The 124,589-nt window shown below is 43.4% G+C and overlaps 2 protein-coding genes across 5 annotated transcripts; one reads left to right on the top strand and one right to left on the bottom strand.

The window, feature by feature from the left end:
* Window positions 1-7,296: 7,296 nt before the first annotated feature.
* rev3l (REV3 like, DNA directed polymerase zeta catalytic subunit) lies at window positions 7,297-106,625 on the top strand. Of its 3 annotated transcripts, none has more exons than XR_013503453.1 (32): window positions 7,297-7,952; window positions 43,926-44,115; window positions 44,256-44,330; window positions 47,043-47,203; window positions 52,135-52,276; window positions 53,631-53,725; window positions 56,125-56,229; window positions 62,631-62,715; window positions 67,995-68,137; window positions 68,985-69,113; window positions 71,504-71,741; window positions 73,330-73,472; window positions 77,584-81,403; window positions 82,270-83,153; window positions 83,578-83,663; window positions 83,962-84,087; window positions 87,456-87,648; window positions 88,735-88,849; window positions 89,631-89,746; window positions 91,973-92,091; window positions 93,128-93,246; window positions 93,358-93,499; window positions 95,137-95,381; window positions 99,156-99,264; window positions 99,891-100,097; window positions 100,448-100,557; window positions 102,571-102,685; window positions 102,864-103,001; window positions 103,310-103,500; window positions 104,028-104,274; window positions 104,561-104,995; window positions 105,227-105,316. XR_013503453.1 is itself a non-coding variant. In XM_078275153.1 (32 exons), the coding sequence occupies exons 1-32, from the start codon at window positions 7,814-7,816 to the stop codon at window positions 105,716-105,718; spliced, it is 9,081 nt and encodes a 3,026-aa protein (XP_078131279.1). In that variant the 5' UTR covers window positions 7,297-7,813; the 3' UTR covers window positions 105,719-106,625. The 3 variants fall into 3 exon arrangements, 2 of the variants coding, with proteins under 2 accessions (XP_078131279.1, XP_078131278.1); XM_078275153.1 differs by lacking the exon at window positions 104,561-104,995 and adding an exon at window positions 105,578-106,625 and having other exon boundaries at window positions 88,738-88,849; window positions 105,227-105,442; XM_078275152.1 differs by lacking the exon at window positions 104,561-104,995 and adding an exon at window positions 105,578-106,625 and having other exon boundaries at window positions 105,227-105,442.
* slc60a2b (solute carrier family 60 member 2b) lies at window positions 106,626-117,637 on the bottom strand. 2 transcript variants are annotated; one of them, XM_078275154.1, is made up of 4 exons: window positions 117,076-117,637; window positions 115,266-115,434; window positions 111,756-111,872; window positions 106,626-108,582 (listed from the first exon to the last, which is right to left on the bottom strand). In XM_078275154.1, the coding sequence occupies exons 1-4, from the start codon at window positions 117,349-117,351 to the stop codon at window positions 107,264-107,266; spliced, it is 1,881 nt and encodes a 626-aa protein (XP_078131280.1). In that variant the 5' UTR covers window positions 117,352-117,637; the 3' UTR covers window positions 106,626-107,263. The 2 variants fall into 2 exon arrangements, with proteins under 2 accessions (XP_078131280.1, XP_078131281.1); XM_078275155.1 differs by having other exon boundaries at window positions 117,028-117,116.
* Between the last annotated feature and the right edge of the window lie 6,952 nt (window positions 117,638-124,589).

The following is a 124,589-nucleotide window of genomic DNA, read 5'->3' as shown; positions in this document are numbered from 1 at the left end:
GTGCACAGACTATTTCAATTCTGTCAGCCTGTTTACCAAACCTGACAAAAATGATTTGCTCACATCAGTGTGTGTATGAGGGGAACTCTGGTGATGTCCATCCAGGCTGTTATCAGCCCCTGCAACAAGGTTCAGTCTGTAAACACGAGTGCTGCCAGTACCAATTAATCCACTGTTTGTCATTGTTCCAGGACTTGCGTGCCACTTGACTCTGCCTTATCTGGTGAGTCCAAAGCAACCAGATGTAGATATCTGGATCCCCCCTCTTCATCTGCCCTGCTGCTTGTAAAATACACTCCCAACACTGGCTCAGTTTATGATTTATTTTCTACGCCTTGATATATCCATAACAACAAGCATCAGTCCAGCTAAAGTGGATCAAAACAACCTTAATTTGGGTCAAAATCAAAGTGCTCTTGTCCTAGTATCGCCTCCTTTTTTGTTTTTATTATTCTAATTTTACATTTGACATCCAGGGTGAATGGGACACTCTGACACAGTGTGATGTATCAGTAACAATCAGGTCAGCCTGCCTCCGTCACTGCAGTGTGAGTGTGGAGGATTCCTTTTTCCCCACAAACAGACAACAGCAGCTGTCTGTCAACACCGGACCCAAACCACATCCACTGGGAAGAGGTCAAAGGTCATTATAATGGCTAAGCCTAAAAACTTAAAGCCACTGTGGGGCTGCTATACGGTCTTGAAACTAACAGTCTATGGCTAGTAAACTAGCTGACGCGCTCTCTTCTAACTTACACCGCTCAGTAGCCTACTGTTGAAATCACTCCAATAGTCATCGTTGCGTTTTGATTGACATTTATTGATCAAAATGTTCTTCGAATGAACGTGCAGGAATCCGTGTGTCCATTAAGCTCCATCAACAAACATTTACACATCCACATGAGTGTTGCGGTGTGTAGCGATTTGATCATTGACAGTATATAAAATGGACCAACAGATCCCGTGTCTCTGGACGGAGACCAGTGAAGGACATTAGAAGCTCTTTCCCGGTGATGGCTGAGCATTACTGCGCAGCCTCCAACTGAGCTTGAAGACGTAGATGTGACGTGAGCAACCTGTCTGAAAGTTGGAAGTCTTCTGGTAGCTGTGCCAAGAGAAATCTCAATCATTCCCAATCTAGCAGAGACGGAGAGCGTAGGTATATGTAAGGAGATAACATAGACACAGGCTAATTATTGATCACTAAAATGATAGTTAGCGTTAGTAACTAAACTTAAACAGCTAATGGAAGTCCAAACTGCCTGAGAGCTTCTCCTGTACTATACGGTAATTCCTCTACTATGAGACAGTAAGTCGCGTGATTATGACACAATCGTTAGCATATTTTTACAAAAAACGTCTGCTACGGAGCCATAACGTGAGGTACAAGGTAATGGAGCCTTTTATACATTGTTGTGTTTCTTTAGAAATAAACAACGGACAAATAGAGTCTTTAAACGCTTCAGATGTAAAGGTATTTGCTGTCAAAGTGACGTCAAAATGAATGGCAGCCAATGGAATGCTAATGGCGGGTGAGTGCTTGTTAGCATCAAAATGGCGCCATAGGAGCTACGCGTTGTGAGGAGAAGCTTACCCCCTTGGATTTGATGCGGTCAAAAACTATTTGTTCTCCTCCGATTAACAGCACCCCATGTTACCTGTTGAAAGGTTCCTACCTAAATAGACACTCAAAAGCACACTAGTGACACCAGTGGACAATTTGTGTCCTACACCCAAAACAAATGAAAATGGCTCTTACAGTCACTGACCAGTTTGATTTCATCAATAAATAACTGGCTTGCATCTGGCTCTAAAGAGTCATCGATAGTTAGACATGGAGGGCGGACATAAAAGAGGACATTTTAGAAAACAATTGGAAGGAAACATGTGACTAATTTAAAGCTATTCCAATTGAATTGGCTGATGCAGACATACACAACTCCTGTTAAACTGAAAAAAACATTCTGGAGAGAGGTGATCAATAAAACTATGTTCATGTTGTCTATGAACATTCCACTTGACCCTGAGATGATTTTGCTGCACCTGTATCCAACTAATCTGAATCGGAAAATGTATTGATTTTGCTATAATACAGGCAAAAAGGACTATAGCTCTCATCTGGAAGAAAATGGAGGCACCTACAATTGGTGCTTGGATCAAGAATATTGCGCAATGTATGTCCATGGAGAAACTGACATATATTGAGAGACTTGGGGGTGTATGAGAAAATATGGAGGCCATTTGACCGGTTTGTAAAAGAAGAAGACATAGGGGAGCTGCTACTGTGATACTGTCATAATTGCAATGAAAAATAAAAACGTTGTTAAAAGAAAGGTAATTGACCAGAAGTCAGTGGATGACGCCGCAGACATCTTTGAACAGAGACGGGTTACCATCTCCCCCCATGTACGACCCATGAGATCTGAGCTACGCAAACTCCATTGGGTAAGGAAACGCTGGTTGGAAGCTCAGGAAAAAGCTAGTAAGTGGCCCTGGAGTTGGTAATGTTTGTTAACTAAGTGATGCTGAATACACTGGGAATTTGTCTGGGGCTGTTGACATAAATAGTTTGGGATCAAACTTATTTGGGTTCCTCTGTGTACCTCTACCAGTTTTCACTGACATGGGGTTGGCTTGATGATGTCTGGATTTGGATTTTTGGGGGGATCTTTACCTTTAAGCCACAGGGTGGCTCAGGGTGGCATCTAAATCATGGTTGCAGCTGCCACCGTGGTCCTGCTCGGCACCCTGCTATGCCCTGCTGCGCCCTGCTACGCCCTACTATGCCCTGCTACACTCTACTACGCCCTGCAACGCCCTGAACTGCTACAACTATTATTTCTAGTCATAGTTCCACTATCTTTATTGTTCCTATAATTGCTACTGTTCATCACCCTCAACCGGCAGCGGCAGATGCTCGCCCACCAAGAGCCTGGGTCTGTCCCAGGTTTCTCCCTAAAAGGAAGGTTTTCCTCACCACTGTTGCATTAAATGCTTGCTTTTGGGGGAATTACTGGAATTGTTGAATTACAGAGTGTGGTCTAGACCTACTCTATCTCTAAAGTATCTTGAGATAACTCTTGTTATGATTTGATACTATGAATAAAGTTGAAACTTGAATTGAACTCCTTTTTTTCTTTAATTCTCCTCCATCATTATCGCTGAGAGGAAAGTGGGTGCTCGTGATGGAGGTAAGTAGTAAATGGCACTTTCAACATCACAGTTTGAGGCTCTGCTCCCTCTGAGGACATCCATACATATGCACTCAGTATACTGTGAAGCACTTTAGATAAAAGCTCCCAGCAAACACTGCATTAAATATGGCATATATCACATTTCTGGGTCGGTTTAATGTATGTTCTCGTTGACCTCAGGCGTGGTGCTGGCAGACGTAAGCAGATGCCTGCTGATTGGTTCATTAAGACAGTCAGGCTCTCACTCAAGGTGAGCACACACTCTGGCAGACAGAGGTTCCCTCTCCATCAAGATGAGAATGCAAATGAAACACTTTTCATTCTTGTCCCCGGCATGAACCGAACAGAACCAGCTGTTTAGAGAGGTTATGGCTCTATCAGTGGAGAGGAGAAAGCAGTGAGCTCAGCACATCCACCACTGCTGCCTGCTATGTATAGGCCATTATGGGAATCTGACTGGAATACTAAACAGCTCAAACATGTGTAGGAGGCAAAATGGCATCAAACACATTGCCAGTGAACTACCTCGTTGCAGAGACACAGAAAAAGTCTGCTTGGGAGGTTTTAAAAGATTAACAAGGCTATCGGTAATAACTGATAAAGCATTGAAGGTCCCATATTATGCTCATTTTCAGGTTCATATACATATACGGGGTTTCTACTAGAATATCTTTACATGCTTTAAGTTAAAAAAAAAACAACATTATTTTTCTCATACTGTCTGTTTAAATACATCCATATTTACCCTCTGTGTAAAACGCTCCGTTTCAACGTCCATCTCTTTAAGCCTCCCTCCTGAAAAAGCCCAGCCTGCTCTGATTGGTCCGGTTCTTCCGCATTTGCACTCTCGGAGTCTCTGCACCATCATTGCAGCTGGGGAATGACTTGACTGTAACAGCACTGTAGCGTCACTTTCTACCTATGTATAGTATAGTTGTGACATCACAACCTTACGAAAGTCCTGTTGGTTCATTTGAAGTTCAGTTTTCTGAATATTGTACTGTATTCAGAAAACTTTCTCTGTGGATTGAGCGTTTCGATACTTTCACAGTATTTATTCAGCACCTTGACCTGATTTATAATTAAAAAAAAGACGTGGGACCTTTAATTTAATGTGTGACTTTAATATCATGACTGATTTTAAGGTGAAAGGACTATAATAATAAATAAAAAAATAAAAAAATAAAATATTTATTTTTTCTGAGCGTGATCATGTTTAGAAGAAATATTAGATTCATCTGTAATAATAAGTCGATTCAGAGTCAAAACAGATAAATTGATAAATTGTAATTCTGACACTCCTAGAATTTAAAATCATAAATAAAATAAAGAAATTCCCAGAGGAGCAGAATATCTGAGGTCATAACTTGTAATTCCACCAGTGCCACCCACCCCCCGAGAGATTCTTAAATTACAACCCACATTTCTCTGTAGAATGCAGGCTTTGTGTGTTTTTATTTATTTTTCACTTTTGTTTTCCTTTTTCTTTTATATGGTAAATGTCCGCAGACATAGCATATGTCATGCACACTATATGTATGGGTGGGTGGGTGGGTGGGTGGGAGGTTCTGTGTGTAGTTGTTTCATATAACAATGTGTGGTATAATTTCTTAATTCAAATTCCTGAATTATTTTTTCCTGCTGTGCCCTAGACACATACCACATATCAATATCCTGTGTGTTTGTATTTGTATTTGGAAATATAATAAACAAACTAAAGAAAAAAAGAAGAAAAGAATTACAGCCCAAAACACCAGTATATATATTTTTTCTATTTTTAACATTATTTGCGTTTATTTAACTGTTACATTATATTTGTATTTACCTATACAATGGTCTAAATGTTGTTCGAATGCCAGTCACATTTAGAATATTGGTTATATCAAATGCCAGAATTTATTTGTGATTGATGTAGAATATCAATCGATAAAAAAAAACAAAAACAATACAATGTCTGCAATGAGCTATGACCCTGAAGAGGAGATACAGTATACAGTATGCCAAGACTGTGTTCATCTGTCTGCAATTTAAATGCTTGTGCATAAGCTCCATGAAAAACTGCCTTTATGAAAAATCACTATAGTCAATAATGAATATAAATGATATGAATATTTCAGATGTTAGAACATGTCAGTGTTAGTCCGTGGTGGCCTCATGTTCATCTCACTATATTTCATGATAATTTCATCCTTTTGTATCAATGTAATATTCCCATATAAGCTAACAGTGTATCTGCTAAGGGCAGTCCAATTGCTCTTAATAGATTTTTCAATAGGCCTAACATCTTCTTATATAATTTCTTAATGGATTTGATGTTTCTAAGTGATACCTATTTGTTTGATGTATTTTAGGATAGCTTTTTTTCTTTACCCAAGCACAGGAGAAACGTGTTCCTTACCAATAGGGAAAGTGATGGTTTCCAGCTCTTTGATGTGGGTCTGATCCTTGTTTTGATGCTGCAGTGGTAAATGGGGTGAACCGTCTCAAGTTTTCCATCAAGTTCCACAATGCTGTTTCCCCATTTCCTTGTTCAAGTGCATGTAGTTACAAAATAAACGTCGACCAAGGGCATCAGTTTGAAACTGTCGGCGGTCCATGCTGCAGCACTGCATGATGTCCATTTAATTGTTAGAACTTTAGTTATTGAAAATTAACAGACATCAGACATATGCAAAGGACTAAAGAAATAAAGTGGGTTTTTTTTCATCTCTTTTCTCTTTCATTATTTATGATCTAAAAGTACTTTTCCACCGGGCTGTAGTGCAAACTAAGGGGTCAGGCTAAGTTTCATATTACATAAATAGGGAGTTAGGTATGAGCCTAAGCTGAACTGATCAATAGCTAGGCTTCTAGCTTTGACAATATGCTCTCCAATGTTATTGTTTTTTCTAAAGACATTTTCTAAAGATTTTGTGTGTGTCTGCATTCTATAATTCCTGTATTGCTTAAGCATTTAGAGCACAGAGGATGGCCACATTTTCTAAAATGCCCTCTCTGTGTTTTGTGGTTGAAAAGGAGACGGACCTTGGCTTCAAGTCATTTCCAAGTGTCATGTGTAGAGGAAGAAATATGGCCTGAACCATTTAGGAGTGGAAACTGGCTGTACTGAATTCAACAGCTGATTTTCAATCCATGCACACATTTTACACTATCATTCTAGAAAAAAATGAACATTCTAGACTCCTCTTACCCTGCTAACCATGTGTTAACTTCCCCTTTCTTATAAAACACAGAAAAGTAGTAGACAGCCAGGTTCTGCAGCAGCACTCACCCAGAGGCCATTCATGTACTTAAGTCCTACATTTCTCATGTTCATAAAACACTGTGATGGTATCTTTACAATGGTATACACATCATAGTTGGTGTGTGGTGCCGTTCCCATGGGAACGCTTGTTTTATTTATTTAGCCTATTATTTAATGCATAATGGGCTCATTGATGACTATGGTTATGTTCTTACCACTTGTTTCATATGTTAGTGTTGTCATTGTATGTGATGCCCTAAGATTTTGTTATGTGAGCTCAACAAAATGAATTCGAAATAAAGCATTGAATGTTGAATCTGTATTCTGTAATCTGTATGTTCTTTTCTCTTACTATGTTTATCGTGACTTTTACGCACCAAAATAGCAAGAGAAATTCCTTGAATGTGAAAACCCACAACCTGTTTCTGTTCTGAATCATCAAGGTTGTATGCTATTATTTTGAAATGCCAAAGATGATGCTTCCGGATATTGCCGGTAAAATCATGTACATTTTGATTTGCACCGTTTGTACTGGAGGACAACACCAAAACAGTCTGTTTAATCAACCCTACCCTTTTAACAAATGTCGAAGGAAGACGTCCAAAACTGTCTCCTGCTTGCGAAAGAAACGTCTGCGCACTACCGTGGTTAGCCGGCTAGGCAGTCGATAAAAGTAGCGACCATAACTGCTGTCCATAAACAACTGTGACAGATGTGAGTCTTCCAAAATAAATCGGTCATTTTCACTGTGGTGCTTTGTGTGACTGCGCTGGTGACGCGTCAACATTGATTTTATTCTGAAAATTTTAGTCGGAAGTACTATTATTAAACCATCTTACTAGCTTGCCTCCTCTCATAGTTAAGCTAATGCGGGCTAGCCTGTTATGGAAGAAGAAGGAGCACAACCGAGGGGCTGTCTGATAAAACGGGACTGGCTGGGAGTTCTGAGGCGTGATAGGGGAAGATAACGCTAGCTACCGGAAGCCTGGGGAACGTCTTCCTGGCGGAAAACAAAAAACACCATAGATAGAGAGCGCTAAATCACGGGACAGCCACAATTACAAGTTCAACATGGATTTGACAGCTGCAGCGTGTCCGGTAATTACTCTCCGCCGTCGAGTTTAGCTCTCCCCGACCGCAGCTGAACCTAAACGGCGGCACCTCGGGGCGCGCTGGAGCCACGGGAATCTTTGTTCGCGTTTTTTCATGGGACACAACCGCGCTTCCCCTCCGCTTTGTCGTTGTTTTACCGCCGTGACAGCAACCCCCTCGGCTGGTATCGACTGGCCACCGAGGCGCACGCATCTTATGGACTCCTAACAGTAGTTTTTGGGCTTTTCTGACGGTCGGTCCCTCTCTAACGGACGCGGCAGTCATGTTTGCCGTGCGTATCGTCACCGCAGACTTCTATTTGCAAAGTCCCATTAAAGACCTGGACGTCTGCTATTCTGAATTCAGGGAGAGCGAGGTGAAGAAAGTGCCGGTGGTGCGGATCTTTGGAGCAACGCCTGCAGGTTGGACAACTCTTCTGTTTATTATTGTGATTTTCTTTTTTTTTGTTAGGGCGCTAATGGTGGCTGTGCTTTCGTGCAGCGCACCACGCGGCATGGTACGCGTTTATGACTGCTGCTTGGGAACGCGCGCACACACAAACGCGTCCGCACTGTATTGTTTAGAGGAAATATAACGGGTCTGGTATGCAAAAATGTCAACAGGAAGATGATGTAGGGTGTTGACACATTGTACCAACGCGGCTTGCACCACTGTTGCTTTGCATACGGGCTGTCTGCAGCGGTGGGGGTCCTCTGCTTCCCCCTCCTGACACGGCTCTGCTTTGTTTTCGCTCCCCTGCTCCATCGTGGCATGGTGGCGGCGGTCAGCTCTGGTTTAAGGGCTCGACTTGCGCCTAGCTGTCTGCCACATGTGGCATTCAGGGACAGCGTAGGCTACATACTTCCATTTATGGTGGTTCTATTGTGTTTATAGCAACCTGTAGAGTGTGGACAGACTAGACTACAACGTGCTGCATCCTTTTTCGGAGCGTTTCTTCATTTTGTCAGTGTCTGTGTAACGTTAGTACAAGCAAAACGACAGCGGTAGATGAAAGGAAACGAAACTTTGTTCATGGCCATAGTGAAATTGTGTGACAGCAGCAATATTAGCAGCCAAAGAATAGGTATCATTAAATCAGTAGCCGAGATTAAGAGACTGGTTCTTGAAAGCTCTCTGGTATATTGTGCGCTATAGAAGACTGCAGCATCTGAAAAGGCAGGAGCCGTCATGACACGATACATTAATATGCATGATATAACAATGAGGTAGACATGATGAATGAAAACAGAATCCTACATTGTGTGAAAATGAATGTGCAGTGCATGTTGACATCACAAGCATAGACAAGACCTACATGAGAACATGTCATGGCTTGCGGATTCCTGATTTCAAAAAAAAATAAAACGCATCTACACACAAAGGAGGGGCTACGATTTAGAGTAGATTTGTGTTTTCTCTGAGATTTGGCTCATGCCATGCTCTCTAATAAACCCATTACAGCCGAGCACTCTGGGTACCTTTAATCCCCACGCTGCAAAACAATAGAATCATTTCCTTCACAATGGCACAGCATTATCCCCCCCCAGCCAAATCCTCCAGTGAATGCTGTGCCCTCTCTTCAGCCCTATTTGCCAGGCGAAAACCCCGTTGCAGTATAGTGACTGTGTGTATTTTTAGCAGGGTTAGTTAGTCCCCAGTGGTGGGAAAATGGCAGTCAAAACTTGTGCCCATGGGCTGTGGCAGTGCTCCTCTGCAGGATGACCCGGGAGCAGCGTCCAACAGGATGTACCTCAGTGAGGATTAAGGGATTTAGAGCAGAGAAATGAAGGACTGTGGGTTAGGGTGCCAAGTCTAATTTGGTACTGTCATAAACCTGCACTGTTTGCATGTGGTTGAGCTGATACGAGGGGACTCACTTACACACACACTCACGCTCTGCAGCCGAGGTATCTTGTCAGTGAATGAATGTTGAGGACCAATTCATCAACACTGATTCAAGCACAATGAACACAGCGTTGCATGCATGCGGCTCTAGAGTCTGGAAAAACATTGTACAGTGTACTGAAATGAGATTAATTGTATGATACTACACTGGATACTGACTTGGATTTTGGTCATTTGATAATACATGTGTCATACCGGCCATATTGTTCCTTTTTCTGCTCTGGTCTTACTAGATGCATTATTGCTGAGTGCTGAGCTTGACCCACTGAGTAAAATGAACATGTTTGGTCAATCACTCAATTAATAATTTATGTAATCGTCTGAATCTGCAAGTCCTTTTTTTTCTTCTTTTTTTTTCTTTTTTTATAATGCCAAACATTAGGTGGTTTTGCCATCTGAAATGTGAGGATTTTATTTTTTTTTTTTTTTTTGTCTTATCCGATAATAAATAAAATAATTTTGGACTGTTGGTCAGACAATACGAACAATTTGAAAATTTAGGAAATTGTGATCGGCATTATAAAATACTAAAACCCAAAGATATGCATTTTACAATGATATAAAAGACGATATACATGAGGAATATAATTGGTAGTTAATCGCCAGCAATTCTAATTGTCTGTCCATTGAGTAAATAATTAATATCAACCAACCATTTTTTAGCCCTTATCCAGAAAAAATCTTTTATTTTTTTGCAAATCTAGGTCTTCTCATAGGCCAATTGTGGTCGTCGTGACTATGGGCAGGCGTTGAAGTGGTCCGAAACTATCTGAAACTAGGTTCCTGCACCTTTTTGATTAATAAGTAAATTAATCTAATATGCAGTTTCAGCTCAGTTGGTGGAGTTGTCTCCCAAATGTGACAGAAAACGATGCAGATTACACTGTGTCACGCAGCCGGCTCGTCATTTGGTCACATATAGTCTCACATTGCCAGACCTATCTCCACAGTGCTGTGGGGTAACGTCTGTCCACTCAGGCATTCTGGGATAGGAGAAAAAAAACAAACACTCTGGGTTGTTTGCATTTCTTTAAACCAATCACAATGGTCTTGGGCGGCGCTAAGCTGCGGATGCAGCAACGGCAGCTCTGCAAAATAGTCTCAGGAAGGAACTTGTTTTGCACTCCGCAAAAGAGAACGCCACATATTAAATGAAGTTAACTGTTCACACAATACAATAATGCAAGGTATTTAAATTAGCTGGAGACATGATTAAACCTCATTGGCTCTTACCAGTGTATCTCTGTGTGTACTTTGTCCACAGCAATCCCACCAAACGGTGCCAAAACGTCCCAGTTAGAGAGTAATGCTGTAAACATATTCTTTGTAAATCTTTACAATCATTCCCCGAAAGAACCAAGCCGCTCTGCATTATTGCACAATCCAGATCTTCCTCTAAACTTGCCATTTTCAGTGTGCAGCTCGCCAGCTCGAAGGTCGCTGTCGTTTCCCGTAGCGAAGGGAGTTTGAGAACGGCAACGCACAGAGAGCGAAAGGTGAGGGCGTCAGGCAATTATCCTGGAAATGTACTTTCGTTGATCCAGACTAGGTCATATACAACCGAGTCTCTTGCCGTTCCTTGAATTAGTCTGACTATTTCAGCGTTGGCCCTCACCAACAAAAGTTCCCGACCCTCGTCTTCTCCGGTTAGACATTTTCTTTGCCGTCTACATGTAAATCGCACTTCGTCTTCACCCTCGGATTTTTGTTTTTTATTCGGTTTTGCGCGAGTTGACAGACACGTCAGCAACACGCACACTCGCTCGCTGTTAATGACCTGCTCTGTTCACACACGGGCTCAGTCGGACCTTACACAGACTTTGTACTGGGGAGCTGCGTCTGGCAGGGTAAAGGCCGTTTAATGTGCGGTCCATCTGATTCAGACATTTGCATTAAACATCTCCTCCGGGTAATGTCTAATTTCAGGGTTGCAGTGCATGTGTGAAAGGGGCTCAAGTGAGCCAGCATGCAAAATGTAAACAGATATCCGTATCCCATTGGAGCTTTAAAAGCTTCCACTGATCGAGTTCTGACACAAGTATGTACACAACGTGTTATAAATGTGGTTTGAATCGGACATGTGTTGCCTCAAGTTGCAGTAATGATAAAGGTGTGCGTGCGTGTGTGTGTGTGTGCGCTGTGGTGGGTGCCCTGCAGATCTGCACAGTTGGACTTTGCTCTTGCTCAGTTTATGTACCACTTGTGGCGAGTCCGAGATAGCTCTGCGTTTTTCCCGAAAAAAAAAATAACCTCACCATCTGGAACACATTGAAGCGGAGAGGGATCTGTTCCACTGTAGCTCAGAAACAGGCCACGCCTACCCAAAATGGGTTACTTTGTATTATTTCCTGTTGTCTTCATGGTGAGTTCTATTGTCTGGCCTGAAGGGAGGAATTCATGAGCAGTTTTGCTTAATGTGTGTCGGCTTTGTGTTTACCCTGGTGTGGGCGGTCAGCAGTGCATCTGCACCATGTGGCTCTGGATACATCCCCAGGCCTCGTATTCCCTGTCCTTCCCTGACCCAAGCCATGCTCACTCCCACCAATCAGCCCGGTGTAATTCGATGCCACGCTTCCTGCTTTTTTTCCCCCCCTCCCCTCTCTTTGTTAGCATTCAGTGGCCGGTCCTGCCTGTGTTGCTCACTACTGTACACACATCTGTCTCTAAAATAGCTCCAGAAGAGGGGCGGAAAAAGGAACCCCTTTGTTGTGAAAATTGCCCTTGTGATCAGTATCGCGTTATGATTATTAATAACCGGCTTCATTGCCATGCTTGTGGTTGAAAATCTTCCTGGGAGGTAAACCGCGAGCCTCCTCTCACACTGCTATGAGTTGTTGTTGTTGTTGTGGCTCCAGCCTTTTTTGAGGTTTGACAGCATTGATCTCCCCCCTTGACGGCGACAAGCGGGGCCCAGATGCACTGGCAGGCCCTGAGACCCACGACAGCAGGAGGCACACTGTTTTGGTTCCTTGCTTGGACATGTGCACTTGAGTGTGTGTGTGTGTGTGCTCAGAAAAGGAGGAAGTGCATGACCAATTGACCTGAATGGGTGGGGGCAAGCATGAAGCGCATGGAAGAATAAAACCGAGGGCCTCTTCCTTCCCTCTCCCCCCAGGTTTAGCTCTCTCCAGGGGAACCCTTAATGCCATCTGAAGGAATTCCTCCCGGATCCATTAATAGGATAATAGGCGGATTCAAAAGGACTCTGTGGCTCATTAGGCAGAAGGTCATTGTCCCCTTAACTGTTTACTTTCCTTTCTCCCTGTCAGTTACTCAGGTTCAATTATCGTCCTGTAACTGCTGCTCCCGTTGCTTCTAATTACTTTAAGAATGAGTGAGATGTCTATTTGTTGCTATGGTGTCTCTGGATTGTTCTTATTTAATTCATCAATAGCCCTGGATCTGATATATGTATGACACATGCGCACGTTATGGTGTGGCTCCAAAACGAACTAAAACGGCAAACGACTCATTCATTTTGCTATAGGTAAAACACACACTTTCTTAAAGTCGGGAGTGGATGTCAATTTAAGTGGTGCCCCCTAAATTCTGTGATGGGAACAGCACACAGAGTTTTAACACAACAATAGCAACAGCAAAATAACCTGTTTGGCAATGGAAGAGAAGATTTGGCAAATTTTTAATGATCGCAGCCCACATACTGAGCGCTGCTGCTCAACAGGCTTTCCAACGGTATAAAATGTAATGCCAAAAAGCAATGTTACCACAGAGAAATAATCTACCAAACACAAACGTCCTTACTTTTTGTGCTACGTTTACATAGAACATTTCGGCCCTGGGTAATCGGGTATTTTATCTGCCGAACCAAAAACTTGTATTTGACAAACCAACCAGATTTAATTGGCAAAGCATTTAGGCTACTCTTCATCTGTATCTTCACTGGTAAACAATGATCATATTCAGAAAGTAAATTGTTCATAAACCTTTGTTTGACTAGTTTATACTGAACCCAGCTATCGCACGCCGCGCTGTCACACCCCCCCCACCACCACAAGTACATTTCTTAACCCGTGGTAAACACTGCACGCTATTCATATTCATATCTGAATCCTGTATGAATGGCAGCTGTTGTGAAAGGCTACATTCAGCTTCGGACATTATTAGCTACAGTACATCCTGGATTATTTTCAGCTGTGAGTTTCAGTCAGTTGACTCCAAAGGTGTCCCGGTCAGTCGTTGACGCACAGTGCCGGGCCGCGGGCACTCGCACCTCTCTGGTGCTGTCATGTTGGTAGCACTGCCATTTCTGTCATGTCTCTGTTGCCGGGGCATTCCAACACCCAAGGCATCTCCACGTGCTATCTGGTTTCAGAGAGGCTTGTCCAGACACAGTGAGGGCAGCCACATTGAAAAGTGTTTAATAAGTAAACAGGCTAAGACCCCTCCCCTACCTTTCCCACAGGCCTGTATGAACCATGTATATAAATGTGCGAGGAGGCTTTGTATCTCCCTGAATACCTTTTTATACCCCAGAGGCTATGTTTGTTCCATGCTGATTTATCTAAAGTCACTCAACCAGGTGTTTTGTTCCCCCCTGAAAATACCAAGGTGCTTAACCGTGACTGACATCTCTACTATCAGAACTCCACTAGGAGTTCACAGCATGAATCACATTTGGCGTGTTGACAAAGGTTGTCGAACTTCCACTGACTGCAACGCTACAAGGAATTGCTAGAATGCCTTTAGCAACTCAGTCTCATAATGTATAAGCTTGCTTTCCCCCTCTCCTTCTGCTTGTTTAGCCTCTCCGTTTCTCTTTCTCACTGTTTCTCTGTTTGACCTGTTGTCCTATGTCTAATGCATACTAGTCTATGTTGACAATGTTTAATTTGCTGAATTGTTTTAAGGTGCTGCCGGAAATAGCGCCGATTGTATCTCATTTTGGCCGGATCTCCATCACCTTCCGCTTTTTTTGTGTTGGCATTTTAAACTCGAGTTGTGAGGACTATGGTTAACTGCTCCTCAGATCTCTGCAGGGTAAATCCAGACAGCTAGCTAGACTATCTGTCCAATCTGAGGTTTCTGCTGAACGACTAAAACAACTTTTGAACGTAAACATGTTCCACCAAAACGAGTTCCTTCCAGAGGCTATTTTGCAGAGGCACCGTGGCTCCGTCCGGCAAGACGTTTGTGATTGTGTTAAAGAAATGCCAATACACCAGAGCACGTTTTTCTCCCATCCCAGAATGCTGTGTGGACTAGCCGGACCCTCCTCCGCAGCGCTGTGGAAGAAGGTCTGGCAGTGAGAGGCTAAAAGCATCCTAAACTTCACAGCCCCATCCTGCGGTTTAAGAGAATAGACAAGGACCTTGTAGTCATACATGTGTTTCGTGTAAAGCGTCTGTCAGAGTAGCTGAACTAACCAGCCACAGCCAGCAGCACTGACTCCAAGGTAGTTGGCAGTGATTTCCTTTTGTCTTGAAGGAGCTGTGAGTGTACAACAGCTGCCCCAGTGTCCTTGGTGCTGCTGCAGCCCAGTCAGTCTGATTGATGGCTATAATGGCTCCCACCGGCTTCTCACTAGGTATCCGAAGGCATCAATGGCCTGACACTGCAGCAATCCTGGTCCCCGATGCATGTCCTGTCACCTCGATTCCTCACTCAGGTAGGACGGGTGACTTTACATTAACATCTGTAGCTGTAGGGTTGTGCAATTAATTGATTTCATTTATTTATCACAAAACCGAATAATAAAGGAAAACCAAGTATTTTTTAACATCACGTTTTGCAAGTAAACTCTTATTTTGTCATGTGTTCTGAATGGGAAATGGGTTTGATGTTCAAATGGGAAAAAGTATTAAGGGAAAGTTCAACTATTCAAACAAAATCTTTCCAAAAGACAATGAGTAATCTTGTTAAAAAAAAAAGAAATCGTGATTTCAATGATTTTATTTTTCCATAATCGGGCAGCCATATGTAGCTGTTGGATGTCTTTCTCCACTATTGAAAGGCTGTTCATTATCGTGGAGCAGTGGCACATACACAAAGCAGCCTGAGCTCCTGAGGTGCAGGGACTCAACACTAGACATGTTGCCAGTCCATCACAGAGTTAACCCATATAAATAGACAACATAAACGGACAACATTCACGTTTGAACCAAGGAGGACCATCTTGAGCTTCCAGCACATAGTGACTACTACTCGTGCACCGCATCGCCCATGTTTCTTTTAAAGAGGCATTCTTAGCTTTGAAAATAAGATGTGCTCTCTCATGACAGTTGCATTGTCAATTTGTCCTGCCAATTCAATGTGTTAGTTGCTTCCTTTCTATAAGACAAAGGGTTACCTTTGTTCAACATGTCGTTGAGCTTTTTTTTCCTGATGCGCAAATAGTGTCGGGAATGGCTATCAATGGCTAACAACGTGCAGTTGTACGAGGTATAATTCCAGTAAAATGTAATCCCATCAGCTCCTTTGTAAATTGTGCATGATTCATCATAAAGCAGAATTAGCTGGCAGGTTGAATGGCACCAGGATCCAGCCAAGTCTCGGCGAAAGGACACCACCTCTCTGTTTACTCTGATGTTAACATCGTCTTTAAATCCAATTTAAAATGCAGAGCCTGCCCTGTGTGTGTTATAAGCCACTTGGGGCGTTTCGGGTCATGACAAAGTAAGGCCCCCAAGGAGTTGGAGCCTTGGAGGGGCTGTTTCTCTCTGGTAGCTGCATGTGATTTTAGTTCATGTCCATGGATGGATGGATGGATGGATGGAGGAGGGAGGGAGGGAGTGGGGTATTACAGGAAGTATTTTGTCTTTTGATGCAGCTGTATGAAAAAGCCAGCGTTTGATGTGAAGTGCCTGCTAATGCAGCGGCCTGCTGAGTGCCGCTGTTGACCGGGGCTCTGTAAAGTCCTCCATTCTGGCCGCACCACATCTTTTCCAAAGCAGGTTCCTGTAATGTGGTCTGAAGAGAGAGGCCCATGTTGGCACGTGGGGAGAGAGAGAGAGAGAGATCCTCCCCCCCACCCTGGGCCACTGGCAGTGCTGCATGAGAACTCTGCAGTGTTTCAAAGCAGATTAAGATCTTGTTTAAAAAGAATGAAAGCATTTGGCAGGCCGAGCAGAGCTTGAATCACTGCTGGGGGGAGAATGCTTTGAACCTGCTGTGCCATTCAGCACGTGTGTGTGTGTGTGATGGGCGTACACACAAGTGTGCTTGCTTACACTCAAAGCGATTTCGTTTCATCTGTAGCTTTGGGTATATCTGCAAATTAGCACTGGCTCCTATTATTATTATTATTATTATTATTATTATTATTATTATGGGAATGCACCAATGCTTCAGCACGTGAATGTACTGATAAATGCATTGTTGTGCAATAACAGGATTCATAGGACTTTTGCCTCTATATGTAAAGTATTGCTATTTTGAACCATGGATGCATGAAGAGAACTGGATCCAGTGTTCGGTGGGAAGCCCCGTGCATTCCAATGAGAGTGCTCAAAAGCGCATAAAGCAATCACGGCGCTCGACTCGTCCGCGTTGACTGGCCCATGACGTCACGGTGGACATGAGCAACAGTTTGTTTTGTTGTAGCAACCGGTAGCAACATGCTCGTTCATGAGCTTCTCTGTCGTGTCTCTTACAAGTGGCGAACTCATGAACTCGCCGTTTTATTGTCTAAAAATATTCACTAATGTTAAACATTGTGTTTTCGTTGTTCCTGGTCATTTACATGCTTATCTAAATAAACGATGGATGTATTTAGACAACCAAGGAGATTTAGTCATTATGTCGTGCTACTAGCTAGCTACGAGCTAACGCTAGTTACTAAGGTTAGCCTGCAGTTTCGTGAACAGAGCTCAGCCATGGCTTCATCCCTCATCCACGTTACAAGCTTTACAGCATACAGCCCTCAGATGTATCATAAGAGAGAACCAAGGCAATGTAATCACTAGCTATGTCTGTAGTAACGTTATGTACCGTTCTCTTAATACATCCATGCTAGCTACCGCTAATAACTACAAGCCGATAGCCCCTCCAGTTTGGGAAACGCTTCATATGTGACGTTACATCCATGTTACAGGCTTTACAGCATACACACATCCTCGGGTGTATCATAAGATAATACCTATGGACGTATTAATAGAACACATGGTGAATTACAACCATTAGCTATATCCATTATTACAGCTACAGGACCTCGGGCGTGAGGGGCCGTCCATTATGCGCGTTCGTCATATCTAGTTTAATAACTCTGGATTCGGCTACTAGTGAATGTTAAAAACGTTTTTAAACAAGGACCCTTTAATTGTTCGGGCTGGTAAGTTAATATACCCCCAAAAAAATTATCCGCTGAAGTATAGAAGTCTTTGTGAAAAGTCTTTCTGGGCCATGGGGTGCAGTACCACCGTTATCCGCTAAGCCCATGGTGGCTTTTAGACATGGCGCTCTTCCTGGGGGCTTGGTTTAAACCCCTAGATTAGACCTGATCAGACAAGATGGATGACTTTTAACTACAGAAGTTGCAGAGGGATTGCAACACGTTTTCTCGGCTGAGGGGAAAGTGCTAGCTTAAGTTATTCTTTCGGTTGTACACTTTCTGTCACTGTTTTGGAGGGGAGGGGTTTGAGGGGAGACCCACAGCCCACTCTGAAGCCCGGCGTCTCCACACGCTAACATGCTAGGCTAGCATACAGTAATGTCACATAGAACTGGGCTGGTCAAAGTTAACTGACCTCATGCTGGTCTGGCAGAGGTAGAACAAGCGCTGACGTTAGCTAATGGTGGTTGTTGTTTTAAACCAGTTTCTTGATTTCCAGCTTGCCAATTTCACACCTGACCAGGGACTAAATAGATGAGCTGAAGAACTGATGATCTACAATAATGTTTGTTATTAATATGTTATTAATGTGCATGGTCCCTGATGAAATAAAAGGAACCCTGGAAATCCAGAGTTCTCGCAAGAACACAATGTGAATTTGCTCAGCGAGCTGCACCAATCACATCGGTGTATCTGATATAGGCGGGCCAGAGACGAACTAAACAGATGACGACAGTTTAATCTACCAGTTAGCTCCGCTGGTAGCTAAGCATACGGGGCTCCGTCACCCCGTGTATTATTGTGATTGGTCGTAGTGTTATCCAATTGCGTGCAGTGAGATTTTCAAATGCATGCTTGGTGCCGCCCCTCGAGTTCATTACTCAGTGCCAGACCCTTAGTCTTTCGGATTTGGGTCTGGACTTTCAGGCTAATGCTAATGTACAAACATACAATGAATGCTATGTACCAATACATTCCATTACATTACACTACATTGGATTTCCTCATACGGTGCGTTCACATCGAATGTGAGTGAATGTTCGACTTCACAAACTGTCACTGCTGGAATGTTTGTCAGTCCATGTTTATAGCTAGCAATGTGCATGCACTCCACAGTGTGTTGTGTTTGTGTGAGTTGAAGTTACAATATTTTTTTATTTGCACGGGCGCAGCGTCACCTTATCTCGCAGCGTGAACTCCACCTGTCTTCATTCACTTCCAACTTTGCATTACACTTTTCCTGCCTCTTAAATTTGCATTGCGTTCAGTCTAAACACACCCATATACCACCCAACCACAACTTCCTATGTGACATTTGGCAGAATGAGAGCTCAGCTTGTTTGACTACTCACACCAGCCACAGACAATACAGTTATTTAGTTATCGTTTTCTTTCTTTTTTTGTAATGCCTCATTTTTATTTCAGTTAACAACAATGTTTTTCCCCCACCTAGTTTTCGTTATTTCGTTCATTTTCGTTAACTATTATAACCTTGGTGTGCACTGGGCTTTTTTGTATCCCCCAAACTCAATTAACTGTGGACTTTGTCATGTTTCAAAATACAGTGGGCTTGGATGCAATTGTTGGATTTGGAGCACTATTGTCCCATAAAGTGTCCCTAAGGTCTCTGGTCACTCCTCATTTTAGTTCGTTAGTCGTTTTGTTTTTAGTGTTTTGGTTCAGCACCTGTTAGTCATTAGTTATTGCTGGAAATGTCTTCAGAATCATCTCAAATCACAATGCAATACAACAAATGTGCCTAGGTTTTTTTTTTTATAAAAAAAAATCTAGATTTTGAGCAGCCTACAGATGATCCGCAGTTTTCCTCTGGGGAGGGTTATGGAGACAAGTCGGGAGGAAGCGCTGCCCTTGGTGTGGCACGTCACTCGGAATTGCCACCGACTTACTTACTTCCTTCCTCCTCTTCGTCCCCTATGGGACATAAGGCTTCAATGAGCCCTATCCATTGCATTGGGTCCCTGGCAGCATGTTGGGCCTCTCCTCAAGACAGGTTCAGCTGTTCTTGTGTCCCAGTTCTGCGCCAGGTGGTTTTGGGCCTCCCAGGTTTGCCAGGTGGTGTCCATCTTAAGACGACTTTTGTGATGCGGTCCTGCTCCATCCTCAACACATGTCCTAGCCATCTCAGGCGCCTGTGCGTAATCTCCTTGGTGATGCTCCGGCTTCCTCTTTCCTTGTACAGTTCATTGTTGGAGATCTCATTAAACCAAAAGATCTGGCATATTTGTCAGAGGCATCCGTTATGGAACACTTTTCTCCTCAACTCGCCAGCTCTCTGAACCGTACAGCAGAACAGACTTTACATTGCAGTTATATAGGAGCATCTTCGTTTTTAAGGCTGTATTGTTTTGATCTCCAGATGGGACCGAGTTGGGAGAAGGCACCCTGAGCCTTTCCCAGCCTTGCTTTAATATCTTTAGATGCCCCGCTGTCCTTACTGATAAGACTGCCCACACTTCCACAAACTCAAGTGGTTCCTCATTAATGAGGATGGGTGCTGTGGGGATGGAGCTGACACACATCACTTGTGTTTTGGAGGTGTTAATACTGAGCCTAACGTGTTTGTTGTTTGAAGTTCAAATTACTTCAACTTTGACCTCGTTGCCGCTGCCGACCTTTTTTGAAAGTACAACCGATGAGATGAAGAGGTAGCCAGAAGCAATGATGAGGTAAAAAGGCGCTGCGCTTTGCCTCTGAGGTGTCTGCACTATGCTCGTGGTTTTACCGCTGCTCATGTGTACATACTCGATCTCTCTGCATGCATTTAGCTCCAGAGGAATTTGCTTATTCCTTTACCTGTGCAAAGTCCACTTTTCTAGTAGTAGTAGTAGTAGTAGTAGTAGTAGTAGTAGTAGAGTTTAGTAGTTCAACACCCATCAGTCTTTTTGCCGCTGTTTTTATCTGAGACTGCAGTGGGAACCAAAGGGTCTGTTTTGATCAATTATTAAATCCGTAGCAGCGTACAGTCAGCTTGAGAGTAGGCTTATTAAAAGGGGGAGGGGGGAGGGATATTCTGGAAGCCTGGCTCTAAAAATAACGTGTGTGTGTGTGTGTGTGTGTGCGAGCGTGCCAAGCTTGTGTTTGTGGCTGGTTGTTGTTGTTGCTACTTAACAAACCACCGACTCTAAAACGGTCCGAGTGTCTTCAGTTGGTTCTGTCTGTGAAACCTTTTTTTTTTTTTTTATATATATATTTTTGGGAGACATTTACCACCTCTGACGTCAGAACCAAAAGCCTTTTGATTCTGTCTAGACTGGCTCAGTTCTTTTTGCATCCGCTCTCTGTTCGCCCACTGTAATCTGCTCCAGTCTGCGGCTGTCACAGTTATGAACTTTAGTTCACTATTGTCACGCAAATAATTGTGATTAACGATTTACATTTTTTTTCTTTGTGCTCGTGTTGTGCCACACAGCGGTGCTGTTGTGTTCGGCTCAGCAGCTGGACCTGAATCCATGTTGTTGATTTCAATGGTTGCTCATCGAAATGATGAGATTCTCGTCAGATTAATCTTTAATAGTCTGTGAAACAATGTTTCACCTCTCGCTCTGCTGCACCGATTTATTTTAAATAGCACGTTCTTGTTGTGTAGGCCACCCTAATGTAACAAAAAACATGGTTCAAGACACTTAATTAATGTAGACCAGAGATCTTCAACAGGGGGTCCGGGACCCCTAGGGGGGTCCTCAGAGTCACTGCCGGGGGGCCTCCAAATCTTTTTCAAAAATGAAAATGTCTTAACATGATTACAAGATATTATTAGCAAATATAAATCCCCAGTGATGATCGGCTTACTTACTTCAGTTAAGGGGTCCTTCGCTCAAATGTTGAAGACTGTTGATGTAGACGGAGTTAATATGTAAAGTGGAAACACACAGCCTTTTTAAAAAAATAAATGTATTATTAACTATTTCGTTGTGTTAGATTGAGAGTGGACGGGTGGGGAAAAGGGAGGAGAGGGTGCCGAGGAGAAGAGAGGAGTGCGAGTCTCGCTCGCCCAATGCACCAGTCGAGCCCGCTGTCCCCCTTCTCGTGATGTGTGGCGGAGAGCGAGACGCGCTGTGAATCTCAAATGTGGTCGGAGCTGAGCAAAGGAGCGCAGGCAGAGCTTGGGGAAAAAAAGCTCCTGTGTCTGGCAAGACATTGCCCTCATCAAAGAGCAATTCCGGACGGGGACACACACACACACACACACACACACACACACACACACACAGAGCATCCTTTAGCACCGTGGCAACTACTCAGCTCTAACCAGTGCTCTTCTCACTCATTAGGAAATCTGTCTGTCATGGATTCCTCTTTTTGCTCTATTTGTTCACACCGAGTTCCCATTTCTCTTAAAAGAACATCTTTATTCCTTATACTCCTTGTTTCTCATTGAGTCCTGTTTTTCTCATCATCCTCGCTTCTTCCTCCTCCTCCTCCTCCTCCTCAAGGTGCTCCACTAGGTCTGCTTTTCCCTCTGATATGAATCTGCAGTAACTGAGGATCGGCATTCATTGAGGCTGCTTAAAACGAGGGCACACATTAATACACTAATTAAGAGTTTTGCATAATGCATTACGTAAGGGAGCTCAGCTTCTTCAGCACTCGCCTCCCGTTATTAAACTAGTCTTGTGCTTTCACGGTTTATTTATTTAGACTGGCTCGGCACTCGGTAAATCTGGTTGAAGTCGACGCTTAAAGGAATAGTTTTTGGAAATGTGTTTATTTGTGTTCTCTTGGAGAGTGAGATGAGAAGGCCAACACCACTCTTATGTCTGTGCTATAAAGGCCCTCAAAATGTATTTTTCTCAATTTCGCGTCTTCCTATGAAATCCTACATGAAATGAGCTCAACAGTATTGGTTATTTTTTGTAATTAACTTCTCTGGGACCTGTTTGGGCGATGAAGTATTGTCCGGTACCGTGCACCAGTCCGGATTTAGAAACTCAAAATTAGATTTCAGTTGGTGGGTTGTTTGGTCACTCGCATCTGTTTAATGCCATACAGCCCTGATGAAGCAGATTAGATTAGAGAGGCTGATTTCTTGATGAGAGTTTTTGTCTGACTCACGATCGTAGTCTTCAGCCCCAACCGATGCCGACTAATGTGACATCACAACCGCCGGGCACAGTGATATGTAAGCCTTGTCATCACTGAGGTTGCCAGGTTTGGTGCCATCGTGTCTATGCAGAGAAATGAGAGAAATGGCTCCAAAGGAAGGTGGGGGTGTGTGTGTGTGTGTGTGTGTGTGTGTGTGTGTGTGTCTCTCTCTCTCTCTCTGCAGGCACCCAGAGGATTTCCCCTCTGCTGGTCACGGTCTATGGCTCTCCCGGTTCCCTCAGTCTCTTTCTTTGCTCCCCTCCTTCTCCTACAGTCCTCCACATTCCTTTGTTTTCCTCGACACGCTGTTCCAGTTTCGAGGGTTTTTACTTTCTCTCCCTGAATCCCATCAGCATTCCCTTTCATCTCTCTTCGCCATCCCTCTTCCTCCTCCTCCCCCTAACTCTCTCCTGCCCTCAGATTGTCCTGGGCTGGCTCCACGGGAGAGCTGCCGCATAGCGCACACAGAGGGAGTGTTTACAACTAGAGCTAGTTTGGTCTTTGCCCTCACCCTGTCAACTCCCCCTACCCCTCCAAGCTGCCCCCCTCAACTCAAATCCTCACACAGCCTTTAAATCCCTCTCTGCACTCCACGCCCACCTCTTCTTCATATCGTGTAGACCCACACACTCGCATGCCTAAACATTAACACGGGGGAAATCATTAGTGAGGGCAATAAGAGAGGGGGTGCAAGTAAAATGGACAGGTCCCTTTGTGGGGCTGGGGTAATCCAGGGTTTATTCATTCCGGACTTTAATTTGTCAGCCTTCCTGCTGTAATAACGGACCCCTTTAACCCCGGTATAGAGTTGTATGTGTGGAGTGTTTGACCTGTATGCATTACTTGTCTTGTGTTTATTGGACAGTCCACAGTGGAGATCGATACAGGAAACGAGGGGAAAGGCTAGAGGTGTGTGACATACAACCAAGGTCCCCTGTCGCAATTCAATCACAGCAGTTGTGATGATATAGTATGCGCCTAAACCGCTATGGTCAACATTACACTGGAAATGAACTAGTATGTAACAACTGTGTCATAAAGGATCAGGAGCCAGGGTTTGACGTGGCTGTGAACGTTGGATTATCGCTTTCAGAAAGTTACCAGTAAGTATCGAGTATTGAAAAATGCCTCGTCATTCAATACCCAATTTCAATACCTGAGGAGTAAATCTCATCAGCGTCAGTGAGCCAATAAGCACGCAGCACGCTTCTACCCAGATCTAATAATGTCTGTGACGGTACACATCGTAGAGGCAGGCAGGAAAAACGCTACGTTACACAGAGACGGGGCTCACACATAAGTAGTTACTGAAACCGATAACCGATATATGGAACTGATATGCATTTACAGTAAAATTGAATTTTTGTTGTTGTCAAAATTAAGATTTTGGAATGTTACAAACTCCAAGACAAAACTTTGTTGAGATGCTTTAAGCTGTTATTTAATAAATTGACATAAATCAACATAATATACAGTAAAAGAGAGTCAGTGTTGTGGGGGGGGGGGCATTAAGTCCGACTCGGTGGTGAGTGAAACCGAAGCAGAGGGACCGACACAGAGCTGTAACCGAGCCATATTAGACCACTTTTTAATAATTATTAATAATTATAAACTAGAGGTGTGAATCTTCACTGATCTCCCGATTCGATTACGATATCATGTCCGCGATTCATTTCGATATCACGATGCGTCAAATACGTTTTTCTATTAAAGCCATATAGGATATTTAATTCGTAGCTTTTCAAGCTTCAAAAACCAAACATTCTGCAGTGCGCTAATACTAAATAAATTGGCTACATAAAACTACAGCACTGAGCATATGGCACTTCCTGAATGTGCAAAACATAACCGAATATGTAAACAGAAATGTCGTTAGGCCTACATGAAATTGTAAACAGAAATAATCGATTATGGCCCGGCCGATTATCGATGCAGCATCGTCCATGTCCACGATTGGATGCATCGATTATTTGATTAATTTCATCACCTCTATTATAAACGCATTCAGGTGCCCCTGGTAAATGCATGGTGCATTCATGTGCATCTCGTAATGATGTTGCCTTCATACAACCTTTGATCTCAGTCACTTTCACACAGTGAAACACACAGCTTATTAATTAAACACTGGTATCCAAAGCCCAGGCATCGGTATCAGGACTGAAAAATTCTGATTGGTGCATGCCTAACACACATTTCCCTTTGAACATGGTATTTTCAGTGGCTGGTGTAACTGGCAGTATGCTTAATTAAATAGTTGAATCAGGCTAGTCCATAGGTTATTATGTGCGCAACAAACACGACATGTCCTTTGTGTGTGTCGGAGATAAATCAGCTTTCACTCCTCCTCTCTTGTATGGAAAGGCGTTTTTCATTTTCCTTCCATTGCATGTTGATGCAGCTTAATTCAATTCAGCCTCAGTCTTCTCCAGCCCTTTTTTCTCACTGTACCTCATTGCATCTGCACTATTCTCTTCTCCTCACCCACAGTTGCTGTTTTTCCTTCCTCCTGGTCTTCGTGCGTCGCTGCAGGACCAATGTGTGAGCCTCCTCTGCTGGCCCTGCCCTGCTCCTGCCCTCGGGCTGTGCTCGGCCTACATGGCCTACACACTGATGCTCCCTATTCTCATGCACGGTGCTCAGGCCAAACGGACCTCTTTTTTCCTCCCTTTCCGTCTCTGCTCTGAGGAGTTCAGCTGAGGTTATGTGGGAATAAAGTGTCCTAGTTCACAGGGTTCTTCCTGTAAACTCTCAGGCTGCTAATTACACTCTGACTGGATGGACTTCTCCTTTCAGCCATGCTCTCCCTCTCTCTCCCCAATCGCTCTCTCTCCTGGTCGCTCCCTCTCCTGGTCGCTCCCTCTCAATCTCTCTTCAGTTGCTCTCCTCTCTCTCCAATTGTTTTCGCTCTCTCTCTGTTCATCTTCTCCGGTTGTCTCCTCTCTCTCTCTCTCTCTCTCTCTCTCTCTCTCTCTCTCTCTCTCTCTCTCTCTCTCTGTCTCTCTCTCTCTCTCTCTCTCTCTCTCTCTCTCTCTCTCTCTCTCTGTCTGTGTTCACACTGTGGTAAAAGCCAAGTTTCTGTCTTTCTCTCCAGACCAATTGCTTCCTGTCTCTTTGCTCTCCAGCTGTTTCCATTCAATATTGCTCAAATTTTAAGTAGATTTCCCAAAATAAAAAGCAGGTCACGGCAAGAGTACATAATCAGTAACGTTATATCTGGCACATTGTCACATTTTTATATATATATATATAGTCTGTATTGTTTTCAAGAATGATGAACATAAGTTTTACCAGCGGCGACAGAGACGCTGGCATTGCTGTCTGTCTGTCTGATCTCTCATCTCTCTTGCGGTCGTCACAGCAGTCACCCTTTCTCTGTCACTTCTGACTGTGGAGCAGCATCGAGCCTACGGTCACACTGCCCCGCCCCCTCTGCTGTACAGGGGCTGGTACAACCAACAGCGTGCTGCGAGTGACGTCTTTTGCGCATGCGGAATTGTTTGAAACACACACACCCCCCCACAGAGGTTCCTCGATTTATAGTTGGATGTCATGAAGTCGGAATTACACGACTCTGCAGAGCCGTCTGCTCCACTGAAATCCAGCGAACAGCTCTCTCCTGCTCTCTCTCCCCTTTTTGAGGGTGACAACAGCGCGAGTACAGCATTCTCTCTCCAGGCAGAGCCAAAATCGCCAAAATCGCTTTCATTTACCATGAAAACTGCGCTCAAATGTCTACATTATCTTGGATAACAGTGTTATGGGCACTGAATTGGATGAATTTGATGAATCAGACCCCAGATGAGACACAAAGCTAACGTTGGCGAGCCCTGCGGTCCCTCTGCCTCCCCGCTGAAGGAGACGTTGTACTCCCCCCGACATGCTGTATTCCCTCACTGTTTAAAGCGCTTTCCAGGTTCATAGGGGTGCATACAGCTCTGAAACCAACATGAAAACGTGGTAATGTTCACTCAGCGTTTTGTGTTGCTGCTAAACTGTATGTAAGATGCGCGGTGACGTTAAGTCTGTGTCAGGTAACCGTCTATGTGCTGGAGTTTTCTGGCTTGGCAACCAGGCATCAGCTTTTGGTTGCTGACATTGACAGTACGGTTGCCATGTTTTAAACTGCCTATATTTGGAGCAATTTAATTTCTTATGTAACTATACCGCACATTTAAAAAATGAAACAATGAGAGAATGGCTTGCTATATAATTTCCCATCCCTCTCAAATAGGGGTGCAACGGATAACGGAACGGATTGGATCACGGTTTTGAGTTATGGATCGGATACATTTTCAGATCAGCAGTAAAAAAATGGGGGGGGGGGAAGGGATTTAAATGATTATTAACGCAGCGCAGACGCACCCGGTGGAAATTGCCGGTAACGTCTGTTTCAGAGCATCAGAGAGCAGCACTGACATTTAGGTGGCACCGTAATGAGGCACCCAAATCTGCGTTGCTACTCCGTCCGGTAGATACCGGGCACCGGTGCCATATTAGCACCAGATTTTAACATTACGCCGCTAACGTGAACAGAAAATTGCTTTGCCTGTAGCTATCTTTTCACGGCAAACGCGCGTGTGTAGAAAGTGGTCGCACAACAGCTGAAATGATCGCGTTGCGCACAAACGTAGTGTTTAAACTTCACAGAGACATCCAAATAAAATATTGACTTCTTTTGAAATGAGATTATTTCAGTTTTGATTTGTTTTCATATATTAAGAAAAACACATATTGAACAGATGGTTGACAAAGAAGGCAACCGGGCAACCGTTGAGCCCAGAGTACTGGCAGTAGTAGTGGTCATAGTGAGTGAAAATGGGATCTGACATGCACATTGCAAAATTAGTTTATGTATCTGGAATTGTTCATTAGCGATGTGTGATATCGGTGACGCTGAAAGGACTCCCAGTAGTAAAACCGATTTTGTTATTGTGAGACATATGATGCTTTTGATAAACGACTGCCAGTAATGCAAACAGTTGCTAAAAAGGAACTACACATTGTAATTGCCTAGGTAACTGTTACTTTTTTCAGCTGTTTCATCATAATCTGTTGATATGGGACCACGCTCAGGACTCACTGTTGTGTCTGTTTCTGTTACGTAACCAACCAACCCTCATTGTTAGAAATAGATTGCACACAATGATACCTGTCAGTATTATGCATACAATTTAACAGTACTTGAATGACTTCTTAGGTTCAACTGCATTCATTGCATCGTCTTGTTACAGAGAAAACATCTGCAACGTAGGGCAGCACGATATGAGGGAAATTTGGAATTGCGACTAATATTGGGATTGTGATATGATTCAAGATAATGGAGGAATTGATAATTTTTGTATAATTTTCATTGAAAAAAAAAAAAGATGGATAGCTAGCTAGATAATGGTGTGATTTTTGTGAGGATCTGTACCTTCTTTAGTCTGTAGGATAGGATTTGTAGGCTGGGATGTACAGAAAGCGTGATCGACACCTAATCTGTCTTTTGCCTTTTTATTTCTCCACTCTCTCTTTCCGCACGTATTGTACACACTTTTAGTAATGGGCTCTGGTTCAGGAGGAGGGAGAGGCCACCAAATAACCGGCGGAGTGGACAGAAAAGTGGCTTCTCTTCAGCCTTTTCCGCATGATATGGATATTACTACCATAGAGTAGTTGTTTGTTAGAACACACAGGCTGTGCTCCATAAGTGTTTGATTCACAGCCCAAAAGAATTCCCCGAGTCACCTGAAAACCGTGTCTTTACCTCTTGTTCACCTCACTCTGCATTGACGGCGAGTGATTCATATCTCGTCTGCCCTTCCTCTGACTCCTGCTCAGGTGACTGGAGCCTTTGAGCAGATCTTTCTTTTATCCCCAGGAAAGTTGACCGAGCATGTGCCCTTTCTCAGCACTGCCCGGCTTTACTCATTTTGCTCTCACGCTTGAGAGTTGCGCAGCCACAAGCTTGTACCGTTGGCTGCTGACCAGCTCTGCTGGAACGAAACTGAAGTGCCTTGCTCGAGGGCACCTTGGCGGCAGTAGAAAGGTATTAGTCAGCAGGTAGTCTCGCATTGCCAGCCCTATCTCCACAGTGCTGCAGAGTAAGGTCTGACTCTATCACACATGCATTCAAGGATAGGAGAAAAAAAACGGTCTAGGGTGTTTGCATTTCTTTAAACCAATCACAATCGACCTGGGCAGCACTAAACTCCGGACGCAGCGACGGTGGCTCTGCAAAATATTCTCAGGGAGGAACTTGTTTAAGTGGAACATTCGCACAGAGCAAAAGAAAACATTACATAGGCTATTAAATGAACGTCAACTGTTCACTCAATACAGTAACTTGACTTAATTTAAATTAGCTGATACATGGTTCAGTGTCATTTGCTGTTACCAGTGTGTCCACAGCAATCCTCTCCAATCAGTCCCAAAACGTCCCGCCCTAAACATATTCTTTGTTAATCTTCACAATCATTCCCTGAAAGAACAGCAGACAGAACCGCTTGTTGACTAGTCGGCTGGTGAATATTAAATTGAAGAAAGCAAAGTTCATACTCATATCCTTGAATGAAAAACATTCTTCCCTTTAGAATCTTAGGATAAGTCTTAGAATAAACCACTCAAACAACTGTAAAAACATCCTATGGTATAAAGGGTAATTTCCGTTAATTACAGCCTGGGTTATATTTCGGGTAATAATATGACATCTGGTAATAATATGACATCACTAAAAAGCTGTCCAACAAGGAAAGAAACGCAGTCCGGCAATCAGAGGTTTTAACACCCCAGATCAGCCAAACTTATTTGAAAGAGGAAGATATTTTTTTTTTCAAACTGTAGTTTTTGTCATGAGTACTTTCACACAGAATATTGCTCAGCAATAAAGCGACGTAAATTCTTATTCGGAACGCGATAGACAGCAACCAATCACGTTAAGTTGCTTATTTACGAGGATCATAATACAACAACAGGAGGCTGTATAGACGGCAAACTTTATTAATACTTTCAGCCTTGACAAAGGCAGAGCTTACCAACGCTTTTCGACCTTAAAAAAATCAATAAAATAGCTCAAAGTAGCTTAGTGTTGCCTGCTTTTTTGTGTTGTTCTAATCACATCCCATGAGTGTCCATCTTGCTTTTGATTCATCCCTCACCCAGTCCAGATCTGTCTGAGTCTGCTACCTCCATCTGCCCTCCATTCCCACCAGCCAGGCATACGTACAGGAATCTTAACAAGAAGGAATGACAGAAAGACCGGCCTGCACAATCACAGCGTTGACTGGCCAACATCACACTGCAGCCAACCTCGATTTCGGTGTTCACATTTGTGAAGATTGATGTATTCTTACTTTGTCTGCTTAACGGAGGTCTGGCATGAAGAACCTTCCATCTGGTCTGCCTCAGCCTGTCTGCTCAGATGACTGGCTCGACGGCCAGGAAGACGTCTGGGGGATCGCTGGCATCGAGGCTGCCATCCATGCCTGTGCTCCAGCAGGCTCAGCTTGAGCGACGGAGACATGCTGGCTACAAAGTGGTCATTAAGGAAAAACGGGGAGCTGATTCAGTTTCCTGTCATGAAACTGGGGAAGGGGGACAATGGATTGGTCGCCATTCACCTGCTCATTGCCATCACGGGCATTATGTTAGACACAGGTGACTGAATTTGGGTAAAACTGGGGGAAATGACGCACTTCACCACTTGGTTCTTGCATTGTGGTTACACTGATTTGACTCAGGCTGGTTGAGCACTTGCAGATCAAACCGAAGTGATTTATAGGTCATGGATTGGGCCAGATGTGGTCTGGATCACTACTGGTGTGCAGAATGTGTACTGGTACATTGTTGAAGTCAAGACTTGGGACAAAAGTATGTGAGAATGCATCATTACCCTGCCTCAAATGTTCATCTTATTAAGCATACCTTAAGCACTGTGCACAGGAGCAAAGTAGGAAGTCCTCCAGCTAGGTTAGGAATAACCAAGCTAGGACTCATCTCTCCCCAGCCCCTGTCATGGCTGCTCAGGCAAGCAGCCGTGACAGGCCTGACTGTGCAGCGGGGGGGGGGGAGCCCACCTGTTTGTCCAGTGATCAAAGCCCAGACACAGTCAAGGCTGATTTATACTTCTGCGTAAAATCTACGCCGTTGCTACGCACGTGGATACGTGAAGACACAAACCTACATCGGACCCTACGCTGTAGCCTGACGCGCACCTCTCGAAAAATTGAACTACCGTATTTTCCGGACTATAAATCGCTCCGGAGTATAAGTCGCATCAGTCAAAAAATGCGTCATGAAGAGGAAAAAAACATATATATAAGTCGCACTGGACTATAAGTCGCATTTATTTAGAAATTTATTTCACAAAATCCAAGACCAAGATCAGACATTTAATCTGGAAAGGAGAGTTATTAAACTACCCAACAGCCCCCAGAACAAGGGGCTGAATACGGTAGGTGTCCTCTATGTTAACGTAACACATTAACAGTTATTAAACTACCCAACAGCCCCCAGAACAAGGGGCTGAATACGGTAGGTGTCCTCTATGTTAACGTAACACATTAACAGTTATTAAACTATACAATAGAATACAGAACAACTACCAGGGCGTGGAGACGTAACAGCTCTGTTGACGAGCCTCTCCCAGCAGCACGTTGTTCAAGCACCCATCTGTGGACTCCTTCCTCCAGCTCTGGCCATCTGGATTTCAGCGCGACTAGCTTTCTTTGTTTTCTTCATTGCAGTAAGACTAACCTTTTCTCCAGTCCCTCACAAGTTTCTCTCTCACTCCAAACTTTCGTTCTGCTGCTCGATTACCGTTTCCGGCTGCGTGTTTTACTACCTGCAGTCTCCTGCGGCTTCTTTTCTTTCTCAGTTGTCTTTAGGAGCAGCATATAGTCGTCACAAGCCTAGAGCGCCTCTCGCGGCTGTAGACGGTAATGTTTTCAGCATGAAATAACATTTAAAAACATGTTAAATTATATATATTTTGATATGTAAGTCGCACCTGACTATAAGTCGCAGGACCAGCCAAAGTATGGAAAAAAAAAGTGCGACTTATAGTCCGGAAAATACAGTACACGTCGCAGTGACGCAGGTCGCAGTGACGCACGTCACACGGCAGCGGCTTGGTAGCGTTGCATTTCTCCCCGACTCATTTCCTGGTTCTCCTTCTCCATAAACATGAAATCAAGGAGAGGGTTAACTTCTCCTGCTCCAGATTTCACACTGTGCTCAGAAAGAACAGGGGAGACACTTTGGTTCTCTCACTAGGACTCTAGAGTCACTACTCACTCCGAAGCTAATCGCTGTCGCTCTCTCACTTCTTCCTCGCTCTACCACAGACACGCACACAGACACACACACACACACACATGCCGGCCCGACGCACACACCAGCGCACAAGTATTATCAGGCCACTTACGTAGGCTACGGGGAAAGCTCTGCGTGGAGCCTCCTCAGAACCGTAAAACAGCCTTCAGAGGGAGACTCACCCAGTCCGTTTCAGACTTGGACACCGTGCTGCGCAGCTCTCCCTACTACTGCATGAATTTGGCTTTTTTGAGAAAGGCTTTGTTAGTGTATTGTGAGGAAATGGCTCTTTATCTATGCTGACTCTGAAATATGTTTTTCATTTCACATTTTACTTTCCAGGCACAAGAAGTAATCGGCGTCAGTAGTGGCTGGTGTTGGGAGGTTGGGGTGTATGCAAGTTTTATTACAATAAGTAGGATTCTGAACACTGCTGGCTTTGCATTTAAGGTTATTATATGCAATATTAATGAATAGACTAATTCAAAAGTAATCCCTCTTAATCATTAACCCAGTAGACCCTGGATTGTCTCTTTTCTTCTTATTTTTCGGCGTGTTTATGGGCGTCAGCAAAGTAACTTAGTGTCCCACGTGGATGTGTAACCCTCAGCCTCTAACAGCATGCAGTGTGTGCCTCCCCTACCTCCTTTACCTCCCCTACCTCCCCTGGTCGAGCACTGAGCACATAGACCCTCCTCTCTGGGCAGCCAAGTCTGTCTGAGTCTTCCGGTCTCTACGGCCAGTTGGTGGTCACTCAGCCTGTATCCGGTCAGGGTCCGTCTCTGTTTAATATCTTTGACAGAGTGCAGATACTCAGACAATTTATATTCTCTGTTTTAGAGTCAAATAACAATGTAGGTTACTTTGTGTTTTTGTTTTGAGTTCTCCAGTGTTCTAAATGGCGACCTTTTGACTAATTCATGAGGTTTATTCGGTTGTGTTGTTTTGAGTCAGTGCTGACGGGAGCCTGCTTGGTTCAGCTGACGGAGGGGACAGCTCTTGGCTTTTTAGTTCTTTGAAATGAAGTGTCTTTTGGACTTGGATTGATGTGTCCAAAATCTTATAGCTCATTTTTCTACATTTATCAGCAATGGGAAGCCTATTTTTGAAAATATTTTTGTATCTCTTTTCGGTGTTGTAGTTTGTAGACGGTCCCGAACGAACGTCTTGCCGTCTCAACACCGGAACTAAACAGAGCTGAATTAACGACTTGTATGCATTTCTTTCACATATATTGCAGTCATATTCACTGTGTTCCCACGGAAGGAATCTCTTCACATGGGTAGGCACTTGTAATGACATTTCGAACATGTTAAGAGGCTAAAAGCACGTTTAAAACTCTCCCCGTTTCAGCGTCCTGGGTGCTAACTGTAGCAGGAGGATAACACGGTGTAGGCAGCACCGATTGTTTTCGTTTTTTCTCGCTACTGACAGCACTCCACATTTACAACCAAATCGACCGGAATTCTCTTTTAAGAGTTGTGGGTGGGCAGCCACTAATATCTAAGCAAAATGCATTATTTGTGTGGTCCAGTGAGGAGAGAGCACACTGTTTTATCAGGCTCTATGTGAAGTCTGGCCAGCAGAATCATTGACAGGGCTTGTTTGAAACCACCAGAGCTGCTCTGTTTACAGAAGTGGAAGAGTGCATAAGATGATGGACTGCTGTTTATAGCAAAGTGGACTGATTAAGCTTTGCAGTTTATGTTGTGTAAGGGAGCAAGCGATGATTTCCGTCTGGTGTAAAGCCGGTGAGTTTCAGATGTAGAGTCGCGTGAAGGAGGTTGCTGTGCCTCGTCTGTTCTGGCAGAGCAGCCTTCTCCAGACATTCACAAAGAAACGGACCTCCAGCACCGAGGTGGCCTCGTGCCTGAGGGCCATATATCTGGTGTCGCTGGTTTGATTCTGTCAGCGGACCTGTGTCACATGTGTCTCTCTCTCTCTCTCTCTCTCTCTCTCTCTCTCTCTCTCTCTCTCTCCCTCATTTCCTGTCAGCTCTCTACTTCTTTCTCACCTCTTAATTAAAGCCAAAATAGCTCCTTTCATTTGCTTGATGGAAGTACTACACTGATTTGCCATGGCAGCAGATGAAGCAGATAATAAGACAATAAGGTGCATCATTTATTTTTTTTTTTGCAGGAATTGCCTCTGAGCTACATGATGCTGCTCACTCTCACTGCAGCACTGCCACAACCAGCATCACCACCCAAGAGTGGTTTCCACTTTAGCCAACCCAAAGTGTTTATGTTCCCCAACATATGACCGAAGCATCTTGGACAAATTAGCTCAGGCTGCACCTGTCAGCCATTGATTACAAAATCAAAATGAGACACATCTGTAGACAACACAAAACGAACCTAACAATATGAGGAATACAAACCAATAAAATAAACAAAACTAAAACACAAAATGTATTGAGAATTAAACAATAAACATGTCTTGATAGAACCAGTTATAACGTCTACCAATCCAATATACCAATTCAAATCAAACAGACATTTCTTCTATTACATCCAAAAAGGAGCCCCCCCACTCTTCTGAAAATGATCTTCCCTCCCCCTGACTCTGTAAGTAACCCGTTCAAAGGTAGCCATTTTTGTCATCAACTCAACCCACTCCTTAAAACAGCATGGGCTAGTTGATTTCCAGTGTCTTAATATTATTCTACACCCTGTTATTGTGGCCACCAAAGTCAACAAAAGTTTTCTGACCACTTGAATTAAAATACAGTACTTGAATTGCCACACCCTGGGCACTGGGGTTGGGTACCGAACCCTGTACTTTTACCGGTACCGACCAAATCACGCCGGTATTACCGAGTATTGGTTCACGTCAAATCAAACGGTGCCAGATTTCGGTACCTGAGAGTGCGTAAGCGCAAGCTTATCTGTCCTCTCTGCATGTTGACGGAGAGTGGAGCGCACGCACACACACACACACACACACACACACACACACACACACACACACACGCGCACACACGCACGCAGCGGTGCGGATGGAGCAAACTCCGGCTCTGCAGTTTTGTTGAAGTCACAGTGAGTCACAGCGATGACTGACAGGCTGAGGTTGTAAGGCAAGGCAACCAAGGGGGTAAGCAACCGTCCACAAAGCGTAGCTCCTATGGCGCCATTTTGATGCCAACAAGCCATCAACCGCCATTAGCATCCCATTGACTGCCATTCATTTTGGCGTCACCTTGACAGCGAATAACATTACATCTGAAGCGTTTAAAGACTCTATTTGTCCGTTGTTTATTTCTAAAGAAACACAACAATGTATAAAAGGCTCCATTACGTTGTAGCTCACGTTATGGCTCCGTAGCAGACGTTTTTATAACAATAGGCTAACGATTGTGTAATCGAAAAGCGTAAAAGGTACCCAACCCTGCTAGGCACCTGAATTGGTCTAATCCCCATAACAGGCACACCGTAGCCTTGTATCATTGTATTTTGATTTCTCTAAAAGTCTCCCTCATGCATTCTGTTATTGTAACACTCACTTGTCACATGAGTTGCCATTGCTCTCCGACACGGTAGTGAGTGCTGTAGACATCAACATCTGCGCTGTTGAAGTTGATGTGTCTTTGTTAAAACTTTTGCAGCAGCAGCAGCCACTGTATTTCTGATTCTGCCTTTCTTTAGAAATACACTGGCTACCTAGTCTCACATTGCCATACTCCAGCTTTGTGTCAGCACTGGAGTATGATCTGTTTGCACGAGTTATCATTCTGGGATAGGGCGAAAACACTGTGGGTTATTTGTATTTCTTAAAGTCAATCACAATTGTCTCGGGCGCCGCTAAGCTCCGGATGCAGCGACGGTGCCCTTGCAAAATAGGAAGTGGAGATAGCGGAAGGGGTACCACATCCTCAACAAGGAGTTTGGGCATTCAGTGCTGCAGGCCGCGATGTTTCAGATTTTGAGAGGCATGTGCTAGGTTTGTGCACCAGCCGCAGTAACGTGACTGCAGAGGTTTGACAAACAAACGATAACTAAACTAAAACTGTAATGTCTGTTTGCAAAACTAAATAAAATTATCGAGTAAATGTCCTTAGTTTTCGTCTTTGTCGATCTTTCATAGAGCAAATAACATTATATCTCTCCAACTATGACATTTCCCGTAGACATGTATAGTTTCCAACTTGGAACACAGAAATTCCGACATTCCACGTCAAATTGAACACAACATGTTCAACAGAAGCTAACCCCGGTAACGTAACGGGCATGGATGTATGGGTACAGGGCGTGGATGTATGGGTACAGGGCGTGGATGTATGGGTACAGGGCGTGGATGTATGGGTACAGGGCGTGGATGTATGGGTACAGGGCGTGGATGTATGGGTACAGGGCGTGGATGTATGGGTACAGGGCGTGGATGTATGGGTACAGGGCGTGGATGTATGGGTACAGGGCGTGGATGTATGGGTACAGGGCGTGGATGTATGGGTACAGGGCGTGGATGTATGGGTACAGGGCGTGGATGTATGGATACAGGGCCAGGCAACACTACAAGCAGGAGGAAGCATAGGTTAATATGTGGATAAAAACTAAACTAAAACTAAGCATTTTCTAAAAATTAAAACTAAACTAGCAAACCCGCTATAAAAACTAATTAAAACTAAACTGAATTTGAAAACAAAGTCAAAACGAAATAAAAATAAAAACGCAAAAAAATGCAAAACTATAATAACCTTGCTGACAACACAGCATAGCTTACCGGCAGGTAGCATGCAGGCCCTCAGGAAGTGTGCAGGGATTTGAAGCCAATTTGACATAGCAACCATGTGTCACATAATGCGTCACATGATGCCATGGAGCCCAAAAGGACTTTAGCCGGTGGATGTCACTAGTGTGCCTGCTCTATGGGCCCCATAGTGCGGAAGCAGCGCCGATCATCCGGGGGAATTTCACATGCAGCTTACCGGTAACCTTGCAGCTGCACTTTTCCAGACACTGTGGCCACTGCCCGAGTCTGAGATGACAGAGAAACGACGGAACTTGGGAATCCTCCCGTTTACTTGAAGTCACGGGCGTGGCAAAATTTTTCCTTCCCTGCGAGTTATGTAAACAAACAAAGAGCGGTAAGATGCGTGGGCTCCAGCGGTACTTCATGACGTGTTCAGGTGCCCCTAGTAAAGTCATGATGCATTCAGGTGCACCTCGTAACGATGTTGCCTTGCACATAAAAGAATGATCCCAGTCCCTTCCACACCGTCAGACATACAGCTTATTCATTAAACACTGGTAGCCAAAGCCCAGGTATCAGCATCAGGAGTCAGGACTGTAAAAGTCAGATCACTGCATCCCTATTTTGAAATTCTTGTAGTGGGAAGTTGGCGTAAGAGAGCAAACAAGTTTGTTTCACCAAAATATCACAACATATCTTAATGAAAGCGCTCTCTCTCTCTCTCTCTCTCTCTCTCTCTCTCTCCCTCTCTGTCTGTAGCTCTTTGAAACATGGATATAGTGTTTCTCACAGAATTAGATTCTATTTGTGGTGGTAGCTGACCCGGGGTCGTCTTCTTCTAGTGCAAGTTATTGTGTAATGTTTTCAGTTAATTTAACGGTGTGAAATGAAGGTCTTACTTTTTTAACCGAATATCATTTCAAACATTTACATGGCTTTGTCTTTACCCGAGTCGGCAAAAACACGCCATCACCGGTGATTTAGTCCTTAGCCGAGTCAGGACACCGTGACGTTACATTAACATTTTGGAACGTAAGCTGATCAGGTTTGGGCTCATCTTTAAAATTCCCTGCTCAAGTCCACCCTGATGAAAGTTCCTGTGAGGGAGAGTGTTGTCACTTTCACCACCTTTCATCACAGACGTGCGTAGTGAGCACATATTCTGACGTTCTCCCTCCAGCCGATGGGAGTGCTCAGGCCTGCATTTCACACAGCTCTCCCAGGGCCTTTTTTAAATAATACCAGCACTGGTTTTATTCATCTTCTTCCACTTCTCCGTGTGGTGGCTGTCTATCGCTTACAGAGAAAGTCTGACTGCTCCCCAAAACCTCTGAAAGTAAACTCTATTCGCATGTAGAGCACACAGCGTGTGTGTGTGTGTGTGTGTAACTATATTCGTGGGGTCCAAAAACTGGGAATACAGTATACTTAAGGGGTCAGGACAGCTTTGTGGGGCCAAAATGCTGGACCCCACAACTTTAAAGGGCTGTTTGAGGGTTAAGACTTGGTTTTAGGATTAGGGTTAGACTGAGGTTCTGGTTAGGGTGAGGGTAAGGGTTAAGGTTAGGCATTTAGTTGTGATGGTTAAGGTTAGGTTTAGGGGCTAGGGAAAGCATTATGTCAATGCTGGGTCCCCACAAAGTAAGTGTGTGTGTGTATGTGTGGCCGACTTATCCTGGGAAAAAAGCATTTGTACTCAGCGAACCTACTTTGGACAAATAAAGCTCTCTTCTTTCTGTGTTGGTCATGTATTTTGAGCTCAGAGAAGTAATGCTAAGGATTTGCTGCTTCAACAAAATCAACAAGCAAGTTGGCTCCATTTGTTTGCATATTTTCCTAGCGCCTCCTGAACAGGGAGCAACCTTTTTTGTCTTTCAGCACCATCACGGACACATTTTAACATTTGCCAGGAAATGTGACTGTTTTTCCAATAAGTAGGACTCTCAAACTGTGTTGAAGTTTTAAACTATGCTTGGTTGCCGGGCATAGGTGCTGACAGAGTAAACAAACCTGACTGCCAAGGAAAAAGTTACCAGCATGACTCATGAGTCATGACTGATGGCCAGTTCTGCTCTCGTCCTGAGGAAAGTATGGATGCCACAGTGAGGACATTTTCCCACCTGTTCATAAACCATGGACAACACCGGTGTTACCGATTCCACCACAAACGCACCACGGCTGTTGGCAAGTAATGTAATCGGCGTATGCCCTGACACGTGACACCACCAACCCCTCAAACCTTGTGATCTGTTCGGTAGAAAAAAACTGTTTAATGGACTAATGAGGCATACAGGAAGGAATGTCCCTTTTTTGTTTAGTGTGATATAGCTCAATATCATTATCATTCTTGTTTCAGCATGGCTCACAGGCTAGCAGCTGCCTGACAGACTCACTCACTGGCTGGTTTTTACAAATGACTAAAGGCTGATTTATGCTTCTGCGTCGTATCGTCAGTGTACCCCCGCAGACCCCTCTGCGTCCCCACAAAGCCCCTCTCCGAGCCCTCCGCCGTAGCTCGACGTACACCTCCACAAGTATGTAACTAGGCGACGCAGACCGCAAGGACTGTGATTGGTCAACTGGTCCTGTGTGTTGATAGTCGGCGTTTCAAGCAGCCTGCTGTGGGGAGTAGCAACATGCTAGTTCTCTGGCATCAGCTTTGCAAATAAACTCAAACATATTTTGGTTACAATGACGGGGTTATCCGTTTGTAAAGTGTCTATATGTCAGTAACCTAACCAGTTCTCTTAATACACCCATGGGAAAATTCCACAACAGATCGCAGTCGGTCATAAGTCGTCACGAGGTTTACCAGTTTACCAGTAAACTGTCTGTGTTGTTTTTCAGACAACAGCAGTGACCAGTGCTAGTTTGAGTCTTTTAGCTCGTAGCTTTAGCGGCAGACTGTTGGACGTCCCGCTGTTGGAATCCTCTACAGTGAAATACAGTCACACTACACCGTTTAGCTGTCAGCATTTTAGCCGTGTTTACTACTGTAGCTAACGGTAGGCTAACGTTAATGTCTCTGTTGCCTCTAACGTCTGTTTTGGAGCATCGGTGCGCAACGCAGACATTTCAGTGGCACCGTAATCCGCGTTGCTATTTCGTCCGGTAGATACCGGATAACATGCGCCGTTAACGTGAACAGAAAATTGCGTTGCCTGTATCTTTTCACCGCAAACGCGCATGTTTGGAAAGCGGTCGCACAACAGCTGAAATGGCATACTCCTTCATAGTATCCTTCAACAAAGGAGGAGTGTAGCACAATATGGATGTGAAAGCAGTTATAATTTGCCTATGTGACAATAACATTTGTTTTGGTTAAAATCAACAAATAATCGTGAGAATTAATCGTGATCAATATATTGATCAAAATAATCGTGATTATCATTTTGGCCATAATCGTGCAGCCCTACTCGGAATTGTAGTTGAGAACGTCAGTTATAACGGCCCACGTATTAAAAAAGAAATGCCCGATCTAAGCTCTAATTGACTGCATCCCAGCAGTGAGCCGTCCAACTGGAACATGAGCTCCTGGTCAGTCCACACACCTTCATCTTCTGCTTCTCTCTCACACCCAAACATATACACACTCTTTGTTTCTCTCGTGCCATCCTTATTTTATTGTCTTTTCACCCCTCCCTGTTTTTTCATGCAGATGCACACACACACACACACACACACACACACACACACACACACACACACACACACACACACACACACACACACACTCACTCACTTTCATCATAATTAGTCTCATTTTCTCCAACTCTTGCTTTCTCAGACACACTTTCTCCTTACGTCTCTCTTTCTGTGGCCTGACCAGCTGGCTGGAAAGAATCACTTGTTTATCTCTTCTGCTGTCTGTCAGGGGCTTTTGCTTTGCTGTTGCCTAGTAACTGCAGCAGAAGCTATCTGTGTGTGTCTGTATCTGTGTCTGTGTCTGTGTGTGTCTGTGTGTGTGTGACACGGCAGGCTGAGGACAGACAGGCGCATGCTGCCTTCACCGCTCCTCCACCGCCAGAGTGGCTGCCAGCCTTTTGTGTTGCTCGCATTGGCACTACACACACCTTGTACATCTGAGACACACACACATACTGTACACACTCCAGACTTGACACAGTTCTACTGATCCCACTGTCCCTCTGCATCTCCCTGGCTGCAATGAAGAAAACCACCTAGTGTGAAAAAGCATGTTAACCAATAAGTAACAGGCTTGGATCGCCATAACAACACGCAAGGAAGGGGTTACAACCAAGTATGATTGATAGCTATTTCTGCTCATAAAGACCAGAGTAAGGTTAAAATATTATTTAGTGAAGAATTGCAGTCACAGGTTGCCAGATTCCAAGGCAATGTATTCATGTTGCTAGATCGAGAAATACAGCAACCCCCCCATTTGAGAAGCTGGACCCAGTAATTGATTATCTATATGTAATATAACTTTTCGGTCAGTTGATTATGATGGACTTCAGAGATTGTGTGCTAGATGAATACTATTTAATTTCCAAGGACAGAATAACGAATGATAATTTCTCACTTCATCATATTATGATGGTCTGGTGTGTGTTTCCCTCACACACAAACCTGTCTGGATACATATGCTGCTCCCTGCTCCTAATACCGATGTCAGTCTAACACCAGGCCTGTTCTGAGAAGCTTGTTGTCTTTCAGCACCACATCTCATCTCATCTCGCACTGCCCTCCCCTCCTGTTTTGGAGGCAGCAGTATGCATCGTTTGTGCAAAGAGATGCTGGGAATATTTCTTCCTCTTTTGGAAAGCTCCACTTTGGGTCCAGCAATCTCAACAGTCGTGCCCAGAGGACTGCGGCACGCAAGCATCGTCTGTCATACCAAAGCATGAGGATGGAGAATTGGCAAGCCGTGTGTTGGAGGTGCAGTAACAGTGCCAGAACCCCCCCCCTTCCCCTTCCCCTTCCTCTCTCTCTCCTGAAGCCCTGAGCCCCCTGAATGTTGGGGAGGCAGGCATGTCTCTGGGCATGTGCTGACACGTCTGGGCAAGAGTCGAGCTCCTGCTTATCACCGCCTCCTCCTGTCCAGCTGCCAGCCGTCACTGATGCAAGTTCAGAGAGTCGGAAGCTCAGATTTCTGTGAGACTCAGCCCCCTCGGCCTCCTTTTTGTTGTCTTAATTTTTACGCTGCTGTTATCTGTTACGTAACCCGGATTAAACACAGTGCAGCAGTCTGCAGATGAAAGCAGCGGATCAGGCTGATCATGGATCAGAGCGTGCTGTCTGCATCACAGTTCACCTCAGATGACTCAGCAGTGTGCATGTCCGTCTGGGAGTGATGTCACAGTGCTCCCGTTATAAATAATAATAATACATTTTATTTATGGGCGCCTTTCATAGCACTCAAGGACACCGTACAGTTAAAACAAGCCAAAATAAGGTTGAAAAGGCAAATGTAATTAAATTAAAACAAACACATTTAAAAGATTGAGATAGAAAATTTAAATAAAGCAATCTATCCATGATGACGGAGAGTGGAATCATGTGGGGTAGGCCTTTCGGAAAAGGTGGGTTTTGAGGGAGGTTTTAAAGGTGGGTAGAGACTCTATGGTACGGATGGATAGCAGGAGGGAGTTCCAAAGGCGAGGGGCTGAAGGCTCTAAACCCCATTGTGGACAGGCGGGGCAGAAGGAGTGAAAAGCAGTGAGGAAGAGGATCGGAGTGTTTGGGGTGGAGTTGAAGGAGTTCAGAGAGGTATGGAGGAGCGAGATTATGGTTGGCTACCGTATATCCCTGTCCCTGCACCGGCTGACCTCACTTCAAGACCTCAATCCTCTCCCCTCGCGCCACCCACAATCCCCAGCGACGTTTTTCCTCTCTGCTTCAATTGAGTTCTTTAGCTAATGGGATGCTTTAACGCTGTGTGCATGCCATGAATCATTGCATTACAGGCTTGTTGTCACACTCCTCCATCTGTTGGTCAGAAGGTGCTTGGGACCCTCTTGACTTTCTTTTATTACAGTTTTGCTCAATTCTTTAGATGCACTTTGGCCAATTGTTTGAATACTATGTGTCTGTGAGCTCATTCACCGTATGAGAATACATGTTTTATACCTTTTTGACTATAAAGTCGCTGTAGATGAATGTAGGGTTGTACAAGTTTAAAGTGGGGGGAATCTATGGAGGGACAAGTGTCAGATTGGACCATGCGAGATCATATTGCAGAGCAGTGCATGAAAAGATGCTTTTTTTTCCAGTTTGCTGTCAGGTCAGCTTACTCAGGTCGAGAACTGGGCTTGAGATGATGTCCCTTCAGTCATGCATAGGTTGGATTGGTCTCCCACATTTTTATGTGCTGTGTGTGACCGAGGGAGAGCGTTACACGAAATGGGAAGATTTGGACGACTAAAGTATTTGTTTATCACCACTAAATGACTGAAAGAAGTTGTTGTTTGTTACAGTATTTATTTATTTGTTTTTTTTTTTAAATAATCATATGAAGAGTTTGGGGAAAACATTTGTTGTCAAATGGAAAAACCGTTTTGGTGTTTGTTACTGTACCTCTCCAAAATGTTCTTTCTTACAACGCATCAAAAATATATATGTATATTAGAGCTGGGCAATATATTGATATTATATTGATGTGATATGAGACTATATATCGTCTTAGATTTTGGATATCGTGATATGACATAAGTGTTGTCTTTTCCTGGTTTTAAAGGCTGCATTACAGTAAAGTGATGTACTTTTCTGAACTTACCAGACTGTTGTAGCTGTTCTATTATTTGCCTTTACGCACTTAGTCATTATACCCACATTACTGATGATTATTTATCAAAAATCTCATTGAGTAAATATTTTGTGAAAGCACAAGTAGTCAACACTACAATATCGTTGCGGTATCGATATCGAGGTATTTGGTCAAAAAATATTGTGATATTTGATTTTCTCCATATCGCCCAGCCACTATACAGTATGTTATACATCAACTATATATTCTAAGTTATACAAAAGAAAAGTCTGAAAATATATGCTAAAGAAGCTGTGGACAATTTAGATTTGAGAGCAGCAAACGCAACGGGACGTGGAAACACGAGATACAGTTGTACGCCCGATGTTCATAAGATTTGTTGTTGTGTTGCAGGCCAGAAGACATGCCTCCACCTCCACGGCGTATTCCCCTACATCTACGTACCCTACGATGGCTACGGCCAACAGCCGGAGCGCTACCTGCGGCAGGTGGCCTTCAGCACCGACAGGGCCCTCAATGTTGCCATGGGAAACCCCGCCTCCAGCGTCCAGCATGTCTTCAAGGTGGTGCTGGTCTCTGCCATGTAAGTGACTCATGACTGAGCTGATGAAGTCGAGTATGCAAAACTGCAAAACCCTTTTTAAATAAAATGAATAAATCCTTCTAAGGAACTCTCCAGGTTTATATGCCGTATGTCAATGAGGTCTTTTTCCTGTCTTGCAGGCCTTTCTATGGCTACCACGCAAAGGAGAAGCACTTTATGAAGATCTATCTGTACAATCCTCAGATGGTCAAAAGGTGAGGTAACTGGGGATCATCTCGAGCTGGTTCGCTGGCAGACTGTGTGCGCACGACTCCTCCTGCTCACTAAACTCTCGATTGCTTTGTATTCAGTGTATATGGGGAGAGAGAGAGAGAGATTGTAAAAAAATAAATAAGAGAGTGAGGGAAGAAGAGGAGGAGACTTTGAGTGGCAGGTCTGGCTCTCTGCATCCCTCCTCAGCCCCCCCAGTCTCTGATCAGTCAGCACAGAGCTGTGGCCTTTAAAGAGGAACATGACTCCAGGGCAGAGCTTAAACATACACAGCCAGCTGCTCTTTATCCATTAAACAATTCCTGTAAATGCCCGTTTTCTGTGGATGAGGATGGTTATGGAAAACAAGTTGTCCTTTTTCTTTTTGGATATTCAACATTGATTAAAATAAAAGGATTACCTTTTATATATTAGAAGAGGCACTAGGGATGTTAATAATGAAGCGTTGTCCGACTATATGACCGATTTAACACTACAAGTTATAGTATTTAATACTATAGTAGTAATTATCAGACCAGTATTTCTAAAATATTTTCAGAAATTAAAAAAACTTAGGCTATAATAGGCTATACAGTCTTCCTTACAAATAATTTACCACGCAACCTGGAGCGCAAGCCCAAGCCCAGGCCGTGTAAAGTGTCTCCATAGGCGGCCGTTGAGACTGCAACACAACCCCACAGATTCCAAACCAAAACGGGTCAGGAAGTGTTTCCAAATGTCTCCGGTTTAGGGGCTCGGAAACTCCAGAGCAGGGGGAATGAGAGGGGGAAACGCCAGAGCAGGGGGAATGAGAGGGGGAAACGCCAGAGCAGGGGGGAATGAGAGGGGGAAACGCCAGAGCAGGGGGGAATGAGAGGGGGAAACACCAGAGCAGGGGAATGAGAGGGAAACACCAGAGCAGGGGGAATGAGAGGGGGAAACGCCAGAGCAGGGGGGAATGAGAGGGGGAAACACCAGAGCAGGGGGAATGAGAGGGGGAAACAACAGAGCAGGGGGAATGAGAGGGGGGAACAACAGAGCAGGGGGAATGAGAGGGGGGAACAACAGAGCAGGGGGAATGAGAGGGGGGAACAACAGAGCAGGGGGAATGAGAGGGGGGAAACGCCAGAGCAGGGGGAATGAGAGGGGGGAAACGCCAGAGCAGGGGGAATGAGAGGGGGGAACAACAGAGCAGGGGGAATGAGAGGTGTAAACGTAGCAAAAGGTATTCATGTTTTAACTAAAAGGTAGCAGTGTAAAGTAGCCTGTGTTTGTGGGGGCATGTTGTTTAAGGTACCGGAGAAATTTGATCCAAGAAGTCCAGTTGTTGTAACAGATGAATGCGTTTAAGGGCTTTTCAGATGCCGAAAACACTGCACAACAGTTTTGTTATACTGACAGACAGGATTTGTCAGCAACTATTACATCTGTAGTCAAGTTGATGGCAAGGTCAGCAGTAGAAATAACGGTGTTTGAGTTACAAAGTAATGTACCAGGAATGTGTGTTTGCATGTTTTTGATTGGCCAATGCAGAGTCTTGCCAGACAAAACGCCGCTTTGCAAAAAAAGTTAAGCCTGGTTCATCTTTTTGTTGCTGGATGGACTGTGTGTTTTCTCATAGGGCTCTTGTCAGTCTGAATCCTCTCTCTCTCTCTCTCTCAGGCCGTGTTCAGACAGACGACAGTACTGCAGCACTCTCTGGCTTTCTCTTATGGGCACGCTTGCATTTAGCACCTCATTGTTATACTCCGCTAGGCAACATTCCAATTATATCGGAGCACAACAAATCTCCTTACTTCCAGAGCAATGGGTTTCCATGCCTTTCTCATTGGAGTTGTGGTAGCTTGTTTAAATTAGATCATAGAAACCAGAGCCCGACTGATATATCGGCGGGCCTATATTATTGGCCCATATTAGGCATTTTCCAAACTATTGGTATCGGCATTTATAGTGGCCGATAAATGTGTGTGTGTGTGTGTTTTTTTATATATATATATATCAGAATCATTTATAATGACAAATAATGATTCTGATAAATGAATATTTAAAAAATAAAATAAAAATGGACAAAACCCCCCTTCAACCATGTTCTGAGTGTTGGCGTTGCATAGTCTGTCCAACAGAGGGCGCTCTGGCAACACTCTGATTTTTGACTTTAAGTTTAATATCTTAAGTTTGTATTTGTATACATTTTATTTATCCGAACTTTGATATATTGTGATGTGCCTCTGTTCTGTTATGACAAGTTTATTTTTAAACTGCATTATCATATTTTAGTGAGGACTCCTAAATAACTAATATTAGGGAAATCTGTTCATGTTTTGTTAGGAATTTCTGGATTTTTTTTTTAATTAAATGTATATATCGGCCGATATATCGGAAGATCGTATTTTAAATCACCAAATATTTGTATTGATATCGGCCGGAAAAAAAAATCCTTTATCGGTCGGGCTCTAATAGAAACTTGGAAAGTGAGATTGTCGTCACGCGAGTAGCACCAGCCTCACGCTAACAGCCAAACTCGTGGCAGATTTCAAAGGGAGAAGCTAATCATCCTCTAATCTACATCCCAGCGGCACCAAAAACAACCTGGAACTGTGTAGCCGAGGGTAAACGACTGCTACGTTTGTGTAATTGTCGTTAATAAGTAAATGTGTGTTGCTGTTTTTTCTACCCCAATTATCTTTCATTATGGAATAATCTCTTGTTTGTCGTAGGGTCTGTGAGCTGTTACAAAGCGGAGCGGTGATGAACAAGAGTTACCAGCCCCACGAGGGCCACATCCCCTACCTGCTGCAGCTCTTCATAGACTACAATCTGTACGGCATGAACCTGCTGAACTTGGGGGCTGTCAAGTTCCGCAGGGGCCACAACAAAGGTACGGGACAATGACACAAGGGAAGGGGATTTAGTTTTTCTAAAATAATCCTCTTTATTCTCATCCAGCTAATTTGGTTCTTTGAAAGCAGTTTGAGGATTTATTTTTTAATCCTGGATGAAGGTATCTTAAATACCAATGCTATTTTTTTATTTATTTTTTTAAATAAAGGCAAAATGAGTAGATAATTGAAACCATAATGAGTTACATGAGGTAGGTTCAAGTCTTATTTCACACGCATTCCTGCATTGTTAGGGTGACATTGTGCTGCTGAACACTACCAGGGAATATGGTTAGAGGACGAGTGATCGGTGCACGATAGATGGGGTTCTCCTTAATGGAAGAGACTGTATCTGTGTCTTTTAAGAGTTTTCCTTGTAGCCAAGGGCACAGCGGACACAGGGGACATGTCCCCCGCACTTGCCATGTCGGTGCCCTCCGTCCCCCACACGTCCGAGTTGATTTGAACGCATCACATGTAGGCGATATGTAGTTCATTTTACTCAGGTTGCATCAGTTGATTGATAGACTCCTATAGGCAATATAAAATAATATATAATAAAAACATATACAAAAAATAAAGGGAGGAAATGAAAACTCATTCAATGCAATAATTAAGATAAGTGTATATGATGGAATAGTGACATTATAATGTGCCAGAGGCCACCAAATTTGGACTATTATGGCCAAAAAATCCCCCTTACACACACACACACACACACACACACACACACACACACACACACTTACACACCCTCTTCCACAAAATAGTTCCAATGTTCATGTGAGTAATAGATTCAAATGTGAAAAAATGTCTTGTCTTTTTGCATATTGAATACCTTTAGTACCACATGTTGGGATCGTTGGCATGCTCCACCTCCGTGTGGCCATTCAAAATGTTAGCAGGCCTCCCATTGGGCAAGATGCGACAGTAAAACAGTATGGAATGTCAGTGTTTCCATCAATCATACATAAAATGTAGGCTACTTGGAATTTGCGATTTGGAGAGGCAAATGGTGGAGGATCTTTTCAATAAAAACCCTCCTCCTGAACAGTCTGTCCCCTTCACTGCGGAAATTACGGCCACGCCCCTGCTTGTAGCTAATCAGTCATTGTTATATTATTTCAAATTTTAGTGTTTGATTACACTGCTGACATAAACCTAATCATAAACAAAACAATCTGACATTTGCCCTCAGCCCCTACCTCCTGTCTGTTTGGGGCAGATCTTAGGTTACACATGTGTTTGCCCCTGTGGCCTACTTCTGCTGTCACACGAGTCCCACACTGCTGTCTCTTGTCTCTGCTGGGTTTCTTCCTGCTCACTGCGTCGTTCCCCTGGGCTCGGCAGGGATGGAGAGCAGGCCAGGGAAGTCACACAAGATAGTCCTGATCTCACCTCAGCCTCAGGATGCCTCCGTCGTCTTTCGAAAGCTCTCTCTGTTTTCGTCTCTCTCGTCGCCTTCACTTCTTTTCATGTTTTGTCTTGTGGTGTAGCTAGCCATCTGCTGTGTCTGTCTGCCCTTTACTGGGCAGCACACCGTTGGTTTATCAGAGGGTTTTCGTTAAAAACAGCTGCTTGGTTTGCCTGGAAACTTTTTACTGAGAGCTAACTAAAATACTGAAGTTGCAAATCATAAAACCAAAACCGTGAGCTAAAAGCTAAAACATTCGTAGAGCTGGGGGGGAACTGCAGAGTTGGGTGACAGTGATAATGATCTGTGGATTTATCACAAGCCCTTTTACATTACACACTCAATCCGTTAACAGTAGGACTGGGTACCGAATTCAATACTTTTTAGGCACTGAAGAATGGAAGAGATTGGAGAGCTTCTTGGAACTTATTTTATAGTTCTATAGTACTTAATTATAGTGTATGTATGTATATATGTGTGTGTGTGTGTGTGTGTGTGTATATATATATAATATAATATAATTTTTTTAGGCATCGTGTATCGAAAAGTACCTCATCAGTCAATACAGTCAGTCAGCGAGCCAATAAGCATGCAGCATGCTTCTACCAAGATCTAATCATGCCGGTGAGTTACACATCACAGATTTGATTTTAGTAGCTTTAAAGCAAAATGAATAGTTGAATTCGCAAGAAATAAAATGCATCATGTTTGCTGCTGCAGCCTTACATGATTGATTGATTGATGGATTGATTGATACTTGATCTGATATAACCTGTAGCTTATAGTGGCCATGTTAGCTTAAGGTAGCAAACTATACATAGCTAGTCATTGTACATTACTGCATCAGATCACTGACTTGTGCTGTTGTAACACTATGATTTAGCATGTCTCAGATAAACATTTAAATTGTTCTGGGACAAATATAAAATAAGCACAGTGTATGTCAACGGGTGACATGTTTGTTAGTAATAACTAAATAAATATGTCTTTTAAGCAACAGACTCGAGAGAATCTAGGGAATGAATTGAAGCCTCATGTGCCACTATCCATTCATTGGCATTCATGGCCACAGGAGCTGCTGTTCAGCAAAAGTTACAGAGTCTCAGTTAAAGAACCACTGACGATGCACAGCAGCTGCTGTAGGGAGCTGGGGCAGTGCACCCATGCCCTTCTGTCCTCTGGTTTGGTAGGAAATCCTTTATTTTGCTTGTCCTGAGCCAGCAGATGCAATAACCCCCATTCCCACCAGTCTAAAGAATATGGAGCCACGGCCTGCTCTATGCTACAGCAGAGCCACAGTCATTTGATATCTCTGTGTAAATATGTTGTAGGCGTGCACCGACTAGGGCTCGGTATCGTTCAAAGGTTTTCGGTACCAATACCGTGACTTCGATACCGGTTCCTAAATGATCCTTTTTTTCGATACTAACTTTATAAAACAAAAAGAAATTACAACATCACACATTACGGCACAAAAACTCCTCAGCTCCTACTACGCGAGCATACTGTCGAGTTTTTCCTGCGTGCCTCTACGACGTGGAACATTAAACAGCCAATCACAGACATTATTAGATCTTGGTAGAAGCATGCTGCGTGCTGATTGGCTCACTGACACTGATGACATTTACTCCTTAGGTATTGAATGACGAGGCATTTTTCAATACTTACAAAATAAAATGGTATTGAATTCTGTAGCCAGCCCTAGAACTGACTCTTGAAAAGTGGGGACACAAGGTTTGCTCTTCAGGCAGTGCACCCAGCAGTCACTGGGCCGCGCTGAGCGTTTCCTCCTCTGATCTTGGGTGAGCCTGACTCTCCCAGGCCCACCTCTAATTCCTCCTGATGGAGACTAAACCCCTGGTTGCCAACTCTGTTTGATCACAGCCCCTCTCATCATTGCTCTCTCCCAACACTCCCATAGAGCACCTGGCCCAGCAGGGCCACCTTCACATGGGAAGGCAATAATGATTCAGGACAGGATATTCAGAATCCTCATGCTTGACTCCCCTCCGACTAAAGCCGGCTTCCCAATGTTTGATCCACCTCTGCACTGATGCAATCAATGGAAAGAAGGGCTCCAGTGCCTCGTACAACAAAGACACTAAAATACCCCAATAATAGGTACACCTGTTTACATTTTCTTCTCCCCTCAAGCTCAGACTTGAAAGCAAATTCTTAATCTGGGATTAAAGTGGAAGAATGGTAAAAGGGACTGGGGCCAGTTTAAGAGGAAAGGAAGCCTTAATGTGTTTTGAAGTCCATGACAGCTTTCAATCAATAAATCAATCCATTTTATTTGTCAGATGAAATCGTACAAGGGACAAAAACGGGTGGTCCCCTGCCATAAAAATGTTTTCCATTTGAATCCCATTTCCTGCATTTCTACACCCATTTAAAGGGACTGATGTGATACGAAATCCAGGAAAAAATGAATTCTGCCAGAAAGAATACTTAACTATGTATAAGAGAAAGATGTGTTATTGTTTAATATAGGGGCTGAATCATTATGTGAAGTCAAAAATGTTCCCCTGTTTTGTGTGTGAATACAATTTCAGTATTGTGAGATTCAATTTCCACTGCAGGCATGCAAACTGGTCAGAGGTAAAAAATAAAGTGAGGGTGGGCTCTGTGTCCTGCTCCTCCGTGGCGATGACGGCTAAAAAAAATAACAACAAACTAATAAACAAACTTGGAAACTTTGGAAATTACGCCCTAGATCACAGATATAGTTTAATTTCTACTAATGGTCAAATTATTACACAAAACGGCTGGTTACTGTAAACAAACAGAAGGAAATAGTTAGAGGTGTGACTGATCTTTCGATTACGATTATCATGTCTTCGATGCATCACGATGCGCCAAATACATTTTTCTATTAAAGCCATATAGCATATTTAATTCATAGCTTTTCAAGCTTCAAAAACCAAACATTCTGCAGTGCTCTACTACTAAATAAACTACAGCACTGAGCACATGGCACTTCTTGAATGTGCAAAACATAACCGAATATGTAAACAGAAATGTCGTTAGGCCTACATTAAATTGTAAACAGAAATAATCGATTATGGTCCGGCCGATAATCGATGCAGCATCGTCCATGTCCACGATTGGATGCATCGATTATTTGATTAATTTCAACACCTCTAGAAATTGTTTGGGGCTATTTGACTACTTTTTGCTGCTGTACTGCAGTCTGGCGGACCACTCCTGTCCTGTCAGAGCTCACAGTACTGTGTACTCTACTGTGTTCAGTTCACTTCATTCTTTGTCCCAAAAGGGCAATTTCTATGCAGCAGGAAGACATCACATGAAGAATATACAACACAAGCCACACAACAATTAACACAATAAGAGTTAAAATAGAATAAATAGTTGCAGAGAGTTGTGTTAGTCATAATGAAAGTAAAAACAACTACAAAAACTCAAACAATAGATGATGATGATATTAATACATTAATTAATAAATAAATAAATACAGGGGTCATTAATATATGTGTGCCTGTGTGTGCTTTCTAGAAGACGCAGCAGCGGTCCCAGGCAGGCAAACTCCCAGCAGTCGTCCCAGCGTCAGCCCCTGGAAGAGCCCCGGCACCTCCAAGCTCGACGACAGCACCCTGGGGGGCACGTTTGTCCGCTGGGAGGAGGATGCCATACCCTGGTGAGTCCTCTGCTGCATTCGCTCCTACTGTGAACTGAACACCACTCATTCTGCAAGAGACTATTCCCTTCTCAAAGTTTGCCCCATCTGTTTTTGTCAAATGGATTACCCCATATTTTGTTTTAAGTTGTGTTCACGTTTCCTGTTCTCATCAATCCTCCTGTCTTGATTGTAAATCTATTGTAAATAATGAAAAAACTAATAATAACAATCCAAATTTAAAAAATAAAAACAGGGAATAATTTAATTAACATTTAAAGTGCCCATATTATGCTCATTTTCAGGTTCATAATTGTATTTTGAGGTTGTACCAGAATAGGTTTACATGGTTTAATTTTCAAAAAACACCATATTTTTGTTGTACTGCACATTGCTGCAGCTCCTCTTTTCACCCTGTGTGTTGAGCTCTCCGTTTTAGCTACAGAGTGAGACATCTCACTTCTGTTCCATCTTTGTTAGGAGTCACACATGCTCAGTAGCTAGGTAAGGACTACTAGCTACTGAGCAAGTAGCTAGTAGTCCTACTGCTAGCTACTTGCTCGCAGTAGGACTACGCCTACGACTAGGCACGTCCTGCTAGCGGTTAGCCACCTCGTTCTCAATGGCAAAACACTGCTACAACACACACGAGTTCATCCTAATCTACAAAATAAATTGTATAGAACTACTTCCATGTCCCTGTTCTGCAGGTATTCCACACAAAGTTGGAAGTGCGCCCTCGTTTAGAAGAAGTCTCCCGGCTAATCCTGCCTTGTACTGACCGAAGTTGGAGAAACAGCTAGCTGATGTGGTATTAGCTAAAGTGGTTAGCACACACCAAATGTTTCGGCCAATGACGTAGACGGCCCTGCCGATTTTGACCAGCTGACCCGGAGACTGAAGACAGGACACATTCAGAAACCGTATCTCACTCAAAACAACATGGATGGTTTTTTTCAAAGTTTGTATGCGTGTGGAAGCACCAGAGACACAAAATAACACCCCAAATCCCAGAAAAAAATATTTTTTTCATAATATGGGCACTTTAACTTCCTAGGTCTCTATAGTTATCTCCTCTGAAATGAAGATGAAAATGATCCTGTATGGCACATTTACATGTTGGACTCTGTGCTCATGTTGATTAATGTGCGTTGTTCCTATTAAATAGAGAAATCAAAAAAATAAAGACATCTAAAATGGTAACTGACAAAAAAAAGCCATAAAAGTCAAACTTCATATATCATCCTTCATATATACTCCATCTCCAGATATCCAAAATGAATTTGAAGCGGCAATACAACATATTTGACTGTCTCTGGAAGCATTTGAGTCCCTCTGTCTCTCTGAGTTCCCTGTGCTGTGTGTCTGCCTGCAGCTCCCTGGTCCTGGATGCGGTGGAGAAGCAGAGCACCTGTGAGCTGGAGGTCGATGCCGTGGCTGTAGACGTCCTCAACCGCCTGGAAATCGAAAGTGAGATCACTTAGGACAGCCTCACAGCTGCTGCACCCCTCCAGCAGTCGTTTTGTCAGTATTGTAGGCCACTCTGACACAACCGTAGGGATAAGATGCCGGACAGAGAGGTGAAAGGTCGTACTCTGCTGAGGTGCAGCTAGAGCTAGACGATATGGAGAAAATCAAATATCACAATATTTTTGACCAAATACATCGATGTCGATATTGCGCCAAAATTGTTGGGTTGACGCGCGCAGTGGTGGAATGTAACTAAGTACATTAACTCATGTACTGTACTCAAGTACAAATTTGAATTAATACTTGTACTTTACTTGAGTCTTTTCTTTTCATGCCACTTTCTACTTCTACTCCGCTACATTTCAGAGAGAAATATTGTACTTTTTGCACACTAAACACGTAGTTTATAAAAAATGAAGAGTCACAGAGTTCTTTGTAACACTGGAAAAGGCTATGCAGCCAGGTCAAAGGTAGCAGGAGATGTCTTTATATAGGCCTAATTGTATTTTAATGTTATTTTAGAAGTTATCTGTTGTAGTTGTGGCTGATACTGGGGCAGGGCCATCACAGGAGAGAAGGAAATGAAACGAAGACCAACTAAAAGATTAAAGGGGAAAGGAAAGACGACGGACGCTCGAGTCAATCTCGGTCGGGTTTAATTACATCCCCCTTCCATTTAGTGCCCAGTTTTTATTTATTTTCAGTCTGTGTTTGTGTTGGCTTACTATTTTCTTTTCCCTTGTCCCCCTTTACTTGTGTAAAGCGTCCGTGGGTTTCATGAAATGTGCTATATTAATCAAAGTTATTATTACGTTTGTCGCTACAACAATCTCTTAATGCTTTGGCTCGTGACCCAGTGACAGTGATACCCGGAACGATGAGTCCAAAGTAGGCTAAGTTACCGTCTGCAGAAAGTAATATTCAGTTGGTTGTCATGTACAATTTCACCGCTAGATGGGAGAAATTCTTACACAATGTAGCTTTACGCGTTGTGCTTCTGCGGAGACGTCCCGGCCTACAAATCCTATCCTACAGACCAAAGAAAAAATCTTTGTTTGGTACAGATCATTGCAAAAATTACACTGTAATCTTTTTGAAAAAATGATTTCCATCCAATATCGTGAATCATATCGCAATATCAGTCAAAATAATCATATTAGATATTTTCCTCATATCGTGCAGCCCTAACTGTAATGCAGCATTTAAAACCAGGAAAAGACAACATTGTATCATATTACAATACTAGGATATCCACATTTTTTAGACAATATCTAGTCTCATATATTGATGTGGATATATTGCCCAGGTGTAGCACATTTGGCTGAGATGACTAATAGAACACAGCTGCTCGGAGCACTTCCCTCTGACGCGCTCCACCCATCAAATCCATTAGCGGCCCTAAACATAAACAGTGTGGCGCTGACCTGTGCCCACTGTCACAGGAGAACCGAGACAGGGAGAACTGAACGGAGATGAGGGGAATCCAGGATGGAGGGATATTTCACTGAACTGAACAAAACCCATAACGCAGATGGCATTATCTGACAAAGCCATGCACACCCCGAGCAGATGCAACTATTGCTTCTGTTTGCTTTTGCATCTTTCAGCAGAATGTGTCTAAATACCAGGATTAGGGACTTTGTCTTTGGCCCTCTTTGTTGCAGTTTTCAATATCCAAAGGTTTTATACATCTGGATGCATTTTATTTTAGACTGTGAGGGAGAAGAGAGAGCCCAACAAAACTACATCGATCCAAAGAGAAGGACTAGTCGCCACATGTTGATAACAAAGCTAAAAACTTGGCATGGTTTAAATTGAAAACAAAAACATAAAAACAACACCCATCTTTTTGGCTTTCCCTCTAACTGGGATGCCAAGGATATGCCTTTGTTTGTGGCTTTATATGGGAAAACCATCTTTGTCCACAGTGTCAATCTGAACCAGGCTCTCAAACAAACAAAGGATATTTTCCCTTTACCATCCCTTCAGTCGTAGCCAATCACAGACCGGCTTTGTAGTGGACTGCTGACACATGGTTTCTTAGTATTAAAGTCCAACATTTCTCCAGTACTTATACGTATGATGTAGATCAGGCTGGACGCAGAGTCGTAAACCACAACGATCATCTGTCCTTAGAGTGAAGAAAGGAAAGGAGAGGCAACTCCAGGACAGGCAGTGCCTGTGTTCTGACTCCTACTTTTCCATCTTCTCTATAACAGTGTATAAAAACTGTTCTCACTGTTAACAAAATGTAACTACATTATGTATGAGAATTTCATGGTTAAGCCTGGCATCGCTTTGATTCGTTATTTCTGCTCGACCTTCAAATAAAAACCTGTGTAACAGTATGGATGCATTGTTAGCTGACACACTGTGCTGTGACTGTCCTATGTGTCCAGATCAGATTGGCAGGAACCCGGGCCTGCAGGCCATCTGGGAGGACGAGAAGCAGAGGAGGAGAGAGAAGAACCAGGCCTCCCAGGTAGAAACTCCTGAGTCACAAGGTGAGCAGATCCACAGTGGAGACTCCGTTCTGATCATTGTGGCACAAGAAACTAGGACGGTATCGCCTAGAGTTATTCCGAAAAGCCTCCGAAACTGCCTAAAATGCTGGTACCGGTATGCTAATCAAGTTTGTGATTGGCTGTCTAACGTTACACGTCATACAGGCACGCAGACAAAAACTTAAGTTACACAGAGACGGCTCACGTAGTAGGAGCTGAAAAATAAATAGAAAGATTTGTGCTGTAATGTAAATTCTTTTTGTTTTTATGAAATTGGTATCGATGAAAGTATCGTTCAGGAACTGGTATGGAAGTCACGGTACTGGTATCGTTACCAGTATCAAACATGTTTGAACGATACCCAGCCCTAGTAGTATACAGCTGTTAAAACATAATAAAATATATCTCACACAGTGGTGACGGATCGGTACTCAGTATCGGCCCATACACAAGTTCAGGTATTGGTATCGGGAAGCAAATAATGGTATCGGACCATGTGTAGTATCGCTAGGGTTGGGTACCGAAACCCGGTGCTAATACGGCACCGGTGCCTAAACGACCGGTATCTACCGGACTGAATCACACTGATTTCAGTGCCTCATTTCGGTGCCAATTAAATGCCTTTTGCGCTGCTCTCTGAAGCTCCGAAACAGACGTTGGAGGCAACTGAAACATCGCTGCACATGGCGCTAGTTAACACTACACTCGACAGCAGGTAACGTTAGCCTACCGTTAGCTAGCAGCTGGATTAAACATGGTTAAAATGCTGACAGCTAAACGGTGTAAAGGGTGTCTGTATTTTACTGTAGAGGATTCCAACAGCGGGACGTTAAGCAGTCTGCAGCTGCTGTTGTCGGAAAAACAACACAGACGGTGCGTTCACTTGAAACTAGTAAGCCTCGTGGTACATTTAAAGTTATTGTAAAATACCCTATTCCCTATTACCCTATTTTTTTTTTTTTAAAGTATCGGTTCAAGCACCGTTTAGGCACTGGCACTGTTTTAAAAGTATCGTTTTAGCACCCCAAAAATGGGGGTAACTTCACCACATACATGGTGAAAAGGCATATATTAAAAGATCAATTTCAGAATTTTATTAATCGCTATCAGATCACTCAAACAAGAAACTCTTTCACCCTGTGTTTGTATCCATTTTGGGCTGATTTGTTACTGAGCTTCTTTCAAAGGTTGCTGACCGAAATGAATGTCATCAGATGTTAAGGTGCCAACGACCTTTTTAATTCTATGGAAAATACAAGAAATGTTCTATATTTATGTTATTGTCAAAAAATCGTATGAAAAGACCAGAACTATCAATGTGTTATTTTGTCTCTCAATACTTCCTCACTTCCCTAACCCATTGGTTCCTACTGAAGATCTTGGTTCACAGATATAGTTTATGTTTTTACAAATGGTCAATGTATTACCCACCACAACTGGTCACTGTAGTTTGGGGACTATTTATAGCTGTGGATTAATCCACATTTAGTGCTTGACTGAATATTTTCTAGGGCAATTATTGCCTTCATTTGCTGAAATTCCCACAAGAAAACGTCTGAATCATGCGCTGTACAACTTGAAGGGGCCTTGTAGAATTGTTATAATGTACAAAATGAGAAGACTCTAATATTTTTTTATGAAATAATAAACTGTACGAAATTGGTTTCTGGATGAAATGTAGAGAGATTATATTCAGGTGTAACTAGAACCAAAGGAAGTCGGGGACACCCCAACCCCCTTTCTGGTGTAGTTTACTAAAGTATATGAGGTTAATAGATACATTCATATAAAACAATGGAGACTGACTGACATCCTGGTTCAACTTTGACCTCCCCCACCTACCGTGGTTGTGCTCACAATAATAATAAGGGACCCACATTTCAGGGGGCTTACTTTTGGCACAATGTACAATGCTATCATAACTGTTAGAAATGATCACCTAACTGAATATATCTGTAGCGGCAGATGGCCGTCCACCAAGAGCCTGGGTCTGTCCCAGGTTTCTGCCTGTAAAAAGTTGGGCTGCACAATATATTGTTTTCGTTTAGTGGTGCCTGTTGTTGTCAATTCAATGTTCAATTTGTTCAATAAAAGAATGTTAAACTTTTATTTGTATAAGTTCAACAAGCAATGGGTTGTATTTTAGCCCAATACTGAAAGCAGCAGGAAGGCAGAAGTGAATACACTTTAATATCTGTTAATTTATCGCAAGTAATATCGTTATCACGATATTCAACAACGTTGTCACGTATCGCATATTTCCCCTAGTAGCCCTAGTAAAAGGAGGTTTTTCCTCGCCACTGTTGCACCACATTCTTACTCGTGGGAAATTGTTGGGTCTTTGTAAATTATAGTGCGGTCTAGACCTACTCTATCAGTAAAGTGTCCTGAGATAACTCTTATGATTTGACACTACATAAAGTTGAATTGAATTAACTATGAAAATACAGTGCTCGGCATAAGTGAAGACACCCATGCTAAAGTCAACTCAAAAGAGCAATTAAAAAAAACATCTTTTGGAAATTGATCTGTATGCCTTAATTAAAATATCCAATCTTTAAGGACACCAATTTTCTTTGTGAATGAATAATGTATCGTAAATAAATAAATGTTCTTCCTTAAAATACAGGGGGCATAAGTCAGTACACCCCTATGTTAGATTCCCATAGAAGCAGGCAGGCAGGTTATTATTTTTAAAGGCCAGTTATTTCATGGATCCAGGATACTATGCATCCTGATGATTAATGTTATCTATATTATTATTATTATTATTATTATTTAATTTGGAATTAAAATAGCCCCCCCCCCCCCACATCATCACATACCCTTCACCATACCTAGAGATTGGCATGGGGTACTTTCCATAAGATCATCTCTCAATGACAATCAAACCAGCTATTCGGCTAACTGAAATAAAACCATGCCAATCTCTAGGTAGGTGACGGTATGTGATGATGTGGGGGGGGGGCTATTTTAATTCCAAAGGCCAAGGGAACTTCATCATGATCATAGTATCCTGGATCCATGAAATAACTGGCCTTTAAAAAGAAAAATCTGCCTGCCTCTATGGGAATTTAACATAGGGGTGTACTGACTTATGCCCCCTCTATTTTAAGGAAGAACATTTATTTATTTATGATACATTATTCATTCACAAAGAAAATTGGTGTCCTTAAAGGTTTATTTTTTTTTTTAATTAGGGCATTAAGATCAATTTCCAAAAGATGTTTTTTTTTTTTAATTGCTCTTTTAAGTCGACTTTAGCATGGGTGTCTTCACTTATGCTGAGCACTGTAACTTGTTAGAAGTTGTAATTAATGATCTTATAGGTTGGATAACCAAAGGACCGTGGAAGTTCTGGAACATGCTTAATATAATTCAATCAAAAATGTTCAAAGCTGGATAGCGCCCACATATAGCGGTGTACTCCTCAACGCAGCGGGCCCGGGTTCGACTCCGACCTGCTGCCCTTTGCTGCATGTCATTCCCCCCCTCTTTCTCTCTCTCTTTCTCTCTCTCTCTCCACTTTCATGTCTTCAGCTGTCCTATCAAAATAAAGGCTGAAAATGCCCAAAAAATAATCTTAAAAAATAAATAAAAACTGTTCAAAGCTACGGCGGGCTGGTCTCATTTCAGTGGTGCCAGCCTTTCTGCTTTCTATGAGTTATGACAGTGTTTTGAGGCAATACAAATTCTTTTGTGGCGAACCGTATTGTTTCATCATGTTGAGCTTCTTGCTGGCAAGTATGTTTGTCTTTGTGTCGTTTGCTGAGCCCCATTCCAGTGACTTTTCCATTACCTACACAAGTCACGCTATCGCCATTCTTAGAACTGGTGAAACAGCTTTGTCCTCTAACCACAAACAAAAACTATAATCTTGCCAAACCGCAGTGTTGTAATGTAACGAAGTAAAAATACTGCACTACTCTACTAGTAGAAGTAGAAAAAAATATTACGTATCTGTACTTTACTTTGTTATTTATATTTCCGGAAACTTTTACTTTTACTCTACTACATTTCCTCGCAGCGTCTTCGTTACTCATTACTACAAAATAAAATCTGAAGAAATTTATTACACTGAAAAAAAAGGAAGTTTGGCGAATCATTGCTCCTAAATTGCCAAGATAATGCACCCTCCATTCCAGTTGGTGATGTAAAAAACCTTAGGCCAAAACTAAAGAAGAAGAGGAGGAAGCATAATGACTGATAGCGTCATGGAGGCACCTGGTGCAGGCTCTGCCGCCGTGGTAACAGACGATGACCACCCCGACGACAGTAGTGATGAAGATAACGTTACATACCTTTGGCCATAAAGTTCATAATCAAAGTTTTTTTTACTTCTAATACTTAAGTACATTTAATATCAGAAAATTGCTATGGATACTTAAGTACAGAAACATCAGATACTTTAAGACTTTTACTCAAGTAATATTCTAAAAGGAAACTTCAACTTTTACCAAAGTCATTTTCTGGTAAGATACTTGTACTTTTACTCAAGTATTGCTTTCGACACAGAGAGCCTCTGCTGTGTTGGGATGAAACGTGTTTGCTTTGACATGTGCAGGCCTAGATCCAGATACACAGGGTCCCCAGGTCTGACTGTGTAGAGATGGGACATGCAAATGTCGTTTATCGGTGTTTTAAAGTGGCCATATTATGCTCATTTTCAGGTTCATAATTGTAATTTGAGATTGTATCGGAAAAGGTTTACATGGTTTAATTTTCAAAAAACACCATTTTTTTGTTGTACTGCACATTGCTGCAGCTCCTCTTTTCACCCTGTGTTCAGGTCTCTGTTTTAGCTACAGAGTGAGACCTCTCAATTTCTGTAAGATCTTTATTGGCAGTCGCACATGCTCAGTAGCTAGGTAAGGACTACATGAGCTAGCTAGCTGTTTCTCCAACTTCAGCAGTACAAGGCATGATTAGCCGGGAGACTTCTAAATGAGGGCGCACTTCCAACTTTGTGTGGAATACCTGCAGAACAGGGGCATGGAAGTAGTTCTTTACCATTTATTTTGTAGATTAGGGTGAACTTGTGTGTGTTGTATAGAGGTCTGATCGGGCCGAATTTTTCCGTCCGAACCCGGCCCGCGTCCGACACAGCCGTGACCGAACCTGGCCCGACACAGTTAAAATCTCATGTTTTCTCATATTAATGACACATGTAGCCTACGTTTGTTTGTATGGAAAGCCCGCTTTTATTAAGCAACTGTAGGAAGGCATTCGGAAATGTCAACAGATGAGCGCATCAGCGCACACGGGGCAACAAGCGCACGTTAATAAGCTGTTAAAATGTTCAATGTGTTAACCTTTCCTGATTGCTTTTCCGACCGTGATCAGAAAACCAGGGGAGACTCGTTACCTCCAGGGCCGACGTTATTCATTTTATAACGTCAGTTAAAATCCCGTTTCTGGTGAGCAGATGAATGAACTTGGCTTTCAGTCTGGAGTTTATCTCGGACAAAACTTCAACTTATTCCACCAACTCTGCTCTGGTCACATCTACACGTCTGCTTCCTCTCTATCTCTCTTCTGCCCACTTTATACATGCACTGAGCTCTCTTAAAGGAGCCGCAGCACCATTTTACAGCAAATGCCTTATCGCGCTGATGTGACCGAGCCCGACCCGAATCCGACTATAATTTCTAAATATCTGTCCGAACCCAGCTCGGCCCGTCGGGTACCATCTGGGCCCTTCGGGCTCGGGTCGGGTATCTATGCCTTAGTGTTGTAGCAGTGTTTTGCCATTGAGAACGAGCTAGCATGCGTTAGCCACGGTTGGCGTAGAAAGCTGTGCAGATTTTGAACAGCTCACCCCGGAGACTGAAGGCAGGACACATTCAGAAACCCTCATCTCACTCAAAACAGCATGGATGGGTTTTTTCAAAGTTTGTATGCGTGTGGAAGCACCAGAGACACAAAATAACACCCCAAATCCCAGAAAAAGTGTTTTTTTCATAATATGAAGTCCTTTAAGTCCTCAACGTCCTCAACGTCTCCTTCCAGGCAGCGCTGCCTGGAAGGCACTAGGATTAGGCAATGGTTATGGTTATGGTTAGGGTTCGGTGCCTTGAAGTCAACGGTCGCAGTGCTACCTGGAAGGAAACGTTTAGGGCTTTAAACACCCTCGAGTGCAAATGTCCAGGTCTCACAAAGAGAGTCTGTTGTTCAGTAATGATTGGTAATGAAATTACACCCAGTCCTGTTTTATTGTTGTGATTAAGTGATATAACTCCACTGACAGCGACCACTGCTGGCATACTTTACAGCAATTACTGACCACAATGTTTTAATTGTAGCTGAGAATTTGGATCTGGAAAAACTCTGGAGTCTTAGATCAGACAGTTTCCAGGAAAGACGAACGCACAATAAACACTCGTTTGTCTGATGTTTTCCAGATCGCGGGTTTGTCACGTCAACGGAGAGCGAGAAAATCTTCATGAAGAGATTCAAGGAGATTCTGAAGGAGAATGAGTTTGACGTGTAAGTTCCTCACCCTGTTTCACGACAAATTCTGTCTGGAAGTCATTGTTGGACAGCTGTCCCGGGAAGAGCAGATAGTCACTGGCAGGAAGCTGGGACTCATGGAAGAGAGAAACATAAGAAGCACAAGATGCTTCCAGTCACATTAGTAACCCACAGACCAAATTCATCTCAGATTCTTTGTATTAAGCTGTTATGAAGCCGTTGCATGTCCTCAGTTTCCCTGTGCCTCTCAGTCATGTGTCTTTGTCCGCCTCCTTTCCTCTCGGGCCAGAGAGAGAGGGAGGGAGAGACAGCAGGGGTTGGAGGACATGGGAAGGAGCGATGGAGAAAGTGAAGTCAGAACAGATGTAGCGAGGGGGTGGAGGCAGAACGGCTGCAGAGAGAGGGGGAAGGAGAGAGTGAAATCTTACACATCCCTCCCTCCCACTCCCACCATGTACTGTACAGGCGGAAAGTATTTCCTGTTATAAATAAAAGTACAGTTGACTCGGCAGCCGGGCATCAGATCCAGATGGCTTCTATTCACCAAACTCTGATATCAGACAGGAACAGAGGGGGGGGGCAATGTGGCGTGGGAACAGACACACACACGCACTCACACTCTCACTCCCAGAGAGCTTGCTGGCGGCTCTCAACTCTTCTCCTGCCTGACTGTCTCGGGCTACATTTACACCCCTACGTTTTTTTTGGGGGTTTTCAAGCGGAGCTTTGAGCCAAAAGCGCTCTCCGTACATACAATTGTTTTTAGCTCCAATAAAAGAATCTCCGTTTAAACTAACACGCCCAAACCGCACATCTCATCAACATTCTCGTATATACTGGGCCTGCGTGTGCCCGGGGTGTTGTGAAATGTTTGTTTAAAGCACTTGAATAAGAAATTTGTGTTGTTTAGTTTAAAACACTCTAAAGGAAATGGTCAATTATAGTGTGATTAAAACTCACTATTTACATTATCTACAGTACTTGATTTACAGCTGATATGTGAAAAGGTACACAACCTTATTTAACAGTAATTTAGTTTTACTGCGGACCGTCACAGGAAGTGCTTTTATTTTGAAGTAGTCTACACGGAAGTTGTCAATAATCATCAGTATTTTTATTAACCTTATTTATTCATGGGAAGGTTCCCTAAGAGGCAGCCTCTCTTTTTGCAGGAACTCCCTGATCACATTCACACAGTTCCACATTCATACCTGGAAGCTGCCCAGTACAACCACAGTCTGATCTGCTGCCACTGAGCAGCTCCACTGGAGCGGTTGGGGTTAAGGGCCTTGCTCAAGGGCACTTCAGTGGTGGTAATGAGGGAGGGACAAGTGCTGCTCTTTCACTTTTCCCCACCCAGATTTTATCCTGTTGGCCTGGGGATTGAACAGACGACCTCCCGGTACAAGCTCTTTAGCTTCTTTAACCTTTAGGCCACCACTGCCCACAAAGTAATGTGGACATAATGTCTAAGTGGGGAAAAGGCAAATAATAGAACAGCTAGAACAGTCTGGTCAGTTCAGAAGAGTACATCACTTTACTGTAATGCAGCCTTTAAAACCAGTAAAAGACAACACTTATGTCATATCACGATATTACGATAACCAGAATCGAAGACGATATCTAGTCTCATATCACGATATCGATATAATATCGATATATTGCCAGACCCTAGTTATGACCCAATCAGGCGACGAAACGTTGGCGTCAGTGTCGGTGTTGCCAAAGGTCTCCGTTTGTGGCTGTTGACACTGAAACACAACCTCGCAGATTCCAAACTAAAACGGGTCAGAAGTGTTTTCAAATGTCTCCGGTTTAGGGGCTCGGAAACACTAGCCTGGTCCTACCAGACTCTGGTCCATTAGCCTGGTCCTACCAGACTCTGGTCCATTAGCCTGGTCCTACCAGACTCTGGTTCTCTAGCCTGGTCCTACCAGACTCTGGTACTCTAGCCTGGTCCTACCAGACTCTGGTACATTAGCCTGGTCCTACCAGACTCTGGTACATTAGCCTGGTCCTACCAGACTCTGGTCCATTTCATTTGTACAGAGAGTCTGGCCTCTCTCGATTGACAAGTGTTAACTTCCTTGAAGGCGGGTACTCTGTTGAAGTTTAAAACTATTGGATCTGCCCAGAGCCACTCTGGATCTGCCATAACCAGTCGCTAACGTTTGGTCGTGACATATGTCATGTGCATGTGCAACAAGAGCGGAGACCGTCATGGCTTATATTTAGTATTAGCATTGCTAGCGTTAGCCTTAGCCAACTCCTTGACCACTAACGGAGCTGGAAAATCAAACTGTTCCCGAACCCCGTGGGGAGGAGGGCCACAACATCATGGCCCCCAACACAACTCAGCAAAGATTGTTCTTGCTCGGGCTTTAACTTCTGGATATTCGGCAGCGTTGCCACAACGGACCGAATGGCTTCGCTCGCATCTTTCTAGTGCACGTCCTCGACGTCATCGTTCTCAGCCACTCCCTCTGTTCGCTGATTGGACCACCAAATATTTGGTCGGAGAAAACCCAAGAATATACCGCAAACCCAGACAGAGTACTGAAGGGAAATGAAAATTGAGCGAAAGTACGTAAGAGGGCGGAGCCAGGCTACTGAAACACCAGAGCAGTGTGAACGTGAGGTGTAAACGTAGCAAAAGATATTTGTTTTTAAACCAAAAGGTAGCGATGTAAATGTAGCCTCAGTCCCTCTCTCTGTTAATACTCGCTCATAGCCTGGCACTTCCATTCCGTTGGCTTTCCCTTTCTATCACGCATCGCTACTGTCGTTGCTGTATTCTCAAGGTCTCACTTGGCACTGCAGGCTTCGCTGGAAATGTTTTATCTTGCTTTATGTATTCAGTCCAGCACTCTGTCACACAAACACTCCAAATCTCTTAACCCTTTACTGCATGGAGTACACTCTAACACATGTTTCTGTTAAATTACAGTATACTACTGGCAGCTACAGTCACCAGCATGAAACTGTTGATATACAGTGCTGTAATCTAACAGTTTATTACTGTAACAGTTACTATTACAGTACTTAAGCTTGACAGTATAATACAGTATATAAAACAGTAATACTGCCAGTTGTTTGGTTGCCATTATACTGTTAAATTTATGTTCCTACTGTAATCTCTATAAAGTGTACTGTAAAATTAAACTAATGTAGAATGTGATCATTACAGTATAACACTGCTAGAAGCTAATGATTTAAACATTTGACATTTCCAAATGAAAACCTCTGAAAATTGTGTGTGTGTGTGAGACACACACACACACACACACACACACACACACACACTATATACACTACCGGTCAAAAGTTTGGGGTCAACCCTATTGCAATTATGTGAGCACATGATGTAATCTGAAAACTGCTGCCCTGATTAAAAAAACAATGCAACTGATCTCAGCTGGTATTCTGTCTGGAATGGAGTGGAATGGACATTTTTAAGTGACCCCAAACTTTTGACCGGTAGTGTATACTTCAATATATATATCTCGCACATAACGACTATAACTCCTCATCTCATTCATCAGAAACATTTCATCAGATATAACAACATGTAAGAATGGTTTCTGTTACCTCAGTGCAATGATATGCCCTAGAAGGGTATCTACTCCTTTTCCTCCTCCTTGTATTTCTCCCTGCTCAGGACCATCATTCATTCACATTAAAGCAGAGCCAGTGAAGGCAGCGAGGGGAGGGGGGCGTGGCTTGCTAGCTTATGTGTTAATCGCTGCAGTAATCTCCCGACGCCTGCCAGGCTCGCTCCCTCGTCGCCTCTAAAGTCGTTAGCTAGCAGACTAATTAAGAGACAGCCAGACAATGGCACGTGAGCGCTGACTCTCTGGAGCCCTTTCCTCAGACGACCCGGCAGAATGACAATGAGACTGCAGTAAAATCTCTCTCCCTAACCTCCAACACACGCTGACAAAAATCCCCCATTGATTTCATATGTTTACAGCCATGGTTGCATCGTTTAAAATGCTGGCTTTACCTGCTTCATTATTTAAAGTGAGTGCAAGGTGTTTGTCCTCCACCAATGCTGTGGCTCTATCTGGACTCATTCCACAGGAGTGTGAACTGCTGCAGGGCTCAGCCGCTGCGTTCTGCAGCTTCACCTGTCCACACACTGCTCTCAGGGCTCGTTATCACAACGCGCGTCTAAGATTGAATTGATCCTGCAGCTACAGTTGACCATGCATTCCTCCAGTCACTGAATCCATAGCCTGAGGGCATTTCATATTCAGTTCCAACCTCTAACCTCTCTGGCGCAACGCTCTGCTGTTTAATCAGATGTGAAGAACCTTCTTCCACACAGGGTTCAGATTGGAGTGCAGATCCCGGCCCGGCCCGCGTCCATCAGAGCAGTAACCGAGCCCAGCCCGACGGCAAGCGCACGTTAACACAGGCACACACCTACATCATAAGCTTTTTTAAATTTAAGATGTTCAATGCCTTATCGCGCTGATGTGACCGAGCCCGACCCGAACACCATTTCTAAATATCTGTCCGAACCCGGCCTGGCCCGGTTCGGGTATCCATCCTCTAGTTCAGATCAGTTCAGGAGTAGCACCTCAAATGGAACTCATTTTTTTTTTTATAACGGTTTCTTGTGAAATTGGTTCCACTTGTGAGCGGCGGCCGCCTGCCTGGTCTACATTTCAATATTTCAGAGTCACTAAGTGGCGAGTTGCTAGGCGCTGCAGTAGGGCAGCATGGATAGGCAGCCTGTAGCTGAGAGCGACCTGGAGGGATACAAAGCACGAGTGTTGGCTGCCTGCCTGTCTGTTTTCCATTCATATTCCCTCTCCAGCACACAGACACACACCACTTAGCTGCACACACTTTAATATGCACACACAGACACACACACACACACACACACACTTTGTACACATTCACACAGAGTAATCGGAGCACTTCCCCTGATTAAGACCCACAGTAAAGAGATGCTAATAAAACATGACTGCATGGGGGTAGACACCAGAAGGTCCTCTGCTTTGTGATTCAGGTAACTCCACTGATGCTCATGTCTTGCATGTGTTTGACCTGTCTGCTTGTTTTCAGTATATGCTTAACTTTAACTGGGGTCTTAGCTTAATTACCCTTAGAGCACTGGTATGATTTTTCTAACGGTTAATCAAAGTTTGTGTTTTCTGTGTTGCAATAAATAGTTGTTTGTTCCCGGAATCCTTGAGCCTGAGGACCTCCTCAAAGAACGTATGCAGAAATAGATAAAATGTAATTCTAGAAGGAAACGTTCATTTCTGTCTTCCTCTGCTCAGGACACTAGGTTCGTGTGTTAGCGAGAGGGAGGACCAAGAGGATCTTCTCGGTGATTTGACTCTCCATTCTGACCCCCTGACTCCCGAGGGACTGCCGTGTACCCCCGCTAATGCTGTGGAGGTGCACAGGCACTTGCAGCCAGGTGATGAAAGACCTCCTGTACTACTGGGGATGCTTGGAACCTGTGCTTATAAAATGCTGAAATAGAGTTTACCAAGAAAATCACACACAAAGAGCACTATGGCAGAAATCAAAGTGAAGTGAAATGTTTTTTCTTGAAACTTAGGTCTGTCTTGGAGCTATTGATTGTATCAATCAGTATTTGTTTACAGCCTTTCCATTGACCTTATTATATTTATGTATATTTTCTTGTTACGGAATAAGAGAACATTGCTTAATATATCAATATACATTACAATATCATTGATATCTGAAGTCATCATTAGTGTTCATTCACTTTTTGTGTTAGATCACAAAACGTGTGTCAGTGTGTCTTTGTGTGTGGGTGTGTGTGTGTGTCTTCGTCTGTGTGTGGGGGTGGGGGTGTGTGTCTTCGTCTGTGTGTGTCAGTATGTCTTTGTCTGTGTGTGTGTCAGTGTGTGTGTGTCTGTGTGTCTTCGTCTGTGTGTCTTTGTCTGTGTGTCTTTGTCTGTGTGTCAGTATGTCTTCGTCTGTGTGTGTGTCAGTGTGTCTTCGTCTGTGTGTGTGTCTTCGTCTGTGTGTGTGTCTGTGTGTGTGTGTCAGTGTGTCTTCGTCTGTGTGTGTGTGTCAGTGTGTGTCTGTGTCAGTGTGTCTTCGTCTGTCTGTGTGTCTGTGTCAGTGTGTCTTCGTCTGTGTGTATCTTCGTCTTTGTGTGTGTGTCAGTGTATCTTCATCTGTGTGTGTCTGTCTGTCTGTCCCTCCCTCCCTTTTTAGATTATCTCAATCCAGGTCTGCCTGACGTATAAAGTGTGGCATTTCAGTGATGCTAACAGTCCTCTTGTCCCCAGACTCTGTGAGGAGCAGTGTTAAAATCCCAGAGGAGGCTGTCGTCGATGAGGAAGCAATCCTGAGTCTCCTGGAAAACAGCCAGACCTTCCTCCCACTCTCCCAGACATCCAACCACTCGCCCCTGTTAGGTATGAGAGCCACACACAGCTCCGACACGCTCACTCTCTCATCCCTTTTAGTGTTTAAACATTTATTTAAAACTAGTCTCGCTTTGCCTGACCTTCCTCCACAGCGCTGTGGAGGAGGTTCTGGCTCGTCCACACAGCATTCCGGGATGGGAGAATATGTGCTCTGGTTTATTGGCATTTCTTTAAACCAATCACAATCGTCTTGGGCGGCGTTAAACACACACAAACGCACACAGAGCAACGGTGACGCTGCAAAATAGCCTCAGGAAGGAACTTGTTTTGGTGGAACATGTGTACGTTCAAAAGTAGTTTTAGTCATGCAACAGAAAACTCCGATTGGACAGATAGTCTAGCTAGCTGTCTGGATTTACCCTGCAGAGATCTGAGGAGCAGTTAACCATAGTCCTCACAAATCCACCGGAGGTTAGAACACCAACACAAAGAAAGAGGAAGGGGACGGACATCCGGCCTAAAATGAGGGACATCTGGCGGAATTTACTAATTTAAAACTTACATTTATGTAAAGCCCTCTCATGTCATTAATAGGCTTATTCGTTGTTCATTATTCTGTTTTTATATATATATATAGGTGCTGGTCATATAATTAGAATATCATGAAAAAGTTATTCAAAAAGTGAAACTTGTATAATGTATACGTTCATTCCACACAGACTGATATATTTCAAGTGTTTATTTCTTTTAATTTTGATGATTAGAACTGACAACTAATGAAAACCCCAAATTCAGTATCTCAGAAAATTAGAATATTACTTAAAAATCTTGATTGAAATCTGCATCTCCATAAAGTTGGTCAGCAGCAGGAAGCATGAAGTGCTCTAAAACTTCCTGGTAGACGGCTGCGTTGACCCTGGACCTCAGAAAACACAGTGGACCAACACCAGCAGATGACATGGCACCCCAAACCATCACTGACTGTGGAAACTTTACACTGGACTTCAAGCAACGTGGATTCTATGCCTCTCCTCTCTTCCTCCAGACTCTGGGACCTTGATTTCCAAAGGAAATGCTAAATTTACTTTCATCGGAGATCATAACTTTGGACCACTCAGCAGCAGTCCAGTCCTTTTTGTCTTTAGCCCAGGCGAGACGCTTCTGACGCTGTGTCTTGTTCAGGAGTGGCTTGACACAAGGAATGCGACAGCTGAAACCCATGTCTTGCTTACGTCTGTGCGTGGTGGTTCTTGAAGCACTGACTCCAGCTGCAGTCCACTCTTAGTGAATCCCCCCCACATTTTTGAATGGTTTTGTTTCACAATCCTCTCCAGGGTGCGGTTATCCCTATTGCTTGTACACTTTTTTTCTACCACATCTTTTCCTTCCCTTCGCCTCTCTATTAATGTGCTTGGACACAGAGCTCTGTGAACAGCTAGCCTCTTTAGCAATGACCTTTTGTGTCTTGCCCTCCTTGTGCAAGGTGTCAATGGTCGTCTTTTGGACAACTGTCCAGTCAGCAGTCTTCCCCATGATTGTGTAGCTACAGAACTAGACTGAGAGACCATTTAAAGGCCTCTGCAGGTGTTTTGAGTTAATCAGCTGATTAGAGTGTGGCACCAGGTGTCTTCAATATTGAACCTTGTCACAATATTCTAATTTTCTGAGATACTGAATTTGGGGTTTTCATTAGTTGTCAGTTCTAATCATCAAAAGTAAAAGAAATAAACACTTGAAATATATCAGTCTGTGTGGAATGAATGTATACATTATACAAGTTTCACTTTTTGAATGGAATTACTGAAATAAATCAACTTTTTCATGATATTCTAATTATATGACCAGCACCTGTGTGTATATATAGTTTGTCAAATGTTCACTTTTCATGATTTATTTCACTGTTTTCTTTCTCATCACACTGTCCGTATAACTTTGGAACACATTTACACACACATGGACACATTTCTTCACATACAGATATTTGTGGTGTGTTGACAAATTGTGGATAAACATATCCCCAATTGACAAATTGATGGGGTTTCTTAATAGCTCAGCTTATCCTGAGAATATCACTATAAGGCATGCCTGACTAAGATGTGGTGACTGAAAGCCTCTAAATAAAGGGAGTAAGAAACAAAATAAGAAACAAAAAGTCTTCATAGCCTTGATTTAATTAGGGCTGCACGATATGATATATTTGCAGGATAGGATTTTTAGGCCAGGATGTTCCTGAAGCACCACAATACTTCATTCAGAATGGTTTGACACATATTTTGCCTTTAACAAATATTGCACTAGTGCATATTGCGATTTTAATGAAATTGTGATTAATTGTGCAGCCCTAGATTAAATTGATTGATTTGGGCAAGATTAAAGTTGTTGCTTGCAGCCACGTGATGTAATCTCTTTTAAATGCTGTGCTTTTGTCGTCCATGCAGACAGCAGCCAAGACCAGGCCATCATCGATTTGCTGGCAGGACTGGAGAGCGATGGTTTCTGCAGGGCCCCCGTCAGGCAGAACTCCCAGTCCCAGTCCCTTCCTGGTGCCGGGAGCTACCACTGCAACAGTGATGAGGAGGAGGCCGGGCCCGAGCTGGACAAGGTAGAGGCCGAGCTCAGCGTGCTGATGTCACAGCGGTGGGACAACCAGCCTCCTGAGAACTCGCCCTCACCAAGGCAAGCTTGTCTCTGTTGTATTTCTTAATTTATTTTTTATTTTAGCACAGCCGTGTAGATGACATGGCTACGGAAGAGGATTAGGGCCACGTGTGAACATTTTATTTCAGTTCTGAGTTTAAACTCTGAATCCTGAGATTAAAGTCAGAAGTCTGAGAAAAAAGAAGAAGTCTTTCTCAGAATTCTGCCATAAAATGTTCTCATGTGGCCCTAATCCTCTTCCGTACAAGACTTGCATCAGAACAATATCTGTTTGATTTTCTCTGCGGTCCATTTTTCTTTTTCGAACATAAAGACAACAGGAACTTGATACAGTTTGGGAGAGGTAAGTTGTAGAGTGCAGTGTTTAGGTCTCTGTTGTATTTAAGTGAAATTGACTAAAATGTAGTTTTATAGAACAATCAGTTAGATGTTCATTTAATACACATTTTGTCCCCTTTTGCAGTGTTATCTGTATCAGAAACAGCCCAATTTAATTACAAATGTAGGCAAAATATAAGCATTACAAATGGAACACAAAGGAGTGTTTAAAGTGCTCAAACCTGCCTCCATGATGTGTGCAGATGAGACTACAGCTGGATATCACACGGACTGTCAAGACTGAAAGCTGCCATTGAATGTCTGGTCACATTTAGAATCTTGTCTTATTCTGTGATCAGAAAGGTTTTCATTTGACTACAAATTCTAACTAATACTTTATTTTGGCAACGTTCTTGTACGGCTGCTCGTAATTACACATTGGAGAGATTTGGTTTCTGATAGTGAATGTATATTTTTGAAACAACTTTTAACACAAAGCAAGATGAAAAATATGGACCTGCAGATTTCTGTGGACAGGTAGTTGGGCGTCACAAACCCGCTAAACCTGAATGTCAAACTGATATGGCAGAAATTTGGCCTGGTTTTTATAAAGGCTGGGAGGATATGCTTTTGTCTCGATTCCATTCTTTCCCGTTACATGGGTGCCGATTGGATTTGTATTGCTATTTTCATTTATTGGGATTCTAGAAGTATTGCAATTTGATCGTATTGAGATTTTTCTTATCCTTCTTTAACAAAAACAAAAAGATGAATAATACACTTCTAGAGACAATATATCATGAGACATTTCTAAAAACTGATAGTTTTCTAAGAAGAATGACATCACATGTCGTTCAGTCAGTTAGACATTTGTTTACTTTGTAAAGACGAACATAAGATGGGTTTTCTGCTTTCTGCTCTGTTTTGCTGGAACCGGATATGATGTAGTCGCCTTTGGCAGTACCCTATAAACACAAATTATTTAGGTGAATCATTGGTAAAAACAAAAATTCAAAATTATTGATTCTAGGGAAAAGAATCAATTTTACAAATCGTCAAAAATCGCGATACATACGATTTTCTTATAGTGAATAGACCGGGGTGATTAACATTGGGCTCGGTCTGAGTCTCTGCCCAGTTTAGTAAAGAGTAATGTAAGTACCAAGCAATGCAAACTGTGCTCTCCTGCACGAGCCAGCAGCCGCTCGGCCGTCAGATGAAGGTTGTCCACAGTGAGCGGTGCCTGTGCGCTGCTTAATCAATGTTCCCATCATCCCTGTGTGTGCAGGTCGGGTGTGAAGGAGCCCGAGGACTGCTCCAGTGACGAGCAGCAGGAGTCCTCTGACGAAGACATGGAGTGGAGCGGGAATAACTCTCTGTTCGCCAACCTGTCCATCCCCCAGCTTGATGGGGCCGCAGACGAGAGCAGCGGTGAGTCAGCGCATGCTGAGACGGCACTTAAATGTCAGTGTGCTCTGACGCTTATCTTATATCCCCTGCTGATGTAACACCGAGGATGTCAGAGTACACATCTGACAGCGGCGGTCAGTAACCGTCTCAGTTGACACCCGGTTTTGGCTGTACAATCTAATTTCATTATGAGGGAGCTGGGATTCAACACAGTGCAAGACACCGGGATGTGTATTTGATAGGGCTGTGCCGAACACCATTTTTTAAGCTTCGAAGCTTCAGTACTTATCATCAGCGAATATTCAAAGCTTGGCGGGGTTGGGGTCAAAATGTTAGAGAAAGGCGAAGCACTGCTACTTGGGCGGAGTGATTAGCACCTGAAAAGCACCGTTGTTACTTTCTGCTCCTCACCACGAGGCTTCACAGGTGCTGCGAGCAAATCACTCCGCAGAAGTAGCAGTGCTTCACCTTCTGAGAATATAGTTCCCAGTTTATATATGGTTAGAAGATGGCTGTGTGTCATGTGACCTTGTTATTTGTACACGCTGTGACTATACAAATCACAACCTGTAAATAGGAACATGATGGCGTTATTTTGTCACTTATTGGGAGCAGTAGGCTAGATGGAGCCGGTTACCTCCAGGATCTATGCTAAGCTAGGCTAGCGGTGGGGGCGTCAGACAGAGTTACGACACGCACGGAGATGAGAAGGGTATGGACTTATCTAACTCTGGGGGAGACGGGGAATAAGACAGTCCCAATAAGTCAGCCTGTTCCTTTTTAATACAACTAGAGCTGTCTTTGAACAGCAGCCAATGAGGTACAAGCTGCCTCTTAACACCTAACACTTAAGATGAGCGAGATAAAGGACAAGAATATAAAACATCCTCTGCTTTAAATGTCAGACCTGGGAATAGACGGAGGAAATAGTCTGCAGTCTAATTAGTACCACTGGAGCCAGTTTGTAATTACAGCTGATTTTCTGGGGCTGTATTCACAAAGGATCTTATCTTACCACTAGGAATCCTCCTAAATGGCACAAAAAGTTCAGGGGGTTGACCCCGTTGCTATGAATGACATCATGTTCCATGAATGAAACTCTCTACTGTATGTGTGACAGGTGACCGGTCTGGGTCAGTGAATCAACACACAGAGGTGTGAGGAACAAATTACATTTGTTAGATTGATACCTGCTTAGATTAAGTAGACAAGATAGATTTCGATATTTTATAAACTGTTTAGACTGATTTCATACATGAAACAAAGAAAAAAATTGGGTTACACTTTACTTGAAGGTATCTACATAAGAGTGACATGACACTGTCATGAACACAGGACACTGTCATGACACAGTAATGACACATGAACCCCAACCCTAACGCTAACCATAACCATAACTTGTCATGACAAAACTGAATGACACTTACTGACAGAAGCGTTATGTCATAAACAACACCCATGTTGTTTATGACACGTTCATGACAGTGTCATGTCACTCTTATGTAGATACCTTCAAGTAAAGTGTAACCAAAAACTGACTTCACTCTAGGGGTTGCATGACTTTAGATTTTTAAATACTCGGGATGAAAGTCAAGTCGAGGTTGACTAGGTGCTGAAGACGTTATTGACATCATTAATAAAATCACAGGAGGAGGGATTTCCATTCTGTACCTGTATTTTATATCAACCCTTGCATTGATTTTCTTAAGACGCCTGCTTTGTGTAGCTTAGCCTTTATAGCATTTTGCAACCTGTCCAATTTATCAGCAAGTGCTTTTGCAGTGAGCTTAACTACCCGTTTTTCAGTTTGGGCTTCAACTACGCTAGTCACACTACTGGGTTTACCAGCGGTAACTTTACGCACACCAGTCCCGGTAATTATGTCCGACACTGTGACCATGATTAAAGTCAGTCAATCAAAAGTTTGGTATTGATATTGACCAGTACCAGTGTAATAAGATCGATACTTTTACAGTTTTACTTTCTCTCCAGTATGCACTGCTTTGGTTTCATCAAAGAGGCGACCTGGCTGTCTAAGTGCCACTCCTGTCACAGCACAGAGCAGGCACACTTTGCTCCGCCTTCTCTCTCTCTCTCTCTCTCTCTCTCTCTCTCTCTCTCTCTCTCCCTCTCTCTCTCCCTTGTGATTTGATGTTTACCGTCACATGACTCAGCGGCGCCGGGCAAACAAGCAAGCAAGCAGCCAGGCCCGGCGGCGGCCAGCAGCACACACACACACACACACACACACACACACACACACACACACAAGCAGGACAGTGACGGAGCAGAAGAATGGCAGAGAGGAAGAGGAGCTCCGTGTGGCTATATTATCAGGCCAAAAATGAAACAACGGCAGGCTGTATAATTTGTAAAAAGGCTGTAAGATACAGTGGTAACACAACAAATGTATACAAGCTTATGAAAATTCTGTCCTGGGTTTTAACGTATTAATAATCCAAAGGAAAAATCACAAAACCACTTAAGGGTCATGAGAATTCATTCAGATTTAGCAATTTGATGATGCGTCCACCTTGATTATTAAAAAGTATCTGTATCGGTGATACTGGCCCTGTATTTACTTGGTATCGGATCAATACCAAATTTTGCAGCATTGCACACCACTAACTCCGACACCGCTACCGCTCGCTCTCCTTGCTTGACCACTGACGTTACTCACTCAACGTACCTGCCATTCTCACGCTACTCTCGTAACAAAAGTCTTTTGTCCTCCCTTGTTGGTAACAAATGCATTGGGTTTATGCCTAGTTATGTATGCACTGTGCACATAATTTAAATGGCCATTAAAGTCGAGCACTGCTAAAACCACCTGCGTTGGACGGCGTGTGATAATCCACTGATCCGATGCTCGACAGCCTGTACCATTAGCACCGTAACTCCTGCGTGTCTTTACACCAACGGCTGACTGCAAACGCCATTTCAGCGTAGCAGAAGTCCAAACAGCTACAAGGCAGCTCTCCTCTCACGCCATCTACTTGCATCCCAAACGTTCTGTGGCTTTCAAACAAAGTTTCAAATCAGCTGGGTTTTTGACTAATTTTGCAAGAGATAGTGCTACCGGTCTATGTCGTTATTGACAAAACACCTGATCAGCGACTAGTCGACATCAAGCTCAAAACGTCGTCATTGAGCAGTTAAGTCGACTATATTGTATCTGGCATCAAATACCATCAGCATGTGACAAACAAATCCTCATACTTTGATAATTCTAATTCTAACTGGTAATTCTACATATAGATTATTATTACAACAGATTTTACTGTATAATCCAGTGATGGCAATAAAATCATACAGTGGTGCTCATAAGTTTATGAACCCATGCTAAAGTTGACTAAAACGAGGAGTAAAAAAATCATCTTTTGGAAATTTATCTTAATGCCTTAATTAAAAAAATATTTCAGTTAGCCTAATAGCTGGTTTGATTTGCATTGAGAGATGATTTTATGGAATGCCAATCTCTAGGTATGGTGAAGGGTATGTGATGATGTGGGGGGGCTATTTTAAGGCATTAAGATCAATTTCCAAAAGATGATTTTTTTATTCCTCTTTTTAGTCAACTTTAGCATGGGTTCATAAACTTATGAGCACCACTGTAGTTGGAGATTCATTAACGTGACTTTATGCATTGTCTGAAGAGCAGCTTTGGTTTGATGATTTATTGTGTCAGACTGCTGAGGCTGAGGTCATCAGCACTGCCAACTGTATTGTTCCAGTGTCCAAGTAGCATAGCATTGTGCGAGCCTTCATCTCTGGTGTTAATGGATTGGTTTGATTTGTTAGTGAGCTAAATGCAACCTTATTGAATGGCCGCTACAGCATGGTTGTAAAATTTCACTTACGCACTGAAACACATTGCCATTACACATTAGCACATTACAGACTGTTATTAGGACTGCAACTACAGTCTATGAGTCCTTTTGACCTTTGCTACAATGTTTACTTTTAAACCGAAAACTAAGGAGCCTTAAAGTTAGGACTGACACCTCAAATATTTTCCTTAATTATTAATAAATCTAAAGTTTTTAAAAGGTCATTTGATCTTGATTTGAAGAGAAATAAGTAATTGTATACAAATTAAAGATTTCCCATGCCTCTTCTGTTGTATCCATAGATTCATCCATAACGGACAGTGGCTCCAGGACCCAGTCTTCTCTCATAGTCACAGAAAAGATGCTCGGGAAAAAAAATCCCTTCTCCGCGGAGACGGTTCACCTGGAGCCACCTTCTCCAGCGAAGATCCTTCTTGAGTGCAAGCACCCTGAGCACAGACCAGTTAATGTGCTTGACACGGAGAAACCACTTGACCTGCACTTTCAATCAAAAAGCAGCCAGGACAGTTCAACAGGGTTCAAGTTTAATAAAGAAATCCCCTACATCCCGCCAGTCAAACATCCCATCCCCTGCAAGTTACCCAATCACCCTGAGGTGTCTCCCGTCTGCGTAGACAAACAAGACATACGACCCATGTACACCTATGACCAGAAAACCTCCATAGCTTTGGATAAGACAGACCTAGAAAGTTTCCCATTTGGTAACGGAAAGGTAACCAAAAACGGGAAGTACAGCAGCATAAAGAATGTAGAAACAAACTGTCTGTCCATCCTTCAGAATCACAGGGCCTTCTCTCTCTGTTACTCAGAGCTGAGAAACTGCACAGCTAAGACAGAGCTGGAGCTGAGCCAGAAGGATAGTAAAAGCCCCATCCTGAGGAACATCTCTTCAGCCCCGTCACCCATGGTAGAGGATGAGTTTCTTGATCCTCAGCAGGAAGAAATGCTCCAGGACAGTGAGGAGGGAGATGTTGGTGAACTCAAAATCAGGTACGAGGACTATCAGGAAAATAAGACTGACAGGACAATAGTGGCCCAGCAGGAAGCACATTACAAGTTCTTCCCCAGTGTCATCCTCTCCAACTGCCTGAGTAGGAAGAAAGCTGGGAGCAAAAAGCCGACTGATCCCTGCAGCAAGCTTGAACAGGCCCAGCCTCGTAGAGCTAGGCTAAAAGTGTGTAAAAAAAGGTTGGGAATGGCAGGGCAGAGAAACAAATTGGACACAGTTGAAGGCTCCACCTCTGACAGCCAGGTTTGCACAGGTGCAACCACACCTGCTTGTCCAGTGACATCAGACACCGAGATGCCAGCTTTGGAGGATAAGTCAATAAAAGAGTCTGAGCCAATTCAAAATGGGCCAATAATAGAGAGAGAGCCAATCACAGAGAAGGAGCCAGTAAGTGAGGAGAGGTCTGTAAATGAACAGACAGAACTGCTTTCAGAGCCCCCGGCCACCACCACTGCCAGTTTTTCTGAAGGAGCTAAAGACTCCGCAGAGGAAAGGTTAAGCCCATTACACGATTTATCAGCTAAGGTCACCTGTACTAAGCCTTCAGCACTGCCTGGTAGTAAATACACCCTGAGGGCCAAACGGAAGATGATCTATGACAGCGAGGATGGAGAATACTTGGGTGTCACTCATTCTAAGACTCCAGCCTCCGTCAAAGAACGGTTGAATGACCCCAATGTCCCCAGTGGGCAGGAAGTAAAATACCAGAAACGTCGTAAGAAGGAACCCCCTATCATCATCAAGTACATTATTATCAACAGGTTCAAAGGACAGAAAAACATGCTGGTGAAGATGTCCAAAGTGAATGCAGAGGAGCAGTTGGTGTTGCTGACGCCAGACAAGCTACAGCAGTACAACCAACTAGCCCCTCTTAAGGATTTCTGGCCCAAGGTGCCAGAATCCACTGCTGTCAAGTTCCCCATAACTGAGCCAAAGGCAAAAAAACAGCCCAAAAGAAAGGCAAAGGTCAGCCCCACAAATAAGAAAACAGTCGGCAACTCCTCAAAACCTCGGGTAAGACAGGGTGTTAGGGTCAGAAGGACTAAAGGCTGTCAGAGAGGCCCAATTCTACCCTCTTTACCGCCCCCTCGGCCATGTTACTGTGAGCTTACTGATGACCATGACATTGAGTATACTGATGTCATGGAAGAGTTGGGCTACCTCTCTGATAGATCCCCAAGCCCCACACACTCAACACCCCCTCGTTGTTGGTCACCAAGTGACCCTCTAATGGACAGCATGAGTTCAGAACACATGATAAACCCACTCAGTGACCCATGTCTTAGTTCTGCATTTCACAAGCCGCACACAGTGTCTTCAACCAAAGGAGCACAAAAGAAGCGTCAAGCTGCCAAACCGAAGAAATCCACAGACACTAAAAGGAAAGTAGGCAGGTCTGTTACTAAACCTCGGGAGGAAGAGAATCCCAAAAAAGAGAAATTAAGACAAAGGAGTGGTGCTGCTCCAATACAGAGGAAGAAGGCTAAAGATGCAGCTGAAGGCACCGTCAACAGTTCTACAACCACCACAAGACCTCGAAAGTCTCGCAAAAAGAAAACCGAGGAACCCAAAAGCCGTGACTCAAGTAAAGACACCTCCCAGCTCCTTTTCCCAGAGGATGAGTTACCTCCTTCCCAGAGTTTCTCTCAATACGTCCCTCCATTTCAGCAGCCAGTGAGCACAGATGGCAACAGCCATGGCAGTTCCCAGCCCGCATCAATATTAGCCTCTAAGTCAGTAGACCAGTCTATAGAACCAAAGGTTGAGGACTGTGAGACATCCATCATGGAGGTCAACCAAAGCTTTTCATCACCGGTTCAGCTGAAGCAACAAGGTTGCCAGACCACTGTAGTAAAGGCAGAGGCTTCACAAGAGGCGTGCACGGCTCCTCCACCTCCTTTGGCTGGTAGACCCTTACTGGAAAACAGTAAAGACTCCCAATTATCAGCAGCCTTCCCACACTCGGGCCCTAAAAACGGGGAGATCCCCACTCTCTATGAGACCCCCTCTGGCTTGACTGTCCTCAAGCAGCTTCTCCAGAAAAGGCAGCAGGGACAGGCTCTTCCTCTACAAGTGGTCGGTACAGACAGCCACTTCACTGCCATAGCTCAGGCCACAGTGCTACTAGATCCCACAACTAAGCCAGCTAATCACAAAAGAGCACCCTCCACAACTCCACGGAAACCCAGGGCCCCAAAATCTACTCCCAAGGACAAAAAGCCCAGAATCAGGAAAGGCAAGGCTAGCAGCACTCAGCCAAATCTATCAGTGAAGCAGGAGGGCAACATGGCGGATGATTGCCCCCTCTTCCTGTCAGACCCAGGCCTGGACAGCTGCAACTTCATAGAGGACAGCTTGTCACCAGAGCTCCCACACAACTATACCTTTGATATAAATGCCATTGATCAGACAGAGTTCTCCAGCCCATACAGCGGCAGTCAGTTTGTCCTGACTGATAAAAATTTACCAGTTAAGTTCCTGAGTGATGTCAGCCAGGAAGCTGTATCCGCTCCTGCACTGGGCTTTGAGAAGAAACGTGACAGGCTGTTTGATTCTGGGGAGGAGCTTCAAAGAGGCTCTGACTGGCACCAAGCAGGGCTTGTCAGCCCTGACCTCTTCGATAGACCCAAGAACGGGGAGTCTGAATCAAATCACCTGGCATTCCTCGACTCAGAGAAAATCCAAAGCAGAGAGTGGGACTTCTCTTTAGGTAAAGCCCATACTCTGAGCCCCTTTCAAGACTTTCACTGTGAGAGAAAAGAGCTGCTCTTTTCCGTCTTCGATCCTGTCCTGCCTTTGCCTTTAAGCTCTGCGTCATTCGTCGACCATGAGGGCTCACCAACAGGAGAGCTTCTGGAGGGCATTGATGGACTATCGTCCAGTAGCTCTCCACGCTCCATCAGCTCACTATCCCAGGTGCGGGCAAGCCAGCTGTTGCGGGGAGCAGGAGGCGGAGCCCACATTCTCAAGCCCCTCATGTCTCCTCCAAGCCGGGAGGAGATCCTCAGCACTCTGCTGGACCTGGAGATGTCGGAGGCCACCTTCCAGGAGCCCTTCTGCAGCAACCCTTCTGATGTACCAGGGAAACCAATGTAAGACTATTTGCACCAACGCCACAAGTTGAAGTAATATTTATATTTAAGATATATTGCATATGAATAAGCTGTGTGTGGACTCAATGTACAAATGCATCTGAAAAGCCTCCCGTGTAAGAAATGGAGCCTGACCAATACATCAGCATGGCTTATATTATCAGTCGATTTTAGCGTCATATATTTCGGCACATAAATTAGTGGTTACGTAAAGTTACCCTGTGGAGTTTTTGACCACTAGTAGTGTTACGGAACAATGTCTTTACAGGTGGCTTTCCATTTTGCTTATATCTCCACATGCACACCTGCAAGCATGCATGTGCAGTTGGTGCCGCAGAGAAACATAGCAATGTGCAAACAAAAGCAGTGAAGGAGAAGACCGCAAGCTAGTAAGCATGAACGAAAACAATTAAGCTTTCAAAATATACCAAAAAATTAGCTTTGTAAATGTATTATAAGGAAGGTCATGCATTCAACAGTTTGTTAGACCTCAAGGAAACACACAATACACTGAATGTAAGGAACCTTTGTAGAAATTGCAGTATGGAAATGCTAAAGATTGTTCTAGAAGCAGTGTTGCCTTTACGTAGTTCATTTTTCAACGGTAAAATGTACTGCTCAGTACATATCTGGTCACACATCTTAAATAACCAAATTAAGGGGATCCCTATAAAAATATTAGAATGTCAAAATGGAAATTAATACATCTTAGCAGTTTTTTTTTTTTTTTTTTTTATTTAATATCAATCAGTCAGCTTTAATTATTAAATAATGCATAGTTCTCCACTCATTAAGTTGTAATGAATTGCAGAAATTAATGAAATGTGAATAAGTCAAATAACCCCTTTCCCATGTCTCCTTTCTAGGGAGGTTGGCGGCCGTAAGTTAACGGTGCGTACTAGGCTGGCTAAGGAGCTTGCGGAGTTCAGTGGAGACCTGTCTTTGGAGGGCCTGCATTTCTGGAAAACTGCCTTCTCAGCCATGACACACCCTGCCATCAATATTACCTCATCTTCCCAAGCCCAGGGAGCTGAGGCCTCAGACGCAAGTAAAGAGCAGGCTGAGCTTCACCAGTCCTCAGCCAGTGACAAGAAGGTCATCCTTCTGCCCTGCAAAAACCCACCAAGCAGAGAGCGTGTGCAGCTGTGGCTGGAAGCCAGGAAACAGTACGAGAGTTTACAAAAAGGGCTGAGAAGGAGGGAGAGCCCACAGAGAACTGAGCAGCCAGCGGCTTCCAGCTGTCCAGTAGTAAAGGTTGAGCTGGCAAAAAGACTCTCCAGTATCAGGACCCAAAGGAGAAAGAAATGCAACCTGTCCCTAATCATATCTCCCATGATGAATGCAGGCTCTCATTGTAAATCCGCAGAGGTGAGTCCAGTTTCAGATGAAGGCGGTGTGGATATTGAGCAGGAGGGTGGAGAAAAACATGACGATGATGATGATTATGATAATGAAACCACCTCTCCAGAGTCCCCAGAGTTGCCTACCTGGCAGCAGTCTTGTCAGTCCAGCCCCTTAGGGCCACATCGGCTCAGTGAAAACAGGCAAAACTCTCCAGAACCACTGTCGCCTCGGCTCTCGGACTCCCCGGAGAGACTAAGGGACAATCTTAGTCCTTCGCTCCTCAATGTCAGTAACAGGAAAGAGGGGAGGACTAGTCCTCTCCTCCTTCATAGCACCCCCTTTTTAAGGAGGAGGCGGCGAAGCAAGGAAGATCTGGAGCCAGTGTGCAGCACGCCCATATCTGAGGGTAAGACAACAACCGTTCCATTCTGCCTGTAATCTCTGTATGTTATCTGTAATTGAAGTTTGCCTTGAATGTTATAAGGCTGCACGAAATGAAGAAAATATCTAACTGCGATCATTTTGACTGCTATTGTGATTCCGATAGGATTAACAATATTGGAGAGAATTGTAATTTTCGGATCATTGTTCTCATTTTCATTGAAAAATATTTAAATTAAAATGATTTATTTAAGTTTGTAATTTATACAAGATGGATATTGCACTCGTCCATGTTGCGATTTCGATAAAATTGCTATTAGTTGTGCAGCCCTAGAATGCATCATAGCTAACTTTTTCTTCTAATTATTTCTCATTCAGGCAAATCTTCTGCATGCAGTCCTGTTATTGATAGTCATTGTTACTCATGTTTGTTCTTATTCCTGCTGCAGAGGATGCCGTTTCTCAGAGACTCCAGCAGAGAAGGAGAAGCCAAGCGGACCCACTGAGAAGAGTGTTACTGACCACACAGATGAAGGTCAGACCACAAGTGATTTTTTTTTTTTTTTTAGACCTCTCACCACATCAAAGACTACAGTCCACCACAGTCCACCACAGTCCACCCTGGTTAGGGAAACAGCTTTAATACCAGGGTCGGGCTGTGCATGGAGAGTGTCGTATGTACCTGATATTATGCCTCCAGTTTGTTTCCCTGAATTAAGTCGGCCCCTCTTCAGTTGTTTGAATTTAGCCTCAATTGGAGTTGCTGTTCATTTGATGTGCCTGTGTTATCTTGTTCATTTAGATGTCTCTCACATGCTCTTTGTCTTCCACAGAATCAGTTTGCTGCTTTGAATGTGCCAAAGAAAGAGAACTCTCAGATTGAAGGGCCCAGCATAGCCAACTCTTACGGCTTCAAAATCAGCATGCAAAACCTGCAGGATGCCAAAGCTCTGCATGAGGTGAGCTGGCCCATACCTTTCTCAGTTTGTTTTTGGAAGGTTATATCAGTCAAATATTTAAGGTTGGAGTTAGATAGCGTTAATTAAATGTGCTTATTGAATCAGAACACTTAAAGTATTATTCAATCTAAATAGGTTCGTACAGCTTTTAGTGGCAGCCAAGATTTGTTCATTCCCATTGTGTTATTGTGCGCATAAAACAAAGTTCACATTAACTATCCATCCATCCATCTTCGTCCGCTTATCCGGTATCGGGTCGCGGGGGTAGCAGCTCCAGCAGGGGACCCCAAACTTCCCTTTCCCGAGCCACGTTAACCAGCTCCGACTGAGGGATCCCGAGGCGTTCCCAGGCCAGGTTGGAGATATAATCCCTCCACCTAGTCCTGGGTCTTCCCCGAGGCCTCCTCCCAGCTGGACGTGCCTGGAACACCTCCCTAGGGAGGTGCCCAGGGGGCATCCTTACCAGATGCCCGAACCACCTCAACTGGCTCCTTTCGACGCGAAGGAGCAGCGGCTCTACTCCGAGCTCCTGACGGATGACCTGGATGACTTTCTAAGGGAGACGCCAGCCACCCTCCTGAGGAAATCCATTTCGGCCGCTTGTACCCTGGATCTTGTTCTTTCGGTCATGACCCAACCTTCATGACCATAGGTGAGGGTAGGAACGAAAACTGACCGGTAGATGGAGAGCTTTGCCTTCTGGCTCAGCTCTCTTTTCGGCACAACGGTGCGATAAATTGAATGTAATACCGCACCCGCTGCGCCGATTCTCCGACCAATCTCCCGCTCCATTGTCCCCTCACTCATGAACAAGACCCCAAGGTACTTGAACTCCTTCACTTGGGGTAAGGACTCATTCCCTACCTGGAGAAGGCACTCCATCGGTTTCCTGCTGAGAACCATGGCCTCCGATTTAGAGGTGCTGATCCTCATCCCAGCCGCTTCACACTCTGCTGTAAACCGATCCAGTGAGTGCTGAAGGTCACAGGCCGATGATGCCTTGCCCTTGAGGCACCTAAGACCACAGCTCCTCACCGCAGCTTCAGCAATGGAAACTTTGAACATTGTCCACTTGGGTTCAATGCCCCCAGCCTCCACAGGGATGCACGAAAAGCTCCGCCGGAGGTGTGAGTTGAAAGTCTGTCGGACAGGGGCCTCCTCCAGACGTTCCCAATTTACCCGCACTACCCGTTTGGGCTTACCAGGTCTGTCCAGAGTCTTCCCCCACCCCCTGACCCAACTCACCACCAGATGGTGATTGGTTGACAGCTCTCTTCACCCGAGTGTCCAAAACATACGGCCTCAGATCAGATGAAACGATTATAAAATCGATCATTGACCTTTGGCCTAGGGTGCTCTGGTACCAAGTACACTTATGAGCATCCCTATGTTCGAACATGGTGTTCGTTATAGACAATCCATGACTAGCACAGAAGTCCAACAACAAACAACCACTCTGGTTTAGATCAGGGAGGCCGTTCCTCCCAATCACGCCTCTCCATGTGTCTCCATCATTACCCACGTGCGCGTTGAAGTCCCCCAGCAGAACTATGGAGTCCCCGACTGGAGCCCCATGCAGGACTCCACTCAAGGTCTCCAAGAAGGCCGAATACTCTGAACTCTTGTTTGGTGCATATGCACAAACAACAGTCAGTTTTCCCCCCCACAACCCGCAGGCGTAGGGAGGTGACCCTCTCGTCCACAGCCCTCAGGTTCATAGGGGGACACAAACCTCTCCACCACGATAAGGTGATGGTTCCCGGAGACCACATTAACATTAACTATGTTTATGACAACTAACACATCATACATAAGAAATAAGCAGAAACTCTGAATTAAAAACCCTTTTTAAATGCAGTTACTGTATGACTCAGCTGTTAACATGACAGCTCACTGTTGCTGGTTGTCATTAATCAATCAATCAATCAATCAATCACTCAACATTTATTTATATAGCACTTTACAGCAACCAGCAGGTATCCAAAGTGCTTCACATCAGGAACCAAGAATAAAACAACATATACAAAAAAAAGAATGAATAAAATCAGAAAAGGTTACATAGAAACAGGAGGAGGAGAGGGAAACTGTCACACCACTGCTACGTATTAAAAGCCATTCTAAACAAATAGGTTTTGAGTTTGGACCTAAAAAGAGCTACATCTGTAATAGTGCAAATATCAGGGGGTAACTTGTTCCAGAGTCTCGGGGCAGCAACTGCAAAAGCCTGATCACTGATTGAAAACAAACAATAAAATCTTAAAATCAATTCTAAAATGCACATGGAGCCAATGTAGGGTGTAGAGAACAGGAGTGATGTGTGCACGTATTTGTTAAAAAGCGAGCAGCAGCATTTTGTACGAGTTGAAGTCGTGAGATGGAGGTCTGAGTCAGACCAACTAATAAAAGCATGAATCGCCTTCGCGGTCATAGTAACCCTTTGGCTTGTGAATATTCCAGGTTCAGTCAGAAATCGTAATCATGAGAACAAGTTTGTAAATGCAGCTAAGAGAAATGCTGCTCCATCTTGGACCTCCACTTAGTCTAAAACGACTGAACCTGAGCTGTTTCTTGTATATTCTGTATGTGTGCCATGTGTCTGATATTTCGGTGCTGTAGCACTGACATTTCCCAATTTGGGATCAATACAAGTCTATCTAATCTAATCCAAAAGAAATCCCACAGATTTTTGCTGTTTGTGGACATGGATGTCCATCAATGTCCGATGACGCAATCAGTGTGGTATTGAGGTTCCCATGCCATGACAAAAAAATCACTATGAAGGGGTGGCATGGTTGGAACAAGTTTGGGAACCACTGCTCTGATGGTTTGTTCACTTTTTGGTAATGTGGTAGTAGAGTTGTCTGGTTATTGGGGCCTGTAGGGAGCACAATAACCAGACAACAGCCAAAACTTCCATTTTAGGGTTCACAGAATTACCATTGGTTAGCAACAGCTGATACAATCTTTTAGTTTGGAACGACCAGTGCTGGCCAAAAATCAGAAGTCTGCTACCTGAATGTTCTACATGGATCCTTGCTAAAAACAAAACAAACAAGGAAATCAGAAGGGTTTGATCTATTAGGTTCAAAGCAAATATTTTGCCAACTGGGAACCAGATCCGAAATGTTACAGGCAATCAAAAGCAAACCACAGCCATATAAGATATAGACATATTTAGAATTATTGAAGTTGAACCATCCTGTGTTGATCTATAGGACCCGTAGTTGTGCTCAGCTGCATCTGTGGTTTTGTAGAAGTTCTTTTCTTAGTTAACAAACACCATTCCCCACAAAACCGTAAAAAAATTAAGGCTTCAGATTGATTTTTTTCTTTTGACACAACATTGATTTTGGTCTTTTCCCCCTCAGGTCCAGTACCTTACACTGATGGCCATGGAGCTCCATGCAAGAACCCGACGGGACCTAGAGCCTGACCCCGAGTTTGACCCCATATGTGCCTTATTCTACTGCCTCAGTTCTGATGCTCCCCTGGCAGGCATAGACAGCACCCAGCTGACGGGTGCCATCGTAGTGGACAAAGACCATCAAAGTTGTGACCCAGGTTAAAACTCACTTTAAAATAGCACTTCTGAAAAGGAGGATGTTTCTAATTTACTTATGCCAGGATCAGACTACATGTTTTTTTTTTTTATCTTTCACGACAGTCACTATGACAGACATATTGCCAAAAAATCTTGCTGTGTCTTGGACAGAAGAGTGGCCACACTACGAGTATGACACCGACCAGCCCCCAGACTGATTATCGTGTGCTGTTGTGAAGATCACGCACAAGTTCATAGTTCAAGTTCATAGGTCGACTCTCAAAAATCTTTTAAACTGACCGATGTCGATCTGAAATAAATACAGATTCAGCAACTGCATGGCCTATTTCTCGCTTTAAATGTTTTCAGAAACACACATCCGTGAACTATTTTCTTAAAATAAGAGGTTGTATTCTGAACAAGCTGGTTTGTTTTGAAATCCGGGAGCCCCACATTTGGCGTCCGTCCAATCAGGTGCAGCCATCGTGGTTAGGAGGGTGTAGCCTGTTTTCTTTGCTTGTCAGTGGTCAAAGTGAAGAGAAACCGATAACTGCTACAGTAGTGCCGAGCCCACTAGCGTGCGATGATGGGAAGCGGGGCGATCCCTGCCGTGAAAACAAAGCCTATACGGGCACTGTGTGCAGCTTTCCTCCACCACACAGCAGCAGTAGCGTTTCTGCTTCTTTTCGCCATGTTTACATATGTTCGCCAGAGAGGCAGAGAGCGCTCTCTCTTCCTATCGGTCAATGTCAAGGAACATGTCGTAGGACATGTCACACTAGGCGGAAAAAGACAAAAAATTCGGACATGCTAGACTTTCTGTGTCGTGGTCGTGAAGCGTCCCAGACGTTAGATTGCTGATCTTTGATGATGTCACACTACAAGAGGTGAAGACACACTTTTGTCGGTCCTGACCCTCATCATCGGGCACGACTTTGAACGTTTGTCTGCGACGTGTCTGTTGGGTCAAAATCGGGCTGAATTTGTGTAGTCTGATCCTGGCATAAGATTGATACTAAGACTAAGTAGCAGCATCGTTTACATGGGTCGTTCATAGTCACTCGATCTGTGCCGATGTACAGTCAGGCTGATGGATTTGCCCCTAGCAGGTCACAGAGGAGCCGCGCCCCTGCTGGTCAGGTCGGGCGTCTCCGGGCTGCAGGTGACGTACGCCGCTGATGAGAAGGTGCTGTTTCAGGAGCTGATCGCCATCATGAGGAGGTGTGTATGTTTGTTGGTACAGTTTCTTTTATACACTGCCCCTGCAGCACAATAATTGAATGGGTAGCTGAGCTCCAGGCACAGCAATGGTGCCACTGCTGAATATTCTCTAGAAGGAACTTGTTTTGGTGGAACATTTGCACCCCGCAAAAGAAAACACCACATACAATATTAAATGAAGTTCACTGTATTACTGTACAGTAACGTGGGTTACCGTCACAGTTCGGACTCGAACCCTGGACCTTCTGCATCAAGGAATAAACCTCTGCATATGTGCGCCCGCTCTACCAACTGAGCTAACCGGCCACACGATTTATTCATGTTGGACCAGTCCAATATGACAGTCAGTTGAAATAAACCTTGTGTTGTAAGAAAAGTTGTTTTATTTGTTATGAATCTATTTTGATGCGTTTTCCCGTAACTTTTGTAATTTTATGTTTAAAAATATCGAAATTAATATCAATATTGCAATATTCATTAATCAATATCACATTTTGTCAATATCGTGCAACCCTAGCGGAAGGTGAGAGTGAAAGCCTGACCTCACACGTTGGATGTCACACTTTATCCTGGCAACGTACTTCCGTTGCAACAGACTACTGCGTCGTTAACGGCAAATATGCAAAGCTGGTGATAAAGCAGAATTTGGAGTTGATTTTACTTCCTTCACCGATGCTCATAACTTGAGGCAAAGAAGGAAAGTAATATATCTTATTTATAGCATTTTTTAGGTTGTGAAATACTAACCTAAACAACAATGTATGTTGGTGTGTTCTCTCAGGTTTGACCCAGACATCCTGGTGGGGTATGAGGTGCAGATGCGTTCCTGGGGCTACCTCCTCCAGCGGGCTGCAGCGCTCGGAGTGGACCTGTGTCAGCAGCTGTCACGAGTGCCAGGTACAGCTGGGGCGGTTGCTCTTCTAGTAGTCACTGTGCAAGCGTAAGGAATCGATCAGAGTTCAAAGGTGATCTATTGTATGTCCAAGTATTGATTAGTGTGGGTAGACAATTTTTCTTAAAAGAAATAATTCAATTCAGTTTAATTTATAGTGTCAAATCACAACAGGAGTTATCTCAGGACACGTTACAGATAGAGTAGGTCTAGACCACACTCTGTAATTTGTAAAAAACGACCAACCAAATTCCCATGAGCAAGTGTTTGGTGCGACAGTGGCGAGGAAAAACGTCCTTTTTACAGGCAGAAACCTCGGACAGACCCTGGCTCTTGGTGGGCGGCCACCTGCTGCTGCCGGCATATTATCTATTCGTGTTTTAAGCTTTTTTCAGCACCATCAAATTCTGCATTTCGTTGCAGCTCATTGATGGTGTTCAGAAACTCACTTGTGAATTTTGTTGTGAGAACATTTGGGAATTTAGCGGTACCTTCAGGCACTATAATTGTATATTGTTGTGCAACACTGTGTTGTATAATTAGCCTAGAAATCTAGACGTGGCCTAGCGGCAGCAAATGTAATTTGCAGCCAGGGTCAGTCTAGCAACTCTCCGTTGGCTTGCGAGCTGGAAAAACCAAATTCTGGTTGGGCCAATCACATCGTGTATAGAGTCGGTGGGCGGGCTTATGGCTGCTGCTGCTGGCGAACAGCGGTCTTTGGAATCGGCTTTGGCCGCGACTCTGGAAGACTTCAGACAGACAGTTCAGCTTTTCTTTGAGAAAAGAACAAAGAACGACACTGAAGTCCTTCTTAAAAAAGGAAGATGTGTTCAGAGTTTTGCCGACCGGATACAGCCAAAGTTGAATCTATCAACTAGCTCCGCTACCTTCTTCGTTGCTCTGGTTGGTTGTAGAGCTATCCTATTGCGTGCAGAGGGAATCTGAAAGACAACCGTTTATCTCGCCCCTCGGATTGAGCCCTGCCAATGATGAGTTCCCAGACCCAACATCTTGATGTGGGTCTGGCTTGTCAGGCTATTGTAGAATGGCAGTGAGCCTTGAGCTCGCTGAAAAAGCACAGAGGTTGTATACAGATGTGTCCTGCAAAAGAACACATGGTGGTCGTTAAAAAAGTTGAACTTTTACCACAACATGAAGCAACTTCACATCATTTTGCAATGCACTGCGTTTTCCAATCCAATATGTGCACATTCCTGGTAGATACTATGTAAAGTGAACAGCATTATTCTACTGTTTACCTCTCTGTACCTGTAATTATCACAGAGGATACAATGATTGTTGCTGTTATACTTTTCCAGAGGTGTAAATATGTCTCTTGCTATGTACTAGTATAAACCTCTGTAAACTTTGTTGCCACCTGATAAGCCTTTAAACTCACACATCTGTTGCTCAAACTAGGCTTCATCTCTCTAGTACCTGAAGCAACCTGCTCCCCAAGAACTCATCCCCTTGTGTTTTAACATAGGGGGATTACTTTTTTGTGTGAACATAATGTAAAAGAATATTAAAGAGTGTATCCTCACATGAAATAGTCTCGTTGAGAGCTCTCTTTCTCACCCCCCTTTAAGTGGCAGTGATTTAAACTAAGCAGTCATGTGGACTGACACAATACCTGCTAGACTTCATGTGTGGTCAAGGAATGTCAAATACAGCTTCCAAAGTAGCTGTATAATCCCACACATCAGGTAACTACAATAATTTCCTATGAGAAAATGCATGTCCCACGCAGTAAACCTCAGCTGCTGGTCGGCTGTTAAGTTCCTCTCTTTTTAAAGGAAGCTGTGGCACATCGGGCCAAATGCATGCACACTGGCGTTTGTTAAAGCTCACAGCTGCATATTAAACAAGTACAGAATTTTGCAAAAGTAATTATCGGTGGATTGGGTAGAGAGATGGGGGACGACATGCAGCAAAGGGCCACGGGTCCGACTTGAACCTGGGCCACTGCGGTAAGGACTGAGCCTTAGTACATGGGGCGCACGCTCAACCAAGTGAGCTGCCAGGGCACCCCCGTATATTATTATATTTTCATATTATATCAGACTGAAAGTGTGTTAGTGCACTTTTGTTTTCTTCTCTAGCAAGTGTTTGGTTTTGAGCAATCACTTGTGCGTGTGCGTGCATGCATGTGTGCAGTAGCTGAATGGAGAGCCTCTGGCGGCTCCCCTCCTCCTCTGTAATTGGCTGCCTGGCTCTGTGCGTGTCCTCAGGTGACTCCAAAGAGAACCGCTTCGCTGCAGAGAGGGATGAGTACGGCGCCGACACCATGTCTGAGATCAACATCATCGGACGCATCACCCTCAACCTGTGGAGGGTGATGAAGACTGAGGCAGGTGTCCCAGCATGACCACACACACACACACACACACACACACACACACACACACACACACACACACACACACACACACAGTTGTCAGCCATCAACACTCAGAGACTCTCAGAGTGTTAGCTTGTGACTTACTTTCTCTCATTCCTCGAGTCTTTCATGAGGATTCTCTGTTTTCTGCTGCAGAGGGCATTTGCATTTTATATCCTTTTATTGAACTATGGGATCAAATATTTGCATTACTTGCATGCATATTTGCCAATCCTTTCTTCAGCCTCAAGCTCTGAGCTCCGTTGCTTTTTGATCCAAAATGTTATTTTTCTCACAGTATTTACGCACAGGGAATCCTGTGAGATTAGCTGTTGTAACCAGTAGTTACATTTATATATAACCATATCACAGATGAACAAAAATATGGTGTGTGAAATGCAACAGTTGGCAAAAGAGTTTGGATGGTTTAGGGGAATTTCACCTAATTTCAGAGACATTTTATGATTTCTCTCATTCATTTCTGCCCTTGTGGGGAGTCATGGGATTTGTGGAATATCAAGAAATAGTGGTTTCCAACCGGCGAATCATAACAATAAATAAAAGAATATGAGGAAATGTGTATATATATTAATATATTTCTATTACACAAAACTATGTGTATTATTATTTCTTTTTTTCTTGTGAAATACTGGATATTTTGACCTCCAGGAGTCTAAAAGTCCTTTAATTGAAACAGTCCAAAAAAGGAAAAACCACTCTCACAACTCTCATCTATACAAAGACCATAACCTGTGATTAGTGGTCAGAAGTACACTTTCATTTTAAAAGGAAACTTGGGAACCTCTGTCATAACAGACTCGGCATTCTGCTCTAGAAGAGGAAAGTCAGTGCATTCTACAACTTGTATGCTTTGTAGGACTATACTACATACTATTTCAGTGTGTTCAGCCCTTCAGAGCCTTTGAAAACGATAGACAACATCAACCAAGAAGTCTGACTGACTTGAGGAAATTATCCAAGATATTGTTTTAATTTTTTCCTCCAGGCGGCGCTGAACAACTACACTTTTGAGAACGTGGCCTTCCATATCCTCCACCAGCGCTTCCCCCTGTACAGCCCCCGCACACTGTCCGACTGGTTTGACCACAACACCCACCTCTACAGGTGTGTGTGCCAATACCAAACACCTCATCAGACATGTGAACAATATACAATATATATGAAAACAAACAATTGGCTTCTGAAAAGTGACTGAAACCTGTGTGTGGGTGTTAGGTGGAAGATGGTGGACCACTACGTGAGCCGTGTTCACGGCACCATGCAGCTTCTTCAGCAGCATGACATCATCGGCAGAACCAGCGAGCTGGCCCGAGTGTTCGGGATTCAGTTCTTTCACGTTCTGACCCGAGGATCACAGGTACCAACACATACACATTTTGTTTATTAGTTTTATTATTATTATTATTGTTGTTGTTGTTTTTGTTGTTGTTATTATTTATTATTATTTTTTGTTCGTTTTCTGCGCTTGTAGCCTTAAAGCTATCAGAGGGATATGAATGTTTACCCTGGTGATGCTGGCCCATGTGCTGGTAATGTTGATCAGTAACAGCTGAAAGGATCCCAGCAGCACATACGCTCATAAGTTTATGAATCCATGCTAAAGTTGACTAAACAGAGGAATAAAAAAATCATCTTTTGGAAATTGATCTTAATGCCTTAATTAAAAAAAAAAAAAAGGAAAAATCCAACCTTTAAGGACACCAATTCTCTTTGTGAATGAATAATGTATCGTAAATAAATAAATGTTCTTCCTTTAAAATACAGGGGGCATAAGTCAGTACACCCCTATGTTAAATTCCCATAGAGGCAGGCAGGTTATTATTTTTAAAGGCCAGTTATTTCATGGATCCAGGATACTATGATCCTGATAAAGTTCCCTTGGCCTTTGGAATTAAAATAGCCCCCCCCACATCATCACATACCCTTCACCATACCTAGAGATTGGCATGGGGTACTTTCCATAAGATCATCTCTCATTGCAAATCAAACCAGCTATTAGGCTAACTGAAATACAACCATGCCAGTGATGGATGCCAAGGATAAAGTGTAATCACTTTGGTGATCCTCTGACTTTTCATCTAGCGCCATCATCAGGTCAACATTTAAATGTGTCCCATACTTTGGTTTATAACCAAATACATACTGAACTAATGACATAGCCTCAGCTGTACTCTGTGTTTACTGATAATTAGTTAATGTTAACATGCTAACAGGCTAAACTAAGATACATAGTAAACATGATATAAGCATGTTAGCATTGTCATTGTGCCCTTAATAGAAATAATTGATTTATAAAATGTATTATTATTATTTCTATGGTGCACATGTTGGCATGCTGATTTTAAAATGTAGCTAAAATCAGCATGACAGAGCTGTTAGCATGGCTGCATACTCTCATGTTTCGAGCTGATTGGTATCGGTATATAAAGCTGATCAGAATTTGATTCTTTCTTGACTGAACTCTCCAGATTTTTGTCCACCAGCGCTTCTCTCCTTGATGACAGCGTGAAAACTGATGTGGCCGCACTGCTGAGTGGCTTTGTTAAAGCTTTAGTGCGTAACTTTTTGATATTAATGAACGTGCGTTACATTCAAGCCATTGCCAGATGAGTTGCTACAAAGCTAATTAAGACTATCAGCTCCACACAACTCTCTCTGGATTTCTCAGTATGACGATGTTCAGAAGTTTGTGGCGTCCGGTGACTTTCCCGCGCAGAAAATCGAGCGGCGATAATGACCTCTTCTGAAGAGTCCATCATGTGTTTTTCCTTGGCTACTAGCAGCTGTGTGGAGAAGGGGTAGGGGGGACGGTGCACGATCAATGAAGGCTTGTATCCTGTGGACGCGCTGATAGTCTTGTTGTCAATACTTAGAATTCCTCATGGCGGCGACAGAAACTACCCACTATAGCTTTAAAGTGACACGTCAGCGCCTGCAGGTTAGACCAAAAACACTTTCTAAAATATTAAATGTTTTTCATTTCTGTCCCCCCAGTACCGCGTAGAGTCCATGATGCTGCGTGTGGCCAAGCCGTTGAACTACATCCCTGTGACACCCAGCATGCAGCAGCGAGCCCAGCAGCGGGCGCCACAGTGCATTCCTCTGGTGATGGAGCCGGAGTCGCGCTTCTACAGCAACTCAGTGGTTGTACTGGACTTCCAGTCGCTCTATCCCTCCATTGTCATCGCGTACAACTACTGCTACTCCACCTGCCTCGGCCACGTGGACAGCCTGGGAACGTAAGGACATGACAGGCCCACACACCGACAAGCGTGTACTCTGTCTTGCTTAGGTCGCATGTCTGCCAGGAAAGTCTCCTCCTAGTGCTCATTATTTTTACTGGAACAGACACACTGAGAGCTCTGCATGGTGTTCACAGCTCACAGCACTCACTGCAACTTGGGATATATTTCAGTCTTTTTTCACCAGGATTTACTGTAGTTGCATAGCAACAGCAGGAGCCATGAACACTTTCCCCCCCAACATACATATGTCTGCTACTTCGTGGTAAAATGAAAAAAAAGATGAGTGCCTGGCAGACTGACACTGGCTTCATTCTCAGCAGAGTAGAAAGTTGGCAAATTATCCACTGCAGTACCTCAGATTTAATATTTTTAAACCATTTTATACAATACATTTACCTTAAATTTAATAATCAGCTTATTGCTACATTCACATAGAACATCTGAATAATTGCTCTAAAAGCCTCACAACATGTTACATAAGTCTGTTCCGTTACGATATTTTTGTAGCAGCATTTGTAGAAGCATGCTCATCATGTCATTTGATATTTTAAGACATTGTTGAATAGCTGAACTGAGGCTGCATTGAGGGCAGTCAACTCTTCATTCTAGAAGAACAGTTTTGCTGATGATTGGATTGTTTGATTATAGGACTGATAGGAAATTCAACCCTTTAGAAAATCTTATCTTTGATCAAACATTTACTGGTTTCAGCTTCATTGTCTGAATGAGATGCTCGCCTATGTTTGCATCGTTGTAAGCCAGGGGTGTGCATCCCTCCCTTATAAGACGATCCGCAAAGCTTCAGTCAACCGATATGTAACGTTAGAACCGGGCCATCGGCCGAATCTTGGTCCATTTAGACAGATGCAGGGGTCCGTGTATCGATGTAGTCGTGTCTGTTATAATACAACCTGATACCGATTTGTATAGGTGAATCTTTACACCGCTATTGTGAACTGAAAAGAACAAGATCTATGAAGACCTTGGACTAATTTTCTCTATATATCTACCAAAGAGGGATTTTCCACTCTAAAAGTGTCATTATTTCCTTGGCAAAGCTGTCGGAGGTGGAGCAGAGCGTTTCGCTTCATCAGGCGGATCTCGGCAGAACGCAGCGGTGGTAGAGCGAGCTAGAGAGCGAATGAAGAGAGGGAGCGCCGTACAAAGCAGTGAATCAGAGGAATAAAACAATCTTTTGGGATTGTTTCTCAGCGGTTATGTTCTAAAAGACATACATATAAACACCCAGATATCCCTGGGAAGGTGCCCCATTGCCAGATTTTGAGTGAATGCAGAGCCTTATCCTGTCTGTTTCTGTGTGTGTGTGTGTGTGTGTGTGTGTGTGTGTGTGTGTGTGTGTGTCAGGTACACTTGTACGTCGATGTAAGACACTGAGGGACAAAGCGGTTGTTGGAAATTAAAACAGGCTGCACACTGTTATCAGTTGGTGGTTTCACACCCATTTGGGGCCCAAAGGCTCTTTGCTGACACCCATAAACGTCCCGCACTCACAAAGAAGAAAAGAGAAAATCCAGTCAGAGACCACTTTACACTTCATAAGTGATGAATTGGAGGGATTACTTTTGAATTAGTCTATACATTGTTTTGTTTTTTGAGGAACGCATTGCATAGTATACCCTTTTTTTTTAACAGTAAAACTGTCTAGTACTTTATAAAACATAAAGATATAAAGTAGAAAACATAATAAATAGATGAATCAATTGATAATGAAAATGGGCATTAGTTGCAGCCCTTTGCCCAATCCACAGGTAGTGTAAATGGATCAACGGCGACTTGCAGAGTGCGGTCACACCTGCTGCCACATGTAACACTGTTAACAGCAGACGTTACTCCAGGGAGCTTAGAGACTGCAGTGTCGCAGCAGCATGTGATGGATGACAATGTCCTCAACGCAGAGGGGTGTGCACTCAGCGTCTATATCTGCCAGGCGTGTGGTCTGATACAGTTCAGTGTGTATTGTTAATCATTTCATAGTATTAAACTGTCAATATTAGCACTGGTTTGGTTAGTAATTCTACTACTATATAAGCCATTTAGGCTACTTGTACTTGGAGTGAAGCTGAATGATTCAACCATGGATCCATTAGCGTTACTTTAAGCCATTACTTTTAGCTAACTGTTTTAACCATTAGCTTACTACTTAAACCTTTAGCTATTTTAACCGTTTTTCCATTACTTTTGCTAATCTTTCAGTTTGATTGGGCTAGCTGTTGTTAGGTTGTTATTTTTACCATTTAGTCATTACTTTTAGCTAAACGTCTGTGCTGGCTTGCTAACTAGTTTTCAGGTGCTTTCACATACTGCAACATGTAGTGTTCAGGTGTTCCTTCATGTTAATATGTGGATGTATTCTTTCGATCAAATCATAATTTCTATTTTTTTTTTAATTATTTGAGCTACTCTACAATCTTACTAGTAGTCTAATCGCTGCTCTACGTGGCCGGTGTGGGGTATTTCCTGCTTCGTTGTGGAACAAGTTCTGGTTATGCCCAAAGTTATGCAGTTTTTGGAACTCTGTCTGACATTGTGGGACACGTGGTGGAACCTGACCAAGTGTTGGCTGGATTTGTAGTACTGGGAGACGACCGTCCTCTTAGAGCAGTGGTTCTCAAGCTTTTTTCAATAATGTACCCCCTTTTGAACAGTTTTTTTTAAGACATGTACCCCCTAACCAGCGCAAATAATTTTTGGTAGAAAAAAAAAAAGTCTATATAAAGAGGAACAATACAGCGATGTCAGCAATAGATTTACTTAACAGCCTTGTACCTGGAAAACATTTAAATGCTAATGGAAAAAGGTGAAAAAACTTGGAAAAAGACAGTAGAAAGAAGGAAGTAAGGCAAGAATGGGTCGAAAATAGTAACAAAAACTTCGAAAAAAGAGACATAAACTTCAAAAAAGTAATAAAAACTTTAAAAAAAAAAAAACAGTAGAAAGAAGGAAGGCAACACTAGGGCGACAAAAGTGACAAAAAATTCCAAAAAGCAACAAACTTCGGAAAAAGTGACAAAAAGTTTGAAAAAAAGAGACAGTAGAAAAAAGTAAGGAAGAAAGGCAAGAATAGGTCAAAACTAACAACAAAACCTTCAAAAAAAGGTGACAAACTTCAAAAACAATGACAAAAACTTTGAAAAAAGCGACAAACTTGGGGGGGAAAAGACAGTAGAAGTAACTACAGCCTTGTAACTGAAAAACATTTTGCAAAAAATGTCCCGTACCCCCTGCAGTCCTCCAAAGTACCCCTAGGGGGACACGTACCCCCATTTGAGAAACACTGTCTTAGAGGACTCACTTTCACAGTGGCAAGGTTCAAAACCCTTCTAGGGCGCAGATTCATTCTATTGACCTGGAAACAGGCACAACCTCCCACTTTCACTATGTTGGTCAAAGACGTAACGCATGAAAACTGGAAAAACATACATAACGTGGTTCTGGTGAAACATTTCATAAGACTTTGCAACCCTTCATTGATTATGTAGAGGTTAGGCTATAAATACCCTCTTGGCTCTTAGCTCAACTCTTGGCCAAGATAACTAATGTGAAATGTCAATAACTACATGAAGCGGGTTTGTACTTTAATATCTTAACTGTTCATTGTAAGAACATTGTTTTTGTGTATGTAAATGTAGAACTTCCTTTGAAATACTTTATATAATGTATATGTAGTATTTACTGTTTTGTTCTCTTAAAAAGCCAATAAACAGAAACATGAGACTGTCCTCTCATACACCTGTGTCTCTGTTTCAGGCCTGACGAGTTTAAGTTTGGCTGCACCTCCCTGCGGGTTCCTCCGGAGCTCCTCTACCAGCTCCGCAATGACATCACAGTGTCACCTAACGGCATAGCCTTCGTCAAGGTACAGCACCCTCTTCCTGCCGCTCTGAGGAGAGTTTACCCAGCACTTTTACCCAGCGTTGTCCTGGAAAAACACTCTGCCCAAGTATGAGTCACCTCTGAGTCCTCCAGGAGTGCAGCTTTATTACGGTTCATTAGCTGCTGTGGAGGCCAGGCATGTCTACGTCCTTCCATTCATTCTTTTCATTCATTCACTCATTGTTTCACACTCCCTGGCTCCAGTCCAGTCTCATTACATAACACACACAGGGCCACAACACAGTGAACACTGGTCATGTGTAATGAGGTGATTAGAAAGCACAGAAGGAACTCCGGTTTGGTCTGGATCGGATTTTGTTTCTCTGGTGCTGGATTCGGGCAAAACCTCACCTGGTGATGCTAAAGCTGGCTGCTAGTAGTTTTGTTGTGGACCACTCTGTTGCTGTACCCTAAATCTAAACTGCTCACCAGCCATACACAATATGTGTTATGTATTCATAATCATAGTACAATAACTCAACATACTCACAGGAAATGATATACAATGCTTTAATCAAACTGCTGTGCCTGTGTCGTTTGTTTACAAAGTGAAAGAAAATGTCGGCCGCACTGCGCCTGTGTTCACCTCGTTGATGTTGTTTGTGTCAGTCCTCAGTGCGTAAGGGGGTCCTGCCCAGCATGCTGGAGGAAATCCTCAACACGAGGATCATGGTGAAGCAGTCGATGAAAACGTACAAGCAGGACAAGGCTCTGATGAGGCTGCTGGACGCCCGGCAGCTCGGACTCAAGCTCATTGCCAACGTCACCTTCGGCTACACCGCCGCCAACTACTCTGGCCGCATGCCCAGCGTCGAGGTAAGCTCATGTCTGCACAGTGACCGTGAGCAAAAGGAAGGCCAACACATGGCTACCAAATTCTACCAAGCTTGGGATTAGAAAATTCTTTCGACCCTCAGTGGAAAAAGTTCAAGCAAAGACGAGGACAGCAGCTTTGTTTTCGTATCACCAGATTTAAAGCTGGCTGTGGTTGGAATGAATGAATGAATAGAACACCACATATTATCTTCTAGTGTTCTTGCTAATCTCTGATGATCTGGGCCACATACTTAATCTGTGTGAAATAGACATTTCTGCACAAACCATTGCATCCATATTTCTTATTTCTTGCGCCCCAGTGTTTGTAACGTCGCCCCCGTCCTTTCCAGGTTGGAGACAGCATCGTCCACAAAGCCAGAGAGACCCTGGAGAGAGCCATCAAGCTTGTCAATGACACTAAGAAATGGGGAGCTCGTGTTGTGTACGGAGACACCGACAGGTAATCAGTAGTCCCACCTTTTGGAAATCCACAGAGTCGGTATTCAACCATCAAAGCAGCAGCAGGAACACAAATAATAAATGCTAATGATGAAACAAACGCATGTCAGCAGAAAGCCACAACTGTCTCACTTTAATGATTCAGTACGAAATAATCCAATAGTTCTCAGTGACACATTTGATGAAGACATTCGCGAGTGACTCACAGGGCCTTCCGCTGTATCTGTTCTGTCACATGTGTAAGAAATGTAAATGCAGTGGAAGTTTGTAGGCATTTGATCAAAGTTGATGGACAATGTTTCCCTGATGTTGTATGTTTAATGTTAAGATGCCGGCCATTTTATCTGCCCAGAGAATTCACTTGTGTGTTTTTGTCGCAGCTGTTAACGTTCCTCCGGATGCAAACTCAAGAAATGCCCCCACAGGAACACACTACTGTTGTTATTTTGTATGTGTAGCATTAAGGTAGCTTGGAAACCAGCGCAATCTGCCTGCTCATGTTTGATTTGCTCTGGCGGACACATCTGGCCCCGCTCACGTTCAGAAACTGGACGGACCAATCACAGCCGTTTATCTCACATGGGGCAGGTCTAAGGCCGTGTTTACACAAATACGCTCGCGGGTGAAAACAACAAAATATTTGATCAGATGTGCCTTTCGTTTAGACGGCGACGGCGTTTTTGGGGCTAAAAAAGTGAAACCACCCTCCAGAGTGGAAATCTTAAAAACGCTCCACAGTTGCATTCCTGTTTAAAGGGTAAAAACACACTGTTTGTGTGTGTGTGTGTCTGTGTGTGTGTGTGTGTGTGTGTGTTAGGGCTTTGACTCCGAACTTCGTTATTTCGAATATAATTTGAATATTAAAAAAGATTATGATATTCAAACGAATATTAGACAGCCGTTAATATTCGAACCTGTTATGGGCACTATTTTTTGTAAATGTGTTTGCATGTAAACGTTTTCAATTCAGATTCCGGGGCTCTTTCACGCATTTCAAAATGTAACTCTCGCTCGGCCGTGGCTTGGTAGCGTCTTAGCGGCCGTAGCTCGAGGAGCTCTCAAAAAAAAGAGAAGTGAGATCCAGCCATAGTCAGCACACCGCACCGGGCTCACCAAACTCAAACTGTCACAGTCGGCGGTTCTGATCAAATATGAATCAAGATTCTGTTACTGTTTCGCATATTTCTCGCCTCAAATGTTCTTTACTGTTTAGCTGTCATTTGAGAAAGAGTGTGACAATTGCATGTGTGGTTCAGAGCTACGTTGTTTTGTTGCTCTGGTTGGTTGCAGCTCCATTCAGTTGCGTCCAGATGCATTTTCTGTGGTGGGGGTCTGTATCTAAAATGCTAACATGCTAAACTAAGATGTTGAACATGGTAAACAACCTGCCTAACATCAGTATGTAAGCACTGTCATTGTTAGCATTTAGCTCAGTAGTAGTAGTAGTACGACAACCTCTCTCAGCCTTTCGACGTAAACGATATATCATACATTTGCAAAAAATCTGTACCATATATTGTATGAGATTGCAGCTACATAGGAATGTTTGCATATATATGCATATACAGTATATCCTGGGTGGTTATGTGCTTTTACTCATACAGTAAAGCCTACAAATAAAAAAAGGGGTGCTACTTCCTGTTTCACAGCTCTCTGAGAACTACAACACATCATCATAATTTCTTCTTTGTGTTGTCACACACTCTCCCTCGAGCCCAAAGTACGAGTATTTAGTTGAGTTTATAGTCCAATTCCCCAAAAAAGGGATACATTCAGACCCCAAACAAGAGTATGGCCTGCTTTCCTCAGCTTTTCAAAACTATTTTTGGGGGTGTTTTTATGCCTTTATTTGACAGCGTACAACAGAGAGATGGTAGTAAATGAGGGGGCAGAGAGACGGGGAACGAGTGAGGACCTCCAGGCCACTCAACATCTTGAGCACTCATAGGAGGTGACTGAAGCACAGACGGACTGTAGGATTAAATGCTGCGTTTGTGTCTGTGTGTGTTTGCAGCATGTTTGTTTTGCTGAAGGGAGCCACCAAAGAGCAGGCCTTCAAGATCGGCAACGAGATCGCTGAGGCAGTAACTGCAACCAACCCCAAGCCGGTCAAGCTCAAGTTTGAGAAGGTAGTGCTTCCTGACACACAGACACACACACTCTCACACACACGCAGCAGCATATCTGTGCACATTTGTGCCAATTTTCTTTCTTAATCTGCACATGAAGACACATTTAGAGGTAATTGTGTGTGTGTGTGTGTGTGTGTGTGTGTGTGTGTGTGTGTGTGTGTGTGTTCGTTCCCAGGTGTACCTGCCCTGTGTGTTACAGACAAAGAAGCGCTACGTGGGCTACATGTACGAGAGCCTTGACCAGAAGGAGCCCGTGTTTGACGCCAAAGGGATCGAGACAGTGCGCCGTGATAGCTGCCCCGCTGTTTCCAAGGTAACAGGCAAACCGACACCCCCCCCCTTTCACTGTGCTCTACGCCAATCACTGCCGTGCCAGTATTCTTCCCGCTCTCATTTACTCTGACTGCCTCCCACGTGTCAGTCAGGCTAAAGGGCGCTGCCTGCTCAGGGACATACTCATTTATATTCACATACAGTATATTCAAATATCATGGGATTCAACAGCAAGTCCTTCTCGTATTTGGGCTTTTGGTATATTTGGTATGAATCCTGCCTCCTTTTTTGGTCCTCCTCAGGTTTATTCTCTTCTCATCTATCACGTCATGAATGTGTGTTCTCCAGATTCTGCAGCGGTCCATTAAGCTGCTGTTTGAGACTCGGGACATCAGCCAGGTGAAGCAGTTTGTGCAGCATCAGTGCGTGAAGGTTCTGGACGGCCGGGCCAGCATGCAGGACCTGACCTTCGCCAAAGAGTACCGGGGCAGCACATCGTACCGGCCCGGGGCCTGCGTGCCTGCCCTGGAGCTCACCAGGTGTGTGTGTGTGTGTGTGTGTGTTTGAAAGCACAGTTTCAGTGGCCATTTGCAGAAAAGCCACATGCAGACAAACATCACACTAGAAGACGTGTTTGCGTGTGTGTGTGTGTGTGTGTGTGTGTGTGTGTGTGTGTGTGTGTGTGTGTGTGCGCGCGCAGAGAGCAGCAGAGCTTGCTGTAAGCTACAGTTACAGTAGTCAGTGGGAATCCAATTACTGCCTCCCCACAGTGCTCATTGTCTGGCTGCACCACCCTGTATGTACAGTACCTGAGTCTGTTGCTAGGCAACCCAGCTCTTAATGGGTAAAAAAAAAATCAGATTTCAGAGGCATGGGTAAAAGGGAAATATACAGCCTCATTCATGAGCACTCGTTGGTTTATCGCTTATATTTATCAGCTTGATTCTCAATGTTGCTGACTTGATCATGAAATGATTTAGTACGATATTTAACAGCATTACAGCGCAAACCGAAAACTCTGAGCCCAACAGTTATGTCAAGTTTGTTCTCTTTTCGTTTGCCTCAGGCGTATGATGGCGTACGACCGTCGCCTGGAGCCACGCGTGGGCGAGCGGGTGCCCTACGTGATCGTGTACGGGATGCCCGGCGTGCCCCTCATCCAGCTGGTGCGTCGGCCAGTGGAGGTGCTACAGGACCCCGGCCTCCGCATCAACGCCACCTACTACATCACCAAGCAGATCCTGCCGCCGCTGGCCCGCATGTTCCAGCTGATCGGAGTGGATGTGTTCAGCTGGTACCAGGAGCTCCCCAGGGTGAGACGCACACCCGTTTGTATTTCACGTTTTCAGGAAATGAGCAGCCAGTGTGATTTATTTATTTTTTTAATCTGACCTGCAGTTTAGTAGCAATGCAAATGAGTGATGGTGAGAATGAGTCTAAAAAAACCGGTGTAAAAGGATCAAAAGACACAGAAAAACCTAAATGGGCTTGAGTTTGGAAAATGAATTAGTGTCTGTTTGACTGATCAGCTTACTGATTGATTATTGTATTGGTCTGTTGCTTCCCCTCCTGTCAAAATAAAAGCAAACTTTCATTCAGTCTATTTAGAGGTGCGAGAACAAAGGATGAAGGGAAAAGCTCTCTGTGCTTCCTGCTGAGGATGGGATGAGACTGAAATCAGGTTCCACTCTGGCCGAGCACACATGCCATCTGCTGGTGGAGCTGAGAGCAAATTCTGAATGAACAATGATAGAACAAGGGCAATCCGAAATCCGATCTTTTAAGATATGCCTTTTCACCATGGATGTAGAGGGGCGTCACATGACACACAACACAGGGCCTTCAAAGAGGGGAGCGAGCCGAGTTCGTGTTCCGGAAGAAGTTAAAAGGGAAAACAAGACTTTCACCCAGGAAATGGGTGCTCGTGTCCCGGGAGTAACTACTCCCAGGGGCCGCTGTAATGACGTCACCTCACGGTGCCCTGTACCCGGCTCGTCACCTTTTCTCGGCTACATTTAACTGTAAAGACTAGAGGTACTGCCAATTTGTCAGAGAGACAGCTTTTTTCATTGTTTACAATGGTGTGGCTGTTCTCCACTCTTCTACTCACTGGCTGTAGTCGACAGTTACAATGACTGTCATGTTAGTCGTGTTAGGAAACAGCGTTTTAAACAACCTTTTGGGGAGTCAATTATTAATGTAAACATTAACCTGGTGCGTTCTGTTTCGTCACCGTATGAATACTCTTCATATCTCCGCATTCAGATCCAGAAGGCGTCCTGCTCCTCGGCCGTGGGCGGAGAGGAAGTGGGGAGGAAGGGAACCATTTCCCAGTACTTCACCACGCTCCATTGCCCCGTGTGTGACGAGCTGACCCAGCTGGGCGTGTGCTCGCAGTGCCGCGCCGAGCCCCAGCGAGTCGCCGTGACGCTCTACCAGGACATGAGACAGTGGGAGAGTCAGCAAGACCAGCTGTTGAAGGTGAGAGACAGGCAGGGGGGCGGGGCAGCAAATACCTGTCAGATCCAGCACTCGCACGTTCTACTTTGTAAATCAAGAAAATGGTAAATGTAGCCTTGCCTCAAGAGTCTAATATTCGTGTGTCTGTCTGTCCAGATCTGTAGGAACTGTAGCGGCTGTGCAGAGCGCCAGGTGTCCTGCGTGTCTCTGGACTGTCCCACCCTCTACAAACTGTCCCGGGTCAACAGACAGCTCTCCAAGGCCCCCTACCTCCGACAGCTGCTGGAGCAGTTCTGATTGGCTCCTGAACCTCGGAGCTCCCCGCTGATTTGGTGCTAATCGCTGTCCCCCACCCCTCATCTCAGTGTTTGATTGTCAACTCAGTTGTAATAGTAATAAAAATGGTGCATTGATTGAACCCCGCTGGGTTTTCATTCTGTCTTGTAACTGTTATTCGTTAAACAAGTGTTTCTCTGTGCAGAGTGTCTGCTTTGAGTGCTGCCCCACCCCTTACCCCCCCACCCAGGGCACGTGTGTGTCTTCATGCTTGTTTGCTGCCATCTCCATAAGCTGCTATGGGCTGAGTGAAGCTGATGTCTTTGGAGACACGGCGGCGGACGGCCTGTCGTGGAACTGAGCGCAGTCCAATCAAGGATGACTCGTTGTATCTTGTACGCGCTGTAGCAGTTTAAAGTCAAATCTCAAGACAAACCACTAATTGACTTTTCTTCGTTTTTATATCGACTGCCGTCTTTTTGTAAAATAGTTCCTTGTATAATCTCACTGTGCATTAAAAGAACTACAGCTCCGGCCATGAATGCAATCAAATCGGTTTTATGAATTCTGGTAAAGGATGCCATTTTTCACGTTTCTTTTAAACTTGATTGTATTGATGTTCATTATCTTCAGAGTGTGGGAACTGGAAACTATAAGTTTCTCTAAAATCTGGGACTGTTGCAATACTGTATTTTGATAATTTATGTCATGAAGTCTATTGTTTCTCTGTGCATATGTGTGTGCAAAGAAGTCTGTCATCAAACCACGTCAAGATCCAATCTTCAAATTCTCCATACAGCCGTACACAGAATCTGTGTATTTGTATAAATGTAAAAAATAATAATGGTGTTTTTTTTGTTTGTTTTTAATGGACATTGCTGTGGGTGGAGGTTTGAGATTGATATAATAAAAAGTCAACGTATTAAAATGCCTTCTGTCAATGATTCCGTTTTAAAATGAAATTCCAAATGAGTCACAGTGACAACACGTGATCCACAAGCTACAGCACATCACAGCACATGACAAGAACAAAGAAACAAATCTGTTCTTTACAAAAGTGCATCAAAAACAACTGCTTTCAAATCTTACAACTATCATCTCACACACACACACACACACACACACGTCCTGCTGTTGATCACTGCAATAGTGCAAATTACATTTACAGTTTTAAAAACATCTGTTTCTGGCAGCAGGGTGGGCTGATGAAGAGCGTGAGCGTCCCTGGTTCATCTCATCCACTTTGCTCATGTGACTTCTACCAGCAGGGACCTGTTCTCTAGCTCGCTCTGACCTTTGACCTCCCTGTGGAGGGGAGCAATGACGCGTTTAAAACGATCTGTAGCGTAGCAGTACAGTGCAAAATCTGATCCTTCATTGTCCAGGAGGAGTCTGCGTCACTGGGCACACGGTATGGATGGTTTATAAGACGCACAGGTTTCGGTCAGTAGTCGGTGTTGCATTCACCGCACAGTAAATCAACTGTTCATGAACAACAAATGAGCACAGACAGGCAGAGACATGGCTCTTTTAGTGTTCAGTGAGAGAGCATCGGGGGGGGGGGTTTCAGTCCCTCTTCTCTCTGTCCAGAGAGAGCAGTAGTTTGCGTCTGGGGGAGTCTCCTACCAGGGAGATGGTGTCTGAGAACGAGGCTCCGCCGGCAGGCCCCGTCGCCTGGCTGTTGGAGGCAGCGGAGCTCCCTGTTAGACCAGTGACGTCAGGAGGAGTGGAAGCCTTGCTGGGTGAACTGATGAGACTGGTCGTGTCATCCATTTCAATGACCTCAAAGTCTGCGTCGTTCCACTGATCGGCCTCGTTGTCCTGATCCTCCTCCTCCTCCTCCTCTTCGTTGGCGCCTGAATCCAGCAGCGCTTGGCGGTATTCGCTGTCGTCTGCGTCCGGCCGGCCCCTGACGCGGGGCTTCCTGGTCTGGCCGCTGGGGGCCGAGGCTAGCTTGTACATGACCGGGAAGAGGATGGAGGTGAAGGTGGCGGTGGCGAGCGACAGGTACATGAGCAAGGGCTGGTCGGGGAACTTCCCCAGCAGAAAGCCTACAAGAGCGGGAAGCACCATCTCCCCCAGCGCTGCCCCCACCACGAAAGCTGCCGCCGTGTGGGCGGTCACTGTGGTGTACTGCTCCAGCCAGGAGATGCCGCTGGGGAAGGTGGTGGCCATGGAGGCGCCGTACAGACCCGTGCAAACCCACAGGGCCACAGTCTCCCTGCTGAAGAGGCAGAGCAGCAGAGAGGACACGGTGGAGCCCACCAGGCTGAGCAGGATCATGGTGCCTGGGTACATGCAGGCCGCAAAGAAGATGGCCAACCCCCTGCAGGCAGCGAACGCCCCCCAGAACAACGAGTTGAGCCCTGCAGCCTCGGACTGGGGCATGCGGGCGTAGTCCTTGGCGAAGGTGAAGATGAAGGAGCCGTACGCGACCTCAGCACCCACGTAAGCGAAGAAGAAGAAGAAGAGCAGGGCAACGAGAGCCATGTGATGTCTGGCCACCAGGGGCTTTCCTGAGGACGTGCGGGCTTTGTCGCGTGACGCGCTGCTGCGACAGTAGAGGACGAGGAAGAGGAGGGAGACGAGAAAGACGAAAGAGCCGATCACGATGTAGGCCCACATGGATTTGAGGGTGGTGCTCCTGCTGTGGATGTAGTGGAGGGCTGTGTGAGGGTCAGGGGCTTTGGCGAATGGTTCTGTGGTGACGGGAGGTGTCGAGCTGGTCGCTACGAAAGCTGCGCTGCTGCTGTTGCCGTCGGGCCCAAACAGCAGCTTGGCAATGATCGGAGACACAAAGGCCCCGGCTGCGAAGCTGAAGTGCAGAGCCTGCATGTGAGGGCCCGCCTGCTCGCCCCATGTGTTCAGTATGAGGACATTACCACCTGAAAAACAATGACAACACAATAAACCCTCATTAACATGTAGCACGGTGTGAGCCATGACGCCCTGCAGCAATCACATCAGAGCTGGGCCATATGGAGAAAATCTAAAATCACGATTGATACTGCGACAATGTTGTAGGGTTGGCTATGTGCTTTCACAAAATATTTACACAATAAGATTTTTGATAAATAATCATCAGTAATGTGGGTATAATGACTAAGTGGGTAAAGGCAAATAATAGAACAGTTACAACAGTCTGCAAAGTTCAGAAAATGACATCACTTTACTGCATTGTCAACTAATCTGTTGATTATTTTTTTGATGAATAGATTAGATGTTTGGTGTCTAAAATGTCAGAAAATTGTGAAAAATGTGGATCAGTGTGTCCCAAAGCCCAAGAGAACGTCCTCAAAATGTCTTTTGTCTTGTCCACAACTAGAGAGGAGACTACTCTTATAATGTTACTGTTTCTGCACTACAATGGTACTGTTACCACACTGCACATAGCTGTACATACTGGACATATATGTCTATATGGTTCATACTAAATATCCATATTTTACTCTGTTTTTCTTAAAATAATACCCTGCATATATCTATATTATTTTGTACTATTATAATGTTACTGCTGCTACAGCGCACATATCTGTACATGTTGTTCACACATTGTTCATATTACATAGCCATATTTGTTCTGCTCTTATAAGGTAACTGCTAATACACTGCACATATTTATATTTAATTTATATTACTCTAAACCACCTTCTGTTAACCAACTGTACACTACTGTCTCCACTGCACTAGATTTCTTGTCTGTCTATACTTTGTATATCATATTGCACTTTTCTGCTCTTTTTGCACTTCTGGTTGGACGCTAACAGCATTTCATTGTCTTTGTACTCTGCCCAATGACAATAAAGTTGACTCTTATCTAATCTAAGAAACTATTCACACTTAAGAAGCTGAAATTTATTATTATTATTTAAAATTAGATTTTTTACTATTTTTCATAAGAAATGACTCAAACCGGTTAATGGATTATCAAAATAGTTTGCGATTGATTTAATAGTTGACAACTAATCGATTAATTGATTCATCTTTGCAGTTCTAAAACCCACTCAACACTACCTGCTCAACAGCAGACAGACACAGTTAGAGACCAGCGGGTGAACATAGTGGAGCATTTAGCAGCTAAACAGACAGATCTTTCTCTCAGCAGTTGGTGGAGACTGATCAACAGCTAAAGGAGAGAGAATACTGGACTAACAGCCATCAGACCAAACACCACTCCAAATGAATGCTGCTCTGTGTCTGCTGGATGTGTTGGCCACATCAACTTTATATGCTACGGTAATTTGAAGCCCCCCCCCCCTGCAAATGTGTGACGCAGCCAGTAAATCTTGTTTGTGATTGGACAGTCATATCTCCCTGTACTGACCAGCTGCTGTAATGCCCCACATATGAGCGCAATGCTCCTGTTGTCCGCTTTTAGGAACCGTCAGCTACAGCTGCAGCGTTCCGCCCCTGCTGCTGTACTGCGCGTGTCTGGGGATTTACATGTGTGCCTTTCGTCCTACGATTAGTCAAAAGGTCAATGAGCCTACTACTGTTAATTTGCTTCTGGATACTTAATAACAGCAATAATATGTAACATCAGTTCCAACTGCTACAATGACTTCACACTTGACAGGCGCTTGTTGTGTTGCAGCCTTGGAGCTCAGTGAGCAGCTCTAGTCTGGCTTTATTTTACGTTGAAAAAGCTGTAAAACTGCAAACCACCATTGAATCAAAATAAAACGTTCCTCTTATCTGTGAAATAAGCATGTGACCCGTTTCAACTCCACCCCTCAAAGAATCAGAATCGATGAGAATCTAAAGGAAGAATCGCAATTGGAATCAGAATTGTTAAAATCCAAACGATGCCCAACCCTAACAAAGCCTCTCTTATCTGTTTTCATTGCTATCATAAAGTTGTATCTAAATTGTTGGACCGTTTGAAGGTTGGGTTGCGTGAAGCTACCTTGAACCAAGCCTCCGTTCCTTTGGCGTCCCTTTCTTATCTTTCTACTCTCACGTCATCGAAGACAACGGAGCGATTGTTAGAAAATGTATATATTCTTGTGTGTCTCATTAAACCTTAGGAACACTGTGAACTGAAGCCTACTCAGGGTTTTTTCCCTGCATAGAGAAAGTGACCGTCAAGCCCTGTGCATATTAATTAAACAAACGGGACTTTGGGGCAAGTGTAGTCGGCCCAGGTCCCGGATGGGACAGCCCCCTAACTGCACTGTATTTTAGATTTTGAATTGTTACCTGCCACCAGTAGGTTGTGTTTTCCTGGACATAAATAAAAGGCTATAATAAAACAACAAATAAAAGGAGTTTTCACTATAAATCGGTGCCTTAAAATGTATCAGAACGCAGGAAATGAAGTCTTTGATGTTCAAGATTTCCTGGGGGAGGACCCTGAGACCCCCTGCTTAGTATGTGCCCCCCCCCAAAGGCCCATTCTGAGCCAGGGAAAAACCCTGCTGCTCTGTGTCCCTTTCTTGTTCTCCGAGCGCTCGTAACTGCTCTCAGAATCAACTCAGGCCAAGCCAGACCAGTAGATGATAGAGGACGCCAACCACAAAACAATCCTGACAGTCCCCAAACACCAAAGTAAGTCTTGTGAGGATGTACTGAGTGTGTAGGATTTTAATCATTAATACCTGTAGGTCTCCATATGTAAACCTTTTCATATTCATTTTCATTGTCGATTATTATCGGCAGATTAATAATCGTTTGGTCGATAAAATACTGAAAAATGTCCATCCCATTTTCTTTAGGTCCATGGTGATATCTTTAAATGTCTTGTTTTATCCAAAAGCCAAACATATTCAGTTTAATATGAAACAAACTCTGGAAAAAAGATCAGGAAATATCCATATTTGAGAGGCTGAAAACTACATTTCTTTCTGCAATTCTTTGCATAAAAATGTACTTTTAACGATTAATCCATTTACCAAATACATGGCGAATATTTTTCTCTCGATTGACTAATCGTTGCAGCTGTTGCATTAAATAGTCTAATGCTCTACCACTACTTATATTGTACGTTTTCCCTCCAGGTAAGCGAGCCTCGTACTATTTGCTCATATATGTATTGTATTTATATGACTTGTTGTCTTACCTGTATCCAGAATGCCCATAGACATCCCAATGAGGGACATGAGCCCAGTGAGGAGCAGAGCCTGCTTACAGAAAGGGATAGCACACATTCCAAATGATGTGACCAGCATAGAAACTCCTGGAAGACAAGAGAAGCAGAGAGAAAAGTAGAACATAAAGAGTCAGAATGGAAACATAGTAGAGAAGCAGACCACACACACACACACACACACACACACACACACACACACACACACACGGCACGCAGGAACGCACCCGGCACACATGCACGCATGCACACACGCACCCAGCATGCACGAACACACACACACACACACAATGACAATGTGATTAACTACACACATTTTGGACAAATGTGCACGTTACAATTGAGTAGGGGTGTTAATCACACGTTTTATTACGAGACGATATTATATCGCTACTTTGGACAACGATACAACAGTTACTGATATCACAAAGTCTGCCACGATACGTCGTCGAATCGATTTAATTCAGCAGCCTGAATGACGACACAAAAGCCCATTTATATATATATATATATATATATATATTTACAAAAAGCAACTAAATTATGAGTTGACAATTTCTTTACTGAGCTCTTACAGACATTTAAATAAAAAAACAAACTACTCTTTTTAATAAAAAGAATAAATATAAAGTGGGAATTTCAAAATAAAAGGCGCATCTTAAAGATCAATGATATTGGATCCCTGAGGACTGAATGGATAGATTGATCCAGATGGATGTATCGTTAGCCCTACAATAACAATAACAGTTCTGGGACACGCAATACCTAAGGAATGTAAAGCCATGTACCTCGGGAATATAAAAGATTGTGTCATGGGAAATGATAGATATTTAGCCAAGATAATACTGATCGCCATCAAGAAAGCAATTACAAGAGACTGGCACGAGACTGAACACCCTAATATAAAACAATGGTTACAAATTCTGGAAGAGACTCACACTATGGAAAAGGTGACTTAAGAGGCCAAAGCCGCCTACACGTGATAGGCGGCCAAACTGCTTTGCGCCGGCTGTTCCATTGATTTCCTGTGGGGAGGGCGGTGGCGCCCAACTATGCGCTGCGCTACCCCTGGCGTCGCTTCGCGCTGCGCTAGTTGCCGTTGACCTTTCGAAAGCGCAACCAATGAGATAACAGCTGTCGTTACCTAGCAACGGAAATAGCTTTTTTGCCACCCTTGATGACAAATACCTGCGCTGCGCTTTGCTCTGCGCCCTACCTAGTGATGTGCAGAGAGCAAATCGCTTATCATGTGCGTTAAGAGTGCGAGAAAATGTTTTCATTCATAAATGGAAGACATAAAGGATTTACGGTGTGGAAAGGGATAGATGTATAGATCTCAAGATACTGGATTTGTACTTCTTCAATAGTGGACAGACTGCTTTGTTATCGTTTTCTATGACTGTTTCCGGTTATATCTATGACTGTAAGAGTCACGACTGAACAAAATATGTTTGGTTACGTGCACAATAAACAAATAAAAATTAAAGTTTAAACAAAAAGAATGTAAAACTAGTGGCTGTGCAGCCCAAACACACATATTACCATAAGTTACACCGCTTCGGCATCCAACAACAGCCTGAAAATCTGACGACATGTTCTTCACAATACATTTTTAAAGGCTATCATTTAAGAGGGAATTGCTATTATGATGGTGGATTTGCACCCTAATATTTCTATTTTTAATCTTCTGCATGTGTGTGTGCTGCTGTGCGTCCCTGTGTGTGTAACAAGCATAGTGTGCACGTGCTGTGCATGAGCCTAGGAGCATTTTACTAATGCTCTGTTAAAATAACAATGAAATGCTGCGTTATTGACTTTAGACCAGGTTTTTGTTGGTTAATGGCACCATTATTTCCCGCTGCCTCAAGATAGCAATACGCCTAGAATGCACCTGAACACACCTCCCTGTAAGACCAGCACGCCCAGAATGCACCTGAACACACCTCCCTGTAAGACCAGCACGCCCAGAATGCACCTGAACACACCTCCCTGTAAGACCAGCACGCCCAGAATGCACCTGAACACACCTCCCTGTAAGACCAGCACGCCCAGAATGCACCTGAACACACCTCCCTGTAAGACCAGCACGCCCATGGGCCACAGATGGGTCACAGGTGGATTTGCTATTTATACGACGCGGCCGCTGGACGGGAAACTGACATCTGCGTCGGTCTTAAACTAGCAAAGACACTCGTGTCGGGCTTTGTGCTGTGCCGGGTGTAAAATAGGACCCTTAGAGTTCCTCGCTGAAGACTTAACCGTTTCAAAAACTCATTTATCTCAGTGTCTATTAAGCACCTAAATAGCCGCAAGTAAAAGGCAGAACAGGCCTGAATGACGATGGAGATTTGTAATTGTTGTACTTGTGATCTCTCTTTTTTTAATTTATTTGAGTAATGTTTAACTAATGCATTGCATGACACCATGTTGGGTTTTATACACCATCAGGACCATAGTACGGTCTGTTGTATGGTATTGTACAGTATCTGTTGTTTGTACATGCCGTCTGTGTTTGTTTGTATGGCTGCAAGCAAGACAAATTTCCCACGATGTGGGACAATAAAGTTCATCTTGAATCTTGAATTAAGGAAGTGACGGATTTGGAAGATGTGTTCTGTTATAGGGTTGTATGGTTGGATATTGCAAAACGATAGATTGAAAACACTTTGATAAGGGTTATTTTGTAATTAAAGATGTAAAGGTACATCTCAAAAAGGGTTAGGACCTGAAAAGCATTTAGCTTCTTCCTACTCCCTTTCAGACAAGAGTATTTATTTATTTTGCCTAGTCTTGTTTTTTCTTTCTTCAGCTGTCAAAAAAGCGCTTGACGTAGGGTGTTTTTTTCAACTTCAAAAAGACGCACCGAGCTGCAGAAAAAAAAGTCGGCGGTGGCGTTTAAAAAAGCCCTCAGGACTTTTTTATTTTTTGGTTATACTCCGTAGGATTATAATGTAAAACAGACGCTGGCAGCTTCAAAAAAGACACCAAGTGTGAACATAGCCTAAAACTACTTTTGAGCGTACACACATTCCACCAAAACAAGTTCCTTCCCAAGGCTGTTTTGCAGCGGCACCGTGGCTCCGTCCGGTGCTCAGCACCGCCAAGACTGTCGTTCTCTGAAACGTTGGTCCAGCGGGTTTAAAAATGACTGACTTAATTTCGACGATTTATTAGCCCCGAGAAACATACAAACAGGAAGCAGTCAGGCCGCTATCAGCTCTTTTTTTTACCCGCACGCTAACGGCGCTCTGACAGCACAACATCAGCGTCAGCAGTCGTAGTAAGAACCCGACAGGTAGTATGTCTTCGCTCCGCCGCACGAGACGCCACCGTTAAAAAGAAGCACGTTCGTTTCAGCATGGAGGGACGACAACGACGACCAGGAGGACACCCTGTTCGACGATTGCGATTGGTTTGAAGAAATGCTCTGGTTTGAGCACGCTTCTCTCCCATCCCATACGGTATGTGTGGATGAAGGGTTACCTAACAGGAGGTGGGGGTTCATGAAGTCGAAGAGGATGCCTGCCAAGAGGGAACCGCCAATGTAGCCCGAAGAGCGGCCGACGAAGATGTAAGAAATGTTGCTGATGTTCTTCTTCACATTCACAGCCAGGTCCTCGAACGTGGGGCCAAGAACAGAGATACACATCCCCTAGGAAAATAAAAGAGAGGAACAGTTACAACGAGGGAGTAAAGTTACTGGTTGACCCGTCTTCTCCACGTTAAAAGAAATATCTACCCTATCTATATAATTGATTTCATCTTAAAGCAACATTAAAGAACTTTTCCTCTTCGGTCCCCCTACAGGTTGGAAGCGGAATTGTCCATTACCGCTGTCGTAATGTCTCATATGTCTCATTCGAACTACAGATCCGCTACCCGATCTGGCAAACTTGCACCAAAATAATGTACCTTAAAATAATGTTTCCAAAATCGTTTCTGTGGTTCATCACCTCGTAACAGGGTGAACGGCACTTCTGCATTCGTTTTGTGGCTCTCTATCGGCTAGAAGCGGAAAAGTTCTTTAGTGTTGCTTTAAATGCATAATGCAACATGTATTGGCCTGCATTTCATTCTAGTGTATTAACATATCTGCCTCTTGATTAATTGGTATCTCCTTGTACTGTATAATCATTGACTGGACTGACAATGCAATCTGACTTTTACTATTAAAGTTTTATACTGCTGAGAAAGTCTATTTGACTCCAGCGTAACGAGGTTTGATTACTTATGCAGAAGAAAAGGTACAGAGGCAGTGTTCTAATGCAATGGTAATGTGTTTTAAACTGTTTCTTTAAGTATGGGCCAGCTCCTTTATCTCATAACTGAATGAAGAAAAACAAATAACAAAGCCTGTGTGTGTGTGTGTGTGTGTGTGTGTGTGCGCGTGTGCGCGTGTGCGTGTGTGCGTGTGTGTGCGTGTGTGTGCGTGTGTGTGTTTTACCGCTCCCTGTGTAAGCAGAGGAAGAAACGTTCCAAAATAAGCAGACACTTTACGTGTGCAGATGGATTTCAGTGATCTCATGCATGGCCGAAGAGCAAGTTTTGCAACTATGTAAATCCTGTCTGTGCAGGATTCTTCAGCGTTCACTTTAACATCTAACATTACAACTGGCCTATTGTTGAGTGATAGCCTGTCTCTCAGGGAGTAGTAAACCCAGCTTTATTTATTTATAAAGATATCAATGATTGCCTTTTTTTAATGTGCCTTTGTCTACTAGTGAAAGGATGGATGTAAGCCTGTAACAATTATGACATATTTGTCTAATCGCAATATTTTTAAAGAATAAAAAATACAATGTTTTATGATAATAAAGAGGCATGGTTGACTTCATAGGCTGTGTTATTACATTATCTGGGTCACATGCCAGTGATATCCTAACCAAAAGATGTATCCTGGGATTCATTCAAAACTGTTATTTGTTTGAAAAAGAAATAATTACATCTAAAATGTAATTGTACAGCAACATTTGTAAGTGTTACAGCTCTAGGTGGATGCCCATAAGAATGTTGCCCATGATAAATGTAGTAAATAACTCTTACCTCAGATATATATTACAATCATGTCCTACACCACACACAAAACTGAATGTTTGCAGACACTTTTTTTCAGCATGCTAAACTCATATACTGGACTATGAACTCATCTTGTAAACAGCTTCTGCTACAGGTAACATAACATTAGAATGACGTTGGTTGGTTTTTGTAACGTTAGTAAATGAAGAGAAGGCCTGAAGAAACTCACTGATACGTGTTTCTACATCATAAGCACACAGGTTTTAGCTAAATGTACCAAGCCCAGGAAAGATGCACAGAGGGCGAGGGTGACCATCCAGCGGCCGCACGCTCCATGTCCGCCCCTTCTTCCGCCGACCACTTCCACTCGGTCGCGGTCGTCGCATCCTGGTTTCGTCGCTCTCTTGACCGCCTTGAGCGCACTCTTCAGCCCTCTCCTGGTGTCCTTCCTTTTGTCGAACAGGGTGTCCTCCTGGTCGTCGTTGTCGTCCTCCATGCTGAAACGAACGTGCTTCTTTTTAACGGTGGCGTCTCGTGCGGCGGACGAAGACATACTACCTGTCGGTTCTTACTACGACTGCTGACGCTGATGTTGTGCTGTCAGAGCGCCGTTAGCGTGCGGGTAAAAAAAAAAGAGCTGATAGCGGCCTGACTGCTTCCTGTTTGTATGTTTCTCGGGGCTAATAAATCGTCGAAATTAAGTCAGTCATCTTTAAACCCGCTGGACCAACGTTTCAGAGAACGACAGACAGGCAGCAGTTACACTACCGCAGCTAGCCGCGGCGGAATCCCTCCATATGTCAGCGAATGAATGTAGCCTACTGTACGGATTGGCTGCTGGATATTTGCGAAGATCGTATAATGACACAGAGGATCACTCTTATGTGACGCACCATCCAAATGACGCAAAGAATCAGAATCAGAGATGTATTGCCACGTAAGTAGCACTTGGTAGGAATTTGCCTTGGTTTATGGTGCATACATAAAAACAAAATAAAATAAACCAACAATAAATACAGAAACAAATAACACATCCAACTATTTAACATTAAGAAAGAAAAAAAAGGCTGTATGGGTTAGTGCCGGATGTACAAAAATGTAGAGGGATGTGCAAAAGTTCAGTATATAGGACAGAGGACAGAGGACAGGATGTGAGATTAATGGCGTGAGGTTTTGGTCCTGATGGACCGCAGCTTGTGGCTGGAGGGAACGGGGTCATGTCCACCGCACTTTCACTGTCAGGGCCCACCTGAGTTGATTTGAACGCACCATGTGCCACCATATGCAATAATTAAGATCAGTGTATATGATGGAATAGTTGCATTACAATGTGCCAGAGGCCACCAAATTTGGCCTATTACGGCCAAAATGTTCTCCGGTGGGGCATGCCTTTGGACCCCCCCTACACCACATACATATTGATTTTATTTATGAATCAGTGGTGACACTTTATAATAAGAGTACAAATCATATAATAATGTGTAACTAGTGCATGACTCATAATGATTTAATACATGAATCATTACAGGTTATATCATGAGTTCCTGTTGCTCATATAATCAAGTCACTATGACTTCACTGTATGTGATTAGTTCCCATCAGTTAAGAAACACAGTTACTTAAGTTAAGTTGAGTCACAGTTACTTTATGCAGCCAATTTAGCTGGATTCCAGTTCCATAAGAGTTGATTCCAGTTCCATAAGAGTTGATTCCAGTTCCATAAGAGTTGATTCCAGTTCCATAAGAGTTGATTCCAGTTCCACAAGAGTTGATTCCAGACTAATGCATTTGCTCTGCCTCCCTGAAAGCAGAACAGCAGGTGTAACTGCTGACTCCATGCATGTTTTAAATTATGAAAACCAACTTTTAGCTTCTAACAGGGCTTAAGAACTCTTTTATACATCAGTCTTGTATTGTATTGTATCATTTTGTATTGTATCGTATTGTATAGTATTGTATTGCGTTGTATCGTATTGTATTGTATTGTATCATATTGTATTGTATCATATTGTATTGCATCGTATCATATTGTATCATATCATATTGTATGGTATCGTATTGTATTGTATCGTATCGTATTGTATCGTATCGTATTGTATCGTATCGTATCGTATCGTATCATATTGTATCGTATTGTATCGTATTGTATCGTATCATATCGTATTGTATTGTATTGTATCATATTGTATCGTATCGTATCGTATCATATTGTATCGTATTGTATCGTATCGTATTGTATCGTATTGTATCGTATCGTATTGTATAGTATTGTATTGTATAGTATTGTATTGTATCTCCACTTGCACCAGCCACATTACACTGTTTACTTATTTTCATAAAATTATGAAGCTATTTTTTCTCAATTCCAGTCTATCCTCTAATTTGTCAATTGGCACCCAGATGCTTTGATTTGGTGTAGCAACATGTAAATGTTTTCATCTGACATCCAATATGATTTTAAAAAAAATAATTAAAAAAACCTTCATATTTTTGTGCAAATAGGTAGCCTACTGTTACTTTGGTCACATGTATTAATATATAAAGTAACTGTGAAATAACTTGTCTTAATTAATGAACTAAAATGGGTGGCTTTGCAGATATTGGTGGATTTAGCCACAGTGTTTACAGCTTTTCCATAGCTCATTTAGGAGGCTAACATGAGTGTTTTTTCCTCACTACTCTTACTTACGTAGAGTACAGAAGTATTATCAGCAAAATACCTGAAGTATCAAAAATGACTCATGAAGAATGGCTCCTTTCAAAGTGTTAGATTAGTAGGCTATAGAATATTATATTACTACGATTATATTTTTGTCACTAACAAATACACATAAGAGTATTTAAGTGTAGTTTGTCCATGTGGAGCCAATTTAAGATTCTTTGTATAGCTGCTACCGGGTAGATTAGTGGTACTGATCATAAGCTTATGTGATTTTTCTAATGCAAAAAGTCACTATAGTAACGTTTTAGAATAAAATAGAATATCTTTATCTACAACGAGATTAAGATTGCGTATCTGTGCTCCAAGACAAGGTAATAACATATGGTAAATGTGCAAAAAAGGTAAAATAGTAGACGTTAAACCTAAACAATTTCAATCAGTTTTAGATTAAAATAGTGAAAATAAGCCTACTGTATGTAACTTAGTACATTTACTTAAAGGTGCAGTAAGTGATTCTGTGCAAAGATGGTTGATATTTGAACTCAACTGCCAAACAAATACAATAATAATAATAATTTATACTTGATCAATCCCGCAAAGGGAAATTACAATGTTTTCACTCTGTTATTATTATACACATTACACACAGGCCTGAATTACACACACATGCTCAGTACCCATACAGGCATTAATGGAGAGATGTCAGAGTGAGGGAGCTGCCCATGGAAAGGAGCCCCGAGCTGTTGGGGGTTCGGTGCCTTGCTCAAGAGCACCTTGGAAGTGCCCAGGAGGTGAACTGGCACCTCTCCAGCTACCAGTCCACAACCATACTTTGGTCCGTATGGGGACTTGAGTCTTTTCTTTTCATACCACTTTCTACTTCTACTCCGCTACATTTCAGAGAGAGATATTGAATTTTTTAGACAGCTTTAGTTATTAGTTATTTGACAAATTAAGATTTTTGCGCACAAAACACATATAGTTAATAAAATACAATGTTGTATTAAAAATTAAACTAACCAATAATATAACGGCCTACAAGTACAGCTGAAATGATTAGATGATTAAACAGTTGATCGTTGCCAGTTTCTAAAATGGGAGGATTTTTCTGCATTGAATACTTTTAATACTTTAAGTACATTTTCCTGATGATACTTACATACTTTTACTTAAACCTACATTGTGTACTTTATTGAGTTGATTCTTAGCAAAACCCCCTTTGTTCTTTCACAAATATGTGCTCATTCATGTGTAATTACTTCCACCAACTAATCAAAGTATTCTCGTACGTGTAGAATCTGCCATTCAGAATCATTCATGTATTCCACCATGTAGCGCCTCCATCTTTAAAATACATTAGCCAAAGAGGGACATACCTCCGCCTTTTGCCCTCTTACACCTATTGGCACCGTGATGAATGCCAGGGGGAGATTACTTACCAGGGAAGCGAAAAAGAGAATTAAAACGACAACCCGACAGGCAAAGCAACAAGACCAAAGTTAATATTGGAGTGGCTAGAACAGCTGCGTGTAAACGAAGGGCTGGGAAGTAATATTCAGTTGGATGTCATGTACAATTTCACCGCTAGATGGGAGAAATTCTTACACAATGTAGCTTTAAGTAACATTTTCAATGCAGGACTTTTACTTGTAACAGAGTATTTTTTTACAGTGTGGTATTAGTACTTTTACTTAAGTAAAGGATCTGAATACTTCTTCCACCACTGCATATCACATATATCACGTCACAATATACTGACAGCCAATTCAGATGGTCGTTGACGTTGTTAGTACCCTGAACTCTGAGCAGAGTAAAGCTGCAGACACACCGACCAGACGGCCAGAAAAGCCAGTGTGACTGATCAGTCTCCCCGAGTTGGTCCAAAAAGTCCCTCGGAACACACCGAAGAGACCAGACGTAATACGTCTCCATAACAGCAGACGGCGCTAATCTGTATTGTCGCCCTAAAATGAAAACCGGCAGCTGATTGGACGAACGCGTCACGTGGGTCTGGTTTCTCCGGAAAATCAAAGCCAGACTGTCACGGCGGCTTGTTCAGAATACGATCTCATATTTTACTAAAATAGTTCACCGAAACGTGTTTCTGAAAACATTTTCAGAGAGAAATAGGCCGTGTTGCTGAATCTGTCTTCATTTCAGATCGACAAAGGTCAGTTTAAAAGATTTTCGTCAGATTTTGAGAGACTCTAGTCACGCTCATCCTGCTCCCCGTTTCCGGGTCAGCTCCCCACCAATCAGATGGGTCATTTGAGTCAGACTTTTGAGTGCCCGCCCCGCCGATTATACATGTCAAATTGGCCAAAATGAAGGCCGACAGCCCCTCGGACGGAAGACGACACGGAACACACGGAACAGACTCGAGTCACCGACCTCACCAGACTGTCCAACGGCCGATTATCGGCTCTGTGCGTCTCAGGCTTTAGACCTCCTAGCTTCTGTTCCCTCTCTGATTCAGCTGACGTGTTTAAAATGGTTGGGCTACAGGAAGCAGCAGCCACCAGGTTGCAAATTGTTGTTGTTGTTGCAGGATGGTAGGGGTTAGACTCATTAATATAACATCCCTGATTGGCTCCATAAATCCACGGTTAGCAAGGCCACGTTCAATCTCAAAACGGTTTCCGTGTTGAACGACATGTTTCCTCGGAACAGTTTGAAACGGTGCGCAACGGCTTTGAGATATGTTTTCTCTCGTTTGGTGGGTGTGTGTCTCTCGTTTATTGGCTGTGTCACAGGTGATGCCCAATCAGCAGAGACGTGTCTGTAAACTAAAGGCAGAGTGCGCATGCGCAGACAACAGTGTGTTCAACGCATCCCCGTTTCAGTTTAACCCTCATGTTGTCCTCGGGTCAAATTTGACCCCTTTTTCGAAGTTTTTATATCAGAAATATGGGTTTCTTTCAACCAAATTTCCCCAAAAATAACATGCAACACTAAAATAAAAATTGATGATCACTACTTTCATAGTATACCCGGGTCAAAATCTGTGATAATACATAAACGTAACATAACGTGCCTTTGATCTTAACTAGGGCGTGCATCGTAGCCCGCCTTATTCTTCTTATTATTATTGACTATTGTAATAGTGTCCTTACAGGTCTCCCTAAAAAATCAATCAGACAGCTGCACCTGATTCAAAATGCTGCTGCCCGAGTTCTAACTAAGACCAAGAAAGTGGATCACATCACTCCAGTTCTGCTTGTTGTCCCCAGAGTCAGAACTAAACAGGGGGAAGCAGCATTTAGTTTTTATGCTCCACATATCTGGAACAAACTCCCAGAAAACTGCAGGTCTGCTGCAACTCTCAGTTCTTTTAAATCAAGGCTGAAGACCTTTCTTTTTGATGTTGCCTATTCTTAATTTTTATATTGAACTGTTAATTGTATTCTTGTATTTTATTTTGTATTCATTTTATACTGAACTGTGGATTTTATTCTTGTTTTTTATCTTGTATTATATTTGTATTCGTCAATATTTCACTTTATTTTTTTATTTCCTATCGTGCTCTTTGCTTTTTAATGTTTTATGTTTTATGTAAAGCACTTTGAGTTGCCCTGTGCTGAAATGTGCTGTACAAATAAAGCTGCCTTGCCTTATTCTGCCTCTGATTGGCTTACCCTGGTATTCTTACCCTAACCCTAACCAATCCCCACTCCCCGTGCCTAAACCTAACTTACTTTGACCGTTCTAGCAGATCCGATTGAGGAAATGGCGGCCTCTAGTGTTAGGAGAGCAATATGCTGCAGAAGTGTCTGCGCCATTATTCTGAAAATAAGACATGGGCCCCCAGAGATGTTATGTGTTAATCTCCTTGAAACTATATCTATCCTCATTTACATACAATGTAACATTCGAGGGATTTTTGTCTTTTTGGTAAACAAAACATGAATGATGTTGAACAAATACTTTCGATATATTAGTACCTTTTAATATCTAGCGCTTATAAACAAGGTGTACATTTACGTGCCTGCTATTCATAGAATTAAGTACAAAAAAATACTCCATTATAAGTACTACATTCATGATTTTAGTACTTTACTTCCCACATTGTTTTTATTCCACTCATGGAAACAGACACATTTTATAATCCAACCATCAATTATTTGCTATATTATATTACATATCCATGATCGGAAAGGAGCTGGATGAAGACAAAAATCTTATTTTACCATCCCCTTTACTCAGATGAGACAACAAACAGATAGATAGATATTAAAATAAAAATAACTCACTATGGAGAAGGACCGCTGTCAGTGCTACATTATATGGGATTATTATTATTATTATTATCATTGGATTATTGGTAGTGATGCATTAGTGCAGTGTATTTATATATATTAGAAATAAATATAAATCTGTGCTAACAATAGCTGTCAGATATGCGTAGTGGAATAAAAGGTATTTACTGGTTTATAGTGAGGAAGTAGGCTAGCATGAAAGGGAATTACTCTCTTAAGTCTTTAACTTAGTGGAAATCACAAATCTAAACATCATATTTTATTTTAATATTTTTTATTTACAATGATTTGGCAGATAATTCAATAACTTCTAACATGAGCATTGGATGAAATGGTCAAGATACTGTACACTGCTGCTGCTCTATATGAGAAGTGCCCTGAGATCGCTTCTGTTGTAGTCTAACCACGACGTTCCACTTCCGGGATTGTTCCGGTGCCGCCGGAAAATCCGCCGGATGTCCCTCATTTCAGCCGGATGTCCATCACCTTCCTCTTTCTTTGTGGTGGCGTTCTAAACTCTGGTGGATTTGTGAGGACTATGGTTAACTGCTCCTCAGATCTCTGCAGGGTAAATCCAGACAGCTAGCTAGACTATCTGTTAGAGCTGAAGATCTTTGCCCGAATGACGGGTTTGGTCTTAATTTCTATTATTTTACTCGGGCTTACGCTCTGGGTTGCGCGGTAAATGAGCAGTCAGGTGATGTGTTTCGGTTAGCGCGAAAATGGATGCTGAGGAGGTGAAACAGAGGCTGGCCTCTGGAGGACTTATTTTATTTCTTTGTTACAACTTCCAAGTGGCCTATAGCCTCCGTTAGTCATGAATAAATTATGTTAAAAAATGATTAATTCTTGACAAAAGGCAAAAGATCCGTG

The sequence above is a fragment of the Sander vitreus genome, chromosome 18 (assembly GCF_031162955.1).
Source record: "Sander vitreus isolate 19-12246 chromosome 18, sanVit1, whole genome shotgun sequence".
Taxonomy (NCBI): Eukaryota; Metazoa; Chordata; class Actinopteri; order Perciformes; family Percidae; genus Sander; species Sander vitreus.
The sequence above is the reverse complement of the archived record's forward strand: the minus strand, read 5'-3'. Positions and strand labels throughout refer to the sequence as shown.

Excerpts from the sequence above, each read along its gene's own strand:
- rev3l (XM_078275152.1), top strand. The coding sequence starts at position 7,814 with ATGTTTGCCGTGCGTATCGTCACCGCAGACTTCTATTTGCAAAGTCCC. Across the intron at positions 44,331-47,042 it reads AATCCTCAGATGGTCAAAAG|GGTCTGTGAGCTGTTACAAA; the intron begins GTGAGGTAACTG and ends TGTTTGTCGTAG. Across the intron at positions 100,098-100,447 it reads GCCGCATGCCCAGCGTCGAG|GTTGGAGACAGCATCGTCCA; the intron begins GTAAGCTCATGT and ends CGTCCTTTCCAG.
- slc60a2b (XM_078275154.1), bottom strand. The coding sequence starts at position 117,351 with ATGTCTTCGTCCGCCGCACGAGACGCCACCGTTAAAAAGAAGCACGTT. Across the intron at positions 115,435-117,075 it reads GTGCATCTTTCCTGGGCTTG|GGGATGTGTATCTCTGTTCT; the intron begins GTACATTTAGCT and ends TTATTTTCCTAG. Across the intron at positions 111,873-115,265 it reads GAACCCCCACCTCCTGTTAG|GAGTTTCTATGCTGGTCACA; the intron begins GTAACCCTTCAT and ends CTTGTCTTCCAG.